The 144,179-nt window shown below is 39.7% G+C and overlaps 5 protein-coding genes and 2 long non-coding RNA genes across 8 annotated transcripts in view; 2 read left to right on the top strand and 5 right to left on the bottom strand.

Moving 5' to 3' along the window:
* The window catches only part of greb1l (GREB1 like retinoic acid receptor coactivator), an 82,840-nt gene extending 56,269 nt beyond the window's left edge, over positions 1–26,571 (bottom strand). The window contains exon 1 of the mRNA XM_012855359.3: positions 26,445–26,571. The gene's annotated coding sequence lies outside the window, so the exon portion shown is untranslated. The remainder of the gene's footprint in view (positions 1–26,444) is intronic.
* A 1,576-nt stretch (positions 26,572–28,147) lies between these two features.
* rock1 (Rho-associated, coiled-coil containing protein kinase 1) lies at positions 28,148–77,912 on the top strand. 2 transcript variants are annotated; one of them, XM_036138322.1, is made up of 33 exons: positions 28,148–29,078; positions 49,487–49,568; positions 53,483–53,583; positions 53,661–53,798; positions 53,929–54,104; positions 55,515–55,599; positions 55,709–55,853; positions 55,935–56,073; positions 56,485–56,576; positions 57,864–58,023; positions 59,656–59,728; positions 59,828–59,916; positions 60,228–60,276; positions 60,577–60,712; positions 60,973–61,064; positions 62,556–62,802; positions 63,126–63,232; positions 63,319–63,469; positions 65,363–65,523; positions 67,304–67,488; positions 67,936–68,005; positions 68,090–68,193; positions 68,296–68,461; positions 68,560–68,653; positions 69,396–69,484; positions 69,564–69,755; positions 69,834–69,999; positions 73,560–73,630; positions 73,740–73,828; positions 73,939–74,017; positions 75,076–75,337; positions 76,939–77,137; positions 77,401–77,912. In XM_036138322.1, the coding sequence occupies exons 1-33, from the start codon at positions 28,986–28,988 to the stop codon at positions 77,450–77,452; spliced, it is 4,134 nt and encodes a 1,377-aa protein (XP_035994215.1). In that variant the 5' UTR covers positions 28,148–28,985; the 3' UTR covers positions 77,453–77,912. The 2 variants fall into 2 exon arrangements, with proteins under 2 accessions (XP_035994215.1, XP_035994216.1); XM_036138323.1 differs by having other exon boundaries at positions 77,835–77,911.
* A 3,712-nt stretch (positions 77,913–81,624) lies between these two features.
* On the top strand, positions 81,625–94,133 carry usp14 (ubiquitin specific peptidase 14 (tRNA-guanine transglycosylase)). Its single transcript, XM_036138321.1, has 16 exons — positions 81,625–81,766; positions 82,667–82,812; positions 84,457–84,489; positions 86,060–86,164; positions 87,813–87,916; positions 88,054–88,112; positions 88,210–88,340; positions 88,430–88,510; positions 88,662–88,744; positions 88,885–88,999; positions 90,236–90,301; positions 90,404–90,496; positions 90,587–90,715; positions 90,809–90,869; positions 92,018–92,125; positions 93,889–94,133. Exons 1-16 carry the CDS (start codon positions 81,751–81,753, stop codon positions 94,032–94,034), a joined length of 1,476 nt encoding a protein of 491 aa, XP_035994214.1. The 5' UTR covers positions 81,625–81,750; the 3' UTR covers positions 94,035–94,133.
* LOC118563447 lies at positions 85,314–86,020 on the bottom strand. The gene is made up of 3 exons (XR_004931229.1): positions 85,800–86,020; positions 85,658–85,725; positions 85,314–85,332 (listed from the first exon to the last, which is right to left on the bottom strand). It is a non-coding gene; the product is annotated as an uncharacterized LOC118563447 (long non-coding RNA).
* Positions 94,134–94,571: 438 nt separating the features above from the next.
* thoc1 (THO complex 1) lies at positions 94,572–103,184 on the bottom strand. Its single transcript, XM_012855336.3, has 21 exons — positions 103,108–103,184; positions 102,845–102,918; positions 102,140–102,200; positions 101,978–102,047; positions 101,655–101,773; positions 101,493–101,541; positions 101,319–101,414; positions 101,067–101,149; positions 100,905–100,978; positions 100,704–100,812; positions 100,009–100,143; positions 99,786–99,886; positions 99,625–99,691; positions 98,303–98,353; positions 98,106–98,176; positions 97,894–97,989; positions 97,328–97,393; positions 96,515–96,598; positions 96,268–96,415; positions 96,084–96,168; positions 94,572–95,122 (listed from the first exon to the last, which is right to left on the bottom strand). The coding sequence occupies exons 1-21, from the start codon at positions 103,153–103,155 to the stop codon at positions 94,845–94,847; spliced, it is 1,965 nt and encodes a 654-aa protein (XP_012710790.2). The 5' UTR covers positions 103,156–103,184; the 3' UTR covers positions 94,572–94,844.
* Positions 103,185–113,797: 10,613 nt separating this feature from the next.
* Positions 113,798–120,595, bottom strand: LOC110367186. The gene is made up of 4 exons (XR_002427290.2): positions 120,416–120,595; positions 116,822–116,935; positions 114,026–114,165; positions 113,798–113,816 (listed from the first exon to the last, which is right to left on the bottom strand). It is a non-coding gene; the product is annotated as an uncharacterized LOC110367186 (long non-coding RNA).
* Positions 120,596–124,636: 4,041 nt separating this feature from the next.
* On the bottom strand, positions 124,637–126,770 carry aqp1 (aquaporin 1 (Colton blood group)). The gene is given in 4 exon segments (NM_001309974.1): positions 124,637–125,206; positions 125,457–125,537; positions 125,710–125,871; positions 126,351–126,770. Coding segments are annotated over 4 exon segments (786 nt in total). The 5' UTR covers positions 126,714–126,770; the 3' UTR covers positions 124,637–125,026.
* Positions 126,771–144,179: the final 17,409 nt, after the last annotated feature.

Genomic DNA, 144,179 nt, shown 5'->3' with positions numbered 1-144,179 from the left:
TCCCTCTTTTTAGGATTTAGAGCGAGGTTTACAGAATGAGTAGCGGAAGTACTTCATTGCACGCCCACGATTTTCTAGCTTTCCACTAGGCATTCCCAACGAATCGATTCCGGACCTTCCTATTCCTCACCTTAGTGAAGTCCAGGAAGGAAGGAAGGAAGGAAGGGCACAAAAAAGGAAAGAAAAGGGAAGGATACAAAGATCGAAGGATAATTTTTAGGCAATGGGAAAAGGAATATATTATGGTAATTTAGATATAATTCTATATTTTTATTCGCTTTTCTATATTTTTCCAAATTAGGAAAATAGTGAAATTGAATTCTATACTTTTCCAAACTTTTTTTAGTTTGGAAAGTATAGAAAGTATCAAGAGGTCCACGTAGGACCTCTGATGTACTAGATTTATTGATCACCATCAGGTTAATCAAAAAATTTTAATAGTTTTAGCTTTAAGGTTTTCCTTCCTGACACATTAGCCCACTTTTTTGTCACACAGGAGCCCGCAGCTCTCCCGGAGAGGACACAAGAAAGAGCTCTGTTGTCTTCATCAGGCAGCCGGGAGAGAGATCCACTTTTACACAATGGAGTCGCTCCTCTCTTTTCCTCCCTGGAAAAGGTCTCAGGCACCTTGAATCCATTTGAGTGACAGCGTGACAAAGAGGCTTCTTAATGTCCCGACGAAGGAGCCTCCTCCTCCTTCCCTCCAAACTTCCTTACTGGGCGATCAGCTGTATCCATCATGCCCCCTCTTCCTGACCCCCAGGCGGCACTGCTTCATCAGCAGCACCCCTTCCCCCGCTGGCTTCCCCTTCAGTCTCTCGCCACCCTCCAGATTAATAAGCACCAGGTTGCCCGCGGTGACGAAGCTTGCACTTAAATCCCATCAGCCCTCCTTACAGGAGCCACCGACATCGGCACGACTCTTTTTGTCCTAACGGGACAATGAGAGCAGAGTCACCCTTTGTTTGGGACTTGACCCCCACACACAAACCTTGCTGATGGAAAAAAAAAGGTGACAGTAAAACCTACTGAGGGCTTCATCCAGAAACCTATCCCTTCAAAAAAAAGACGGCAAATCTTGGCAGATGTGATGGCAAAGGCTGTTGAAATAACAGAACAAGCACACACAAAAAAAGAAAACTTATTTATTTATCGGACAACAGTTTAGCAGCAAGTGGATGCAAAGATTTACCAAATTTATCATTATGTTTTCAAATTGTTTTTTTTTTTACACAAAGAAAGGTTTGCCACTCATGTTGTCTGCCAGGTAGTGCAAATTAAAATCCAGAAGCACTGCACACACTGCAAAAAATGGATCTAAAAGTAAGTAAAATGTTCTTAAAGTTAGTGTATTTATCCTTGATTTGAGCCGGTAAATAAGATTATCTGCCAATGGAATGAGTATTTTGACCCCTAAAATAAGATAATTAGACATCCTGCACTTGAAATAAGATGATGGAGATGAATTGTTCCTGTTTTAAGTGCAAAAATCTTATTCCATTGGCAAATCATCTTATTTACCTGCTCAAATCAAGGACAAATACACTCAATTCAAGAACAATTTACTTACTTCTAGTTCCATTTTTGACCCCAGCGAGTAAATATTGTACTTTTTCCCACTTCAGGCGAGATGTTAAAGTTTTTTTTTTTTTTTTTTTATTCGCATCAACATAAAAAAAAGCCTTCCTAGTAGGTTCTCTTCGCCAGTTGGGGGTAAATCAGGTGCCAACATGACAAAATTCTGATGGATAAAACTTATTTTAACAATTTTAAAAAGAATGACATCCTTTCACACGCATCCCAATTATAAAGCCACCTCGAAATGGAGCAATTACTGAAAAAAACAACAGCATCAAAATTAGAGCTGCACTGATCTCTAGGAACTGCATCACATCCATGAAAACAAAGACGCGGTACAGGTTCTTTGATAGAGGCAGTAGTTTTGAGAATCCAAAGAAAATTAAGAAATTGATAAGATTTTCCCATTTATGGCTGAAAGAATATGTTCAAGTAAAATATTTAATTGCAATACTATTGCCAAAAATTGCGCTCACTATACAGATTGTGATTAACTCTAATCTTCTTGAAACCTGGATTTTTTCACTATAAGATAACATCCCCACCACTCTACATAAGCGTTAGCATCTCAGGATTGTAAACCTCTATATTTATTTATTATTTTTTATTTACTTTGTACTATTTTCCAAAAATATTTTATCCTCTTGAACATTGGTGCCTGCTTAGTCCATGCATTGTGACTTTTGTATTTGCTTCTTTTGTCCTGGTACCCAAATGCAATATGATGTCATTTACAGTGTTTCTGACTGTTGTCTTGTTTATTACGACTGGTAGGTAAAACTGAATTGCCCTATGGGGATAAATGAAGTTGTTTGAAATCGGAATTGAACCAAGGAAACACTACTGGTGTCGGAATTAAGAAATTTTAATTCATTCAACTGGCCCAATATATTACATACATGTAGAGAGGGAAAGCATCACACTTGAAATATTATCAAGTCCTTTGCTGGTCCTTTCAGACCAGATATGGCTGAAGTTTCTAATTATGATTAATTTAACAGATAGCAAACAAAAATCTCACTTTTTAGGGTTTGACCGTTTGAAGACAAATCAGAGATGATTATGGGAAAACCGGCTGACTGATTGGATCATCTCTTGCGATAATCATAACCCTATTTCTATACTTAAACAGTGTTAATGAGGTAAGAGGTGAGTCAATGAGCCGGTCCACTTGCATGATCGCTGTTTCCTAAAGTTTAGTCCGTTTTCTGCTTTCCTTTAACAAGCGACAACTTTTGCCTCGTACAAAAAAATAGTTAAACATAATTAAGGATAGGCAGCAACATATGTGCTTAGATAGTAGGGTCTAACAAATGTATGATTCGGGTCGGCTCTCATTTCATTGCCGAGAAAAGATTACGTAGAGCACAAAAAGGCACGAGAAAACTAAGCTGCTGGTTTGGGCCCACAGACCAGGAGGGGAGTGAGCTCAACTTCTGGCGCAGCGTACAAATCACCGGTTCAAATTTGCTGTCAAGTTTATGAGAACAGTGTCTACTTTTACACTCACTTCAAAGGCTTGTGAAGAGCACTTATTTTCATAGTTCAACAATGCTTTTATTGAAGTAATTTATCCCTCCTGACACATTTCTGCCGCGTGGTCTGTGCTCGGGTCACGTTTTAATGGACACTGTGACTGCAGATGAATCAGTAGGCAAGTAACAATTTTCAAGTGTGCTTGGACACACAAATCAAGCTCTAGCAAGTTGGCATTATAATGTGTAACTGCAGGAAAAAAAAACAAAACACCAGAATTAATAAGTAAGAAAATATAATCTTCTCTTGAGAACTTCTAAACAAAAAGTAAATCAATGGAAGGGGGAAAACATTCTGCGATTAAGCAGATTTGAATGTTGGTTTATGAATTTAGGGTGTGAAATTCATAAAACGCAAACAAGCAAGCTAAAATTTCAAAAAGAGGCAATACTGACGCTATTCTGTCTATCACCCCTTGAGACGGCTCGGAGAACAGACATAAAATGCTAATTTAACCGTAACACTGCTCCCTCTTTGCACTGTGGATAAATGTTGCTTCACATTTTAAGTAAGACTATTGGGCTTCACACTATCTTTCCTTTGCACAAAAAAAGACAAAAAAATTGTCTTTATTGGGCAAGAGTGATAATTATGGATTAGGTTTCACTTTTAAATGACACTTTAGTGCTGGCAAAAAAAATAACTGCATTTCACTGCATTGACTTAAAGAGTATATTCCTGAGAAAAACTTGTTAACTTTCTCACTTTTGTCAAAATTAATATTAATTATCCCCAAATAAGTAAAAACAAAAACAAACATAGGCTGTTGCTGGGGCGTCCCAATCTCTTCATATGACTGTGTTTGAGGTGATAAGTCTTTCAAACTCTGAAGTGGGGTTGAAAAGGAAGTGGGGGTCTTTTTCAACAACCGTTCCTCGATTGTTAATCCACATAAGTAGAAGCTGCTTTCCTGTTTACTTTCTGTTAGCAGCTTTTACCGATGCCCTTTTTATATTTGAACATGGAAGAGCAAACAAGGGAGGTAGAAAGCGAGAGGGAGGGCGAGTGACCTCTGCTGCCACAGAGGAACACGGAGTCCTCGCAGCGCTGGGTCTTGGTCACCGTAGCCTTGGACAAGCAGCGACAGCCTATGGAAAAGCCTCCTGCAACAGGCAGCGCTCTCCCCCGCAGCCCTGGCAGCGTCCACGCATACTGACCTTGTGCAGAATCCTGTTTGGGGTTGTGTTTAAATGTGTAAATCAGTGTGAGCGAGAGCAGGGAACTTTGGGGATTATATGTGTGTGTGTGTGTGTGTGTGTGTGTGTGTGTGTGTGTGTGTGTGTGTGTGTGTGTGTGTGTGTGTGTGTGTGTGTGTGTGTGTGCAGGAGGCAGAAATGCTGCTGCGAGGGCGATGTGGGAAATCTGGCTGAAAGCCTGAGTGTTTCCAGCTGTCGTTGGTGCAAATTCAGTCTGTTATCATTAATACTGCTTAATACATAAAAAAACAATAAAAAACGGACAGAGTCATTATATTGAAATGGCAAAAGGTTAATATGTACAAAAATGTAAACGTGTTGTTTTTAAATGGATTACTTTTAGTTATGTTTGTATCTACTTCTACCTTTCTGTTCTCTTTAGATTTCATCCATATGAAGCTAACATATTTTAATTGATGTTCAATACTTTGTGGGTTTTTTTTGTATTAGTGTAATAAAGGAGCTGTCAACATGAGACTGACATAAAGGACTGCATAATTGTAATGGGCATTAAAAATGATACCAGGTTTTAAAAACTATTTAAAAATAAAAACCTGAAAAGTGTAGCATTTGTATTGATCTGCTTAAGGGAATACTGCCTCCTGCCTGGAGAAACTAGTTGAATGCTTGACTCAGGTGTGAGTCTGCCCAAATTCCTACACACAAATAGACTGGAAATGCTAAAGGTTCGGTGGACCTCTTCAATTGATTACTAGCTTTAGTTGTTTCCACAGAGTTGTTGGGCCATTCTAGCAGCTTAATAGCCTCTCTCTGAAACCAACTGAGAGTCTCCTTGGCTGTTAGTTTGGGATAATTGTCTTAAAAAAAAAGGTTCTCCTTCGTTTCGTCCTCATCACTCCGGTAGACGGCAAAAAGATTTCTATCCAAGTACATTTGTCCGTTCATCCTTCCTTCTGTTATGCAGTCTGCTAGGGCTTTATACTGGAAAAATAAACCCATACAATGATGTTTCTACCTCCAAACTTCACTGCTTTGTGCTGTTTTCGGGATGAGGTGTGGCGCTCTTTGATCTCCAAACATGGAGTGTATTTTGGCACCCATGAAACTGAATTTTGGTATTATCTGACCAGGTTTTTTCACAGGTGTGTCTAAATGTTGTTGATAATCATTTATATTACTCTGTCTAATATCTTGCAGGGAGCACCTGGTCGTGGTAGGTTTTTGGTGTAATGATGTTGGATGGATATGGTTTGATTTTGGTATGATGGTTTCCTGCTAACGTCTGCTAAGAATTTCACATAGGTTGAATCTTTAAGCAGCACCGTGTAAGTTTTGCCCCAAGTGTTAGCTTAATTTGAGACATATTAAATGATTGTTCTGGTCAATATACAGCACTTGGTGCGTGTCGATGTGTGTGCATGCTGCCTTTCACAAAAATGAATGCGGTCTTGTCTTCACAAGTAACTCAATAACTTTTCAATCTGCTGGTCCAAAGTGTTCTGCTATCAGATTCCAAAACACAGAAGGAGACTGTTTACTTTTGGAACAGTGCAGTGTTACAAGTGGCCTTCAGGGGCGCTAAACCTGGACATTACAAGTCTAGCGCCTCTAGTGGCTAAAAGTTGCACTGTGCTGCTTTAAGAAATATATTTACTTTGAAAATTGGTGATCTGTGATATAATTTTCCTCACACTTCACAGTTATGTGCCTTTTTTGTGTTGGTGTGTCACAAAAAAATCACAACACAACACGCTGAAGTTTGTGCTTGCAATGTGATAAAAAGTAAAACAATTTAACAAAACATGATTATTTTTGCATGCCACTGTATTTTTAGTGGGATCTAGTTAACAAAGATTCTAGAAAAGAAATGAAAAAACAAGACAAAACAATGACTTTCAAATGTGCATTAATGATCCTCAAAAGAAAGAACAGCTAACCAATTAGCCTTCATATTAATACCAAAATTAAATGTATTATTTGTTATTAAGTAATCATAGCATTATATATATATATATATATATATATATATATATATATATATATATATATATATATATATATATTAAAAAGAAGATGTGCTTCAGCTTACCACAAATGTAGCATCCTGCTTAACTATAAGAAGAGTTTTAACCCAAATGTAGACCAGCGTACATCCACAATACAAGCAACTTTACAAAATTCTTAATGCTAGTAATATTTTACACTTAAGCCCAAATTTCCTGAAAATATTAATTTAAAATGCTTTTTTTTTTACCAGCAAGTTTGTTAATGAAGAGAAATGAGATGAGCAAGATGGCAGCTGTGTGCACAGCTTAACGTCTGTGAGGTCTGCTGTTAGGTTTTGTCTGCTATTATTTTATGTTTTTATTGTTTCTAATCAGCTCTCATTATTAAAAACTCTCCTGGTTTCTAATCTCCAGAATTAGAAATGACGTGGGGCTCAACAACATCGAACGACTGAGTAAGCCCTCATCCGCGGCCAAGGAGGGAGTGATCATTAACACGGCTCTTGTTAATGCTAGACCTTTAGGTAACAAGACTTTTATTCTGAATTACTTTTTTACTTCACGAAAATTGGATTTTACGTTCCTGACTGAGACGTTTCTTCGAGCGGGTTAATTTACTCCATTTCCTTAACCTTTCCTTCTGGATTGCACTTTCTTCAGCCCAGGAGACTCCTGACTCCTTCAGCCCCTTGGACTTCAGGTAAAGGTGGAGTCATCGCTGTCATCTTCAGATCCTGTTGTCCTTGGTGGCAGCTTCCAGTGGACAGCTTTTCCAGCTTTGAAGTCTAATTAATGGAAATAAAATGTGACTCTCCGTTGTTGTGTGCACTGATCGCCCTGCAGCCAAACCTAAATAAAGACTTCCTTCAGGACTTTGCTGAATATCTCTCAGTGATTGCTTTAGAGCATGATCGTACTTTATTTCTGAGGGATTTTAACATGCATATCTGCTGTGAAATCAAGCCACTAACAACACTTTTTAAACTTGATCAGCCCGTTCAACTTAACTCAGTTATTGAGTGTTTCCACATATGATGAAGGACTTACTTGGACTTGCTTTTAACTTATGGATAAGATATGGATGTCGAGGGGATATGTGACTCTGGCATCTTTTATCATGACTGATTTTATCCAAATGTAATCTTTTAACATTTATGCATGGATTTCGTTGCCTTGTCAACCCGCAGACAGCATCAGAGTTTTGAGCTGCTTTTTCAGACTCTTGAGCTTCCCTCCCTAAGAGTGTGACAGCGATTGAGATGTTGATCACCTCTTGGATTTTAACTCTGTCTGTTTGGGTAATTTGGCTGTTATTGCTCCCTTTAAGACTAAACACTGCGAAGCATCCATGGAGCTTAGACACGCCTGCGGGCAGCAAGAAAAAGTGGAAGAGGGACAGGCTTCATTGTCTTTGGAGATGCTCTTAAACTTAAATCAGGCTGATATTAGAAATGCTAAGAGTATAATTTAGTGTCTGAGAACATCAGGAAGCAAGTTGATTCTCTAAACTCCCACTTTGATCCTTATGACTCCTCTTGCCCAATTCCTGTTTTACTTTGTCAATGGTTTTTAACATTTTTAATAGATAAAGTCCATGCAGTCAGGTTTTTACCCTCACACATTTGACCCTGCTATACCACCTGTATCATCAGCTTTTTTAGATAATTTCTCTTAGATTTCAGAGAAAGTGTTAAAGCTGAGACCTTCTTGGTTTTTCAATTACCCTAACAATCATGCTTTTGGACTGCAGAAGGAAACTGGAGAGAACTCACATATGCACAGAAAAACCCTAGATCAGGATTCAAACCCAGGACCTTCTTGCTATAAGGCAACAGAGCTACCAACTGTGCCACTGTGCAGCCCATCTGTTTACCCTATTAAGCTTTTACACGTTCCCAATAAAACTCTAAGATCTGTAGACCAAAAGCTCCTAGTTGTTCCAAGGGGTTGGCTCTTGACCAAGGCTGGCAGAGCTTGTTCAGCCACAGCTCCTATGCTCTGGAGCAGTCTCCCTCTTTCTGTGAGTAATTATTTATGTTTTATTGAAAAATAAAATGTTGATATCCTTCCCAATAATCACTGAAAAAGTGTTTATTGGCATTACAGCAATCAAACCCTTCTAATAATTGCTGGCCAGCTTTTTGCGCATTTCAACTGGAATTTTGGCAATTTGTTGCTGATAGGCTCTAGGTTTTAGCGTTGGAAGGCCTCCGTGACATTTGGCTCCCTTCGCAGATTCTCTGTCAGATTTACCACTTCCAGTTATTAGAAAAATGTTGGCGAACTTAAAATATTATTATAAACCTAAACTTACCAGAGGAATGAATACATCTGGGCCTCTTTAGTATCTCACATTACGTTGCATTTTTAGCTGTGAGAGATTATAGAAATAAAATTAAACGAGAGCAATGTGAGTGTGTAAAAGAGGTGAAGAAATGTGTCCAAGCAGGTTGGAACGGGTGGAGAAAAGTGTCTGGTGTGTTGTGTGACTAAAGAGAATCTGCGATTAGGAAATTAAAAGGTGTACACGGCGGTGGTGAGACCAGGGATGCTGCACGGTTTAGAAATGGTGGTGCTGAGGAAGAGACGGGGGGCAGAGCCAGAGATAGCAGAGATGAAGATGTTGAGGTTCTCCATGGGCTTGATGAGGATGGACAGGATCGGGAATATACACATCAGTTGGACAGGTCATGTTGGATGATTTGGAGATGAAGCCAGAGAGGCCAGACTGAGATGGTTTGGAGAGGAAGAAAAGTGAGCACATCGGTAGAAGGACGTTGGGACTCGAACTGCCAGGCAGGAGGCCTGGAGACAGGAGGTTGGTGTGAGAGAAGAAGATGCAGAAGATAACGTAAAATGGAGACAGAATACTCGCTGAGGCGACACCGAAAGGGAAAAGCCAAAAGAAGAAAAAATATTGTATTACTCAATAAATACAATCTTTTTTTGATTGTATTTATTTTGAGTGTTGGCCGAGTGGTTAGAGCAGCACGCTTGCGCTCTGAGAAGGATGCAAGTACCCGGTTCAATCCCCAGTGCCTGCACTCTGGGTCCCTGAGCAAGACCCTTAACCCCTGATGGCTCCCCCGGCGCCCTACAGTGGCAGCCCACTGCTCCCCAAGGGTGATGGGTTAAAAGCAGAAAACAAATTTTGTTGTAATGTATGTTTCAATGACAATAAAGATGATATTACTATATTACTATTACTAAAATCTTACAGTTAGCATGTATAAATGCTATATAACCTATTATTTTATTTTATAATATGATTATATATTATTATTTACTGTATGCAATATGAAGCTTAAATATTTTAACATAAGTTTCAATAAGGCAAACCTACTATTATAGAATATACGTTTTTTTTTTTTTTACTTACTTTTAAGCAGTAACTCCAATTCATCAAAGAGAGCGATGAATATATATATATCTCAAGAGAGCAGAAATTTTCCACAGGTGTAGATTTGGTCAGAATACAAAATCTGTGTCATCTTGACCCACAGATATCCTTGTGGAAATGCAGAATCAGGAAGCGGGAATGCCCTCAAACTTCCCCTTTATACTTTAAACATCATCTCTGCATTTAACTGACAGAATTTTAAAAGTCAGAAATTTCAGCTGGTCATCTTTTTATTTTTTTACACTACCATTTAAGCTTGAGCACCCTGTTAATCATTACAGCGTGGTATCCAATTCAAAACAGGGACACTTCAGGCAAATGTGGAGAGGGCTCCAACCTGGACAAATCAGAAGCCCTCCAGTAAAAGACGATGATCATCACTGAGCAAGCAAAATTGCATGAAGAGAAAACGAGGACCACAACAATGAATTTTTTTTTTTACCTAAAAATAACCCCACAGACTTTCGCCTCAGACGATTGTGTTTAAATCCTCTCCATGACACGGCACACACTGTTCTCTTACCGAAGAACAAGAGCGGTGCAGGAAGAAATTTCTGGCTGCAGACTGTGTTCCCGCGGAGTTGGCACCTGCGAGCAGGGGTACACCCAGAGAGAACACGCTGTTCCATAACAGCGGCGTGCAAGAGGGGATTCTCAGACAGATGCTTTCCAGGTTTCAATGGCAAGAACGAGGCTAGGCTATTCCTAAGTGCTCTCTGTGAAGCATCGCGAACACTTTGCTCTCCGTGAGCTCATGCTGGTGTAATGGAGCCCCGCAAAAATCTTAAAAGGCGGATAAAAAAAAAAAAAAAAAAAAAGAGGAACACTGTAGATATGAGCCCATCTGGAAATCCAACGCTGTGTCGAAGGGTTCAAATCTGCAGACGATAGAGACATTGCTCCTTAACCTTGACATTTTGGGCATTTCCCTGCAAATGCACGTCTTCCTGACAAACTGTTCAGGTGTGCAGCAGCTTATTTAATTGCTGCCAAGTAGTTTGTTTACGCTTTGATCTGCACATGGAAATAAAGGGTGGAAGACAAACTCCTTTGACTAAGCTTTGCATTTAGAACCCCAAATTGAGACGACCAAGCAGAGACGGGACACTTTAAAAAAAAGAACAGAAAAAAAACTACAGGCTAGGTTTTACGCCACGGAGTAAGTCAGTGATACAGCGGTGACAGATAAGAGCTTGCACTGCATGTCAGAATCACAGATAACAGGACAGGAAGAAGAGCAAACTACTGGGGTCGTGTTCCACTCCAGCATAAAATCCACATGCATACGCAATTATTATCTCAAACTATTTTTATTTTTTTTATCCCAAGCCTCCCTAGCAACAAAGACCAGAATATTACGGCCAGTCTGTTTGGTTGTACTCCCACACTGAATGTCCTACCTTCCTGACAGTCGGCTTTTTCATCGACCACGATCGTCCATCGTGTGAGAGGGACACGGGGAGGTTTCATCCGTAAAAACCCTTAACTCCCTGGGCCTGTGGGACAGCTTGTAAAGACTCTCGACGAGTTAAACAGCCGCGACATATTCAAATGATGTCGATGTTAGCTGGATCTTGTTGTCTCCTTTGTTTCAGGTTAACTGTTTTCGCACGTATCGTTGAAACCAGCCGTTTGCACGCGCCGTGCGAAAGGACGTACATTCGTATTCAAGCGATGAAAATGCGTTCCGATGAGTGTTGTTTCTCAGATTAAAAGTGCCTTTTGAAAATAGCAACATTTAAACAGGCATTGATAGGTATGGGAACCAAAAGCCGGTATCAAAACAGCCCAGGGGGTCCGCATCGGACGATCTTTGCAGACCGATAAGCTTCAGCCTTATCCGCCCTCTTAATGTTATTATTAGGGTTGCGTTTGGTTTTTCAGGCAGATTTCGACTCTATCAACATTGTATTGCCAACCCCCTCCTCGTTAAGAGGCACGTACACCAAGGGGACTGATGGGAGGGGCTAAAGTTCTGCTCTCACGTGTTCGCCTCACTTCCTCTCACCCATCATAAGAAGAGAGACGCTCCGCTCATTGATAGAAGCAAAGGCACGATTACAGAGCGAGCAAAAAAGTCCAAAAAAAGGTAAAAAACAAAGCAACTGGACTTGTTTTCCCGTAGTTGAAGACGTTTCGCTTCCTCTCCAGGAAGCTTTCTCAATTCAAAAAAGTTTCAATTTTTCAATTGAGAAAGCTTCCTGGAGAGGAAGCGAAACGTCTTCAACTACGGAAAACAAGTCCAGTTGCTTTGTTTTTTACCTTTTTTTGGAATGACCATGACCTGGATGACTGAGAATCTTCACCAGCAAAAAGGTCCAAAGGTTGGCTTTACCTTACAAACATAGATACTGGCAACGCACGGTGCCATAAGTGCAATAAACGCTTAGCTTGTAAAAGCAGGAACACGAGTAATTTAAATAAGCATCTTGCTAAAGTGCATGATGCACAGTGTTCAACCGCCCGAGTGCAACAACAACAAGCTCTGACTCAGATACAGGTACGTATGTATGTATGCAAAGCAAACGTGTGAGACATGGGCATAAGTTTGCATTCTTTCTTACATTTAGTAACTGCATGATGTTTTAATCATGACATTTTAAAACAAACAAGAAATGTAAGTGTAGGCTATAGATCATTTGCATATTCAATATGGGGCTACTAGACGACACAAAAGGGCAACGTCATCCATTTTGGACAGGTCAGCTTCTTTAGTCTACTATTGTTCTCTGGGCTTGTTTTGCACTTTAACTTGAGAAACTTTAAACATCACTTAGGTTCTTAATTTCACTGTTTTATTGTGAAGTCAGGTTTGATTTTTTTTTCTTTTTAAATAGTTTAGATAGTTATTACCGTGCTTCAGCATTTTGTTTATGTATAAAAACTTATTCATAAAGTGTTTTTATTGCTTTATTTATATAAAAAAGATTTATGTTGTAGTTTTAATTTATTTTGTGTGCTTTTGTTCCAAACGGTAAAAAAAAAAAATACACTGGTCATTGCTCATTACTTGTTTTGGTTTTTTTTACCCTTCTATTTGATTAAAAAAGGGTATCGTTAAGGGTATCGATAAAATACTGGATCGATGAGGAGTATCGTGAAGAGTAGTAGTGTCGATAAATCTCTAACGATACCCATCCCTAGGTATTAAACACTCTTGTTATTAAGGCAAAAATTCCTGTATTAATGTTTTTTTATTGGTCTGATGTAATATTCTAATCTTAAGCGTTGTGTTTTTGTTAGCTATAAGTGGAAAATCCTCATAATTAACAGAAATAAACGGTTTGAAAACATCAGTCGGTGTGTAATTAATTTAAAGACTTTGTTTCGCTTTGTAAATGTGGGTCTATTAGGCATCTGGAAATTGTAGCCAAAGTCAAACAAGTCTTGTGGAGGTCCACAATATCTTGATCTCTCTTACCTGATTTCTTTAGATTTTTTTATGATGTTACACAGCAAAACGATGCGTTTGAAGTATTGCCTTAAATTACACCCAGAGGTGTGCCTGTATTTACCTTTGTCAGAAACTTACAATGCCATGACATCATCATTAAGGGATAGTATATTTAGGGTGACCAAACTTATGAATAAAAACAAATAAGAAAAAAAAAAAGTCTATAAAAACATCTTTGTTTGGAGGACTGAATGCAAATGTAGCCCACATTTACAGATTTTCTTTTGTATCACACAATATTCTTAGTCTGTCACATAAAATCCCAATGAAATACAAAGAATTTATTGGTTCCAACGTAACAATTTGATAAAGTGCCAGGCTCAATCATTATTTTGCAATGCCCTGTACGCAACATCAAATGCTGCCTATATGTACCGAGAATACAATATACACTACATACAAACGTCTTTACTAGCTTTACAGATTTAGAAGGAGAGGTCGACACCTAGAACAGAATTGACTATTTAGTTTTTGTTTTGGGTTTTAGAAAGTCCCATGGTTAAAAGTAAATTATTTGATAAACGTAATATAATAATCTGTGACGAGAACAAAAGGTGGCAGCTATCAAAAATATTGTGTTTGCATCTAAATAGAAGAAAATGAAGGATAGCGCAACAGAATAAAAGACTTCCTGCAGGTGAAAATAAGACATACAGTAACAGCTGACGGTGGAGGGCAGCGAAGGAGGAAGGCCCTCCCCCCACCAAAGGGATCAATGCACATAAATGGAAAAGGTCACAGACCTTTGACATCTCCTTTAACCGGGGGGAGGGACACAGGCCTTTGTCATATTGGTTTTAATGATCCAATTGTCAAGTGTGTCATACGACTTTATACGTCCCCGACCGTTTGATTCACATTTCACCCCGTGGACCCAACAAACTGCAGATCCGTTTTGTAATCCTCTCAGGCACAGTTTGAAGTTGTGATGATTAAAAACACAAAATGTTTTCTCCATATCACACGTGATTTCTCTCCAGCTGCCTTGTTAAGCTTTTCCTCACTCCCACGTGTGTTTATCCCATTTCTGCCTTCTCTTCCCCACCAAAGCCTCCCCTTAGCTGAACTGCAGGCCTTATCTGGGCTTTCACTCCCTTTGGATTTAAACACTTAGATGGGCAGGATATGCTTACATTTCGTTCATGCTTCTACTGAAATATCAACAAAAAAAGAGATCATTTGGTCCACCCGTAAACGAGTGGTTCCAGATGTGCGCTTCGGGAGACTAAACTGTTTAAACTACAGTTTCTGAATAACAGAGTGTGATTTAGAGTCACTGTTGGTCGTCTTTCATCGATTTGGACCCAGAAATCTGCGAAGAACACAATGTTCCTGGCTTATTATAAAAGGCTTAATGTTTATAAGAATGCACGTGGAACACATTTAGCTCTGTAAATCAGAGCAGAAAGGCTCATTTCTCTTAAGGTTTGGTTGAAAATCAACTTAACTACAGCAACCTTAATGAGTTCTTTTGATATCACATCCCATCTAACAATCAAATGTTTGTTTGTTTTTATTTGGGTGTCTTTTACTGCTAAATTTATGAACAACTTTCCATACATACAGCTTTATCATTACCAGTAAGCAGGCCTGGATTTTGAAAATCCCATGACAACTGATTAAAAAAAAGCTGTTTGATTACTTTTGGAGGAGATCCTTTGGATTGAAGAATTACCTCACATCTTAATTGAAAGTGTTCTAGTTGTAAGTCATAAAACCAATGGGATTTGCTATTTTTTTTAAGCAATTAATAGCTAAGTGAGTCAATTGTAATGCATTACTTTTTTATTTTATGCAATCCTGTTTCCCAACAGAGGGTGAAAAGTAGTATATTTGACCATGCCTGATGGGTAATAAAGAGCTTATACCTGCAACGTTCACCATGTTTGAAGGCGGGGTAGCCATATTGCATATTGAACTGAATGAAAGAATTAATGAATTAATATTTTATTATCCTTGTGCAAAAAATTACAATAAAAAGGTTGGCTTCTCTTAAGAAGATTTTTTTAAAGGAATTGGAGAATTTATTTAAAAAACAGCTGCCACTAAGAAGTTGTGGTAAAAAAAAAAAAAAAAAAAAAAAAAAGGAAATTTACTGTCCTACTCCCTCCTTCAGGGTGAGTGGAGTAATGGAGGCTGCAGCTTTTGGATAGAAACGGTTTCTCTGTGTGTTTGTCTTTGTTCTGATTGTCCAAAACCTTCTACCAGAAGGTCTTTGAGGAAGCTGTGGGCTTTCTTTTCAAGTTTTTTTAGTACGGGGAGAGCTCCAACCTGATAATGGGCTTTCTGTGTCAGAGTTTCAACTTCTGGAGGCTTTATTGTTGTGTTCCCAGCTTGGAACTTGGAAAATACAAATTCTCAGTACATATAAAACACAACATAAAACAGGTGTTATATCAATATTCTACAATACTCATTCTGAAAAGAAATGTGTTGGAAATGTCTCACAATAATGAAACAGACGAAATGACCAGCTTGTTTTAAATGGATATAGCTTTAAAACTTCTAAATATTTCCATCGCACTGTTCCCATAGTTTAGAGTCCTTTCATTGAGATATCAGAAAGAGTCCTAGAGCAGCGGGCGTCTCCGCTTATTAAGTTAATCATAAAGTCTCTCTGCCCCTCCCCAACTTGTTGCTCCACACTGTGTAGCTTAGCTGGCTAAAGCTAGGATTCTATATTTTTGGTTCACTACAGACAAGATTTGGCTCATTGGACTTAATTCTGAAAGCAAATAAAAATAGACCCCCATGACATGGAAAACAAAATGTTCATACATTGGAGGTTCCTCCAGCCATTTCGTTAGTATTAATTTAACTTCTTAAGACCTGAGACTTTTAGTCTTAACAAAGTCTCTTTGATGCCGAGAAATGATCAGTTTCTCTTCAAACATATATTTTTTTCTCCTGACAGATCTGTAAATGAAGTTTATAACTGATCAAACATTTTTGTGTAGAGAAACTGTTTTTTTCAGCCCGCATTCAGCAGTCTAAAAGTCAATGTTTGGACCAAAATTCTCAGGTCTTAAGAGGTCAATTATGTTTTATTGTAAACCAGCTCATTTGGTTTAAAGCTGCCCTTTTCTCTGTAATATTTGTTTTGGACGTTTGTTTGCTAATATGTGAGCAAACATTTGGTAAATAGGTTAATTATGTATGTTTAAATCTTAAAGAACTGTCTAGGGAGGGGACGTATTTTGATTCACTGGGAAGTGGAAGAATCCATCAGTCTGATGGAAGCAGGGAAACTTGGCTTTGGGAAAACCGTTAAAGGTGGAAAAATGTTATTGATTAAAACGTTTTTTGTCATATTTTTCTGTTTGAACATTGTTTGCAATTATGAGCTGATAGCTTGATCTAGTTACCTAGGTTTATTCATTAGTTCTGTAAGGGTTTACTCATTTGTGTTTTTCTGTAGGCTGGCCTCTGTGCATATTTTCCCCTATGTGTAAATTCATCCCTCTCTTCATGTGTTTTCCCCCAGGCTTTAAAAACAGTAGTTATTAAACCACTGATAAAAAAGAGCAATCTGGACAAATCATATGTGCAGAATTACAGGTTGATCTCCAACCAGCCATTTAATAGTACAATTATTGAAAAAGCTATGTTTCAATAGTTAAATAGCTTCCTAACAATGACCAACTGCTTTGATGATTTCAGTCCGGTCTCCGTACTGAGACCGCCCTCGTCAAAGTGTTCAATGACATCCACATAAATACAGACTGTGGAAGAACCGCAGTGTTAGTTCTGTTGGACCTCAGCGCAGCTTTTGACACTGTTGACAGTGATATATTATTAAACCGACTGGAGACCAGGGTCAAACTCTGGTACAGCACTCAATGGGTTCAAATCCTACCTAAAGAACAGGGACTTCTTTGTGTCCATAGGTAACTTCTCAGCGGACAAAAGTCACATGTGGGGTTCCCCAAGGTTCAATCCTGGGACCCCCTTCTGTTCAATATCTGTATGCTCCCTCTAGCTGATGTTATGACAAGAAACAAGATTAGTTACAATAACTACGTAGATGATATGCAGCTCTACATTTTGATGTCACCACGTGACTCTGAACCCATCCATGCACTGAACGGATGCTTAGAACAAATCGATGCATGGATATGCCAAAAATGTATTATCTTTGTACCTACAGAGGAACGAACTGGGGTCAGCACGCAGCTTCAGTTATTACAACTACAAACTAGTGATCAGGCCAAAAATCTGAGTGTAGTGATGGACTCAGACCTGAACCTCCGAGGACACATAAAGACAGCTACATAGTCAGCCTTCTATCAACTGAAGAACATTTCCAGGATTAAAGGACTGATGTCCAACGAGATCTAGAGAAACGTATCCATGCATTTATCTTTAGTCACATTAATTACTGCAACGGTGTCTTCACGGGTCTGCTCATAAAATCAATCAGACAGCTGCAGCTGATCCAGAACGCTGCTGCTGGTCGCATTCTCACTAAAAGCAGGAAGATAGAGCACATCACCCCAGTTCTAAATCTTACACTGGCTCCCTGTAGCTCAAAGAACAGAGTTTAAAATATGACTGTTAGTTTATAAATCACTGAACAGCTTAGCACCAAAATGCATAAAAGACCTGCTGTTGCTGTTTCAACCCTCAAATCTTCTGGTTCTGGTCTACTCTGCATACCCTGAACTAAACACGGAGAAGCTGCATTCAGCTTCTATGCTCCTCAAATCTGGAACAAACTTCCAGAAAACTGCAAATCAGCCGAAACACTAAGTTCCTTTAAATCAAGACTGAAAACCTGCCTAAAACAGACTAAAACATTACCTTAATCTATCTCTATATAGCTTCAATGGATAGAATATGGATGGATGTACGGAAGAGGATTAGGGCCACTCAAAAAAAAAAAAAAATCCTTCAATTCTGACATTTTCCTCAGAATTCTGACTTTTTTCTCAGGATTCTGAGATTAAAGTCAGACTTGCTTCTACAGTGTTGCTTTACATTGCACTCTTCTCCGTATGAAACTGCAAAATAACTTTGGTAAACTTCACAAAAAGCTCTCAGAGAATCCCCTTTCTCTGACCTCACCCAGCTAGAAACCGTTCCACAGCCATTGCAGCAGCACTTTCTTTACTTTGACGTAGTTTTGTGTATGCATCTAAATCATTTTTCATGTTATTTTATGAATGTCCTGGCTCGAAGCTGCCCATGAGGTAAGACGCTGCTGCATATGTTAATTGGCAGCCAACACGGCTCTCATTGACGAAGACTTCAGCTCTGCCTTCTTTATTTCAGAAAAGCGCATGCCGAATACGTTTTTAACTTTTCCGAATCTGACCCGGTCAAAGGCGGGTGGGGATGGGTACCTTTCACATTTGAACTGATATGTTACCAGCCTGCAAACATGAAATCCAATAAGAGAAATGGACCAGAAATAGAACACAATAAAACATCATAGACCTATCCTGTGTTGGTAAAAATTCAGAAGGGTTTCACACCATTTAAAAACGGCATATTAGATTGTTTGGATTGGCAAGCTGTTGCACTGATTTGAGCCACAATGTCTCAGTATTACTTATAGCTCCATTAAATAATTTAATTAAAAAAAATGTGAAAAATAATTGAGGTCCTGAGGCCCTCTAGTATCATGAGGCCCTGTGCAGTTGCACAGTACGCACAGCCTATGCGATGGCTCTGTCAGCAGGTGTCGTGCCAGTTCTCCTGACAGAAACCACAGCCCCCGTGCTTGGAGCTCGCATTGGGTTGGACCAGTGGATCCAGTCGGCTCCATCTCAATTCCAGCCATCTAGTTGTGCAAATAGAGACGTTGAACTTTTGCTTAAAGAAAAGCTTAAAAAGTGTTGTTACCTCATTATTCAGTTACAACAGAAAATGGCACTATGTGATTGTTTGAACACCATTTGCCTAATATGGGGATGACCACGTCTGTTTAAACTCAATTCACGTAAAAGGCACTCCGGTCCAGGTCCGTCAGCCAGCCTCGTTCATTACACGGACAGGTTTGCAACAGAGGACATGGAGAGAGCAGCAAACGCAGGGTTAGAGCCTGGTGTATCCTGTGGGGCACAGACAACAGGTGGAAGTGGGATAAATAGGCTAAAGTTAGCGGTAAAACCTGAATGCTGGCACAGAATGACCAACTTCTTGGCTCCCACATACTTGCGCTGATGTTGGCGCGGAGTCTGTGCATACTCAAAGCGGACTTTGCGTGGACTCAGCGCTGACAGGCATGCGCTGAGCTCAATTTTTACAACCGCGTACGCGGTGTCATGCTATAAACTGTTCGGCGGCAAGAAGTCTTCACATGGACCTTATAGTTGACATCGAGCATGATACACTGAGCTACTCTTAAGTAGGCGGTCTCAAGGATGCGCAGCATCAAATTCCCCCTCTCTTTGCACACAGACATGTGTGCCTGTTGGAAAATAAACAGCTCTAGGTGCTTACCTCGCTAATCAAACATTTTACCATCCCTTCCCCTGCTTCTCCACATTGGCATCCTACAAGAAATGTAGGCAATAGGGACGCTCGACTATGAAGGGTAAAAGGTCCATGGACAGTCAGCGCGGAGTCCACGGAGCTCGTAGTATGCGGACGGTTCACACGAGTATGTGGAAGCCTTAAGTTAAAGCTAATTTTTTATTCACCGTCAGGTGGGTGATCAGTCTTTTAACATTTAATATTGAGAGGTATAACTACATTTCAACATGCCATTCTAATAAAAATGTAAATAAAATAGAAACGAATCCTCCACCTCACATCCTGTTGGATGAATGACAAATTAAAAAGACATGATCATCACCATATTAGGCAAACGGTTTTCAAACATGCACGTAGGCTGCGTTTTCACGGTAGAGCAATAAAGGGTCATTCTCTGTTTTAACCTACTGACTGAACGATGAGATAACAACTCTTTTTTAAAAACGATTTTTAACACATGTTCAACATCTCTATTGAGAACTGGCACGCCACCTCTCATCATTTGCATAATGAGACAGAAAGGCATACAGAAATAGAAAAAGGACAGGCATAAATAAATAGGGTAGAAGATATAAATGGAGCAAAAAAATAGAAAGGAAGAATAAAACAGACAAAAATATTAAAACATGGACAGAAGGAATACATTTAAAAACTAAGTAATTAATAAATAAAGTTGACAATTATAATGAAAAATAAATAAATGAGGTGATTATTAAAAAGATGAATAAATAAATGAGCCTATTATAAGAGATATTTACATCTATATGTCATTGTTACATCTATATGTATATATTTTAATCTTTTGTATTTATCTCTATACTTATTTTTTTATTATGTCAGAGTCAGTACGCCATACCACAGAGGCCCTCTGTGAAAATGAAGCTGCCTCTTTTGTTAAATCATGAATTAATTTGGTTGGTTTTGTTGTTGCTTTTTCTATCTCTTTCTGCAGGTGCAGTAGCAGACTCCGAGGATGTTATCTTGCACTCTCTTTTTCCTCCGCTCAATTTTTTTGACCTTTTAACATTTTGCCTCATCTCTTTATCTTCCTTTCTTTCTCCTTCACCTTTCTGTTTCTGTGTCTATGGCATTTCAAATAATCCCACAACAGTATCCGAAAAAAACATCACAACAAGCCACAATCTAAAGAAATTCAACAACAGAATAGAAACAGGGAATTGACATCAGTCTGCAAAGGGTCACAAAGCCATGACTAAGGCTTTGAGACTCTAGTGAACTCTAGTGAGCTCCACAAATGCAGAAAAACACAGGACAGTTGTGAACCTTCCCGGGATTACCAAAGAATCTCTAAAAAGCGATGGACGCCTCATCCATGAGGTCACAAAAAAACAACAACAAACACGATCAGCATCATCAGTGTAGGGCTCACCTGCCTCAGTTAAGGTGTTCTTGACTTAACATTAAGAAAGAGACTGTGCAAAAATGGTCTCCATTGGATAGGTTCATGGCTAAAACCACTGGTAACAAAGCAGAGCATGAGGAAGAGAGCACAACCTCGATACGGCTGACCCGGGTTCGATTCCTGCCTGTGGTCCTTTACTGCATGTCTTACCCCTTCTCTTAACCTCCTTCCCTGTCAGCCTACTTAGGAAAAAAGATGAGCCACTAGTGCCACAAAAAATCCAGAAAAAGAATTAAAAATAATATGCTGGAGATAGATACCAGCACCCCTTGTGACCCCAACAAGGGAGAAGCTTGATGGAAATAAATAAATTATATATATATATATATATATATATATATATATATATATACTGTGGACTGATAAGAGAAAAATGGCTATCGTGATGACGATCCAATATGTTGTACAGTTCTAAATAACTAAAACTGAATCTAACAGAACAAAACAGAAATGTGTTTTCTGTTATGCAACATTTTAAGTTCTTGTGTTAATTTTCTTTTGGCCTATTATGCAACAACAGATCAGTAAACTGAATAGGAAGTCCATTATTGAGCACAATAATGGACTTCCATGTCCATTATTGTACTGTATGAACTAGACAGTAAGGTTTATCCTTAACCGGCCAAGAATCACCAGGTTTGATGTATTAGTATAATTAATTTTGATATTTTGCCGACTTTCTGCGGACCTTACTAATTTCTGCTGTTGTATGAAATATACCTCACCCAGCACTGCGATATTGTCAGACCACAGGTTTGTGGCAACAGCAGTGAAATAAATAAAATCCCAAAAAGGCCATCTTAACTCCAGGCTCAGTAATTTGAAAAATAACCCCTATTTTAAGGTCCACCTGCTTTCTACATTTTGTGAAAACACAAAACACAAAAAAAAAGCACTAATCTCTCTTTAGCTGGGATTTCATCCACTGTGCCATCTGCACTAACGATTAGAAAAGCCTACAATCAAAGACAGGTATCTTTAAAAAAAAAAAAAAAAAAAACATCTGTCTGTATAACCGAGCAATCCCCATGGGCCTTTTGTAACTTAAATATCACAATTGGTCTGCGTGGGTGTTTCAAAACAAAGGCTCTGCCTCATGGATCAATATGTAAAATAGATATGTTTATGGAGTTGGCTGAGAAAAAAAAACACAAACACAAACTAGTGTTTAAGACATAAATCAATATTTTTATGGCACTGAGCAACAGTGGTCTCTCACACTCTAATCTGCCTAAATGGGATTATAAAACAGAAAACGTGAGCAAGCAGCAAAAGCAGGATCCTTACATAAGGTAAAAATCTATTGGGAGAGAGTGAGAGAAAATAAATTAATCTGTTACCGTGGTGACAACTGTCTCACGCACAAATGGATCTGAATTATTTTCCATTGTTACGTTTTTTTCAGAAGACAAATTACACATTACATTTTTAGGATGCCCTTTTTTTTTTTTTTTTTACCTCACAGCACATCTTTCAAATCACAAAACAAATCAGCTAAAAACAAATTAGAAATTAAGGATGGATAACTATTGCTACAGCATGGTAAGAAAGTAGTAAGCATCCAAAACATTTCATAGCCTAACCTTTTAGGAAGGATAAGCAATTGATTTTTTTAATGGGAAAAAAAGGAAACAGTCCTGTTTTCTAATCTATATATGGAAACCAACAGCATATCAAATATAATGGGACATAATGACCAAAGTTTGAGTTACATAATACACCATTTTCCAAGCGCATGCATCATTATCGTTAGCCATTTTGAAAAAGCTCCAACACAGTAATCTAGCACCAAAGCTGATGATTTTAAGCCCCCCAACAAAGAAACACCCGGACAGAGACGTCTCCTTCAAGGCTATTTTCAGGGAGAAAACCTGTCCGGTTGTAGGAGTAGTGTCACGGGGCCTTACTTATCTCCTCCCAGATTAAGTCCCAATTGTTAGTGGGGAACAAAGGCAGTCAGTGAGGAAACCAGCCCCCCAAGGGCCAGATGGTCAGCGTTTAGAGTCCCCCCCCGCCCCCCCACCCCACCACCACCTGACCCCTCCAGCCCTTGCTCTGTGTGACAGGGTTGCACGTGCTTTCATCGACACAGGCCACCCAGCTAATTCACAATGCTCTCTAAATAACAGTAATACCTGTGTGATTTAAGGGCAGATAAAGAGGGGTTTTCTTTTTTTTCTTCTTTTTTTTCATTGCGCAATAACAAGGCTCAGAATGCTACACAAAAAGTTTGTAAAGAAGTTTATTTTGTTTGCAAATCTTCAAATTTAACTTGAGTTGTTTGTCCGTGTAAACCATTAGCTTTCGTTATTTCTAGTGTGCAGTGTCCAGTTCTTGGTTGTGTTGTGAATTGATGAATCAGCTAATTGAAAGTTATGATCTTACACAAGACTTGTGGTAGAGAAAACAGCTAAGCTCGAGCAAAGCTTTAAGGTGTACCGAGCTTTAGCTCATTTAGCGACTAAAGCTAGCATACTAGCACTAAAGTCAAGCGTAATAGCGAGGTATAAACTTCTACAATCCCTGACGCAGTCGTTAAAAGTGAAAAACATAAGGTTATCAGGGAAAGAAGGGAATCAGCCACCTTACTGATTTTTTTTAAGTGTTACTTTATTACTACTGTTTTATGTTTCCTTTTAACAAAGGAAAGGAAACGGCACAATGACAAAAGCTGCTATGGTGGATGTGAGGTATTAACTATTAAAATGATTTACATTTGAATAAAGTATATCAGTTTGAAAGAGTAGAGTTTGATAATATTTAATGATGGTGACATGGCAAAAGTTAAACCGGCTAGCAAGCTGTGCTACTTAACTCTGAGTCAGTCATTCTCAATGGACCATACCTCCATGCCCACTAGGGGAAAGGTTTCCATGCCATAGTTAAAACACATCTCAAACTTTTGTACACAGTTTTGACCAGAGTAGCCTACTGCTAAACTTGAACTTGCTAGCAAATGGAGCTCCTTAACTTTGAAACAGTAACATCTTTGCTGTGGTTATTAAAGCCAATGTTTATATGTATCTTTAAATCAATAGGGGGCACTTAACACCCCGCACCCCTCCAGCTCCAGGTCGCAGACCATTCTGCTCCACCCCGATTGGCCATTTTTGTAGTATACTAGGGGACTGTGTAATGAACAACCGAACATTTTTACTTAACCATTTGTAGCTTTTGGCATCCTTCAGCTTGAACTACAAAATCGCTTCAAGAAATAAAAATGTGAAATTGATTAGCTGGAAGTCCATGTTCTTGTTAGTCAGCTCTGCTGCAAATACTCTTTAATAATTGTTATAAAAAAAATTTAATAGTAAAAAGAGAAAACTGAGCAGCTTGAAAAATACGACCCAAAAAGACTATTAAGAAACTAGGTTAAAATTTCCTGCATTCCTAGAGACTCCATTTACACAACATGTTTGTTGTGTAAATTACATACAACATGTAATTTAAAGGCTAAACAAGTGTATCTTGCATGATGTGTTGTCTTAAATGTGTTGAACTAGAGTTGAAAATTCTACGCTCTGCAGTACAACTTTAAAAAGGAGCTCTAATACAAAACAGATAGGACACAGCCATCACATAAATCTGCTTTTTGGGAACATTAAGGTGTCTTATTCAGCTATAGTGACAATGAAGAGGGAAAGGTGAATTGAACACTCTAAAAAGAGAATGCAGTTCCATCTTAAATGAATTGCTTCAACTGGTAACAAGTAATTACATTTATAGCAGCAAACACGCAGACCGGTAATATATGGAGGGGAATCAATTGCACTAGAAGGGTTTTTCCTACAGGTGCAATTTTGTTGTATATTAAAGGAGCATAGGAAAAATTCCAGGATTTTTTGCAGATGTTGTTCCTACTGGCAGCCAGTTGGAACTACACCAGTGTTGTGCACGTTCATGGGAGAAGAGGAAAAGAATATGCTACTGCAACCGCACAGGTCTTTTGTTTAAAGGCATAATATCTTCTTAGGTATGAAAGTTATAAATATTGATGGAGACTCAGCGGTAGCCAGGTGAACGAGATCGCACAGCGCGTTACAACCACACGAACGCACAGGGGATTCTGCCCGAATAACACTGTCATAAATTGACTAATCAAGCCTATAGAGGCAAGTAAGCTAAATAGAGGATAACTCACTTTATCAATTGTAAAGGCATGTATGGGAAATAAAATAAAAAATATTTCATTTCAAAACTTGCACTATGCACCTTTAAAGAATAATTTATACTCTGCTAATACTGTATATCCAAGCAACTCCATAGTAATTTGGCACAGATCTATTTAAAAAAGACAACTATCTTTTTGCACTGTTAAAAAAGTTTTGTTTCACTCTGTTTCATTAGTCCAAATGAGCAAAACCATGTGACTTAGTTAGGATAAGTGTGCCTAGAAATGGCTGGAATTCAAGAAACTCCTTTAAGTGTCTTGTAGCTGTGACAATTCATTTCAGAATTATAATCTGCCCCGTGTGGATGTATGCAAGTTATTACACCAGTTTTATAGTGTAAACGCTAGCAGTTTGTGCATGCATGTGCAGTTACTCTTAAATTGACTTACGGAGGCACCAAGTAACTGTCTAGAAACCTGGACCAAAAATTGATCCTTGTGGAAATAAAAAAATATGCTGTTTTCATACACTCCAATTTATAATTTGAATTATATATATATATATATATATATATATATATATATATATATATATATATATATATATATATAGTTTTACTTAGAGTGAAATAAACATCTTCTGCTCACTGTCATCTGATAGGATTTTATCTCAGCCAGTTTCAACACCAAGCCTTAGGCAACTGCCGTTTTCTGCAGACAAGCACTTAAATTAGTGGTCTGGCTCCAGACCTCGTATACTTGACATGACTTCATCAGCACTGACTCAACACAGGCAGAATCAATACGCTCAAAAGATAAATACGTTTCCTCTAACACTACAATTGCCATCGCAGATGTAAAATAAAACGGGGCGCGTTAAAACGCTCACAGGCTGCCAAGAGTCGGTTACATTCACAGACGGTCGGCTATCCCTGACCTGAACTGCTGGCATTAGGCGAGGCTTCCCAAACACATGAAGAAAAACTGGTTTTTCCAAGCTAAATTCGCGCATCGAAAAGAGCAAGGGGGGAAAAAAAACTTTCCCTATATCTTTTCAACGGATTGCGTCAAACGACGTCTTGGTTAGTTTGAAAATCCTTTCGCACACTATCTTTTCTTTGTGCAATCCTTTCGCCTTTCCCAAAAAAAGATCAGCGGATGGAAGAAACTTTGACTGACAGACCGCCAGTGTTTGCGCGACCACCGTCCTGACCTGACAGCGTCGCCGGCGTCGTGCAGTCGTGACATGCCGGGGACATTTATCGTGCGTTTTAGCGCAAAACAGCCCGGTGAAAGTCTTACCTTTTAACTGGAAGCCGTCACGCGGCCATGTCCGTGGAAGGTGTGCGAGCGTGAAGTTGCGCCCCTGACTCACGACGCCACCGTGACCATCGATGCTGCTCCGGACACAGCTGATCTGCGCGCAGTCAGCTACCGACTGACGTCAGGACTGTACTGTAAACGCGCTCTGGGTCGGATCAGCGGAAATTCCGCTCAGTTTTGCGGCGAAAATCAAGAGCACAAAAAAAAACAAACAAAACAAAAACAAATGGCAGGCAAAAACACAATAAAGAATAACTCCGACTTTTATGTAATTTGTTCATTAGAATAGATGGTAAAATAAGCAGCTGCTTGGATAGATAGATAGATAGATAGATAGATAGATAGATAGATAGATAGATAGATAGATAGATAGATAGATAGATAGATAGATAGATAGATAGATAGATAGATAGATAGATAGATAGATAGATAGATAGATAGATAGATAGCTTATTCTTAAATGTGATATTTATTGAAATACTTTCTTAATTCTAGTCAAAAGAACCCGAATAGGACTATTTATATATTGTTTTTATTAAAGACTATGTTAGTAATAAAACATGTTTTGATCACACATAATTGATCAAATTGATCACTCGTTATTAATGACCAATTCCAGTTATGATTGACTTCACTTTCTTCCACAACATAAAACACTTAAAATAAGAAAATAAGTGAATGTAAGTGCGTAGGTATTAGATACCAGCAGAGAATGGAGGAATACAATGTTATCCAAACGTGTACATATATTATCAACGTGTAACCTATAGCCTATATATATATATATATATATATATATATATATATATATATATATATATATATATATATATATATATATATATATATATATATATTTCATGTGCTCAAAAAGGGCCTCACGTTTCTGTCCCGTAAAAGTTAAAATCATGAACCTTAATCGAATACAACGAGCGCGGTCCTGATATAACTTGTAAAACACTGCCCTCTACCGGTTATCATATTGTACACGTTAAAATGCCAGATGTCCGCTTTCTTTATTGATCAGGAAGGCTGGATATATTTTTTTACATTTATAAGTATCTATCTATCTATCTATCTATCTATCTATCTATCTATCTATCTATCTATCTATCTATCTATCTATCTATCTATCTATCTATCTATCTATATTTTTTTGATAATTGTTCAGCTGTTTATTTTTCTATCGCTTCTACTAAATACATTACACAGAAGTGCAGGTGTGCCATTGGATTGGTTGTGAATAGTCTTTCTATTTGTGTCCTCTATTTGAAAACATCTGTGTTATATTGGATTCTTTGCTTCATGAAAAACGTCCATTGTGGGGAAAGAATTATGGTTAATGAAATTTGTTTGCAAAATTGTAATATTGGAAAGCGTTCTTACCTGTTTATGACGGTGCTGTTTCGCCCCGAACCAGAAAACCATATATGGTTTAAATTACCGAAACAAACAGGAAATGATAGAATAGAATATCCCGACAGATGTAAGCAGGGGAAACATATTTGTTTAATTATTATTATTATTGGTATTATTACGCTAACGTTGTTTTATATAGAAACACCCTTTTTACTCAATGTGATTTAAACCCCGTAACATCGAAACATTACATATTGCAACGTGTTGCGTCTTTTGAGTTTCTTTCAGTGCGGCTAGGCGCGGCGCATGCGCCCTGCGCTTGACATTTGAAGCAGCTCCTCCGGGGTGTTTGAACAGGAAGGCGGACATGTTGGCCGAGCCGTGTGAGGAAAAAAAAAATTGTGCACAGTATGCGATTGTTTTCCGAATACTAACGCGCATCTTACGTGATTCCTATTTATGTTGAGTGCGAGTGCTCCTGCAAGTTTGGACGGTGGGGGAAGCAGTCGACATTTAACGCCGGCCGACGGGACGCAGCGGAAGGAACCGCCGTTGAGAACGTTAAAGCGTCTCCGTGTTTAAACTTCGAAATTTGGAAGAAGCAGAAGTTTTTTTTTTTTCCACCACTTCTACTTTTGGAGCTGTCAGACGGGTGGCTTTCTGCGGAGGCCTGGTACAGCTATGGGAACGCGTTTGGATTAGTATTCCCTCTGTTTATTCTTTTTTTTTTTGAACATTGCATTTACCTATAATTGCCTTTTGTTTGGAGCGTTTTTAAGCCCTTATCCTCAGCGGCATCCTACGGGAGGTTTGTCTAATCTTGTCGCCACATTTATCTTTGCCGCTGAAGTTGTTGGCCACTTGTACTGAGGAGGGAAGGGGGGTAAAAAAAGACCTTCCCCGACGTGGAAAATGTGGAGTGTTAGGTGCCGCATCGACGCTTTGGTTGTCCGCGAAAGCTCCGGGACAACGATGCATTTTCTTTGAGGCGCGGTGTAAAGTTCACACGAAGAAACGGACGCTTGGCTGGCTAGCTACAACTGGCTAACGCTAGCTAGCTAGCCAGCTTTCTCGCCTCGCCAGTGAGCTGTTTTTTTTTTGTTTGTTTTTGTTTTTTTTATTCACAATAACCCGGCCTCGGGACTGTGCTCGACAGCGAAAATGTCCGCAGGAGAAGCCATGGAGGGACGGTTTGAGAAAATCGATGCCATGTTACAGGACCCCAAGTCGGAAGTCAACACTGATTGTCTACTGGTAAGTTTGTAGCTCGTTGGCTAGCCCTGTTAGCTAGCGCCGTTCGGGGTCAGTCTACTCCTTGGAGCAGAGATCCTTGCCCACACCAACATTTGTCTCAGTTGTCACTCTGAGGAATTGCTGATTTCGACACCTTGTAGGTATATATATATATTTTTGCCCACTCTGTCGATCGATGTCAGACATCTGTTGACTGTGCGTTTAACTACAGACCCGCTGGAGTAGTTCAAGCCTGGTTTCTTAGCTAAATAAATGTTAGGTTAGGTTGGGATTTGTTAGGAAAAACAAGACAACAAAAAGTTTGCTACCCCTCCCCAAATAGATCGTGGGACGGATTCAAACTCGTGACATCAAATGAGTAAGCTAGAAAGTTGTTTTATTCCTTTTTGATTGTGTTCATTGTTGCATGGGTTTTAAATCATTCTGCGTGTTTTTGTTGGGGGGAACATGTCTGTACGGGTTTGTTGTTGGTTGTGTCGCTCTTTGTTGCTGCAGTTTACTGTTTGCTTTTTAGAGCCCGTTTCTCACAAGCGTTCAACGTTTGATATTTCTGCGCTTGTTTTGTCTGTCAGATGGTAAACTGGTGACAGGTTTCAGTAAATTGGGAAATAGTTCCTAATAGAAAGTTTCAAACCCTTTACAACTCATTTATTTACAATTTCGGAAATCATCTGCAGACCTTTTGCTATTATTGACCCTGCCCAGCCAGAGGCCCCATGCTTCTGTTGGGACAGATTTTTTTTTTACACGTGGTAGTTTTCTTATTTATTTATTTATTTATTTATTCAAACTTTATGTTTTATCCAGAGATGATTCAGTCAATTTGCCAGATGTTGGAATATGTTAAAATGATCTTGATCAGCTCGGACAAGTGATCGGCAGATACGAGTGTACTCTGATGCGTTTTTATTTATTTTTTAAAGTTGAATAGAAATCAGATCGTTCAGAGGCACATGCTTTGATGCATAGTGGGGTATATTCTTCTTGATTCCTTCATTTTGGGTTATATTTACAGCTGCTACCTTTTATCATGGAAGGTGCAGCACATAATTTTTGTCTTGTGTTCTGGTCCTTAATAGAAAAATTCAAGAAAGAGAAAACTGGAAATCAGTGTCCACCAGGGAAACCCTAATTGTTGCATCTATTTATTCATTTGTTTTTAGGAGAACGGATCAGGGGGACTCATTATTTGGGGTGGCCAAAAAAAAACTAATCAGAACAATTATTAATGCTACAACTATTGTTAAATCCCTTTGGTTTGATAGCATGGGTAAGTGTTTGTGGCAGTTTAAGTTTAAGAAAAGGGAAAACAGCGCATCTATGTTTTTATGTTAGGCGACTTAAAACGATGTGGTTTTCACGCAAAACACCTCCAAGAGAGCACTGTTGTCTTTAGGGGCCATTTGGGTCATTGTGAAGTGAACGTTTCACCTGAATCTCAGTATTTAAATGTGATGTGAAGCGGTAAACCCGCTTTACGCCTGTTATGACCTGCAGGCCTCCGGCAGCATCAGAAGCTGTACCTGACAACTCATCAGATCCCTCTTCCATCTGTGGATGGAAGGCGGCCGCTGCCACGTGCTAAACCCCTCAAGCGCTCCTTCGTTGTTGCTGTTGTTTTTTTTTTTTATTACAAGAATCTTGGGAACTCTCATTCATTGCTCATTGCGGAGTGAATCGCCAAAGGGAGTCTTGTTGTCACACGGCTGCTGATGTCAGAAATATGCCAGCTTGGATGACAGTGGTACTACGTGTTTTCACAGTGATGTAACACATGGGAGCGTTTCTGCTCGTGTGGTTGGTGTTGTCAATTCCAGGTCTCTGGTGGGTAATTAGGGAGGTGGGTGGAAGAAAAACAACAATCTGAATTTGCAGGGAAATTGTACAACTTAAGATGCCCTCCCTATTTTACAGTGGTGTCATTGTAGCAGGTTCCTGCTTTATACTTCCAAAGTTGAAAACCAATGTTTACATGAACTTTATAAAAAGACTTATAACATTTTTTTTATTATAACTCTGATTAATACCGAAGTCTTCCTCTTTTACCGCAGTTGTGATCATCAAAACCAAAGATTGGTCGGTGCTGTGTTCGGTCTACTGAGCTCTTATTTCTCTGCCAATGTATTGAGAATTTGCTTCAATATTTCCACATAATGTTCTTTCATCATGATGCCACAATATTTTATGAAGTGCACTTTGAATCGTCTTGTTACAGAAAAGTGCTATGTAAATAAACTTGCCTTGCTAGTCTATCCGGCAGCAAAACAAGCAGCCACATAAAATGACAATGCCGCTTGCAAAATTGAGATGGTGTTCTCAGGGTTGCATGCTTTTTTTTTTTTCTCTTTTTTTTTTTTTTTCCTTCAAATTGAACAAAAGTTAAAATGGATAGACGGCTAAAATATAATCTGTTTCCTTGACTGCATTTTCAAATTGTAGTCTGTATTTTTATGCTGCTTTTAGAGTACTGGCTTCTTCTTCCCTGAGTGGCCTTTCAGCCCATGTCTGTACGGGACTCGTTTCACAGTGGGTCCCAGTCTCTCTTCCCAGCTTCGACCTGCGTCGACAAAGTCTTTGGCTTTTGTTCTGGAGTTGATTTGAACTTTTTCGATTTGAAGTAATTGTCTGAACAGACGGACGAGACGCTTTCAGGCGTGTGGAAATTGTACCCCAAGAGTGAAGCAGACTTACAGAGAGCCATTATTCTTTGCTCTATTTCTTGACTGTTTACTTGTGTTTTTCTGATGATGTCACACAAAGAAGCGTCGTGTTTGAGGTGTGCCTCCATTCATCACCAAAAGGTTTTTATTAATCAGAAGCTTACAGAGCCATATCATAGTCATCTGGGCTTTCCTAAAGCGTTTAAAAGCTTAGTAATCTACATGTACGTAATCCCCCGACTTTGAGGAAAGCTTGGGGGGAAAAAAAAAATCTTTTAAAATAAAGTCGAGGATTTAGCAAAGAGAGCTTACTTAAAAACAGGAAGGGCTGATTACCATTTAACGACTTCCAATGATGGAAAGTTTTATAGTATATGTAAAAAATCTGATTTTTAACTGCATGCCCGGAGTAAATGTCGCCGTTGTTGTTATTGTTGTCGTCGTCGACAAGGATGCAGGAGTTGGCTGATGACTTGCAAAGCAAAAGAGCATCAAGGACCGTGTCAGTTTGGGAAGTGGGAGTTCACCCTACCCCCCCCCCACCCTCGTGACCAAGTCGTCGTGTTAGTGTTCTGAATGGGCCGCTGTAGAGATCGCTGTCTTTTTAAAACAAAACAAGCTGATTTTTGTCAGACCTCCCATCATGTTTGCAAAGAGGCTAATAAACTCTCCCAAACGTCCACACGCGCCGCACATTTAGGAGCACAAACCTGCGGCGACTCTTCCTACTGCGCAGCCCCACACAAGGGGGCCGTTTATCTTTTTTTTTTCTCAGCGTTCTCACCCCTGATCGATGAATGGTGGCCTTTTTTTTTTTTTCTCGTTGAGGCTCCCTCACTGCCACCCTGCAACTCCACCCACAGCTTAATAAAATTCCATACTAATCAAATAACCTCTTGTCTTTGACTGGCCTGGAGTTCCCAGTGTGTCCCAAAGCCATTCTGGAGCGAGAGAGAGAGAGCGAGTGTGTGGAGAACGAACAGGCAGGCAGCTCTGAGGTGGCAGGGTGTGGGCTCTGCTTTTCTCCCATAAACCAAAATTATGTGGACCGAAGGGTAAAGACTCGTGTTCCCGAGGGCTGTGAATTGGGCCGTTTTTTTTTTTTTTTTTTGCTCATAAAGCAGCCAGAGCGCTTGGCTGTGTGTAGCGGGTTCATCAGAATTCACAGCTCCAGCCCCGTGCTCGCCCATTTTTGTCCGCCTGCTTATGCGTTGCGCTCGACGCGTCCCACTGCTGGACCGCCGCTTCTGTTGGCGGCTCGCCGTGTGTTGTGTAAATACGTTAGGGCTGGGCGATATGGATTAAAAAAGAAATCTCCGATTTTATCATACCAAATTCGATTAATCGATTTTTTTTTTTTCCTCATTTTTGTTTCATAAAAAGAAATTATTTTAAAACCTTGCTTTTTATGTAAAGCATTTTGTCAGGGAGTTGACCTGAATTCAAAGTGCAACTAAAAACAAGCTGTGAAACATGCTTGTAAAACAAGATGGCAGCCGTGCCATTATAAACATTGAAAATATAACAAAACATTTGCTGCTAGTGGTATTACACATTGAGCTAAGAACAGGCTTCACTGCACTTGTGAACTTCAAACTAAGTTAAAAAAAAAAGTAAATCAGTAAATTAAGTACCTCGTATTATGGTAAAAAAAAGTTTCCACTTAACAATATTTTGACAATAATTTTGCCTAAACATATATTCAGCATCACATGCTGTTCTCTTCATGGAAACCCAATGAGTGTATTGGCAAAATAAAATCCAGATTTTCCAAAAATGAAGTCTTAAAGAGTTGTAAATTCGAATTAATCGATTAAATCGATTTATCGCCCAGCCCTAAAATACGCTGCGCCTCCATGTAGCGCTCAGCTTTAGGATGGGCCATTTCTTGTAGTCCCGGGCCCTCTTTCCTTTATCTTCGGCGCGTCAGAGTACCTCTTTCGGGATTCCGAGCCCTTTCGGCGTACGCGGCCCTTTTTTGAGAAGCAAAGCAGAGAGGGAGTGCTCGCCGAAGGCTGATTCATACGCCGCCATGGCATCGAAATGACGGTCTTCTCTTTTGATCATATAGTTGGTTCAATGGTTAATTGTCCCAGCCTCTGCATTGTACAGATGAGGGTGTAAAGTTTTATTTATTTTTTTCTGGCCTCCATGCGCGATCAGTATGACATTAACATTTTCTTTGCCTTAGCACATGAATTCAGACAAAATCAGTCGAACCCGCTCATCTTCCGACTGGCTTTATGCCGTTACACGTTTGAAGTCGTTGTGGTGTGACCTGCCCTCTTGTTTCAGATGTTTCTATGTGTCCGAGCACAGCCTCTGTTACTTTGGCCCCTTTTCACCGTTTTAGCTTAGGTCCGCGCTTATCCTTCCTCAATCCCTGATTTGGACGTTAAATTAGTAACTGGAATAATTACAGGGAGAACAATCAGAGTTAAAGGTAATGATCGCGTTAGCGCCGCATGGATATAATGGGTCGAGTTCTGTGGGGTTGAAAATGTAAGCGGAAGCTGAGATTGGCCAAAAATCACCCGCGTTTAAATTTGTCCAGGACGTCGCTGCTGGACACCAAGGTCCAGTTTACAGTTCATTTCTTCTGAGTTGGCTCTCTGCGGGCTCATGTTCTAAGCTGAACGCGGATCCGTCATTGCGAGGTCGTTCAGTTATGTTTCACCGTGCAAGTCTAGGTTTCAAAACAAAAACGCACTCTGTGCTAAAAGTTCTTTTCTGACACCCCCTTTTTAACGGCGCGTCTCCAGATTTTCTTCCACTGGATGACCAGCTTTGGGTGAATTCATGTCTTACTCACGCTGAATGCCTTCCCTTGTCTGTGCTACCCTGTTGCTGTTATTAGACAGCCCTAACCCTTAAGGTGGTGTCCACAACGCCTGGCTTCACCCACAGATCTGCGCGGTTTCGACAGGGACATCAGGGAGTGTTGTCGGTGCTTCTGTTTAGCTCGCAAGGCCGCGGTGGCGTCGGTCGCATGGGGAAATGGTCTCTACGTCGCATGTTGTTCCTATTAAATCTGGGGTTTCCTTGTACAGGTGCTATACAGCTAAACTTCATTCTCTTCATTCTCCAGCTATGTTTTTATTTTTTTTTCCCTCCCCAGTTGATAACATTTCTTTAGAGAGTCTTGTGCTCAGTTTACCATACAAATTGTGAACATGTTTTCATGCATACTGGTTGGTTATTGTCTGCATGATTTCTCAGTTGACTTGTTGAGCTCTGTAATTCTAATCGTTGGACATGAAACAAGGTTTCATACTCAGAAAAAAATCAAAAATCAAAAAATCAACCTGTGACTTGTTCAAACCCAGCAGCAAAATGAACTTGAGTGCTAAATTGTGCACGCTGATGAGATTTTGATAGAAACTACTCGCCAGTGCTCAGCAACATAAGCAAAAGGAAATATTTGACCAAAGGTTCTATTTCTGCACGCTGATGTCAAGGTCTGCTTGTCTTAGATCAGTGTTTTGGGATACATTGGATTTATGTAGAAACAAACATTCTGCACTTTAGCTTTTCCCTTTAAAGTTTAGCATTAAAATCTCATACGTTTTTATGATAATATAAAATGTATATATGTATATATGATAATATAAAATGTATGTATCTAATAGGATGTATCCTGTTATTTACAAAAAGAGGCATCGACATTTTGAATTGACTAATCAAAGATGCATTAATTGGTCCATCAGATGTTAGTCAAACAGTTTTCACTTTATTGTCTGATTAATAATCAGCAGAGTATATGGTCATATAACTGTTAGGGACATAAAGAAGTCAATCTTGGCTCTCTCCTTTTGTTTTTTCATTTGGTTTCAAAACAAATGTCCCTATCAAAGAACCTGCAGCTAATTTTTTTCTTTTCCCAAAGGCTCTGTCCGAATTGCTGCTGAGTGCATAGTCGTTTAACTCTTGTTTCATTCTTTATAAATTTCATAGATTTGTTTTAAATCCCTTGCTTGTTATACCTTGTTGCTGTGACACAACCATTGCAGCTTATTGCGTTAAACCTCAGCTAGTACTCATACACCAGGGTAAAAGTATTTTCAACAATCGGTTAAAATGTTCTTACTACTTCTATGGACATATTTAAGAATTTTAAAAGACCTGATGCTAAATACATGGGTTATTTATTTGGACGAGATCACAAATGCTGGAACGGACAGCAGAGTTTCTGTAGAACATTTTGAGCTTGGTGTCGTGGAAGCCCGTCTGTTGGGCCAGCGGCATCAGAGCAACTGATTTTAAAGAAGCTCAACAAGCTTCTAAAGAAGGCCGGAGATGACTTTTCAAAAAAGGATTCTTCATAAAATGAAGAACATCATGGAGGACGACCCTTAGCAATCCGCTTCACTGGACTGTTATACAACAACAGAGTGTCTTCAGTCAGAGGCTTCTCCAGACCAGCTGTAAGACGGACCGCTACAGGAGATCCTTCAGCATCCACAACAACTCGTTGAAGAATCTCCTGTGACAGGAGTTACACCAGCATTTCATTTCCCTTTGGGATCAGTACAGTATTTTTGAATTTAATTAAATTAACCTGGTTTTATTGTTTTTAATTTCATTTTCCTGGCTAATAGTATCCACAAGCTGAATTGCTCTGCTTAAAAATAGGAGAGGGGGAAAAAAAACAAACAAAAAAAAAAAGCAGAGCATTTTCATGATTACATCAAAGTATGCAGGGATCGGTTTCTGTCACAGGAAAGTTCATAGTTGTCGGCTGTAAACTGCTCTCCTCAGCCGTGCAGTTATGGGAACAACAACCGGCGGAGCTATTTGTGGCTCCGCATTCCCCAGACTGACTTATTACGTTCAGGAATGCATACTCAAATGATCTGCTCTTTCTTAAACAGTCTGTTTTTGTTGTTGTTGTTTTTTCTTAGGTCTCCTCCTTTCACATTTATCGCCTCCAGTTTTTTTTCCCAATCTCTGAGGTTCAGTTTCTGATTTTTACAGTGAGCTCTTGAACCATGTCCCGGTTGTGTTGTTCTGATGCTAAATACACAGGTTATTTATTTGGCCAGGATCACAAATGCTGGAATGGACAACAGAGTTTCTGTGGAATATTTTTGAGCTCAGTGTCGTGGAAGCGCGTCAATGTGCTCCTCTGCTGAAGTATTCACATAAAAGCATTTGTGACGGGGGGTTTCTTGCTTTCTTGGACTTTGTAGGAAAGTGGAACGCCCCGTTTTGCCCCCCCTAGGGTTCACTGTCACTGCCATTTATCCAGTGTAGTCATTAAGCAAGCCTTCTTTCTAGGTATGTGGGATTTCCTGTCGCTACGTATCAACGCTTGGCAGCAAAACTAAAGAGGCGAAGGGAAGAGGTGCAAGACTCACCGCGGGGGAGCACGTTAAAACGTTGGTTTCAGTCACACTGCTCGGGGAGTAAGCAGTAAGGAAGTGGTCTGGCGTTTTTATGCTTTGAATGGCTTCGTCGGGCTGCGTGAACACATTTGTGTTTACACGGCGCTCGGCCTACAGTGGAACTGCCTTTATTTGCATGGCCCAGCCTGAATGGCTGTCTGCACAGTCGGTCACGTGCGCAAAGCTCATTGTGTCGATGAAGTGGCAGAAAAGTCGGGCCAGTTCACATGCCTTGTGTTGGCATGTCGAAGGGGAGTGAAGTGGCTGCGTCTCACGTTGGAAACTTTAGCTCAGACCTTAATGGCTGGAAAAGGGATGTGAGGTTTTTTTTTTTTTTTTTTTCTCCCTGAAAAGGTTAGGAACAGACGAAGTAATTGCTACCATAATGTTAAGCAGTGATGTACAGTTTTTGTTTTACTCCGTCGTTGGCGCTGTTTAATACAGTGATTAATTTTTACGTTATTTAGAGGTATATCACACCTTTCGGTTATATGCCGCAGTAGCAGAAAACGGGTAATAAGAAGCCCTAAAGGTTCTTTTTTACTCTTAAGGGGCCCCATTATGCTTCTTTTAAACATTTAGGACGGGGTGTGCTAAACAACCGACTCAATGTTTGCGCTTGTACATGCACATACACGGGAAAATGATCTTTGACCCTGAGTCAGACCCAGAAGCAGAAGGAGTGTACCCAGCAAGGATCAGCCCCGTCAAAAGGAAATTATTTCACACATACCATAATATTACCGCACTGTTTCCCGTCGGTAGTGACAAACTCGGCGTGTTTATTTAAAGGCGGCCGCCACTCAGGACCTTCTCAACAGGAGCACGACCGGAGATGCCATAACGCCGTTAAACGCAACATGCTAACTTGCTCCGTCTACCCGGGTACCGTAATAATACTCTACACACAGCATTTTTTTTTTAAAATCATTCATCACACGCTAAAACTGGGGAAATGTCCAGGGACAAGAAATTTATGGATGTCCGCCAGTCACCCGAGGCTATCGGCGTTAGCTAGTGCTAAATGAAAATTGATGTTCGTGACAAACGGTGATGCAAAGCACACAAGACGAATCGTTAGGTGCGTTTCTGTCAGCTGCAGATTTCCGTCAAACCGTAGGGACAGAACCTTCCTTCAGCAGAAGTCTTTTGGTAAATCCTGCTGTGTACTGTTGGTAGTTTTCTAAACAGTCCTTGCTTGGCAATGTCAAGGGAGGTTGTCCTTGGCTGGGACGCATCTCTGTTCTCCGTGACTGGGAGAAAGTGCACGGACACGTTGTTTATTGCAGCCACCAGCAAAACGTTTGTCGTTTCCATTGTGTAGCGCGTACACCGGTAAATGTACTCCTCTTCTAAAACTGAATTGTGGAAGAAGCGCCGCTCTGTTTGCTAGGTAAGGGGTTGGGCTCGGCCTCTTACTTGGGGAAACTTATTTACGTATTGCCAGAAAACGGCTGGATTGGGATTTTTTTGTTTTTGGAGCTTAGACTGTTTCTAGAAGCGGTAGAGACCCAAATGAAAGTACAAAACATGCAAAAGGGGTATTTTTCATGATGGGTCATCTTTTTAAGAATTTTCTTTTTTTTTTACCAAAACTGAATCATAGCCTGAGTCTGTTCATGCCTAGTAGCTGTTTCTGTTGAGTTGTGTAAATATAATTAATTACAACTCGCGATGCACCCCTCAGTCAAATTAAAATCAACTGTCCATTTGGAGCTGATCTCTTACTTGTGAAAGGCAAGGTAAATTCTGGGAATAAAAATTCAGCCATTACATGTATCAAAGCTAAGAACTTGGACTGTTTTTGCTTTATGAATACATCAATCCAACACATCCTTGTACTTTTTTTGGAGCTTACTAAATACCAGAGAGAGGTTAATACATGAATTTGGTTAATCTTTTAATTTTCTTTTATTTTTAGAACGGACACTTTTATCAAAGAACCTGTAGAAAATATAATGTTCTTTTCCCCTGTGTTTATAGAGCTTAGAAAATGCGGCAACAGGTAATTGGTGTTGGTCAGGAAAAAGCTGATTAGTGCATTTTGAACTTTATCATTTCTAAAAAGCTGTTCTGCTTCTTGTCTTTTTTTTTTTAAAAGCAAACTCTACTAAAAATGCAGTTTATCCACACATGTACAAATTAGGTAATTAATGCATGAATTCTGTATGCATTTCTGACCTTCATATTTAATTTCTGACCTAGCCTTCATTTTGTGATTCATATCAGTAAATTTCTGTGCTTTCTTTGGAAATCAAGCAAAAAAAAAAAAAACAACTAAAGAAGAATCTTGGAAATGTCAAAACTGCAGTGTTGGTACATTTCATGCTGTTAATGGACTGAATGCTAGCCAGGTGTTTATAGGTGTTTTGGCGAGGGGGGACGATGTGATTCTCATTTGTGATGCCGTATGTAGATGGGGAGTGAAATCACATTATCTGAGAATGATTTTGAGCAAAAAAATGTAATAAGCATGTTTTGTATAGCCCATAGACTTATTCAAAATGTTTTAAGAGGAAGCATAATGGGTCACCTTAGAAGTTAAGAGAGGATATGAGAGCTTTGTTACAAACAGAGAGCCAGGCATCACTTCCTCTTTGCCACAGCGGAGCTTCACAGCAACACTAAACCAGTAGGTGTACACAATAGAGCTGCCAGGATGAGTTGACGTTATTGATGACGGGCAAAAAATTTATCAGCATCAATGTTTTTTTTTTTTTTTTTTCCCTCTTCTTCGGAAACTTTTTTTTAAAACCATGGTTGGTTTGTTTTCCTTCAAAAATTGGAGTTTGCGCATGTTTGTCTCTGTATGTTCAACATGCTTGGCTCTGTCTGAGCTATGATTTGGAAGCCAACACGGTGAATAAAGCATCCCTGTCAAACGTTGAAGTGGTCTGAAGTGTTGAGGCACTTCAAGTTAGGTGACGATGATCCATGATGAGCAGCTGAAGAGGCATCAGCCTAGGAGCTACTGATTAGCCAAAGTCGCTGTCACTTCATTTTTTTGTAGGCACATTCTTCGTTGCATTTTTTCCTAAACTATTAATGGAAACTAGGCCTGCAGCTAACGGTTATTTTAAAAATAGATTAATCGCTCAATGATTTTGTACGATTAATGCATGAATCGGACAAAAAAACAGTTTTATTTCCACTTTTTTTCTAAAATAGAACATTTGGACTGACGGAGCAAATAAGCTCACAAAAACAAGTTGCTACTTAGGTGTTACAATTTTATTGGGTAATAAATAATTTTGCTTCAAATAAAGATGTTTATGTTGACGAGATTTGTAAGCCATAAATAGTCATGGTTTTCTATATGAACAGCGATTTAACACAACAAAAGGGAAGCTGTAAAACCGGTGTCAAATGCAGTTTGGTTGAACCTCACCCTTGTATGCGAGTGTATCTAGGGGAAGAAATTGGGCATAACAATGCCACCAGTGCTAAAACACCACTTCTGACAATCAAATAAACCACCAGCTCACTTCATTGACTGTTTCAGCACAAGCTGCATTTTATGTAAATACTACAAGCTACATTTGTCCTTCTACATATTTTTCCTCCAAGGATGTTTATTCTATAATGTTGTTTTCTCAGTCAAAAAGGGTGTTTGATATTTAATACGTCGTATTTCTTCTGAGGGTTTTACATTTTTTTATGGTGCCCTTTAGGGGTGCTTATCTCATTTTTCTGTGTTTTTAATTAGCATCTGCCTCTTAACATTTAGAGTATGTCACCAAAATGTCAATATTGTTGCATAACAATAAAGACTTGATTCTTGAAAAGTCAGTAGAGACCTGCTCCTCTCTCCCATACAGAACCTTCACCCAGACTTTGTCAGCAAATTAAAACTTGAACCTTAATGAACAAATTATTACCAACAGAATTAAATTGTATTCTGATTGAGAGGACTGGTTTATGATCCATAATCCAATCAGCGTCCATCTAAACGCTTGTTCTCATTAATTAATGTAGTTATAGCGCCTGCATGTGGAGGGTGGGGCCACAGCGCTGTGCAGTAAAGAACATTTTGGGACGATCATAATTTCCTCCCGCTTTCTCAACAGCAACAGCAGGAGTTCTGGACCATCTCAGAACCTGGTGCCGGTCCATTCTGTGCGCTCAGGACAATCAGAACCAACACGCCTCTGCTTTTGTTGTTGTCTTTTCTGCATGAAGTACAAAATTTCTGTCAATGTTTAATGGAAATTCAACAACTCTGCTAATGTCAGTTTCTCCTTTGAATAAAGCTTGGTGCAAGTAAACACAGATAATGATCGGATTATTTGATTTTGAGCCCATATAGACGGTGCATTCGGTATACTTTCTTTCCTTTTTGAATCCAAACACGTTTTAATCCAGTCAGGCAATGTTGCATGTAAACAAGCTCCTATCATTAACCAGCTAACCAGCTAACAGCCACATTGGACGAGCCATAAGACTGACGATCAGGCGGCACCTCGAAGCACGGCTTCGGCAGCGCAGCCCGAGCCAAGCGCTGTCGGGGTTTCCTCACTTTGAAACGGAACAAACGTCAGATATTGTAATGACTTAGCCGTTGAGCTCCCATTGCCCTCATCAATGACTCCATGTTGTTTCAACTTCTGCATCACTGTGGAGCTCTCGTGCCGTGTCAAAACTCGCTCGTTTCTGATTTTATTTGGGCGTAACGTGCGCCCTATCTTTTGAGTACCTGATTCGAGCCATTTTCCCTGTGGCGTCATTTGTAGAATTAACTACAAAAAAGCAGAATTAAAAAATGACGCCTTCCCTCTGCCTCGCTGCGTTCAACTCGCTCTGCAGCCACCCAGCCAGCATTGATGACCGCCTGTAGATGAGGTAAACGGCTCGGCGACATGGCGAGTGACCCGATCGCACGGCACGACAAATCAATGACATTTGTTGCCAACAGTTTTGATTGTCGATTTTTAATCTATTCGTTGTTACTACCCTAATGGTAACGTGTAAAGGTTTACGTTTTGTGAACATGCAGGTTTTAGATAGATGGCCACATCAATTTAGTTGTGTAGATATTATTATAAGCAGTCATAACTAATTTAAATTATTGATAAATACAAGTAATTAGTTGCTTAAAAGGTTTTAGAGTTTGTATTATTCCATTTTAAGTAGAATTTATAAAAAATAACTTCACCACCCCACCTGTTTGAAGTTGCAGTCATGGCTGTCCCAAAGCCTGTTTTTGTTCACATCCAGTTCAGTCTTGTCATATGACATTGTAAATGTTTTTTTTTTTTTTTTTTAAACTGCAAACGCATCAGTAAGGGCTGCATTTTGTTTTTCATTCAAATGTGGTGCTAAACATGTTTCAGTCATTACATTTTTCAGTTTACATTTTATTTTGCATTGCAATTAATGTAAAATCGCAGTCAAAAGGAGAGAGATCATACTAGTTTCTTTCTTTTTCTTTTTTTTTTTTTTTTTTTTTTTTAGGAAACTTTAAGTCAATCAAAAAATTTGTGAATAGACTAGATTTATAGGCAAAAAAAGTCCTAGTCTATAGTATCAAGGTAACCTGAATTTTACCTACTCGTATTGTTTGCATCATGTTCTGGGCTGAAGAAAGCAAGAGGCTGCTTATAATGTGACCATTTAACTAAGTTTATCAGTGGTGTGAAAAAGTGTGTCCCCTTCCTGATTGCCTTTTTTTTTCAGCATGTTTGTCACTCTTAGGTTTCTCAGTATTTCAAACTAATTTTACCTGAAGGAAAAATATGATGGGGAAATATTTTGTCAAACTGTAATTTTCTTTAAAGCATTGGAAACAATCCCATGCTTAGCTCTAAATATGAATGAATCATTGCAGGAAAAACACATTAGTAGTTCAATAAGAAGCAGTATGCAGTGTAATTGTTGTTTTTTTTACATTGTATTTTTATGGAAAAACAGTCAATTGTTTAATTGATACAAGATAAAAAAATTTGGTTACCATAAATTAATTCCAGAGTTGGTCTTAGCTTCTAGGACTGCTAAATTCATCACCTTTTATGTTTAATGACCAAATTAATCAGGGCTACTCGATCATGGGGAAAATTATAATCATTATTGGTCAAAATTCATATTTAAAACCATTAAGTTATCAGTTTTGAAACAACAATACATCGGTTGCCCAGCGAGAACACGGAATTACCCTGAACAGGAAACGTACCCAGGGACATTCTTGAATCATCTCCTTAACTATGTGACAAAGTATATTGTCAATGATAAGATAAGAAACTCCTTTAGTGGCAAAAACACACAGTTACACACTATATGAGTAATGAAAAAAAGAGCCAATCTACAGTTCTATCTAGAGCAACAGAGAAAGTGGATGAAAAAGATATAAAGTATAGATAAACTTATTAGAAATACAACCCACTGAAGAGCTGCCAGCTGTCACCGCACTCCTAAAAAAGAAGAGGGGAAAAAAAGGCTACCACATAATAAAATCAGCAATATAAGTGTACTTACAATAGATTTAAAGTACAAAATATATTACAATATGAATTAAATAATATTGATAATCAAATATGAATAATAATTATTGCCTGCACTGATAATTGGACAGTTATTTTGACCAAGCAAATTTGCTCACATTTTAGAGCAGCTGCTGAAAGATCCTATACATTTAATTCCGATTTGGCACAAATATTTGTCAGTTCGTGGGAATGGATCACGTCGTTTTTCAGTTCCAGGTGGTTGCACAGGTGTGTTGGTTCAGCCACCAGACCGACAAATCTTGCACAAAACATCTTGTGATCCGTGTCTTGGTCCTTGTGCACACATAACCAGATCTTTATCTCCCCCTCATCGTTTCTAAAAATAATTGTTACACAAAGGTTCAAAACATTTTCAACCATACGAACCCACACAAGTACACCTTTTAAGCGTTGTTTTAATTTAAACATACCAGACGCAAAGGGGGAAGTGTGCTGCTAAGCTGAAACCTATGTCAGTCAGTCAGAATCCTTCAAAAATATTGCCGACGTTGGACCGGAGAGTTGGACCGGAAATGCTGTGTGGTGCCGAGTTGATGTCGGTTGGATGTAAATGACCGGGGATGCTTTAGGTTAGCATTGAATTTGTCCAGTTTAACGTTGATTTGACACACGTAAACAATCACATCATCAACGTAGAAATCGGCACCTCTCTGATGGCATTTACTTTTTACTCCCCAGTATGGCCAGGTCTACAAATAGTGGTCACACGTGCTGTCAGCGCCGCATTGTTTGTCGCAGACTGTGATGCCGCACCCTAAAAGTCAGATTTGTCATGTGCGCAGGATCAAACGCTGAATTTTCAGAAATCTCCACTTTGGCCGCATTATTCAGAATTACTCGTTTTTAGAGATTTAAAACCGGGTTTATGTGCGGATGAAGGTCTAGCCGCATAGAAATGTACTAATTTCCCCAGATGTCCGGCTGCGTGTTGACTGGGCCTTAGAATTCAAAGCAATCCTGCATAAATTAACCAATAATACCTGTGTTTGCTAAATGCACGGGTGCTGCTCCCTTAGCCTCTTTTCCGTGTCATACCTTTCCTGTTTTAGTTGTTTCATGCCCCGTTTTAACTTTTTAAATTTTTTTTTTCCCCTATAAATACAATGTTGGTGCAGTCTGCTGCATAATGTCTTTCACCAAGCATTCATCCATTCATGCCCACCAGGAGGACGTTGCTGCCGTTCCTCTTTTTCTTCTTTCCGCCGTCTTGTGCTAGCTTTTCAAAAGAACACGGCACAACACGTGCACACGAGTTCAGCCTTCGGACAGAGCGGTTGCACACATCAGATGCAGAACACTGTAAAATAAAAGTATATTTGCAAAGCAGAAAACACAAAAATAATGATTAAAAATGTGCACGCAAAGTCAAAATGAGATGGATTTGATTACTAGCTCAGCCCATCACCCTGTCCACCTAAACTTATGGTCAAACATGGCGGCTGTTTAGTTGCAAAATAAATGATATCCCCACCACAGGATACAGTCGTGCATGCTGAATGGCATTCTGTTTACTGAAGGTGTTTTCCATTTTGTCCCTTTTTATTGTAAGGATAGTAGTTTCCTTGTTTCAGAATCGGCCTTATTGGCCAAGATTGTGTTCACAAACAAGGAATTCACTTCGGTTTGAAGCGCTCACAGCGTACAGACGTTAAATATAAATATGTCAGAAAGGGATTTTTCACTCAGTGCGTTGGCCCCTTCCCCACTTTGGTGTTTAAGTTTAACCACCCCAGCCATCACTGCCATCCATTCTGCCCTGATTTGTTTCCCTGTGTGTGTGTGTGTGTGTGTGTGTGTGTGTGTGTGTGTGTGTTTTCCAATTGGACCAGCCAGCTTCGTGTTACGTGCCAGCCTCCCACTCCTTCCTCCTTTCCATCACAGTGCTAAACTTTAGTGATGACCGAAAATACGACTCGGTACTCGGGATGGACTTTTGCTGTCTCTTTCGTACTTTTTTTGTTGAGAACTTGTTTGGCCACATACCTAAAATAGCTCTCTGACGTGTACAGTCCTGTTGAGGAATGCTACTGTGGCTGTCCTGAGTTCTCTGTGGCAGGAAGTTATGCAAACGCGCATTGCTGCGCTCAGAGCCTTGTGATTAGGGTCCCAAAAGACTCCGCTCTTTAGTTCTTTTTTTTTTTTTTTTTCCCCTTCAGTGAAGCCTGGCTGGATTCCACTTGGACAACAGCATCCCTTATTCGCCGTTACTGGACAGTTTTGTGCAAAGACCTTCATGCTTTTCTGAGATTATATAGAGATGGCTCTGGGTTGTTGTTTTTTCTGCACCATGTTTTCAAAGACTGGCAACGAGCAAGTTGCTTTTGTTCTTCCCACCAGCCGCTCTCCACCTCCGGATCCTCCTCCTCCTCGCCCCTCCTACCTGCCCGTTCCCCTGTTTCCACCCTTCCTGCAGGGCACTATTGGTGTTATGTCTCTCAGTGAGGGGTGTGGCCATGACCTCCACTGTTGAGTAGAAGGAGCAAAGTTAGCTAAGCGGATTCCTCCGTTGGCTTGAGCTGCTGATTCACCGTGTGTCATCGTTGCTTTTGCACAGAGATGCAACGTGTTATTGACCCATTCACGGTGCTGGAATGGCAAGACTCCAGCTGTGATGGTGAGTCTGCAGACTTGTCATCAAATAGAGACTCTTAAAAATAACCTTTACCTCAGCTGTGTTTACCGCTGAGCTTTAGGACACAAGAGACACTCGGATGACCCGTGACGTCACGAAAAACACTCCTCTAGCTTCAACTTCATACCCGCTAGACGGAACAGCGCAGTACGACACGTGCCGAAGTGTTTGTGCGGCTGTTTTGTTGGAACCACTGCGGATTATGGCAGATTAGGTTAAACCTCGCCAGTGGCACTTAGTCTCCTGCTGAGCCAAGATAGCATCAACCCGCCGCTTAAAACATTTGTTTACAGCATCTTGTGCAAAAATAAAAACGGTTTCTTAGCATCATAAACCCCTTATAACCCGTTTCATTCATCAGATTTACTATATTGCCAAAAGAATTCTCTTACCCTTCCAAAAAAATGTAACTGCAAGTGTCCCAGTCTCCTTTATGTCCACAGGTTTATCAGATTAACCCTAAGCATGCAAACTTTCTCCATTCCAGCATTGGTGCCGTGGTTGGAGTCATCTACATTCCCTCCGTGTATTAAATATTCCACAGGTGACTTGGCCAGAAACTGGTGGGTCACGTAAAATCGGTAGCTGTAGACATCCAAACCTCATGTGGCTTTCATATCAGATAAAGAACATTGTTTAGAGTGGGTTCAAACAAACAATCGGCACGGCTGTGCAGCTGCAGCCAGGCGTTACATCAACAGGCGCAATGGAAGGCGTCGGATGCAGTTGTGTGAAGCACGCCGCCGCTGGACTCTAGAGCAAAGGACGCAGGTTCCTTGGAGTGACCGATGATGCCTTTCTGTCTGGCAGTCTAATCGTTTTTGGCTTGGCAGATGCAAAAAGGGACCGTCGCTTGCCTAACTGCGTTGTGCCAAGTGTACAATTTGGTACAAAGTGGATTATGGTGTGGCTGTTTTTCAGGATTTAGTTCATTCAGTCTCTTTGCCTCGGTAAAAAGAGCTAATAAAGCTTCAGCATGTAAACACATTTTGGACTATTTAATGCACTCAACTTTGTAGATGCAGTTTAAAGTTGGCCCCTCGACTGTTCTGTCGAGACCAGTGCAGAAAGCGAGGTCCATGAAGCCATTGATGAGCTAGATGGGTGTGGAAGAATTTGACTGACCTGCGCAGGGCAAACCTCCACCAGATAGAATACCTTCGGGAGGAATAAGAGAGCGTAGAGTACAAGGCTTTCTCATCCAACATTAGTGTCTGATGTCAGCAAATGCGCTTCTGGGAGAACGGACGCAAATTCCCACAAACCCACTCCTAAACTTTTGAAAAGCCTTCCCAGAGGAGCTGAACTTGTATAGCGGCAAAGGGTGGGCCCAAATCATTTTAAACTGTCGACTGATAATGAGATGTCAATCTTATGTGTGTGAAGGTAGACACGTAAAATTCATAACATACAGTGTATGCAACAATATGTCTAAATCGGATTCTCTGGGTTGGGGTGTTGAATTAAAAATAAATAAAACTGGGTGATTTTTAGAACATCAGAAAAGTAACTTAAAAAAATCCTGGTTTAAAGCAAATAAATAGTTGTTGCTGATGCTGTTTTTCTTCATTCATTGACTCCCTCTTTATGCTTCTGTACTCAGCAGGGAGGGTCACAAGTCTGGTGCTATTATTTCTTTGGCCTGAAGATAAAAAGGTTTGAAGCCACTGGTCTAAGTGACTTCATTCAGTTTTTCAGACACTTTTCCTTTGCCCTAAATTATTATTATTATTATTATTATTATTTTTTTTTTTTTTTTAAACGAGGAGGAGTGTCTTGACATGCTTGTTTGGCTTTAGTGCTTGAAAGTTTTGCTGGAGTTGATTTACGGTATAATAAAAACCATCAGTAATAAAAGTCAACAGAGCTTTTCTTCTGATTTTATATTTTAATAGCCAACTTAGATGACCCTTGCTTGAGCACATCTGGTTAAAGTTAAGAAATTATTCTGTGCTCAGTTATCTGGGAATGTTACTGACATCTTTGCATTAATTTAGCCTAAAAGCTTCTGCAAGGAAAAGCACCGTGGTGGTCGTTAGACAATAGTAGTACATTGTATTTCATCCTGGGTTCAGGCTTGGAGCGTTTATGTTTGTAAGCAGAATATTTAATTAACTGCATCATTATCAGTCTTCAGTTTCAGAAGAGGGAGTTCTGTTGTCAAAAGCATCTCCGTCTATCTACTGTGGTGTACTTTAAAACTGTAGGTGATGTGTGGCAATCTACAAGATTCTGTAAGGCACAGCTTAGAAACAACCGTGGACGTCTCCACAAGAACACAATATTTTGGTGAAGTATAGGGGTGGCAGCATCATGCTGTGGGGTTGTCGTCTGATGGAGCTGGGCTTTTGGTCAAGCTGGATGAAGTTGTGAGTGGCGTCTTGGCCCAAAGCCTTCTAGGGTCTGCTAGAAAGATGAGTGTCAAGTCGTGTCAAATTATATACCCAAGTCAACGGTAGAAGTTCAGTAGAAGAACAACGAAAGATTCAGAGTGGCCTGTAGTTAGAATCCAGAACCAAATCTGACGGAAAATCCTTTGGGACACGAGATGACGGCTGTGCCCATCTGATAGATTCGGAGAACATTAGCAGTTCCAGATGTGGGATGCTGATTGGCTTTTACCAAAATGTGCAGAAAATAATTAAATTAAGGGTTTGCACCTATGCGCATCCTTGTCTTTGTAAGTTTTTTTTATTTTATTTTTTTCCTACTAACATATTTGGGTTTTTTTTTTCAGTTGAATTGTCCGGGATACATGTCACATTTTATGAGAGGGAAAAAGGGTTGAAAAATGTTCATGGTCTGACATTTTAACAGGTCTGTGTGTAGGTGAGCACTTTTTAACGTCGTCTGTTGACATCACAATACGTTGGGTGTGGAAATGAACCACAACATTTTCATCAGTTCTTCGATGAACAGGGAATGTTGCAGCGTCAGTGCTGCAGCTTGAAAAAAAAAGAAAAAGAAAAAAATCAAAACACTAACCAATATTCTACGTGTTAAGATTTTAACATATAAGTTAAGATGTATATTTACTGCTTTGCTTGTGTTATAAAACATGCAAGACACGTTTTTGAAACTCCTTTTTGCTTCTCTTTGTTAACATGGTCCGTCCTCTGAAGAAAGTTTTGTCTGCAAAGCCTCACAGAGAACAGTCTGCTTTTCTTATTTTATCTGTGGAAGGCTGTGGGGTTTTTGTTTTTCCTCCTTCTGAACCCTGTTCCTCTTCCTTCAGGATGGCTTGGACGCTCTGGTGTACGACCTCGACTTCCCCGCCCTTAGGAAAAACAAGAGCATCGACAACTTCTTGAATAGATGTAAGTATCTCGGATCGTGGCTTTCGCTCTCACGCACACATTTTAAACTGGGTCTCCCATAGGGCTGAACAATTAATCGCATTTTCAATATAATCGCAATTTTAAAAAAACGCAATTTCCAAATCGCAGAGTCTGCAATTTTTGGCTATGTAACAATTAGGGAATTAGCCGCGTCCATTAGGTGTTGGTAAAATGTTTGATGTGGGTTTGCCTCCACATGGAAGGGAAGACAGTTGCAGCAGTGAAAAAATCTAATTTTATTACTTGTTTTAGAGTTTATATAATCATACATAGCATTAAGTTCTGGTCAATCAGTTTAATACATTGACTTGCTCGTTGGTTGGACTTTATGTTCAACAAGGATTGATGTCCAAATCAACTAAAAGCTGTTCTCTTGAATAATATTCTGATTAATAGAAACATTAAAAGTTCTTGTTTTGAATAGTCCTTGTTTACAAATGTCTTTTTTTAGAGGTCATTTTTGTTGCTTGTTGTTAACGCAGAGAAAAGTCAAAATTGTAATTTTGGTTGAAATATATTGTAGGCAGAACGCAATAATTTCTGCTCTGAGTTTAGATGCTGCGGGTCTTTTAGCAACTAATCTGCACAGCGAGGAAACAAAATGATTTGTTGTTTGTATATGTTTTAAGAGACATGATAAATTAAACTGGAAAAAAATCGCATTACATCGCAATATTAAGAAAATAAATCGCAATTAGATTATTTTCCAAAATCGTTCAGCCCAAGTCTCCCATTTGTACGTACGGGGGGTTCAAGTCTAGCGGCAGACAAGAAGGCTGTTTTTGGGTCACGGTCAGTATGTACGCTCGGACACAATAGGTGTCTGCTGCTCAGTGTCCCCAACAAAGGGCGCTTTCATGAATGTCCGGTGACCCACATGGTCCATATCAAGGTTGGCTTCTTTGTCCACACTGCCCTCAGACCATGAAACCCCCCTAAATTTAAATCTAGATGCAATGTAAATATTAGTCCAAGACCGTTTTTCTGTTTTTAAAAAAACAACAACCAAAAAAACAGAAATCTGGTGTAACTGCTTGATTCTCTGTGAGATTTCTTTCTTGGAAATGCCAACTATCGCATTACAGAGTATCCCTGAACTAGTTTTTATAAAAGCAGCTATTCTAAGGTGGGGGGCAGGGCCCTGATGTTATAACTTGGCCATGGTCGTCTTTAATTTCCTGAATAATATCCAGTTAACCTATAATTTAATGAAAACAACAAATACTCCCTCTCATCCTCCTCCTGACAAAATTCAGCATGTTGCCCCTGGTTGTGGGGAATCTGTTTTTATGATTTCAGAAAGAGAGGGGGTGAATCAGACTTTAAAAAAAAAAGGGGCCTGCCACTTCACATCTCCTCAGTCATTCCTCATCCTGTGTTTCTGTGTAAAGCATTGATGGATCTGGACTAATGGATTAGCTGCTAGGACCCTGAACCTTTAGTAGCTTGGGTTGCCTGAGGCGTTCCTTACTCCAAATTCTCTCAATGCGTCGGCCTTTACGCTAAAGTTAAATCAGGCGGTTGCTCCACTGTTTATGCGGGGAAAAGCTGGAGAAAAATCCTTAACGAAGGTTAGAAACACACAAGCAAATGAATGCACTTTAGATTGAACTGATATAAAATCCTGTTTTTTAGAGCATGGCCAATAATTGGTTTAACAGCGTATTTCTTTATTTTTGGATCATTTGAGCGTTGATGCACTCACGATTTGCGTTTCCATGCATTCCGGTGCCAATTGTGGCCCATGTGAATTGAGAGCCAGCCCCCTTAGCACAGCCTTGACCAAATTTGGCTTAACGGTTGGATCCGATCTGTCCCAAAGGAGACAGAATTATTGCATTGGTTAGAGGCCAACTCTCAATGGGCAACAAACTTTCCCTAAACACTGACAAATTTTGCTCACGTTCAAAAGGCAGACTTTCCATCACTACTGAAGAATATAACATCAAGACAAATACTTCAGAGGTTTAGGTTGATGACTAATTTTGCTGTGAAGATTTTCAACTTTTCAATCTGTGGCTTGTTGCTTTAAGTTCAGAATTAGTTTTTACTCTTTAATGCCGAGCATATGTTAGTGTAAACAATATTTCCTTTAAAAAGTCAAAATTATAACTCTAACTCTTACAATTTTTGAAGTCTTTAAATATAAAATTTTCATCCTAGGTTTTAAATTTCATCTAGTTGCATCCAAACGTGACTCATTAACAAAAAGTATTAATATTAATAACAGTTTATTGATTGACTTTATTTTTTTAACTTTTGTTTGAGAGATGAGCTTGTAGCAGTCTTGCGTTCCACATTTTGTTGTTTTGGGTGGAGTTCCTCCGATCCCGGGGTTCTGGGTTCCAGACACGGGGTTCTCAGTGTCTGCATTTAAATATCTGCTGAGACCAATTAAATATTCAGGGCTTCAAGTGCATATGATAAAAGCAAAAGCATTGTCTGCACCACCGCTGCGTTTATGCCAGTACCTTCAGTTGTATGAAGACTTACGAGATGGATCATTACATTATAAATCTTAGAAAGATCCATTTTATTATTCTGCTATAGATCTGCTAAGTCTGTATGCAGGCTGCTGAGACTAAGGAGGTGGAGACAACAGACTACAGAACCAACCAGTAATTTAAAAAAAGACTCTTGTGGTCAATTCTTTAGCTTTATTGGAGAAAATGTTGGTAAAAATTATGAAAAATGGCAGTAAAATGCATTTTGTAACAAGGTTTCTGCCGTCAACATTCACAATTTACAAAAAACTGAGAAGGCATACCAAACAGCTTTAAAAAAAAAAAGAAAGATAAGATGGTGACATTTTTAAGCAACTTATTACTTATTATTATTTCTGATTAATTCAAATGTGCAATTTATGAAGATTTAATTTTTGAAACATCAACATTTTCTTTTCTTTATTTTTTGGCAAATCCAAAAAAATCTATCAGTCCTAAAAAGGGAAATTGTTTTGGTAAAAGCTTGCAATGTTGAATATATGTTTAGGAAAATATATGGTGGAAATAAAAACCAAGTTTATTTGAAAGATTTCCTTGTTGTGTCTAGATTTTCGTGAAGAAAAAATAAAATAAAATCGTAAATCATATTTATCGTGGAAAAAAATAGAGGTTTTATTTTTGAGGCAGCGCTACTACTGCTGCAACTTCTTTCTCACTAGCACAATTAAAAACAGTAACGGGTGCCTGTAGTTTCAGTTTAAAGACTGTAACTATTCCTACATGGTATTAAACTGGCTGCTGCTTTTTCCAAATCCTTTATGCTCTGTGGGAGATGGAGTTGGAGGTTAAAGTCAAAAAAAGCAACTTCCTGTATTTGTTAGTTTTCCTGATCTCTATTGAAGGGCCCTTGTTGCTCCTCTGCAGAGGTGCAACAAGGCGATAACTCTGTTAGTACTGTAATAGTTTAAGATGGCTTTAATTTTGCACACACACAAGTATTTATCTTGTGGTTTCTGTTTTTTAACCCCTGAGTATGTCCTGCGGTGATGCTGTGGAACAATCAATCAGCAGACAATTCGCTGGGTGCAGCCTCCATCTGCTAGTTTAGACTTTACGTTACATCTAGAAATCCATCTGATATAGTTGAAACATTGTTTTATATGTAATGTGTAAAACATATGTTTTAAATGACTGCAAAACTCAAATTTTAGTGTAAAATCCTGGCAGCTCACCAGGCTTATAATACAGTGGGGGAATCCCTGACTAAGCAAGTTAGGTTTAAGGTATTCTGTATGTTTCTATGTATACTTGCTTTTCATTTTGCAGCTGTTCCTAATCCATATTGGTTTAAATTTACCTCATATGTATTTAACAGGTCTTTAAAGGTTGCATCGTACCAACTGAAACTCCTTGTTTGTTTTTGATCTATCATTGTTTTTATTCCACCAGATAAAAAAACCATTAGTAAAATTCGGGATCTACGAATGAAAGCAGATGACTATGAAGTGGTCAAAGTCATTGGCAGAGGGGCATTTGGAGAGGTTCAACTGGTAAGAGTTCACCTCTTTATCATCTTAAATAAACACTATCGTACTGGCATGAGCTCACCGTTTCCTTTCCCCCCCAGGTAAGGCACAAGTCCACATCCAAAGTATACGCCATGAAGCTGCTGAGCAAGTTTGAGATGATCAAAAGGTCCGACTCTGCTTTCTTCTGGGAAGAGAGGGACATAATGGCGTTTGCCAACAGTCCGTGGGTGGTGCAGGTAGGATCCAATTTCAGTGTTTACCTGTAGTCTAAATGTTTTTAAATGCAAAATACTGATTAACTGATCACATCTCCTTTATGTTTAGTTTGTTAAAAACTTTGACCTTTCTTTTTTGTTTTTTTTGCAGCTCTTTTTTGCATTCCAAGATGACCGCTACCTGTACATGGTGATGGAGTACATGCCGGGTGGAGACCTGGTTAACTTGATGAGCAACTATGACGTGCCAGAGAAGTGGGCCCGCTTTTACACGGCGGAGGTGGTGCTGGCTCTGGATGGAATCCACTCCATGGGCTTCATTCACAGGTGACGGGCACCATATGCCTTTTTTGTTTACTTTTTATTTTGCTCAGTGCCTTAAAAGACATTAAATGAACAGTTAAATAACTGTGAACCAAATCAATACTAAAATAAATTCAGAAAACACACTAAGTCAATTGTAATCAACTTGTATAATAATATGTGAATAATGGTCTACAAAAACCTTTGTTTTTGTATATATATGACTTTACTTAAACTATCAGACACCAACTTAAAAACTCATTGCACAAAAAAATCCAAACATAATACTTTTGCAAGGCACTGGATCCTTGTTCTCATTGAGTGTGTAAATGGACAACATTTATTTAATTTAAAGAACAGTTGTATTGTTTACTTTCAAAAATATATATTTTTTCCATTTCTCTAAATGTCAATAAAAAATATAACATCTTACAAAAATCTAATCCAAGCAGTCAATTGGGGGCTTTGTTTTTATTATTGCTGTGACTATGTTAAAACAATTTATTGTGTTGGATGAGTTCCTTGTATGCAAACACTTAAGAGGGATACTGCTACTATGTGTCACATAGATAGCCATTACCTCGTTATTTGAATAAAAATGGTAAAAAAAAAAGCTGCAAAACACATTAAATGGGACAAAACAAAATTATTAAACATTAAAGAAAGTTTAGTGGTGTTTTATAAAATCAAAGTGTAACGTACAAATATGAAATGAGACTTATTTATCAAAAGAGAGGTATACATAATTATCTCAAGGTTATTTCATTGATACATCATAAATCGCTCTTTTCTCTAGTCCCTATCGATCCTAGTCAGTGGGCGGGGTTAGCAAAGCTCTGGTTAAGATAATGGCTCTGAGATGGACTAACTTTGCAGGTTAACCAATCACAGGTTAGTCTGTTTAAAAAGCCACTGTGGTGCATTAAATAATTACTTTTGCACTGTGGCCCAGGAACCTTAAAATAAAAGTTTTGAATAATATATATGTATACATATGAAAAGATTATAAATTCCTGATTTATGAAATGATTTAAAACGATGGCCTTTGTATAAATGATTAAGTAGTGATTAAACATATGAAATGTGACTTCATCACTGCCGAGTTTAGCTGTTTAGAAGAATCCCACAAGCGACTGTTTCTAGTTAGAAATGCCAGATATGACGGAAAAATGCAGGAGGATAAGTTATTCACGTTGGTGCAGATTGATCTCTTATACTCAGCAGCAATGTGGCTCTTTGACTATAGACAAGAAACCAAACCTTTTACATGAATTGATGTATTGGATTCTGGCACTTTTGGCCTTCCAATGCGCTGTTTTGAGTCTTGTTGGTTTATATCTTTGCAGCTTACGTATGTTTGACCCGAATGTGCTGCAGCTTTGCTGTTTTTTTTTTTTTTTTTTGCTGACCGCTCGAATGTTTTTCTTTCAACAGAGACGTAAAGCCTGATAACATGTTGCTCGACAAAGCAGGCCACTTAAAGCTTGCAGACTTTGGAACGTGTATGAAGATGAACGAGGTATCGTTTTCCTTCTTAAGAAAACAGAAAACTGGCCAATTTTTAAATATTTCTGAGATATTCTTGCATTTTGAATGCAATAATTCGGACGTTTTATTTACCCTGTCAGGACGGGATGGTACAGTGTGACACAGCGGTCGGAACGCCAGACTACATTTCCCCCGAGGTACTGAAATCCCAAGGAGGAAACGGCAACTACGGCAGAGAGTGTGACTGGTGGTCAGTAGGAGTGTTTCTCTATGAGATGCTTGTCGGTGAGTTGTTTAAGAAGAAAGCCTTTATTCACCCCAGGATAGGTCAGTTTCGTATATAACCCGTGTTTGTCTTGTGCACAGGCGACACTCCTTTCTACGCAGACTCATTGGTGGGGACTTACAGCAAAATCATGAACCACAAGAACGCCCTGACCTTCCCGGACGACAGCGACATTTGCAACGACGCCAAGAATCTCATCTGTGCTTTCCTGACTGACAGGTTAGATGGCAACAGACCTCTTCCTTGTGTAGAAACCCAATACGTTGACCCTACACTGCAAAAATAGAACTAAAAATAAGAAAAATCTTCTTGAAATGAGAGTATTTTTTCTTGATTTGAGCATGTAAATAAGGTTATTTACCAATGAAATAAGATTTTTGCACTTAAAATAGGGACAATTCATTTCCATCATCTTATTTCAAGTGGTGTATATCTAATTATCTTATTTTAAGGGTAAAAATACATTCTATTGGCAGATAATCTTATTTACCTGCTCAAATCAAGGGCAAATACATTCATTTCAAGAAAATTCTACTTATTTTTAGTTCTCTTTTTGCAGTGTATGAAGAAAGTATCTAGAGTCGTTATTCAGTTGCTCACATGTTAAACCCCCTCCCCCTCCATCCTTAGGGAAGTTCGTCTTGGCCGTAACGGAGTAGACGAGATCAAGAGGCATCCTTTCTTCAAAAACGACCAGTGGACATGGGAGAACATCCGAGAGAGTGAGGATTTTTTTCATCATTTTCTTTTCTCCTCGTTTTACAAATCCCGTTTCATTCGGTGGTCGCAGAGCTGTTATTCCAATCATGAGGCCGGTGATCATGTTTTCCATTTGACCTACTGCAGACAGTCGGAGGAAATTCTTGCAGACAAGCCATTCATTCAGTATCCTTTCCAAGACTAAACGTGATTCCTGCTCGGAGTAATAATTGGCAGCACAGGCCGCTCTGAGGCCCAGGAATGGGGAAGCGGTTGGACGCTGATGTTGGTGCGCTGGGAGTGACGCTTTGCAGCGCGGAGCGATCAGAAACATGAGGCTAAATCCAGTAGCTGCATCCAGTTCTTTAGTGGCTTTATGTTTGATGCGTTACAGGGCTGTAGTCAGCACTTTGGCGTTCGCTGCCCATGTTGATACGACGGTAAACAAGCTCTGCCAGGCACCTGCTTTCCCTGGTTTTAAAGGGGGCTTTCAGATATGTTATATTAAAACGTTTGTGCAATGGACACTCCTGATTATTAGATACAGTTACGTAGAATGATTAAAAATCACAGCTTGAGTTTGATTTTACAGAAATGCGCAATAAAAAATTTACCTTATTTTTTGGACCCTAAGCTGCACCGGATTATAAGGCGCACTAAATATTCTTCCCAAGTGTGTAATATCACTCCGCCTCGTCATGTACACAGCTCTCTATCCGTCACTGTTGGTAGGACAGAGTAGCCAAAAATAAACTTTTATGTTGAATTAACTTACTAGGTCTATTGTTGCTTGTGCGTACTCTGGGCGTGGGCTGCCTTACATGAATGCACTTCTAGTTTAGACATTACAGTCAGGCAGTGTTGTAGACAGCTCAGGGGTCCGATCAGTACACGGTGTACCGTAATGCTCCGAATATCCCGTTGAGTGGAGCGGCTTAGTTGCTAACCAAAGTCGTACTTACACAATTTAACAGATTTTTGAGCACATTGTACCATGTAAAATCAGTCAGTAAGCACAACTTTGATCATATATAAAACGCAACAGATTATAAGGCTCCGCATCAATTTTTGAGAAAATTTAAGGATTTCTTGTTTTTAAATGCGCCTTTACAGTCTGAAAAATACGGTAATGATAATCGGTAAAGGGGGACTTTTGTTTAGAATATCATCAGCAGGAGTTCAGAGATTACAATCTTTGGGTTTTGATTTAATAGTCATGTTTGAGTTTGGAATTACTACACAGAAAAGTCTTGCACCTTTATTTTTTTCTTTTAGTGTAAAACTTTTTTTGTTCGATCTGTGATCTGTAGCTGCTGCCCCCGTGGTGCCTGAGCTCAGCAGTGACGTCGACACCAGTAACTTTGATGAGATCGAGGAGGACCGGGGAGAGGAGGAGACCTTTCCAATACCCAAGGCCTTCGTGGGCAATCAGCTCCCTTTTGTCGGCTTCACATATTACAGCAGTCAACAGTAAGTCTGTCACACATTGCTTAAAGCCATAATTTAGACCAGTGCTCAAGCTGTTAGAGTACTTCACTGATATCCAGGGAGGGTTTCTCACCTCTGTGCTTTGTAAAGCTTTGACTTAGGGCTGGCCAATATGGTTTAAGAATAAAATCTCAGATTTTATTGTACCATATCTGATTATTCGATTTTTTTTTTCTCTCCCTCCATTTCATTTCACAAAAAGAAATTTAATTTAAAAGAAATGCTTAAAATCTTTTAATTTTAAGCATTTCACCTCAATTCAAAGTGCAGCTAAATACAAGCTGTGGAAAAAAGATGCCGGCCCTGCCGATGTAAGGAATGAAAATATACCGCAAATGTTTGGAAGTAGTATTACAAAATGAGTTAAGAACAGGCTTCACTTGTGTAACTTTAAATTTACTTACGTCTTATAGTAAAAAAAAGTTGCCTCTTTACATTATAATATATTTTCCTAAACGTATATTCAGTATTGGACTCTTTGGGCTTCCATGGAGAGAATAGCATACATTTGCAAAATAACATCCAGATTTTCCAAAAATTAAATCTTAGTAAATTGGAATTAATCGATTAAATCGATTTATTGCCCAGCCCGTCTTTGACCTGCCGCTGAGAAGATTATTTAAAATATTTGATTGTCCACTATTAGTCCTAGTGCTGACAGCGCAAAAGGGGATGTCACATTGTGTTTGTGAAGGATAAAATACAGGTTATAATAGGGTTTTGTCAATTTAAAACAGACAAAATATTTACATTGTTGATATGTTAACCCATCTTTAAAAAAAAAACTACAAGAGCTGAAAAGTCCAAATGTTTACTTTGCTCTTGATCGAGCTAGAGTCTCAGTGGATCTGGCAGATTCATACAGGAGGCAGGCTGACCTGGGGTACCTTCACATGGACCTGGTTGGTCTGGACAGAACAGCAGCACATGTAACAATGATCTGCTGTGAGATTGAAGCCCGGTAATATCCGCTAACATTCAATTACATCTTAGAGTTAGGAGCATTTTTAGTTTCAGGTTGTTTTAAACGGCTGATGACGGCTCAATCTCGTCAGTGTACACCAGACTGACTTGTTTGACTTCCACAACTCCGAGGATTTACTTCCAATAAACATCTTTTCTGTTAAAGGTAATCAAACGTAATAACTTCACAGAAACCCGCTTCAAAACATTTGAAATAACCATTTAAGTCTGAGATTTTCCAAAAGGCTTCCAATATTTCCAAACCCAGCAGGTTCCACGGCAGACAGGTTGAAAGCTAAGAACCATAAAACAGCAGCTGCACTCAGTTCAGCCTTCCTGTTATCTGCTAAAAGTCTTACGCTTTCTTTAAGGCTGAATAAACCAGGAGGATGTGGTAGAAAACACAGTTGGGCTTTAGGTATCTCTTAAGCATGGTGCATTAACCAATCAAAAGAAGGACCCAAAGCCAATTCCTTAACAAAAATGTATAGAATTTTAAATTGATAGGAAGCATTTTTCTATTGGTTATCTCAGTGTATATGATTATAGTGAAAAGTCTATCACCTTGGCACTTTTGTTCAGAAGCCTTTTCAATTTATGTATTTTCTAAACTAAATTGAGGAGAGATTCAAAGGGAGCCTTTTCTTTCAGTCCTCTACGTGGTTCCTCCGCCTCAAAGACCAGTGACAAACGGAGCAGTGCAACGAAAGAGGACAAGAGTCACGTGAGTACAGAATCGCACATAAACCCAAAGTGTAGGAAATGTAAAATGTTTGCCATCCTTTAAACCTGGATTTTTTATTTTAATTTTTTTCTTTTTTAGCTGGAGAACTTGCAAAAACAGATCTACGTATTAGAGGAGCAACTCCACAGTGAAATGCAACAAAAGGATGAGCTGGAACAGAAATGCAGGTACTCTTGCGCAATATGCCTTTGCCGACTCGGTTTAAGTAAAAACACATGAAATGTTGTGACTTCATCCCTTGCTAAGCTTAGTTGTTTAAAAGAATCCCACAAGCGACTGTTTCTAGTTAAAATTGCCAGATTTGTAGGAAAAATGCAGGAGGATAAGTTATTCACTTTGGTGCAGATTGATCCCTTGCTCTCTGGAGGAATGCGGCTCTTTGATTATACAACAGAATCCAAACCTTTACATTTCACCGGTGACTGTGTGCGGGGTTTGATAATGTCTTTATATAACCTAACGTTTCTGTTCTCCCTAGGGCGTCAAACAACAAGATTGAGAAGATTATGAAGGAATTGGATGAGGAGGTTAATGCTCTTTTTTTTTTTTTTTTTTTTTTTAATATATATATATATATATATATATATATATATATATATATATATATATATAGTTTAAATATTAACTAATTCCACTGCTGTATCCATTGAAAGATCCACGGCGCTTCTTCAGCTTTTCAGTCTTGCCAAAACGCCGTTACTAGTGGGAAGCAAAGTTGAACAAATGCCTGTTTATCATCTTAGGCTTTGGTTAAGGATTTGTTTTCTCCTGCATCACAGCTGCTTTCTGTGTTTTTTCTTTTTCTTTTTTTTTTGCCCTCGCCACAGGCGAACCTGAGGAAGAGTTTAGAAGCCAACGTGTCTCTGCTGGAGAAAGACAAGATTATGCAGCAGCACAGATCTACAGAGTACCTGAGAAAAGCTGACCAGGAGGGTGAAAAGAGGCGCAATTTAGAGAATGAAGGTAAAGAGAATTAAGGGCTGCAGACTTTATAAGTGGGAGGCTTTTAAATTCAAGTCTGGAAAATCCTCTGGGATATTGGGATTGGTGAACTCTTGGTCCATTTTCATGTCCTTTTTAAGTTTTTCTAATGATTTACAGCAAAGGGATTCATAAAACATATTTTCCTGAATAAAACTAGCTTCTAAAGAGATTTTTAAAGAAATTTGTGTGGAGTTAAAAAGCAAATGAGGCACTATCTCATTATTTTCTTTTCCCTTTAGTGTCGACTCTGAAGGAGCAGCTTGAAGATATGAAGAAGATCAGTCAGAACTCACAGGCCTCTAATGAAAAGATTGCCCAATTGCAGAAGCAGGTATATACACACACACACACACACACACACACGTCTGGTTGAGAACAATGGCATCCATCAATTTTGTTTATCCAGTTTTAGCACTTCCATTCAGTCACAGAGGCCAATAACCACCTACAGTGCATTGCACAAGTTTTAAACTTTTTTTGCATGAAAACCCCAAACTTTAACATATTTCATGTGGCAGACCAATAGAAAGTAGTTCATTTTTGTGGAGGGGAAGAAAACGGAGACATGCGTCATCGCAATAAAATAAATAAGTTTAAAAAGTCTGGCTCGCATGTGAATTAAATTCCCTGTATTTCAATAACTCTAACAGTAAGCAGGTGATGAGAACAATTATTAGCTGTTCCCTCCAGAAAGCTTTCCTGTTAGGAATGAAAGCCAAAGGAAGGTTAAACTTGAAGTTTTCCATAAACCATGTAGGGGAAGCAGCAAACATTTGGAAGATTTGTTTTTTTTTCCTCCGTTCAAATGAGATGTTTTTTTGATAAAAAAGAAAAAAAAAGAAAAGTTGATTAATTTTCAACACTAAGAAAATAACATCAAGTTACAGAGCTCAAATCAATGCCTAGAGATTACAAAATGAATTCACATAAACACTAGTAGAGGCATACCCCCCCAAAAAAGGCCGCAGCTGTAATTTCAGCAAATTGCAGCTCTACAAAGCATCGACACAGGTAGCTGAACACAAATGCTCACATTTTGAGATTGGTTTTGTAAAACACTCAGTACATTGTATAATTTTCCTTCCACTTAACAATTATACACTACAGTAAAATCAACGTTCCCCACTATTGCACAGCATTTACCTCCACCTCCATCAGCATGAAGATGCTGATGGAGGTGGAGGAGAACGGCTGAAGCTGCTGGGGGATTTTTGCCGAGGGATTTTTGTTCTCGTCAAACTTTCCTCACTTTCACCTGCAGAGGTTTTCACTAAAAAGCTGTTTAATTTAAATCGGTTCCGTCTCTCCTTTCAGAGTTTCTCCGAAACGAGCTGGAGAATTGTCGTTAGCTAGCGCCACTCCACTCTCAGTTTTAACTTTTTCTGGCGCTTTTTTTTTTTGAATAAAGTCTGAACGTTTATCCCACGTTCACAAAATCTCCTTCCATAAAACCTCCATGCACCGCTCTGTCTGTAGACCTTTTGTTGCAGCTCTAACCGTGGCGGTCCATGCGCCCACTAGTGGTGGTTCGTCTGAAGCTGGCTCATAAGCTGAGTTTTAGCTCTCAAAGTTAAAGCAAAAAAATAAATACGGCGGCTTACATCTCCAAAAATTTGTTTGTTTTCCTCGTAAAAATACCTACAAAATATATTAAAGGTAGTTAATGAGTTTTGAAGCAGCAGCTAACTTAGTTTTTCGACTGTGACAGAGCTTCCATAGAAAGCAGCAATGGCAATATGATGAGCACGCTGCTGCTGCTGCTGCTGCAGGAGCACGATTTCTAAACGTTTATTGTCTCATTCCCATCATTGTCGCCGGAAAGCTGGAGGAGGCGAACGACTTGCTGCGCGCCGAGTCGGACACGGCGGCGAGGCTGAGGAAGAGCCACACGGAAATGGCCAAGTCGATGAGCCAGCTGGAGACTTTGAACCGCGAGCTGCAGGAGAGGAGCCGGGCAGCGGACGGAGAGAAGGCCCAGCTGGAGAAGGAGCTCCTGCTCCTTCAGAGCGCGCTGGAGTCGGAGCGCCGCAACTACAGCCAGGGATCAGAGGAGATGAGGGAACTGCAAGGTGACCTAGTGAAACTCAAGTCTAAATGCTAAATTTGATTCTTTCAGTTTGTGGAATTTAGTTTTCTTTTATCTCGATTTGGCATTCAGCTAATTATGTTTAGGTATGGAGCAATACAAATCTGAATGTTTTCTCTTGCTCCCTCCGGCTCATACACACCCTTTGAACTCTCCCTTTAACTTTCAAAAGTCGTATGTCAGTGAGACGATTAGCCGGGCTGGAGGGGAACTCAAGATCTTAAAGAGGGGCGAACAAATCAGTCGAGCTGCAAATAAAAGCCATTTCATAATAAAAAATGGTTCCCCGCTTTGTTTTCTATTCAGCGAGATTGGCCGGACTGCAGGAGGACAACAAGAACCTGAAGATCAGTCTGTCTAAAGTGGAGGGAGACCGGAAGCAAGCCCAAGAAAGGAGCAACTACCTGGAGAAGGTATTTTACAAACGGCACTTAATAGCACGTACGTCTGATCCATAGGGGTTTTGTGCATGTCGTCATAATCTTTGTTCTTGCCACAGGAAATGAACAGTTTGGAGATCGACCTGAACTACAAGCTGAAGACCCTGAAGCAGCGTCTGGAGCAGGAGCAGACGGAGCACAAAGTGACGCGGGCGCAGCTCACAGACAAATACGAATCCATCGAAGAAGCCAAATCAGCCGCTATGATTGGTATGCCAGCCCCCGTGTCCCAGCATGCCCTGCCACCTTCTTCAAGTCTGTCTGTCTTTTCTTTTTCTAGGGGATATATTTCTTATTTTTTACTCTTTTATTTTTTTTTACCTTTTTAGGGGATCACTTTTTTTAAGCCTCGCCTTTCTGATATGTGATCCAGAGTTAGCTTGAGGTGCTGTTTGGGTTAGAGGAATTCATCAGATAGTGGAAGCCACGGAGCGTGTCAGGACATTGACTCATTGCATTTGAAACTAAATCATTTATTCAGGTTATTATTTGCTTTCGTGACCTGGGATATTACCCACTATATACTGTAACAGTATACTTTATAGACATAAAAAAGATTATTCACATTTTTTACTGCTTGACATTTAAAAATGGTGCATTTAAATGAATATGACTCTTTTATGTGCAATTTAACAAATCACATTATAGTACAAGACTTTGTTAAATTGCGGGGTAAGATCAATGATCCAGGCATATTGATGAGTAAATCACTTTTATTAAGTGTTCTTACAATTTACAAGCAAAATAAATCAGTTTATCCTTAAAAGTTTTAGTTTGTGACCCTAAACTGTTGCGCACTCTTATTTTATAGAGAACTTTAACTTGATTCACTCAATTACTCATCGTGTCTCAACAAATAAATTGCCGTTCTTGACACGGAAGAATAAAGAATGTAAATAAAGAGAAGTAAAACATCCTTTTAGAAAAGACTGACTCATGGACATGCTGCTAAACGGCCCTGAGTAACCGCCTGTCTGCAGAGAATCATGAATCGTACTGTCACCGTGTGTCACCACAGCCAGATGTGTTTGGGACAGACACCGGCTCAGGATGCACACAGATTACACACAGACACAACAACACATATTTCCACACAGTTTTTTTTTTTTTTTTAGAAATGAAATCAGCTGATTGCGCTGACCAACACGCTTCCTGAGCAGCTTAAAGTATTCAAATAGTCTTCAGGGTCTGATAGGACTCGTATCCAAGTCCAAAAAGTCCGACAGCAGTTCCTTATGCAAACGATTCAAATTACTGTGTCGTTGCATGAATTAATCACTCAGCGCCGTAAATACTGTGCAATAGATTTAAGCCTTCGTTTACGGTACTCTGCAGTCTGCATGGACGGATGTCCAGCCAGACATTCCCTGAGAAATTAGTGTGCAAAAAGGCATTACCGGTAGTCTTTGTAACATGTAACTAGGGTTGTCAAAATAATTGTTTGTAAAAAGTTTAATTAGTCAGATACTGATTTGCGTCAAAATCGACAACGGCGCAGCAACAACAGAGGCTCCTTGCAGCCACTCATCTCAACAACGCTCTGCTGCTGGAAGATTTAAACTGAAGTACAGCCAGAAAAACACGAGACCCTCTTTAGCGACTAGACAACACAAGAGTGTTTATTTGGAGCTTTCCTTAAAAGGGGCAGGCGGTCATGAACAGACATGCTAAACAGTGCTACGTGCTAAGCTAACAGTATGAATTGGATCTTTGAGAGCAGCCTGAAAAGGTCAGTAAGCTCCTGTGTCTGACACTGAATAAATTTCCCTAACAACAATCTAACCCTAGCTGAACTTAAAGCACTTTGCTTTGAATGTTCCAAATATGAATTGCTGGTGTTCTGGTTTGGTGTCTTTCCCTGGAGCTTTTAGACAGGGAAGACCAGAAACTCATAAAACGAAGGCTCATTTTAGGAGGATTTTGGCTGAAAGCGTGCGCTCTTCTTGCCGCGTCTGACCTGCGGATCTCCCGCATCATTTCTATGAGAGTATTAGAACTGAGAAAGCTGGTGCCTCTCAACATTTTCAATTAAGATCTCCAGTTTACGTGACTAGTTCTGCTGGCTGTAGAAATAATTCTGTGTGTGTCCCCGTTTGGCTGCAGCTGTTCAGCACAAGATGGCCGAGGAGACTGGAGCCCGGATGAGAGCAGAAGGCCGGGTGGTGGAGGTGGAGAAGCAGTGCTCGATGTTAGAATTTGACCTGAAGCAGTCGGTGCAGAAAATGGAGCAGCTGATGAAGCAAAAGGAAAGGCTGGAGGATGAGGTTAGTAGATGATTGGGGGGGGGGGGGGGGGGGACGTGAGAGTTTAAATGTCATACAGGGTTCACACGCAGTTGGGGATTTGCTTTTGTTTCCAGGTCTTGGTAAGTTAAGGAAAAAAAAAATAATACTGAGCATGGAAAAAATTTTGTTTTTCTTCTGCACTTCCTAATGCTGAGGAACTGGAGTCCTTTACATTGATTTACATTCAAATCAAATGATGCTTAATGTTGAAATAGAATGTTGTTTTTACAGCTTTTTTCAGGGATCCTTTTTCTTCCTTTGTTCCTTGCTTTGTTTGTTTCTTATGTTCTTCCCTTTTTGTTTCTCTTTTGTATCCTCATTTCTTCTGTTTCCTTAATTTCCTCCTTCCTGTCATTCCTTGCATCCTACCTGTTTTTTTCTTCTGTATCTCTATCCCTTCTTCCTTGTGCTCTTCCTTCTGCCCTCTGTCTCTCCTTCTTGTTTTACCTCTCTTCTTTGTGTAATTCCTTCCTTCCTAGTGTCCTTCTTTCCTTGTGTACTTCCTTCCTTGCCAAGGGTATTAAAATTAAGTCAATTTCAGTATGATGACATTTCAGGATGTTTAGAAACTATTTTTGATGAGACACAATTACTATTTAAGCATTCAAAGATAATCTTTTAAATCAAATGCCCCAACTTTTTTAACCCTTTAAGCCCAGAGGGTTTTAGGAGCGATTTCCGCTTGAAATTACATATCTGATATAAATTAAGTACAGCTCCAAATTTATAAATTTAGTTTTTGTGTGACACTAAGGCATTACAGAATATTTTTTCAAGTCGAACCGCTATTGCATATATCGCTTTCTGATTTATAGGTGATTAAACCAAGGGAAAATATCACATTTTCTTAGCCTCGCCGAAATATTTTTCAAAATAAAGACAGCAAAACTACATGAAACTCCTTATGAAAATATAGGAGAAGCCTCAGACTTTGTATATCCACATCTTGACATTAGCTGCAGCAAATCTGGACTGAATGAGCTGAAGCATATTTGTTTCACAAAGGTTTTAGTAAGCGGACCTCTGATTTAGGTACAGTTTATCCAAATGTGCCAAAACTGTTCAAAATGTGTTTTTCACCTTGATAGAAATGAAGCGGGTCAAATAAAAGTGCTGATTTCCATTTTAGGACTCCTTCTGCACATAAAAAAAAAACCTTTGGTATTAATACTTACCCTGTGTTTCACCAACATGTATTATTGTGCAGAGAAATGCCATAAATCATGATTCATGTCTGTGTAAGAAACTTCTAGAATGATCTGTTCACTCCTCTGTTTTACTGTGGTGATAGACATTAAGAGAGTTACATTGTTAATTGGTCACACCTGCAGCTCATTACAACACTAGCACAGCTGGGAGAGATATGTGCTGTATCTATCCTGTTTAAAAGGAAGGACTCTAGTTTTGAACTCTACCGACCTTTGGGAGGTGGAGTTAAGCATGTCAGCCTAGAGGAGCATTTTTCTGAGAGTCAGCAATGTTTGATAGACAATTATATGGCATTTTGTGTGTTTTAAAATGCTGTGAAACTGACAAGAAATTTGGGGCTTGTTTTATAAACATTAAAGCCTCCTCCTTGTAGGTATTTAGGAAAGACAAAAAGGTGACCGTTTCTGACCTGCTTTTAAAGCCTGATAAAAGAGGCATGGCTCTGCTAGTACCGAGACCGGGCCAGACGGGTTGAAGAAGTTAAAAAGCTTGATTAACATTTCATTTTTCTTTTTTTTTTTTCTCCCTTCTTCCAATCTTTGCGCGTCAGCTGAAAAGTCTGCACATACATCTGGAACAGGAGTCAAGTAAGCGAGTGGTGGCCCAGAACGACCTGAAGAGCCGCATGCAGGACGTCGACCGCCTGAGGTGTTCGGAGAAGCAGCTCAAGCAGGAGATCAACACGGCGCTGGAGAATAAACGCTCACTGGAGTTCCAGCTGGCACAGCTCACAAAGTACGTTTTTAGAAATGTTTTTTTTTATTTTTATAATGGTGCCTTTTATAAAAGGTAGATTGAGTAGAATAATGGGAAAATGGGTTACTTAACTACTCTGGCACTTTATTTTACTGTGAAACATGCTGGCAGCAGCTCCCGACAGGAGTTCTTATTTTCTTATGCGGGAGCATTGAGGAAGTAATTCTCTTAGGAAGTTAAGGTGTAAATTGCCCTCCAATTGCCTGTTATTTTCAAATAAGTGCTATTATTCCAGCTTAGGACCCGAGCGGGCCAAAGCTGATCCGAGACAATGTTTACCCAACAGGATTAGGCTTTACTGCAAGTCCAGCTCCGTCCACTCACTTACTAATCCTCTTGTTCTACTAAATAAAGATTTTAGAATCTTGTTATTTTTGTGTGGTTTTTAACTTAAACATGTAACTTATTGGGCTGTTGTTTTAACAGACAGTACAGAGGCAACGAGGGACAGATGAGGGAACTTCAGGACCAGCTTGAAGCCGAACAGTATTTTTCTGTAAGTATAAATCGCATCAGAATCCAGATGTCTCTTCTGCTCTCCTAACAGATTAAAATAATCATCGGTCTTCTCCTCCCTCAGACACTTTACAAAACTCAGGTTAAGGAACTGAAAGATGAGATGGAAGAACGGAACCGGCAGGTACAAGAAGCTCAGAAGAAGCTGCAGGATGCGATAGCTGAAAGGTACGGCATGAGCTTCTGTTAATGTTTGGTTGGATAATCTGTGTCTGGGTTCTTTTTTAATAAGTTTTTTTATATATTATATTTGTCACCAACTGTGCACAGGGACTCGTTGTCTGCTCAGCTGGACCTGACTGTAACCAAGGCCGAGTCTGAGCAGCTCGCTCGGGCTCTTCAGGAAGAGCAGTACTTTGAGCTCAACCAGGAGAACAAGAAAGCAACGGCTCGGCACAAGCAGGAGATCAGCGAAAGAGAGGCCATCATTGCACGGGTGAGCTCAACCTCCAAGACCTCCTTTTTCTTTAAAGTTGGCTTTAACTTCAGAAAGTTGACGTGAGGGAAAATTATTGTTTCCAAAAATGTATGCAGCTGGAGGAATCCAACAAAACTTTAACCAAAGACGTGGAGAAGCTCAGCAAAGACAATGCGGAGTTGAGTGAAAAGCTTCATGTTCAGGAGGAAGGTACTGTCATCTGCTGAGCCGCATCCTTGTTATATGCTATCAATGTAATCATGCTTGGGTTTCTTACGAAGTCTGGGCACTGCAGAAACAGACTAAACTAAACCAGAAATAGGTAAAATTCTCTTGAAATTAGTGTATTTGTCCTTGATTTGAGCAGGTAAATAAGATTATCTGCCAATGGAAATAGTAATTTTACCCCTAAAATAAGATGATTAGATATAATGCACTTGAAATAAGTTGATGGAGATGAGTTCTTCCAATCATAAGTGCCAAAATCTTATTCCATTGACAGATTATCTTATTTACCCACTCAAATAAAGTACAAATACACTCATTTTAAGAAAATTGTAACTTATTTTTAGTTTAGTCTGTTTTTGCAGTGGGAAAGGATAGAATTTCATTACAGTAGTTTTTAGCTGTTTATGGGTGAAAAAAAAAATCTTTTTGTCTAAAAAGATTATGTCCAACCCTTTGTCTTTCCCTCTATCTGTGTTTTCATCCAGCAATATTTTTTTTATTTTTTTCTGTCCGTCTGTCTAACACCATCTTCTTGCATTCCACGTTAAAAGAATGAACACTGTAGAACTATCTGCCATAAATCGATGTTAATTTCTTCTTGTCATACTTTAAATTCGAGCTAAGTAATGCTGAGGTCAGCACATTTTAGTTTCTACAAGTTGAGTGTTTCTATAAAGTTGTGTAGGAAGCTTTTGTGCCAACTGTGTCCCATTTTCCCTTGCAGAATATGTCTCGCAGAAGGAAGAGATCATAGCGTCAGTCAAAGCCAACTATGAAAAGGTGCTCCAAACGGAGCGCACCTTGAAGACTCAGGTACGGCTCAGACTCGTCTCTGAGGTCCGCAGACACAAAGCTCTGAGTAACGACTGATGGTTGCCATCTTCCTCATCAGGCTGTGAACAAGCTGGCAGAGATCATGAATCGCAAAGATATGAAGCTCGACCAGAAGAAGAAAGGCAGCACTGCAGAGCTGCGCAAGAAGGAGAAGGAGAACCGCAAGCTTCAGCAGGAGCTCAATCAGGAGAAGGAGAAGTTTAACCAAATGTCCATCAAGTGCCAGAAGGAGCTGAACGAGATGCAGGCGGTGGGTTAAAGTCTCCAAATAACTGAAACTTGGATAAAATGTTGCGTTATTTGATTATCTTGACCTTGCCGTCCACAGCAACTCGCAGAAGAATCCTCAAATCGCAACGATCTGCAGATGCAGCTGGCGAGCAAGGAGAGCGACATCGAGCAGCTCCTGGAGAAGCTGAGCGATTTGCAGCAGCGCATGGAAAATTCAAGCGTCACCAGCTTGCAGGCGGACGAAACGGACCTAAATACTGCAGGTATGAGTTCATCTTTGGGGAGTCGGACACTCTGGCTGGGAATTATACGACTCATTAAAACAAAAACACTTTGTTTGAATGATCTTCCTACCTTTTTGCTGTCTTAATGTAGAAGTTTATAAATTAAAACCTTCTCCACATCTGTCCTGTAAGGTTAGGCATCACCTTGACATGCGTCCAACATTGTTTTTAAACTTATAGTGCAGTAAACTATGATCACTCATTTGTCCTTTTGCCTTTTTTCATTACTTTTTTGTTTGGAACAGGCACTTAAGTTGGAGATGTGTATTTTGTGGCCAATTCCTAATCTTCAGATTTCCTAAAGTTTTGATCCGACTATTGATTTTAGCTGATTCAGGTTTTTTGCTGAAAGTTATAATATAGGGAGATATATAGGAACAGAATTGAAAAAAATACTGCTTATGGCTTTCCGCCATAAGCAGCCATAACTTTTTGTAACAGGAGCAAAGGTAAAGTTACAGCTTGACTCCTCATATTAATGTTGCCTAGTTTTATTTTATTTGATATAAGAATATATTTTTCCCCCATATTCATGTTTGTATCGTTTTTTCTTCACTTGTATAATCTAATAATTTCTTTAACCTACTTTATTAACATACCAGGTACAAACATTCATGGAAACCATTATTACTATCAAAATTCAAACTTTCTCAAAGAACTGCTTTGGAACTTGGGGAAAAAAAACAGACTATAAATTTGAACCTAACGGCAGCATTTGAGCAATAAAACTATATATTTCCCTTAGAAAGCTGTGTACTAGGGTTTTTCTTCTTTTTTACTTAAGACAAACATTGATAAATGTCATTGTGTCCATCTTTTTGAAATCAAGATTAGTTTACTCATTTATAGGTTTTTTTTAGTTTAAGGGTAAATATTGATCCATTCATTTCTTTTGGCTGTACTTAAAGTTGGTGATTTCTGGCGCCCCCACCTGGTCCATGGCGGAACTCTAGCACATTCACAAAAAGCAGCATCAGCTGATTGGATTGTTGGATGCAGTAGCTCCCCAAACTTTCATCATGGATGCATATGTTTTACTTCTCATACTCACATGATCATATCTCACTCTCCAGGTTACACGGAGATGTGAAAGTTCAAAAGAACAAAACAGAGCAGCTTTGCTCTTCTCCATTCAGCCTTCCCGTTTCCAGATGAAAGTCTTGCGCGCTCTCACAGCTTGATCAGTGGAAAGCATTTTAATTAGCTTCTTGCATCTTTTTGCTTCTTCTGATCTGATTCAACGCCCGACTTATCTTGAAAATAGCTCAATTTGAGTCCTCCCTGCTTGGTAACAGCTTTTATGCCCAAGATTGTTGTTAACTCAGCCTGGTTCCTTTTAGAAGAGATGAGTTTACTGATTAGGAAAAAAGTTTGTTTTTATGGCACACTAAGTCTGGACAAGCCCAAAGTTGTCTGATTCTTGTCACCAGCCAAGTTTTCTGGCATCTCTAACTTAATTTTTAACACATTGCATTACAGGAAGCTAATCCAGCCACTGATTTGGTAAAGTAAGCCGCAGTGGTTTATGGTTACGTCTCAAATCTTTTTTTTTTTTTTAAATCCTTTTAAAGAACATTACATCCCTTTGTTCAGATTTTGAAATGTATGTGCTTGTCTCTGGTTTCAACCACTGTCTCTTATTTCCCTCTTGTCCAGTTGGTTCTCCTTGCTCTTATCTCTGTAACTCCTATTCCTTTTCCTCTGTGAGTAACTCGGTGGATGAAAACCCTTCTTGCTCGTCCTGTGCTGCAGCTGTTGTGTGTTTTTTGTTTTCTGATTATTTATTTATTTTTTTCCTCCAAATTTTCTTCTGACTGAGCTGCTGTATCTGTTGGAAGAAATCCACCTCTTTCTCAAATCTTTAGAAATGATTGCTAGTAAACAGTGATACTGGCAGAGACTTTAGATAAAATCGCCACACTGCTTTTTTTAGTGGTAACGCACCAAAATCATCTCGTCACACTTGGAACTGTTTTTGTGACATTAAAAACCAGCTTTTAGTTAAAAGCAGTTAAACTCCTAACACTTTAGTTTTGTCTTTGTCAGCATGTTCACCTGGAGTGATGCTCGCTTTGACACTAAGATTTCCCTCACTCTGCTGCAAAACCCCTTTGAGTTTACCGACCCCCCCAGATGGCTGTGGTTTCTGTTTTTCAGCTGCATACGCCAACCTCCTTTTGTAGTTTTAACATGAGAAAATGTAGAAGCGTAACCTGTGATGCTCCCGTTTGTTTGTGATTGACTGAAATGCTGAGTTCTGCCTGCAGTGATGATGTTACATATTCTGAACAGGGTTCCTAAGCGGGCCGGAAAGTCTGGGATTTGTTTTGTTTTCCAGGTCTGGATACGCTTTAAAAAGGGAAACTAAGTGTAGATTTTATTCCCTATCCCATTGTCTACATATTTCTTTTTGTTCTTTGCGTCTTTCCTTCGTCGTACACTCTGTTTTGTCCTTTCTCTCTTTCTTATGTCCTTCCCTATTTACTACTTTGTTGTCCCTCTTGTTCTATTTTTTTTTTCTTTCTTGTCCTTCTTTGTTTTTGTTCCTTCCTTTTCATTTCCTTTCCTTCCTTACTATATTGCTTCTTTGCATCTTCCCTTCTGTCCTTTAAACTTCCTCCGGCCATCCTGTCCTGCTTTTCTTGTTTCTATCTCCATTCCTTCCTTGTATTCTTCTGCTTTTTCCTCCTTAGGTCCTTCACTCTTGGCTTTTTGTGTCCTTTCTTCCTTCCTTGTGCCTAGTGTCCCACCTCCAGCCATCCTTCCCCCTTTATTCTTCCTTTTTTAATTCCTTCCTGTTTTTGTCCCACATCCCCTTCCTTCTCGTCCGTTTGTCCTTCCTTACCATGTGTCCTTCATTATTTCCACCTTATTCCCTCTTTAACTTTTTGTGCCCTACCTCCCTTCCTTCTTGCCTTAATTTAGCCTTTTCTTTTGTCCTTCCTTCCTTGTGTCCTACCACCCTGTCCACCTTTGCTTGTTTTCCTTGTGCCTTTTCTATCTTGTCTGCTACCTTCTTTTGTGTGTTCTACCTTTCTTCCCTCCCTCCTTCCCTGTAATATCAATCCTTCCCCTGTTCCTTACTTCCTGTTTCTGTTTTTTTTTTTTTTTTTTTTTTTTTTTTTTTTTTTTTTTTTTTTTTTTTTTTTTCCAGGTTCAATCTTTAAAGCTGTCTCACTGCAGAAATATCTGCCATAAATTCAGGCTTTTTTTTTTTTGTATTTAGTTTAGAAAAACTAATGTAAAGAAGTGAGAACTGTACATTTTGCAGGAACCCTGTCTGAATCAAACCTTTAATGAACACGTTTATTATTCCCTTTCTGCATGAGATGTACATCCCTGTCTCCGGCTGCAGTGTGGTCTCCTTAAACATTTTGACATTTATTTTTTTACAGCAGCTTTGTAGTATTTACCCCCCCCCCCCCCCACACACACACACACACACACACACACACACTCCCCAGTACATTGCTGCATGGCTTCTCCATGACTGCTTCATCATCTGCACAGATGCTGAATGTTTGTGTGTTTCTTCCTAGAACCCAGACTGGAGGGTTGGTTGTCCGTTCCTAATCGTGGTAATATCAAGCGATATGGGTGGAAGAAGCAGGTACTAAGTTTTATTGCTTCTTTCTTTCTCTTTTTAAAATCTGACTTTTCTGACAACTTCTCGACCACTAAAAGAGACCCCCACTCATTTGTGTTTTGAATATTTGCAGTATGTGGTGGTGAGCAGTAAGAAGATTCTGTTCTACAATGATGAGCAGGATAAAGAGCAGTCTAACCCCTCCATGGTACTCGATATTGAGTAAGTATTCCTTTCATTACTGTTATTTCTTTCTATTTTCACAAAAATTAAACTGAAATTGGATGTTTATGGTATTGTTTTCAGTTCTAATTTCTGTAATATGTTTACAGCAAACTGTTTCACGTGAGACCAGTCACTCAAGGAGATGTGTACCGAGCTGAAACGGAGGAGATCCCTAGGATATTCCAGGTTGGAGGCCGACGGCCACGATGGTGGTCTTCGCGTTTTGTTTTGCCCCATTCAATTAAATTTTATTTATATAGCGCCAAATCATGAAACATGTCATCTCAAGGCACTTTACAAAGTCAAGTTCAATCATATTATACAGATTGGTCAAAAATTTCCTATATAAGGAAACCAGTTGATTGCCGACAATCAACCAGACAATCAGCATTCACTCCTGGGGAACCGTAGAGCCACAGGGAGAGTCGTCTGCATTGTCCATGGCTTTGCAGCAATCCCTCATACTGAGCAAGCATGAAGCGACAGTGAAAAGAAAAAACACCCATTAACGGGAAGGAAAAACCTCCAGCAGAAGCGGGCTCAGTGTGAACGGTCATCTGCCTCGACCGACTGGGGGTTACAGAAGACAGAACAGAGACACAACAAGAGAGACAAAAAAGCACAGCAGCACACATTGATCTAGTAATCTGTTCTACATTAGATGGTAGTAGCGGGTGAGCCGTCTTCTCTGGATGATGTCACAGTTAACAGAACGCCAGACCAGGTGTACCTACTATGAAGAAAAAAAAGAGAGAACAGAAAGTTAAAGCAGAAATGACGACACGCAATGCCTAATTGAAGAACAGTAGAACTCTATAGAGTGAGAAAATTAGATCCTGATGTCCTCCAATAGCCTAAGCCTATAGCAGCATAACTAACTATAGAGGTAGCTCAGAGTAACATGAGCCACTCTAGTTATAAGCTTTGTCAAAAAGGAAAGTTTTAGGTCTAGTCTTAAAAGTAGACAGGGTGTCTGCCTCACGGACCAAAACTGGGAGTTGGTTCCACAGGAGAGGAGCCTGATAGCTAAAGGATCTGCCTCCCATTCTACTTTTAGAGACTCTAGGAACCACCAGCAGACCTGCAGTCTGAGAGCAAATTGCTCTGTTAGGAACATACGGGGTAATCAGAGCTCTGATATATGATGGAGCTTGATTATTAAGGGCTTTATACGTTAGAAGAAGGATTTAAAATTCTATTCTTGACCATTGGACTCAGATTTCCATCCGTTTGTCTTTTTTCAGATTCTGTACGCCAACGAGGCAGAGTGCAGAAAAGAGGCGGACATGGAGGCGGTCCCTCAGGGCGACAGGACCAACTGTCACTTACACAAAGGACACGAGTTCATCCCCACACTATATCACTTCCCCACCAACTGCGAGGCCTGCTCCAAGCCTTTATGGAATATGTTTAAGCCGCCTGCGGCACTAGAGTGCCGCCGCTGCCATGTGAAGTGCCACAAGGACCACATGGAAAAGAAGGAGGACGTTATTGTTCCTTGCAAAGGTAGAGTCACACGTTATTACTGAAACTGAGCCCAAAATATAGAATTTGCCCAACGTAACCCGACTTCATAAAGGACTGGTATGAGATTATGGTATGATGACCCTGAGTAAAAAGTTATACTTTATTAGGATATTTTCATGGTACCTGTGGCTGCTGATACAATGGGAAATATTGGATATTTTTATAACATTTATTTGGATACTTCATACAGAAACAAGATGAGATAAGATAGTCTTTATTGATCTCACAATGGAGAAATTCACTCGTCACATCGGCTCATACAAGAAGGTGCAGAGTAGGGAAGGTGCATTCAGTTATATACAGTGAATCTTCATATATACAATGGATCAAAAGAATACCAAAAAATACAAAAAAAGGAATTGGCATATGATGATATATATATATATATATATATATATATATATATATATATATAGATATATATATATATATATATATATATATATATATATATATATATATATATATATATATATATATATATATATATATATATATATATATAATTTGTACATACATACATGTGTACTGACTTATGTTCAGGTGTTGATAGCAGCAGCAAAAACTGTGAAAACAAAACAAAAAAAGCAAAACTGCAGAATAAACGCCTGCTGTAATTAATAGCATAGGTTTCTTACAGTCTAGAGAAGTCTGGAATTGGATTTCAGTTTTTCCCGATCTGGATTTATCTGACTCTCGCCAGATGGAGTTTGGTTCTGCAGAGCTCCACACATCCATCTGGGATCTCTCCACTGGGGATCTATTTCACAAGGAGGGGCCTTATGAAGGATCCTTGCATATGATTGGATAAACCACTTGTCCGCCATCTTTGCTGACGTGCTACTTCAACCACTCGCATCAAAGCAAACATCGAGACCATCGTTAACGTTAACAAAAGTCTTCAGAGCCGTTCTCTGGTGTTCTTTCATATAATATTTGGTAGATTGGACGATAGCAGCATCAATGTTACTGGGTGACCAGATTTCTTGAATGAAAACCGAGGACGTCTCTGATTTTAGCTAAACGGGTGCAGAGTCTCCAAGCTCCGCCCCCTTGAAAGATTTCAGAAAACATGCAGTCTTTTTTTTTTTTTTTTTTTTTTTTAAACTTGCCGTTTTGGTCAAACGTTGGTTGAATAAAGGGTTGAGTTTGAATTCAGTGTTTGTGGGTTGTGTATCTTAAAATGGGTTGCTAAGCAACAGCATAAAATAGCCAGGGCTGCACTTAAAATACATGTTTTTGAATTTAATTATCGATATCGATCAAGTTGGAATCACGAAGTTCAAAAAGCACTAAAGCCAAAATGTTGAGTAGTGTTTCCAAAAGGAGATTAAAGTGGAACCATTAAACCAAATGCTGCAGAGAACAGTGGCAGCCAGGCCTCGTCTGCGCTGCAACACCACGAATTCATGCGGTGTCTTGGTTTAACTTTTAGAAAGAATGGGTGAAAACAACTTGTAGTTCTTCTTTCTCTTCAGGGTTTCATCTTTCACATTTGTGGCTGAGAGATGGAGGGTGTGTTTGTCTGATTCTAGTGTTAATCTGCAGTCCTTTCTGTTTATTTTTTTATTTTATTGCAGTAAACTACGACGCCCGGCACATGCTCCTACTGGCCATGACCCAAGACGAGCAAAAGAAATGGATTGGCCACCTTGGAAAGAAGATACCCAAGACCCCACCATCAACATTTTCTAGAGTCTCACCTCGTAGCATGTCCACTCGCTCTGGACCCAACCAGTCCTTCCGCAAGAACCCTAAAAGCAATACAGCCAAACTGAGGTAAGTTGAATCTTCTTTACTGTTTCCATTTGTAGGTGATCTTGTTCGCTTACACATCATGCACATCATTTCACAGATTCAGTGTTTAAATAACTATATATCACAGCATAGCAGAATTTTGGGGCAACAAGTGGGGATTTGTTGTAGTCAGATTTTTTGTTTTATTATTTTATTTATTTATTTTTTATTCCCCAATCCCAGCTTGAAGGCTGAGATGTGGTAAAGTCAGTCACATGACCTGCTGTTTGTTTCCTGTGTTGTAGCAGAGCGCAGTCCAGCCTCCAGGCAGCAAACACAACATCAAGCACTTGTTGACAGGAACTTCTTCAGAAAGTGTTGATGTTGTATTTTAGATTTCTTTTTTTTTTTCTCCACCTGACCTTCAAACCTTTTTTGTATTTATTGTTTGCATTACTTGGTCCTCTTTTTTTAACACAAGACACTTCCTGGTTGGTTGTTTTCCTTCCTCCTGGGATCTATGCAGGTGACACTTGGGGTGTTTTTTGGGTTAATAAACTAACATTATAGACTTTGCAACTCTCATTTGAATTGTCCGTATTTTATATTTTTATTCTTTATCTGTCAAACATGATTCAAATTTAAGCTGGTAATACAGTTACATTACCTGTTAGACTGAATACTAACAAATGTAAAGATAAATAGTTTTTTTTTTACTGGTGTTTGTTCTGTCTTTCAGCTAACCATCTCAACAGTTGGGACTTTTTCTGGACTTTAAAACTTTCCCTCTTTTTATTCTTCAACAAAAAAAACAAAAAACAAAAAAACAAATGGAAAAAGCCTGTATTGTATTAAAATGTATTAAACACATAAAGTTGCTAAACAAAAGCCGTTGGGAAAACTGGGGTTCACGTCACTGCGGACTTTAAAAGGCCGAATCTGCTTCATCCGCCTTTTTTCCCCCCCTCCTATCTCAAAAAGAAGCCTCGTCAAGCTCTACAAACTCGCCGTTCTACATTGCAACCAGAGGATGGCGCTCTTGTCTCGAGTTAAAGATGGACAACAGAGACAGAGGGACTCATGTCATGTTGGCATTCTCTGCTTTGTGTTTTTGTGATGCATGTCAATGGAAACCAGAGGAGGGGGGGGGGGGGGGGTTTTCATTGTAAGGTACTGTTATACAGGGATTATAGACCTGCAGTAAGAAGTTGGATCTCAGGGGTGGAAAGTAGAAATATCTGTGCAGTAGTTTCTTTCCCCCTCTTGACGGATATTACAGCTAACAGTTGTTAACAACTATAAAATCGACATGATGCCTTCATCTAGCTATTGTTGCTGGCCTTTTTTTTTGCCTTTTGATTTCCCTCTTATCACTCTGCAACTCAGTTATCAGGTTTGGGACCGCATTTTTTTTTTTTCTCTTGGGAAATAAGTATTAGCTGTTGTATGGAGAGAGGAGCATGCAAGATCATCATTTTAAATCTATGCATATTTTTATTCTAATTATTTTTATTGCTCCAGGCCATGAGGAGAACTCGACAGTAATGGCATATAGGAGTCACAAAAAACGGATTTTGTTTTCTGTTTATTTGGTACATTGTCTATGTAATGCTTTTTTTTGTTTTTATTGGTAATGTATTGCCTTATACTGGTTGATGGAGAAATGGCTCAAAAGGAAAACATTAAGTTAACAAATGTAAAACTGCACTGTTTGACTTGAGTGTAAATTATTTGTAGAAGACTAAACAGGTGTAGCATTGGGCCCACCTTGTGCCTTAACGTTTGGGTATTGATTTTACTGCCATATCGGGTTTTTTTTGTTTTTTTTTTTTTCATTTTTGTTCCAATTAAAGACCAATCTGAACTCTTCCATTGTTATTTTTTTTTTAAGAAATTGCTACCTGTTTGGTTTTTATTAGAACATTGTTTCTCTGGTTATATTAAATATATAAATATATTAAAATACCTCTATGGACACAAAGCTCCCAAACTTGGTTGATATCATAGAAGTTTCATAAAGGGTTTACGCAAACTACTCTGTGAATGATTGATGTATTAACAAATACAAGTTGTTCCACCTATCTGGTTAAGTGTAGTTATTGCAACCCCCCCCCCCCCCACCCCCTTTCAAAGTGTACATAAAGACAAAAGGATTATTGATAGAATACCTCCACAGTCTTTGTAAAATTTTTCTTTTCAGTAAAAAAAAAAAGCACTGGAAGTATCTCTTGTCTTGGTTAATTTGCATTGGACCCCGCACTGATGGATGTGTCAATAAACATATCTTTATCATGTTTTGTTTACTTCATCCATTTAAAGCTGGACATTTCTGGGGACGTGTCAAACAGTCGCAACACTCAACTCTTTGAACCAGTAGATTTTCTCTGCCAAAGTTGTCACAGTTTATTCTTTATTTTAAAATGATCTGTTTCTAATAACTAAATCTAAAAAAAAAAAAAAGGGTGCGGCTAAAGACTAAAGCCATATCTATTTTAAGCTGGGGAAGAATATACAAGTGCAAATGTTCAATATTGTCACTCATTTTCAAAAGGGAAACTCTTATTTAATAGATCAATTATGCATGGAGTGAAACATTTTGAGCCCGTTTTTTGTCATTTTTATGAATTTGGATCAAACCCTAAATTCATTGTCTTTGAAAATTAGAATATTACACAAGATCAATAAAATGGACATTTTTAACGTATGTCAGGCTTCTGAAAAGTGTTTTATTTCGCTGCACTACTTGGTTGGCCCTCCTCTTGTACGAATTTCTGCATCAATGCGCCGTGGCATAGAGGCAATCAGCCTGTGGTTCTGTGTAGAATAAAGAGAGCCCAGATTGGTTTGATAGCTGCCTCCAGGTCAACTGCCTGGTTGGTTCAGGTGTCTCTAATGTTCCTCTTGACAACAAGCCCATATACTCTCTATGGGGTTCAGGTCAGGGGAGTTTGCTGGCCAATCAAGAGCAGGAACACCATGGCCATTAAACCAGCATTTGGTACCCTTGGGAGGTGGGCAGGTGTTAAGTCCTGTTGGAACATGAAATGAGCGTCTCCATCAAGCTTGACGGCAAAAAGGAAGCAAGAAGGGCTCTAAAGTTTCTGGTAGATTCCTGGTCTTCAGAAAACAGTGGACCAACAACACCATATATGTCTCTCCACACTCTGGGACCTTGATTTATAAATGAAATCCAAACTTTTACGTGAAAAGAGGACTTTGGACCACCGGACGCTGACCTTCAGTGCACTCCTTGCGAAGCTTCCCAAATTTCTGAATGGATTGCTTGACTAACCAAAGCTTGTTAAATCCACAATTATGTCAGGGGCGAGATTGTTGTCTTGACAGCAGATTCTTTAATACGCTTCTCATGGAGAGTAATTGGTTTTCGATTCTGTTTATTTATATGAGGAAAAAAGCTGCTTGTTCAGACAGTTCAATCAAAACATTAACAGGAAGTTGTGTGGAGGAAAAAGGTGTACATGAAAAACTTCTCAGCGGAGGGAAGCTCTTCTATAATCTGGTGCAGCGCATCAAATGGTGACATTTAGGCTTGAGCTGTACATTGTCCTTTTTAAAACAAAGTTATACATTTTCTGGTTGCTAGCCAGATACTTTGGACTTGATAAAACACATTGGGCAGAGGACAAGGCTCCTCAGATCACCACTGACTTTGGAAACTTGACACTGGATCTCAAGGATTATGTGCCTCTTTACTCGTAATGTCTCTCAAACCTCGGTTTCCAAATTAAATGCTAAATTCACGGTAATCTGCAAAGAGAACTGAGCAACGACCCAGTCCCTTTTCTCCTTCGCTCTTTTAAGAATCTTCTGATATTTTTCTCAGGTTCAGGAGTGGCTTAACATTAAGAATGCTACAACTGCTTCACATGTTCTGGGTGGGCCTGTGTGACTCGGCTTTTGAAGCACCATCTCCAGCCGATATACAAACTCTTTAAAATCCTTCAAGGACTTCGCTTCACAATCCTATCAAGAGCGTGGTGACACATGTAGCTTGTGCACCTTTTTTTTCTTCCTTCCACTCAACTTTCCATTGGAATGCTTGACAACACTGAAAAGCCAGCTTCATTAGCAAAAAGCTGTGGCTTACCTTTTGACACTGTCTACTAGACATAGAATAAATTGATTTGGCCATAACAGTTCTGCATTAGAACTGGTTATGTATTTAATCCTATGCAATTATGATGAAATAAAAATTGTGTTTTCATCAGCTAAAAGAAGCGTGATCAAAATACAGTTGCAAATGCATCTATTTGTAATGAATGCGTAAGTTTACTTCTTTTTTTCTTTACTTGGTTTGTTTGGTATTATCTGCTCCTCAGTCATGTCCTCCACAAACGTGGGCCGAACCACAGTGTGGTTGAAATAAGTTTACTTTTCAAAGATATTGCTTTTTGTTTTTTCATTATTTATTTATAATGTATTTTTTTTCTTGATACATATAAATATGTTCAGACAAGTGTCCAAGCAGGATGACTAGCATGTTGCCGAGCGCATCGATAAGTTCCCAGCGTGTTGTTGCAGCGTCATCCTGTTTGAATGAAGTTCAGGCTGGCCAACTCTTCGTTCGCGCCCCAGTAGACTGACACGGGAAAACAATATCAAGACCCCCCCAAGGAAAAGAAAGACCGCCAAACATGCCGGTGTTTACAGGTATGGCGTAAATCCGTCCCGGCGCATTTGTTACGATTGTTATTAGAGGCATAACGAAAGGGCGAAACCTTACACGTGTGTTCGCGAGACAGCGTAAAGGGGTTAGCTTAGCCGTGTAGCACGTTATGCTGTTAGCAAGCTAACAGTCACGGGATGACCGTCTAAATGTCTAGAAAACAGCTAAAGCAATTCCAAGAAACGTCGTAGCGAAAGAAACTCGCATACAAAACGTGTTGGCTGTATTGTATTTTGAGTGCTGGCACGTTTAACTTTAGAATGTGTTTTGCGAAGCCGGCTATGCTAACTAGCATCTCGGAAACAGAACCAGAGAGCAGCCATAGCCGCTGTCAAGCTAGCCCAGAGAGGCGACATTAAAGTTTATGTGCTTACCGGGTGCTCTACGACCACTACGTCAGAAGTAAACACTTTAAACGCGTTGTCTTGGCAAGCTGATTTTGCAGTTGTTTTACTTTGTGATTGTCTCCTACACATTTCGGACGAATCGCTTTAAAAAAACCACCAACTGCTTTAGCATTGTTAGTAAAGTTAGCCCATTTCCCTGTAGTCATGGGGCGGTTCTTTACAGCAGCTTGTTTACCACTGGACGAGGCTTTAAAGTTCTTAACCCGTAACATTACAAGAATCTGTAAACTATAGTTTTGTTTTTTTCTTTTTTTGTAATGTTAAACGGACTGGTATGGTGGTTAGCTTCCTGTATGTGGTCGAAACCAACAGACAGCGGGTCTGTCCGGCTAGCTGCCTGATTTCTTGAGCCACAAGATGCTGTGTCATACACACTACCCAGTCTGATCAAGTGAACTTGTTTCCTATGCGAAAAAGTAACACGTACTCATGATGTATTTTATTTTAATTTTATTTTTTTACCCCCTCCACCTTTAGTCAATGTGAAATGGGGCAAAGAGAAGTTTGATGCAGTAGAGCTGAACACCGAGGAGCCACCCATGGTGTTCAAGGCTCAGCTCTTCGCCCTGACAGGAGTTCAGCCTGACAGACAGAAGGTCATGGTGAAGGGAGGCACTCTGAAGGTACGACGAGTAAACATGGCGCTGCAGGTTGTCTGAGCTTTAAGGAGGTTTCCCGCTTGTGTATTACTTTCATCAGGTTTATTTTTAAACCACAGCCCCCGATTAAAATTGACTGACTTCTCTGAACAGCTTTGTTTGTGTTACGTGATTGATCTTATAACTGTTTTATATTATTATTATTGTTGACATCAGGTCCCCGTTTTAGAAAGAATGGCCGATCTACTCTTGAGTAGTTCTACCTCACTCCCATTGTCAGCATTATCCGTTTTAAGAACGGTTATATCAATCAGGTAACTAAACTCGCCGTCCAATCAACCCTGAGTTGAGCATGAAAGAAGCCCTCATCAATGGAACGCCGATAACCGTACTCATCATGCCAACGGCAGGAAATAAGACGCCTGGAAGTGCGCGTTTCCCGCGAGTGGAATTACAAATCTTCAATGAAGGCATATGGAGAACATTAAAGCATAAGAAACAAGGGTGTTGCTGCAGAAAATTGCTGAAAAAAGTCAACGGCCGAGTAATATTAGTTATTTGACGGGAGAATTAAAGCACTGATTACGTTTCTAGATGCAACCTGACGAGCATTGAAAGGACGTGTCAGTAAATCATGAAATATGAAAATACAGTTTAATCAGGTATTAATCTGCATTAATTGGCTGTAATCAACATTTGCAGTTAATGATGGGTTGGTGTCATTGAAATAATTGATCTGTTCATCTTTTTGCCAGAATTTGGCATCAACCATCCTTCTAAAAAGGATTTGACACAGATTTTGTTAGAGGTGTATAATTTGTGCCAACCTCACGTTATATTAATCATGTCGGCTATATTTATATTTTAAGCTGAAGTAGAGATGCCGTTATTTAAGCAAAGAAAAATATATGGAGGGAAAATTAGAGCTGGAAGTCTCAAAATGTGATACAGAATGAATTAATGCTTTGATTCATTGGATTGTCAGCCTCTTCCGACAGATTTCTGTGGAGTATTTGCGCTCCAGAAAAGGACACGCCTTTCCCGACACTTCCTTCTGGAGAGCTCAGCTAAAAAGAAGGAAAACCCCAGTTTAGCCAAACAGCTCTGTGTCGTAGCAGTGTGGTTTCATGTTGTAATTTGTTGTCATAATTTGACTCAGGCTCCAGGCTTCAGAGCTTTCTGAAACTGAAAAATTAGAGTATGCAGGATTTTGCTCAGAATATGCACTAACCCAGCTTTCTGAAACGGGGCCCAGATGTTGGTACAGAAAGTTAACAGTGACAGTTTATTCCTCATGGCTGTGGTGTAAATGTTTTCTTTAATTCTGTTTTGAAATTACTTCGATTTCTGCGTAAAAAAAAAAAAAAGTATACTGCGTCAGGATGGCATCGCTTGTCCTTAAGATTATCCGATGCCACAGTCTTAATGATCACAATGACAGACCCCTGTATACTACACAATTCTGTGTTTTTTGTCATCTAGTAAAATGCTGCAGTTTTGAAGCAACAGAACATTAAAAAACGGCAGTGTTTTTTATTTTGAATGTTTGTTTAAAACAAAGATGTATCAGTGTATATAAGTGAACCCATATTAATAGTTGGAGCTTGCTAAAGCTTGGCCCAGATGTGTCCTGTATTCCAGCTGATGAATGTTTTCTCACCGTTCTAGGATGATGAGTGGGGAAACATCAAACTGAAAAATGTGAGTATTTATCTTTTTACCTGGTGGGTTATTTATTTTTTTACTCCTCAGAACTCTTTTTGTGTAACAAATTACTTTTGTTACACGCTCATATATATATATATATATATATATATATATATATATATATATATATATATATATATATATATATATATATATATATATATATATATATAGAAAAACTAATTGTTACATAGCCCAGAATTGCTGACCTCTGCAATTTGGAAATTGCGTTTTTTTTAAATTGCCATTATATTACAAATGCCATTACTTGTGCAGCCCTAATGCACACATTTGGTTTTCATGACGTCGTCTGTGAGTTTTTACTTTGCTCTCCAGGTCTAACAACTGCTCTGTTTAAATAACAATAGAAATGTATCTCAGGATTCTCCTTAGTTGTTCTGGGGCATAAATGTTCAGACTTGCTGATGTAGCATTTATGATACTGAATTTATGTTAGAATAAGGAAATAATTATTTACAGTAAGGCTAATTACCAGAAGACCTAAAGATTTGACTCAGAGAGGATCAGGGTTGTATTTAACACACTGGAGACAGTAAGTTTGTGCAGAAAGTGATTTATACTACGAAGACTATTTACAATATATACAGACAAACTTTGTCAAAACCAAAATCCTGCACACGCCGTAACATTCCAAGTTGTAACATTCCAAAAGTCCAAAGTACTAGTCTTAGTCGATTTAAACGTTGACTTGAATCCTTTGGATGGGGTGGGGCAGGCAACAATGTCTCCTATCACACAGATAGAGATTTAGCAGTCTATCCAGGTTCCTTGGCCTAAAGGCCTAGTGGGTAGCTCACCATCAAATGAGGACCTGGCCTGTATAGAAAGGTCCAACAATAAGTTCATTTCCTCTTAATAGTAAATATTAAGTCATTAATATTCCAAACATTTCTTTTTTAAAGTAATTGGAATCAATAGGAAAAAATCTACATGTACATGATTCAAATAGAGTACTCTTCGGCATAAATATCTGATTCTAAAACATTAAATAGTGCACCATCAGACAATATACAAACATCTTTCAAATACTGAACAATATCACCTCAATGGTACCAGGTCAATAACAAAAGATAGGATTAGCTTTAGTTCAGCATGCTAATGTTTGCATTAGCATGCTCCAAACAATAAGACAAACACTCACCAGTTCATTGCTTCCCATTTCTAAGCCATAAGAATACCCATTCAGTGTAGAGTACAGGCATCTAGAAACTGCAAGGCATATCAGTGAGCATAGTATAATCAAAAGATGACAAATAACTGATTTAAACAGATTTAAAGCCCACCTGCAACAGCCAGCCCTGAACTTCCTTGTTCATGAGACCAAACAATTTCCTTGTTCATGACCAAACAATGGGCACCGCCCCACTTTTTAAAACTAAAATCCCACAAAATCTCACGGGATTTCACACTTAGTACAAAATTGGTGAACAGGATGAAAAATTGAAAGGGAGACATAACCTTAACTATTAGAGATAACTGGATTACCCCAAAAACCTGGGTTACACTGAGCTGTCGTGCAAATGTGATTTTTGTTTTCCATTAGGGAATGACTCTGCTGATGATGGGCTCCGCTGAAGCTCTGCCTGAGGAGCCTGTGGTTCGGCCCATGTTCGTGGAGGACATGACTGAGGAGCAGCTGGCTTCAGCGGTCAGTACCTGACAAAAGTCTGCTTTCCCTCATTTCCTTACGCCATTACTGAATTTAGAAAGAAATGAAAAGGTGAAGCCAGCGAAGCATTTTGTTGTCGTAAATGTATGGCAGTATGTTAACAAAATTATTTATGAGAGCATGACCAGCAGAGAAAGACAGAAGGACTTTGCCTCGTTTAGACTTGACTTTTCTGGGATTAGAGATTTTATATTTTTAGGCTCTTCTATGTAAAACTTAAAAATAGAACGAGAATATGTTCATCTAATGTGGCCGTTCTCCTATCGCCGATTTTCGTTTTTAGTAAAACCTTTACCTGCTGATTGGCTTATCACCTTTACGATCTTTAAATGACAAACATATTCTTTTTACTTTGTCTCATAGACCCCTTGCAACCACGTGACTCCGTTACCCAGAACCCCTTGCGTGGCGGCCATATTGGTTGGCACGCCATTTGACAAAATGACGAGTTCTCCACGTATTTTTCTTCTTTAGATAACGTATCACAAGATCGTTTTAAGAGTAAGTTGATGGTTGATGGTATCAGATTGCCAGATCCACACAGCAAAAGCCTGAAGGGACGGAGCGAGTCTGTGAAATGCTGACAAGGGTTTCGTACCGCGACATACAGCTGCCTTATAAACACGGCAGGCCAGTACGGACAAGAGAGCACGAAAGCCCCTGAAATCACTGGACGGCTGCAATTATTTTATATCAGGAAAAAGGCTCCAGCAAACGCTCGCTACACGGGCCGGAGAAGCGGCCCGTGTAGCGCCGCTGCCTGGAGCAGGCTTCTGCTCCAGACAGCGGCGGCGGCTACAGCAGCAACAGCGGCTTCTCTGGGCCGTGTAGCGATCGCTACCTCCCCTCCGCCGCTATTTAAGTAGAACAATGACTAGAGCAGAATTAAGTTGTAATTTACCGGAGATGAAGTGTAGACTGCAAATTCTCTTGTAGTATGTTGTCTCCCCCAGTCCATTGGGAGTGTCTGCCTGCGCTCTTTTCATTGAAAATATCCATTTCTTTCTTCGTCCTTTCTCCTTCGGTAAACGACAGAAACGTACATCCGACGATTTGGAATGCCTCTCTGTGCAACCGGGAGCACAACAAGTCGTAGGCATTGCTTAGATTCCAAAAATAAACTAACTAAAAGTACGCTCTAAATCACCCGTTTTGTCATGTAGTAGACGGGCTGTCAGGCTAGCCTGCCCACCAAGATGGAGGCGCGCACCCCCGATCACGTGACTGTGACGTCAGATGCAAGGGGTCTATTGACATTGATTTAGTGAGAAAACAAACATCGTTTAGAGAGTAGCAAATGTTCTCAGTAACAGCCCAGATTTACACAGCCGCCTCTCTGGGAGAGAATGAAAAATGAATAATAAAACATCTAATTTACTCCTTTTTACAAGACGGATTCAAGCTCACTAACCTGTTTCTTTTTGGCTGCATATGTCAAAACGCAGATTTGCACCGTATCACAACATATTTAATGAATAGTTACTAACCGCGGTCCCGGATCAGCGATCGCAGCTTAAATTTAAGATTGGTCTGTTCGGATCATCTAATATTTTTCTTTTATTCTTTTCCCGGTTTCCTCAACATCACCTTAATACCCTTGTGGCGTTCTCGGCGTTGTTCTGTTCAGATGGAGCTTCCTTGTGGGCTGACTAACCTGGGTAACACGTGCTACATGAACGCCACAGTGCAGTGTCTACGCTCGGTGCCGGAGCTTAAAACGGCTCTCAGGAGGTACGTCGTTCTAGTCCAACACACAGCTAATTAGTCTTTCCAAACATTTCATAATGTTGACTAATTTAGGCTAAAGCTAAACATTTGTCTTTTTCCCTCTGGTTCCCGTTGGACCTTTTTTTTTCTTCTCCTTGCAGGTATTCAGGTGCTCTGCGATCTTCAGGAGCAAATGCACCAGCACAATACATCACAGCAGGTTTGTAGTGATTTTTATGCGCTAAACGCTGCGTTTCATTCTGTCTTGTTGATGTTTGTAAGATTCATTTAGTTTTCCATCTTTTTTCGACCTTCAGCCCTGCGCGATTTATACGAGACTATGGACAAAACCTCGTCCAGCCTTCCTCCCATAATCCTGCTGCAGTTCCTCCACATGGCCTTTCCACAGTTTGCTGAGAAGGGAGACCAGGGACAGTACCTTCAGCAGGTCCGACACTCCTCAATTCATCTGTGTTGCTCACCGTTGCGCAAAAGCTCAACGTTTTATGTTTTTATTTTTTCCCTCTTGTTTTCCAGGATGCCAATGAGTGCTGGCTGCAGATGATGAGGGTACTTCAGCAGAAGCTGGAACCACTTGAGCCAGAGACCGCCATGGAGGTAAATGTGTTTTTGATTAAATGGAGGCAGAGCAATGGATAATAATGATAATTAGGTTCAGATATCTTTGTTAGGTTTCTCTTGATATGCTTTGGTGTTTTATGGACTGTTATTCACATTAAAAGTTTCTGTTTTGTTTTTTTATGTTTAGACTGAGTCTGCAGGTGGAGCTGCCTCCGCGTCTTCAAAGAAGAACTTTATTGACCAGTATTTCGGTGTAGAATTTGAAACTTCGTATCCTTTTCAGCGTCTCTGTGTGAAAATGGCATATTTCTTTCTCAGTTGGGAAGACTTTGACCTGATAAATTGTGATTTTTAGTTTGTCGATTTTAAATGAGGACTCCACCAGGGTTGGACTTAACTCTTTAGTTCAGCATGAAATGCACAGAGTCTGAGGAAGAAGAGCCAATCAAGGGCAAAGAGAGCCAGCTCCAGCTCAGCTGCTTCATTAACCAAGAAGTTAAATACCTCGCAACGGGACTACGACTGGTAAGAACCGTCCAGCGCCGCCAGATACAGGAGAGATCAGCTGTGACCAGAACGAGGACACGCAGGGGTTGGATGTACAAATGCATCTGGGTGCATAAGGATATCATTTTAGTTATTAAATAAAAAAAAAAAAGAAGAAACTTGCATTATTACCGTATTTTTCGGACTATAAGTCACACTTTTTTTTCCATAGTTTGGCCCACCCAGATATATATATATATATATATATATATATATATATATATATATATATATATATATATATATATATATATATATATATATATATATATATATATATATATATCTATATATATATATATATATATATATATATATAAATAAATAAATACATTCTAAATGGGAATTCATGTTGACCTCCATGAATCAAGGAGTAAACGTTACCGCCTATAGCCACAAGAGGGCGCTCTAGGCTTGTGAAAACTATCCTGCTCCTGTACCACTTAAAATGAATTGAAACAATAACTTGTAGACAACAAAGACTGAACACATGTTTATATGTTGTTTTACTGTTTCAGTCTTCATTCACGTAGCAGAGCGTTGAGTGGTGCAGCTCGAAGGTCCCAGACTGAGACAGAACCGTGTTACTGGGCTGTCAGTGAAGCTAACAACAGCTAGCGCTAGCTTACAGCTCTGTTCTCTGGCCAGGTTACAACTTCACTGATGAATCTGAGCTTTTTGTGGCTCTGAGACATCCGTGTCATACTGTTAGCTTAGCGCGTAGCACTGTTACGATCACGGTCTAAATTCAGTGTAAGTTTGAACTTTTAGCGTAACAGGCCGCTGAATAAAACCTTGTTGGTTAGAGATGCTAATTTATCTCATTCATCCTCCCAGGTCTGTTCCAAGTTATCCAGCCGTTTGTGGATGCAGCTGTTTAATTTAATAAGTCGGTTATCAGATAAAATGTCAGTTTTTAGTCTTGGATTGTGTGAAATAAATGTCTGAATAAATGCGTATAGTCCGGTGTGACATAATTGTTTTTCTTCTTAATGATGCGTTTTTTGATTGATGCGATTTATATTCTGGAGCGATTTATAGTCCAAAAAATACGGTAAATTGCACACAGTGTATGCAGGCAACCCTTGGTTGGGACTTGTGCGTTAATTACTGCGTCAGTGAGACGTGTAGTGGAGGTAATGAGGCTGTGGACCCGCTGAGGTCGTGGTTGGTCCTCCAGGTGATGTAGATCTAATCCTGTTGCTGTTCCCTCAGAGGCTGCAGGAAGAAATCACAAAAATGTCTCCAACCTTGGACAGAAACGCTTTGTATATCAAATCTGTAAGTAATAATCTCCCTCTGCCCACTTACAAAGGTGGTAGTTTTTTTCTTTTTAAAGTTATTGAACTGAAATGTGACATTTGCTTTTATTTCATCCCCTAGTCCAAACTTGGCCGTCTCCCCGCCTACTTAACCGTCCAAATGGTCAGATTTTTCTACAAGGAGAAGGAGTCTGTCAACGCTAAAGTCCTAAAGGTTTGTCCTTCCTCATCGTCACGTGCAAACGGTGTTGCTATAACTGCTTAGTCGACGCTAAATATCTCTAACTATCGTGTGATTGTGCAGGATGTCAAGTTCCCGCTCATGTTGGACGTATACGAGCTGTGCACCCCGGAGCTCCAGGAGAAAATGTTGCCAATTAGGTCAAAGTTTAAAGAGATGGAGGACAAGAAGCTGGAGAAACAGCAGCAAAAAGTGACAGAAAATTTTTTAAGTTCGTTGACTTAAAAAAAATGAACTTTTCTTCAGGAAAAACACTTATTTGTGTATTTTATTGTTTTCCACTAGTCGTTGAAGAAGCCAGATGCATCAAAGGAAGTAAAACACGAGCCTTTCTCTTTCCCCGACGGTATGTGAAAAACTTTTAAAACACTCTGTAGAGCACACGTGTCAAACTCAAGAGCCAAAAAAGACATATTGTGTCATAAAGTAGAGGCATATATCCTTTTAAATTGTATAAAGTGGCTGAAACGTTGCCTCCTTTTGTGAATGTTGATTTATTTAACTGTGTAGTAACAGCATCCTGCCACTAGATGTCAGTTTTCCCACAACACATTAAAATAACCCAGGAATGTCCAAAAAGAGAGAAAGTGATGCAGAATGATCGTTTTGACCTTCAGGAGTCTCGGTCAGTGTCGCGTTGTCTCTCCAGCAGTCCGTTGCTCCAGCGACTGGATCCCGCTGTCTTTGTCTCAATGTTGAAGTTTTCTTCATGTCTCTAATTTCCTTGTTATTGAACTCTGAACTCTCCCCCGTTATTCGTGTAGACCCATTCAGGAGCACCATGGACACTTTATGTGTCCACCGTCGTCTTTGTTCAGATCATCCGCGGTTATTTCCAAAGCGGTCTCTCCGTCTCTCCCTTCCCAGCACCTCCCCGTTTTTTTCTTTTTTTTTTTTTTTCTTGTCCAAGTCCGTAACAAGCCTCCACACACCATGTTTTTCCAGCACTTGTAAGGCTTGTCTCCATCCATTTTCGGCGGTACTCTTTTTATTGGGAACCATCCTCTGCTGCCACTGAAACTTGTAAAACACTTTGTTGATAGATCGAGCTGCTGTTTATTAAACCGCCATGTTTTTATCAAACTCTCCCGCTCGCACAACCGGTCCCTCCCAGAGGAGGTTAACAGTATGGTGAGACGTTCTCTTATCTATCCGTATTTAATCCTCCCTCCATGTGGAAACATCGCATACGTTAAATTTTAAAATGAAGGTAAAGGACGGAAAAGTCTGGAACGCTGAGTCTGGAGTTGCTACAAAAAAAAGCCTAAACTAATCGATTTATTAAAGCGTTCTGCATAATTAAACAAGTAAAACGCCTCACTTCCTTATCAAGTAATAAATTGTCAGCTTCTTCATGACAATAAAGATGATATTACTATAATCACAGGTTTAACTTTTTAATCCATTTTTGCACAGAGCTCAGTATCTAGATAAAACGTATAAACACCGTGTGAGTTAAACAAATTGGACTTATTTCTTTTTTCTTTCCTTCAGACGTTGGTTCCAACAACAGCGGCTACTACGACCTGCAGGCTGTACTCACTCACCAAGGTCGCTCCAGCTCATCGGGCCATTATGTCGGCTGGGTCAAGAGGAAAGAAGGTAACCACGTCTGTTAGCGATAATCGCTGCCTGTACTCGTATCTCCTTTATTCTCAGCGCTCGCGTGATTCGGCTGTAATTAGGGACGGACCAAGACTCGGACAATTTCTCACCCTGACCGGCCCTGATTGGCCAATCAGCCCACATTTAGCTTTTAATCGCGCTAAACGTCAGATCTATGATCTGTGCCGGATGCTACCAGGTCGTACTAACAATATCTGCATCGTTGCAGACGTTTTTACTGAGTAAAGAAGCCATTTTCTGCATGAGTGAAAGCAGAAAGGTGAGTCTTCAGTAAATGAGTTTTCCAAAAAAAGGGTAAAAAACAAAGCAACTGTAAATGAGGGAAAGCTGGAAATATTTTAGCAAAGTTGCTGCGTTTCATTCTTTTAGAAAAGTTTTTTTTTTTTTTTTTTTTTTTTTTAGCAGTTCAACATGCAGCGTTAGAAAATGCTGGCAGCCTTATTCAAATCTCATTATTGACCTTAGAGTCTATTAGCTACCTGGCGGACGCTCAGAGACCGATATTTACCGCTAACCACCGACAGCGGCTATTCCACGTCGTTAATCATCATGAAAACCAAACGATGGGGACAGAAATCTGTCGTCTTGTCATAAAGGTTTAACTCTAACCCTTTAAATTGTTTGCTTAAAAGGACAATATATAAATACCTCTTATCTTCACTAAGTCACATAATATCAGGAGAAAAATGTAAGTACAGGCCACTCATTCTCATAAATTACACTAATCGCTAATATAAGGTATAAAATGAAAGCTCAGTAATGACTTTTTTAAGTAATAAAATGTTGTGTAAGCGCTAAGCATAGATGGGTTTGTCAAGCATGTTGCATTGTGTTCAAGACTTGAAGGCTGTGAATATGACGCCTGTGGTGTCGTAGTTCATATGTTACGTATATGTGTGGTTAAAGATGTCTGCAGAGTGTTGAGACTGAGAAAATAACAGAATTACTGCAGGAGAAAGGGTGTGAATATTAAACATTAATCCAGAATTTCTTGGCCAGTCAGTGATTTCACTCACCTTGACGTATTTTTTTTCTTTTTCACCTTGACGTTGTTTAAAGTAGGTCCTAACTGCAGTTTTGTCTGAAGTGTTAACTTATTTAAAACATTTATTTTTTTTTTCATTCAGTGGTGGGGAAAACTGAATCTGGCTACTTATTTACAAATGTTCTGAATAACATGGATAAACCCTCACCGTCGTTAATCTATTAAACAAGCGACAGCATGGAGGTTAAGGCACCTTTTTGGAGGCCGTTTCTGCGTTTTGACGCGTTAGTTCAGGATAATTATGATCCCTTCCTGCTATCCAGCTTGAAAGCTTCTACCTCTAAGAACCTGCACACTGCAAAAAGGGAACTACAAGTAAGTAAAATGTTCTTGAAATGAGTGCTTTTGTCCTTGATTTGAGCAGGTAAATAAGATGATCTGCCAATGGAATGAGTATTTTTATCCCTAAAATAAGAAAATTAGATATACTTCACTTGAAATAAGATGAGTTGTTCCTATTTTAAGTTCAAAAATCTTATTCTATTGGCAAATCATCTTATTTACCTGCTCAAATCAAGAGCAAATACAGCATTTAAGAAATTTTTACTTACTTTTTATTCTCTTTTTGCAGTGCAGCACGTTTTTCTCCCTTATGCAGCGTCTTCACCCTGAGAGCAACGTATCAGTCAGAGTAGGACAAGAAAAGCCCGTCTTAGAATCTGTATCTTATTTATTTTTTTTTGTGCTTTGACAGACGAGTGGATCAAGTTTGACGACGACAAGGTAAGCGTGGTCTCGCCGGAGGACATCCTGCGGCTGTCGGGGGGAGGAGACTGGCACATAGCCTACGTTCTGCTGTACGGCCCGCGGCGGCTGGAAGTCCTGGAGGAGGAGCAGTAGCCGCTGGGAGACGTCCGCCTCAGCACCCGCATACACAGATTGCCATTTCCAAGCACTGTCTGCATAGATGTGCAATAAAACTGGTGTCTTTAAAGATTTGATTTTTTTTTTTTTTTTTTGTAACCTACACTTATGCTTGTAAAACAAATTGTGTTTTTAAATATTCAACCATAGTGTGCTTTGAATATGGTGATCTGATGATAGGCAATCTCTCTGGACTGGATCCTTTAAAGTCTACAGCTTCATTAAATGTTTTATACACATTGTATATTTTTTAAAAGCCTATCAAAAGGTGGTCATAAGAGCAAAAATGTGTCTCTTCAGTCATTTAATCGTTTTTCTTCTGTCAAACCAAACACCGCCCAGCAGTCAGACGCGTAACACTCTGTTCACCTCTTGGGCCTTTGGGTTCAGTCTCAGGTCACAAGTGCTTGGCTCGCTTCACCTCCTGCGATTGTTCTCGAAATGTATCGACAGATGAGGCCGTGTCTGCCAAATATCCATCAATGCTGTTTTTTTTTTTTCTTCAGGGAAGTGGTTTGGGAACAGGTTGGCCTCGTGGTGAACCGTGGCTTTATCCACGCCGCCGATTTCAGACTGTATGTGAAAAATCCAAGACATCCACCCTCTGTAATAAGTTATTGATCGCTGGTGAAAATAAACAGTTGAACCAAAACGTGACATTGTTTTGTGACCATGAGAAGTAAACGTCTTGGAAAAAGAGAGTTTTATTGGATTTCTACAGTGGAAAAAGTTTCAGCCCTATGCTAAGATACAAAAAAATGCTCTGATGTAATGCAGGCGGGGACGTTAAGCCTCACTGAGGCAGTCAGCGATCTGGGAGAACCCCGCGGCGTTAAGGGCCGTCACCAGGTTCTCCACTGTGGCCTGGGGTCCCTCTCTGTCCTGCCAGGCCACCAGCAGCAGCTTGGCCTGCATCTCCACGTCTTCGCTGTCCGTCTCGATCTCCCGCATCTCCGCCGCCTTCATCTCCAAATGAGAAGCCAGCATCTTCCACTGGGCGCCCAGTTTGGCTGCGATGTCGTCCATCTGCTGGTTCGTCACGCTTTTACTCTGGATGCTCGGACCTTCAGGGGAAAAAAAAAAAAAACAGAGCAGGACCTATGAACTACTGGTGCATTCATAAAAATCACTTGCTGACTTGTAATAGGGAAATCATTAAATCATTCAAATGAAAAGCTTCTCAAAATTTGGATTTCCTTGCAGAAAAATATCCCAAATTAAGCTGTAACCAAGCTTTTTGATGGAAAAAGGTCTAAAAGTTCAGGCGCCACCACACCAGAAATCACTTCTCTGCCGTACCTGAGCTGCTGCTCAGTGGGCCAGTTTCTCTTTTCAAAGGTTTCATTTGTAAATCTAGATCCTAGAGCGGTGGTTCCTAAACTATTCTTGGTGGACCTCCCCTGTGATTCAAAAGAAAGTTTTCACACCTCCAACCAGTCTGACAGCTGAACAAACAAAAGCCCACTGCAGTAAAATAATAAAATAAACTGCAACCTTCTTTAAAAAAACATCACAAAACTACCACTTTTAAAGAGTAATTGCTTTAAGTTTAACTCTATTTTACTGCGTAACTGAATCCAACACTGCCATCAATATACATAAAAAAAAAAAAAATAAAAAATCTAAATTGGTTATTATCCTTGAGTGCATAAACTACACCATAGACGTCATTTTCAATAGGACATAATTTCTGTTTGAAATCCTATTTAAATACGTCTTCTGCTATATTCTCATTTTCTGGACAGCAGAATTAGTGGTTTTCCTGCTAAGCTGTAAGCCATGATATTTATCATTAAAGACATACAAATAAAAGCTTCTATATATCACAATTTAAAGCTCACTTTAATTCTGATTTAAAAGTCCCCGTTAGAAACACTAACACCTGAAACTTTAATTATAGTTAATGATTATAACCGTTTATTCTGATGTGTTAAAAATATGAAAGAAGAAAATCAGCTGCTCACTTCTTATTGAAAACGTTGTTTGGTTAAAAAAAAAATAAAAATAAACGTTGGACCAACTTACTATCATTGCTTTCTTTAAGAAGATTGTCTCCATTATCGTCGTCATCCTCTTCTCCTGTCTTGATTTCTTCAGATGGGATATCCTTCTGCATTTTATTCAAAAAGGAAAAACAGACAGCGGCATTAAACGCTTGTCTCCCTTTTAAACTTGTAACCTGAGCTTTTGAACGTGTTAAATCGCTCACCGGCAGCTCTTTGGCCAGCTTGCTGACCATGCTGTCTAGGTAGTCTGCCAGGCTTTTGAACTTCTGGTTCGTGGGCTGGAAGAAGTGCGGACTCCTCCTGGAGAGCAGCCTCAGAGCCCGCCAGCCGTAGTTTGGGTTACGCACAACCCTGGAAGAATTGGCAGGGCGGGAAAAGAAAGTAAAGACCGAGGAACCGAGCAGAAATGTCACGAGTCCCGGTACAGCAAAGTAACCTGGTGCCACTCACTTATACTCCTCCTCTATCATGTTGGCCGGGTCGGCCTGTTCAATGGCTTCTGCAAAGAACTCGTCCAGCGACGGCATAAACTCTCTGAAAAGCAAATGTTAGAAATACTCATCCCCACGTTTGAAGCTTCTGTGCAAAAGTAATCATATAGTCAGAACTCTTTCATGTCACAAACCACAAAGTTTGTAGCGTTTAGTTAAAAAAAAAGAAAAGTTTAGTAGCCTTCTTCTCGCCACTTTCACGTAAAAAACCCCCCAAAAAAACGGAGCGCATCAGTAATAGTTGTCGAGCAGTGCATCTCTGCAGCTCCTCCAGAGTTACCATGCTCTGATTAATGTTCTCCTGAGGGATGTAACAATCCATCGATCCACGTCGATATATTGATTAAATGATTAGCGATCCAATTACATCGATGCAAAATGGATATAATTGGATTGGAACGTCCCTTTTAAGATACGCCTTTATTTTGAAATCCACAAAGCATGAGACTAAAGTGAACAGATGATCTATTATTATTTTAAAATAGTTAATAATGTAAATCTAAAGCCAATTACTTGGACTAGATTTTATTTAGGGGTATCAAAGTAATGGCGGCTCGATACAAATGCAACATCTTAATTATTATTTAGGTTTAATTTGACAGCCATGGGTCTTTTCCTTCCACTTCACTTACAAAGCACTACTTTGTTTGATCTTTCACCATAAAATACACTGAAGCTGTGGTAGTGGGTTCAGGGCTATGCAGACTTTTGTAAGGATCTGTAGACAAATCAGATGAACGCGTAAAAGTAAAAGGTTCTCTGAGCCTCTCACCTGCTGTCCGACTTGCAGGCCTCCATGTTGTCGTGGTTCAGGTTCCACAGTCGAGTCAACTCGTCGCTAACAAACCAAAGCGAACAGAAGGGATTCAAATTAGAAAACAACCGGCCATCACAAAATAATCTCCTTTATTGCTCTGGAAACGGACATTAACAGCACCGAGCCTCAAGCTCTCAGATGGTTTAGTGACGATTCTGTCAGGAGATGTTTGACATTTAATTGGGCTGGGACTTTAATTTCAATTAATTACAGAAAAGGTGACAGATATAATTGCACTGTGCAAATGTAGAGGGATATGTCGTCTCAATTAGTCAATACTCAATTGAGTTGGAAAATACTTTATTAATACCCGAGGGAAATTGAAATACCGGGAGTCTGATAGCAAGTGAATGCAGCACCGGGTTCTAATCAGCTGCTCTCAGAAAGATGAACTAACAATTATAAAGAAGTGACTAAAATCCTTCCAAACCCTCGTGGTTCATCAAACCTAAGGCTGTGTGTTGTCGATTAAATAAGACGTTTAAGTGACATCTACGCTACGTACAGCAGAGGTGACCTACTTTCCCATGAAAATCTTGCGGTCTGGCCCTTTTCCAAGGAAGTCCTCTGGAGCTTGTCTCTTCCTGGAGAGCCTTTTGGGTTTGTCATCAACCGCTCTGTTCAAGAAGAAAACCCCATCAGGGCACATTTGTTTTTTTCAGCAAAAGTTCACACACCTCGCCCCGTTTCACCCGTCGCTGAAATGGGAGCCTGGCCACGCGTCTCTCTGTACCTTTCTTTCACAAAGCTCGGACATCCCTCGTTCTTCCAGGCGTTCCAGTTCTCCTCCGTGTTGAGGATGTGCTGCCGAAGATGACATTTCAGACATTTTAGACGGACGGCAAAGCGCGCAAAAAAATATAAGAACGTGCCAAAATGACTTTCGAGGGGGTTGTTTAAATATCTCTTTCTCCCTAAAGCGTCTCTCACCTCCACCATGGTGGCGAACCGGTCTCCGTCAGGAGGCGTTTCCTTCAGCAGCTAAAAGAGCAGAAAAAAAAACAAAAACAAAAACACGTTAATCCGTCTCTTCTCGCCACGACTACAGCCAAAGAAAAACAGTCTTCGGTTTAAAAGCAAGTTTCTTTTTCAGTTTGTATTACTCGGACTCCTTTTAAAGGTTTACAAGGATCCTAATCAAATCCGACAGAGATGCTGATTAGATTTAATGTACCGTTGGATAAAACTTGGCCAACTCCTGTATTTTTCCAGACTACCCAACACCTTCTTCAGGGTTCCCACACCTTGGTGAACATCAAATTCAAGGACCTTTCAAGGACTTTCCAGGACCAATTTCCTCAAATTCAAGGACCACACGTGGCGACATTTACCCACTGTGACCGCTGAATAGGTTATCATATTTTAATACAATGCAAATTCATTAAAAGACTAAACGGCGTAGAAGTTGTTGGGTCAGAAGCAATGCAAGAAAGTGGACTTAATTTATAGCCTACATTGATATTGATCATATTCATAGCCTACATTTATATCCACAGTACATGGCTATGCCATACTACATTACATATAAGATGTACATTAGCCTACCGTTTCATGGAATTTTATGGAAAACTGCAGCATTGAGATGTTCAGAATTATATCAATTTGTTTCACTTACTTTCATCTTTGATTAAGCTAGTTTTGGACTTTGACTCTGAAAAGTCGCTAAATATAGCGACAAAGTCGCTGAGTTGGCAACACTGCGTGAATGTAACCTATTGGACGCACGTAGGCCTAAACCGTAGCCTACCAACTAACGAAGAAGAGCGAACGTACTTTTGCAAATTAAAAGTCTGCGGAATCAACTTAATTTTAAAAGATCGTGTGGTAGTAAAATAATGACACATGAGTCGTCATCCGTGTGAACTTTCAACCCCACAAAAAAATTCAAGGACTTTCAAGGACAAGGTGTTTTTTTTGGCTGTTTTCAATAACTTTCAAGGGCCTTGAATTTATTTTTTCAGATTCACAAACTTTCAAGGATTTCAAGGACCCGTGGGAACCCGTGGGAACACTTACGACGGCTTTTAGCCAACTGTTAGAATCGTCTTTTTTTATGCCAGACCTCAGTAAATAGATACGCATCATCTGCATGCATTAAATACCTTTTACAGCCAAAAATGGAGACAAACAAACAAACACGGGACCGAGTCTGAATCCGAATGTGGGTGAGACGTGTCAGATGAGTCGGAGACATACCGGGAAAAAGCTACGAGTGAACGTGCAGCTGAAAAACAACGTGAGGCAGAGCCGACCTGATAAACTAGCTTGGTTGTCTCCTCTATCCACGCGCTCTGGTCATCGTTCAGCACACAGCTGGAGCTGCATCAGGACAGACGGAGAAAGAAGCAGGAGTGTTCAAACGCCCAGATCCTCTGTGTTCAGAGTTTAAAGCGCGCGCAGAGGCGAGCGTCACCTTTTGAATTTAACCTGACCCTTCAGGTACTGGAAGAGGATCAGGTACTGCAGGAGTATGTGCCGTCTAAAGTTGCTGTCGCTGAGCTGCAAGTCCATCAGCTGCAAATTAAGAAGGGGGAAAAAGTCAAAGATAAACCTTTTAGCAGAGCAGCGTGAGTCGTAGACAAACATGTCAAAGAGTGCAACCTTTTTACTGACCACATGAAAGCTTAGTTTCTAACCTTTTCACTCGTGAGGAACTTGGCGAAATAAACCTGTTCCCCGTCCGATGCTCTGAGGTCCTCCATCTTCCTCTTAGAGGCCTGCATGTCATCCAGCTTGAAGCTCTTGAAAACCGCTAGGGTCTCATCTGAATACTGAGCAGAAGCAAAAGCAGCACAGCCAGGCAGCAGGTTGGTCACTCCTCAGTCACATCTTATTTACGGAGCACTCAAATGTAACACAACGGCACAAAGAAGCCAACCAACGTGACACTAAATCAATGAAATGTTAGACAACTAGATTAGAAATAAAATGCAGAACGGAGGAACGCAAGTAAGAGAACTCCAGATATGAACAATGTAAAAACATTAAAATTCTGGTTTTCTAAACACAGAAACAAAATATCACCAAACAAGAAAAATACACTGAAACTATACAGAAAATTACATTTTGTTCGTTATAACATCTAGAATAAGCATAAAAAAATAATAATAAAAAATATACAGCAAAGCTTAACAAAAATACACTAAGACGTTGGAACAGAAAACATAAAATGAATGAAAGGAGGACTGAAATTCATAGTTTCATATTAAAACTCATACTAAAAACATGCATTTTAATTAGCTTTTACATATTTTTTTAAACTTTTACTTGCATATCTGTTATGATCTAATAGTTGGAAAGTATTTTGTTTCTGTATGGAAGCTGAAGTCACCTTAAGGAATGTCATCCATGAGAATTTCTCATAGCACTGCAGCGGATTCCTAAAGTAGTCCTGCAACGTCCAGAACTTTCTGTACAGGTTGTAATCAATCGGGATAGAACTGAAAAACAACAGCAAATAAGATTTAATACACCTGAGCAGAAAAAAACTTGTTTAAATTGTAAGAATATAAGCAATCTTCCCAGAGCTCACCAGGGCGCCGGAGCATCATCCTCCCCCATTTCCCCCTCCTCCACCTCCATGCTGTCCTCCTTTTCATCGGTTTGCTGTGAACATGGAGGTATGAAAATAAAAGTTGTAAAAAAAAGTTTTGGGGAAACGAGTTTTGGATTAACATCAAGTGTTAAAATTCACCTTTTGGCCAAGAGTGCTCTCCTGCTCATTTTTGTTGAACACGGTTATGTTGTCCAGATTAAACTGGCTCTGTAGATTCAGACCTGGGTAAAAACATGGACAAGGTTGCCAGATATATATATATATATATATATATATATATATATATATATATATATATATATATATATATATATATATATTTGTAATTTGTAATCATAATACTGCATATATTCTAAAAAGCGCTAACTACAGAATGTGTGTTTTTTTTACCCGACTTCTCAGACAGAGGGAAAAGTCGTGCCAGAAAAAGCTGGATTCGTCCACAGAAGACTGTGTTCTGGGATTTAGACAGCCTCCTTAGAAGATCTACAGACAGAAAAAACCAACAACGTTGATACCTTGGTGCTTTCAGGGTATAAAAACTCACATGGATGAGCTCTTTACCGTTACACATTCTTAACAGGTAGTTCTTCCCTGCAGTGTAAAAGGAGCTCTAAAAGAACAGGACGAAAACAAAAAAACGGTCAACAACTCTTCAAGATTATCACCCATAAATATTTCCATTGCTTTTAATAATATATTTATATAGTTTTTTTTATCCTATACCGATTTCCAGGTGGAGACATTTTCCTCAACAAAAGAGAATATTTTGTCACATAGATCAAGAGGTAGGCAGTCCAGTACATCTCCCAGCAGCACGAAAGGGGTCGTGGCAGAGCAGATTCCTGCAAACACGCAGAGGAACAACACAAGACGAAAATTTTTTTTTTTAGGAAACTGACCTGAGATTTTCTAAAGAATTTTAGTACAAGTACATTTTTTTCACGACCATTTCATCCTGATATATGAAATGCTTTACAGCATTTCCTGTCGTATCCTTTCCAAACACAGAGCAAAGCAACATTAAGGAAAACTAACTTAAACCCTACCCTCAGTAACAGCATCGATGCTCAGGTAAATGAGAGACAGATAGTCGTCACAGCTCATCTTCCGCTCCACCTACAGTACAGGAAGAAAATTATCATTAAAAAGGCTTTAGTGAGCTTGATAATTCAGTTATTCATTAAAAACGACAAAACCAAGCGCCTTACAATCTGATCGCCGAGAACACCCCGGAGGGCCTGGTCAAGTGTGGTCTTCTTTTCTGTCTCACTGGAATAACAAATGCAAGTTTTACTTCATTTTATTTGCTCCTTATTGAACAAACTTTGCCAAGAAACAACAAAATACTAAACGTCAATATGAGGCTATCAACTTTAAAAGCTTTAAAGGCTCTTTCGCTTTCCGGTGTCTTTTCCAAATAAAACAACGTTTAAATTTTTCTTCAATTCTACAAACAATTAAAATAACACTTGTACATGCAGCACTTTGCAATAACCAGTGCATTATTATAACAGCACGTATTTTGGTTTTGGAATAAGAGTCCTTTTTACTCCAAAGGAGCCAATGTTTGTTTTGATTGGAATTGTTTATGAACTGTATTTTACCAGGATTTAATAATATGGAATAAGTGGAGAAGATGTCCTTGATCTTCAATTAATTGTTGACAAAATGCATAAATCAAAATCTTAGTTTCCCAAATGCAGCATGTGGATAAATGTCAATCATCTCTTTAGCAGTTTTATTAAACTTCCTATAACAAAGTAATACAATTCACTTCACATTTCAAAGGGTAAAATTATGTTTATATGCCTTTTAAAACAGAAAAGGCCACTTTAAATGGTATAAAATGTTACATTAACCTCTTTAAGCAGATATAATGGGACACTAAGCCAGATTGTATAACACAAACTTACTTCCCGGAGATCTGGTTAAACACAGCGATTAAATGTTTGCATGTCTTTCCCGAGAGTGCCTGTTTGGCAGCAACCTGCAGATACATGACAGAAAGAAGGAGAAACGATGCTAACTTAGCTTAGCTTTAAATGCTAACTGCTATCGTAAAATAACACAAACCAACAGTAACTCTGAAAAGGTAACCTTTTCAGATAGATTATCAAAAACACTTCCAGAACATTATCCCCGTTCGGACAAATATAAATATTTAGCCGTGTCTTACCATAAATTTCTCCTTAACATCGGTAAAATTGAATAAGGGAGGCGACATCTTTATGCCTGGGCCACCGGAAGTGCCTGAAGATTAGTTCCGGGTTATTCATTTTTTTATTTCAATATATATTTAATATTTTATGTATCACTTAAAAAATATTAAAATACAACTACGTTTCGCTAACCATTGTTGTCCACAATTATTGACTCATTCAAAACCGAAGAAAATTATTTTAGGATAATAGATTCTAATTTGTAATCCCTACAGTAGGTGAAAAACCAACCATGTTTTCAAAACCTCTTCCACTTATAATGGGACATATGTTATATGTCCCATTATAAGAGGAATAAATAAATGTAAAATGAATAAATATCCTAAACAACTTACATTTTCAGTTCAATTAGAACAATATTAACTAATCTAGAGTATCTACAGTAAAAATATTGACTGTGGACTGTGGACCACAACCAGTAATGTTCGGGGCTAATGGAGTTCCTTTGTGACCAATTGTGTTTTTATTTTTTGTCATTTATGGATGCATTTCTGTGCTGTAACAGTATGAATATTCTTAAGAGAATTTCTTTTTTTACTCTTTTGCTGATTGTTACCTTTTAAATTTGATCCCTGGCAACCTCTCTTAAAACTATGGCTTTAGAGGATACAGCTGAGAAAATGTTAAACAATCAAAACAACACCCTAGACAGCATTTTTTTTTTTGTAGTTTATCATATTCTCCATAGTTGATGGCAGGTGACGCAAGGCCTCAGTCAATCGTTCCCCCGATGGACGGTTGTACTGAAACTGAATTTTCGATTGTAATGCAAATTGCAGCTGACTAATAAAATTGATTGATTGATTGATTGATTGATTGAGGTGTTACTATCAGTAAAAAAAAAAATGACATTACATCAAAAAGTGTTTTATGAAAGTATTTGTTTAAAGGTGCATCTACTTCAACACAACTAGTTTGCTACTGCTTTTTAAATTATTGTGATGCAGAGCATGTTTCTCCCTAAAATTACAAGTAATTACCTTTTTCACTTTGCTGGTGATGCACACACCATTACTCAAAACGTTTTAAGTGAGTAGACATAAAAATCTATTGAAGACATTTGTAATCACAACCTAAAAAATATAATTGTTTTGCATTTATGAATGTTGCATCAGACATTTACATTCAATAGAGGAATTCCTTCTTTTTAATTAGCTAAAATAATCTATTGTTAATTTGTTATTATTTGTTCAATGATGGCATTATTCACTTGGTTCTGGCCTGCCGGGAGAGACTAAGGTGAGCAGGACTAATGCTAACATTGACCACATGGTGGCAGTGTTGCACACAGTTGCTTCTGCCACAGGCAGTTTGAGCTTGCAAATACTTCTAAGTTATGATTGATCACTTATTCTGACTCCACTTTTCCTGACATGAATCCCTGTGTTTAATTAATTAATGTATTTATTTATTTATTTATTCATTGTCCCTTCTGACATTACACACACACCTTCTAGACTGTTTTACTCACCCTACTCAGTTGCACGTTTCTTTATGCCATCTTTAATAGCTGTACAGTATTTTTCCTTGTGCTGTAAATTTAGCCTCACTTTACAGTCTCTTGTTCTTCTTTTTCCTTTTCATACTTTTCCCTTTGTGTGTATCTGCGTGCTTCCATTTGCCTTTCCCTTTGCTGCTGGCACACCTGAATTTCCCCTGCTGCGGGACAATAAAGGTTATTTCCGTTCAATTTTTGTTATTTCTCCGTTGCACTCTATAATAATCCAGTTCTATGACTTCCTTAACTGTTAGAAACATGAACGGGGACATAGGTAAGGTCATTTTTGTCATTAATGTTAATAAATAATAGGCTATCCACTGTATCACACGGCCCATATTAGGGTGTTTCATAGGTATTTGTCCTCATGAGCATTTCCTCATGTTCTGGTCATACAGTCCTGTGCTGCAGTGCTTGAGTTTTATGATGCAACGTACTGTTTAACAATGTCACAGTACATATTAGAATCTCTGAACAGCTGTGACGGCAATTATTAAACTGAAGTTTCACAACAGCTGAGGGAACACCAAGAGCTGCCCTGAAAAGTGTTTGTAGCTGACGGATGATTCGCTTTCTGCTCCTTTTCGACAAGTGTTCCTATCCCTGCTGGGAAGATGTGAGGTGACTCCTTGGAGAAGAATTGCTGCAATTGTGAAATGAGTAGTGTCACACAGAGGGAGTAAGGCTTTGTTTTCAGCATCTCCATGTAGACTGTGGCAGTGATAATAATGAGAAGTGAAGAGTGCTTTTACTGGCACCTTGTTTCTTTGACATAGTTTATCCCCCCATCCCCCATTTTGACGCAGCTCTTATCGGACAGTTGCCAAACCTGATGAAACGCAGAAAGGGAGTGAGAATGTGTTGCAGATAAACTCCCCACATCAGTCAGTAAGTGGAGGCAGGGTGAAAAATGACTCCTGGGGTGGGATGGGGGTTGTTAAGGTTAAGGAAAGACTGAATCATCTCCTGCTTCATAGGGAATTAAACTATTGTCTATCCCAACCAGTTAACCTCCAACTACCATTGTTCACTAATAATGACACTCTGTGAATTAATTTGACCACAGGCCACACATGAATCTGAGAAACCTCCATAAAAAAAATTGCTCACGTTTCCTTGCATCAATATTACAATTATTGTTCTCAGCATTCTATACTCAAACCTAGAAAAAAAGTAATACTGACCTCAATAGAGCCAAATTTGGAACATTTGTTAAGAAATGCACAGTGCTTTCTTGCAGTGTAAAAAACAAACAAACTCCCTTAGTGAGAGAAATGTAATTGTGCTCCAAAGGATCATACTTAAACTGTCTTTGATTACAGCCTCTGATGCACCCCATTCATCCCGAATCCTGCACATTACAAGCTTTGTCAGAATACATTTTGTCAAATCCAAGTAAATACACAAAGCAGCTTTGCTGAGAGAGAGCTGCTAATGAACCCCTTGGTGTTGTGACAAAAAAGTATTTTCTTGCAATATCCAATCTTCTGTTTCGGTCCATTTAGTTTACTATGCAATTTTCTGCACTTTTAAATATATTCATCTACACGTTGATGTAACTGAAATATACTGACCCTGTTATCAGCCCCAATCGTGGTGTAATCCGCAATGAAAATCTCTCTTTTTATTTATTTTTTTCTTGTCTGAAAGAGGACAAAGTCAGTGAGAGCCTTTACTCAGAAATGGTGACACCTTGGAACAGTGATGAAGCATCCTAAAAAAAACTGACCCACCAAAATGACTTCAATAGTTCACAAACGACTCATCCAGGAGGTCACAAGAGATCCCAGAATAACACCTCAGCACTTAAGGCCTCTCCTTCCTCAGTTAAGGTCAATATTCAAGATTCACCGATGAGACAGAAGCTGTATTTCCATCCAATTCTCATTGAAATTTTGAGCAAAATTTTTAAATGTCTCAAAAAACAAAAACGCGAATCAGAAGTGTTTCCATCTAATGGTTAGTTGCGGATTAACCAAAGCGTAATATCGTCCTACTTTTACATTACGCATGACTGTAATAAACAGGAAGTAGAGGTTGGTAACTAGAACAGACCACAGATCAGTAAAGGAGTTAGGTTTAATGAATGTGTTGCTGATTTTTTCGCGCTAAGCACATTTATTGTTTCCATCTCCTTTATAGGGCATTTTCTCTTCAATCAAAAACCACATGAAGCAAGCGTAAAATATTTTTGCGAAATTTAGTAATTAAAATTTAGCCATTTCCGTCACCCTTTTCTAATCCAATACATCAAAATGCACATAAATAAAATAAAAAAAAACATTGATGGAAACACAACTAGAGACTGGGCAAAAATGGCATCTAGGGAAGGGTTACGTCTCCTGTTATGTACATCTGGCATAAGAATAACAGCTTTTCTGGAAAAAGAACCCCATACTAAGAGTGCCAGATGATTATGGCACTGTAATGGTCTGAGGCTGTTTTGCTGCTTCAGGCTTAGAAAACCTCTTTTAAGTGAAATAGAGCAGGATTCATTGTCCTAACACAAATTCTTAAAGGACAGACTTTACAGGAGGACTATGACCCAAAACCCACACCATCGAGTCCACCTCTGAATGACTCAAAGTGATCAACAAAATGAAGATTTTGGAGTGGCTTAGTCAAAGTCTGGACTCTAAATTGAAACGGAAACACTGCAGCATGACCCTAAATTGGCTTTTCATGCAAAAGAAAGAAAGTGGGATAAAAATCCCTCCACAGTGACGTAAAAGACTGCTTATAATTTATCACTGTTGGACAAACAGTTATCAGGTTTAGATTAGAGATGTATCGATCCGATACCCGTATCGGATACCGGCTCCGAAATTGATTAATTAGCTAGATTGTTTACCGGACAACCCAGTCACTTCTTTTTTATTCATTTATGATACAAAACAATACAGTTACAGAGATCTAGTCACTTCAGTTCTATGCTTGCATCACTGGTTATGCCGTCACACAGAGCACGCACAACAGCTATAGTGACGAGCAAACACAGAGCAACGCGGAGCAAGCGCCGAGCCAGGTCTGCTATTTGGAAGCTTTTCAAACTTGATACGCCAACAAGTCTGACTGCAACTTGCAATACATGCAACGCGAAAGTTGCGAGGGGTGGTGATCAAGTTGGTAAATTGAAACATGGCAAGTTTCATCTGTAGTATCGGATATCAGCTCAGTATTAGCTCAGTATCGGGTATCGGCCGATACACTCAGCCCAAGTATCAGTATCAGATTGGATCGGAAAAAAACTGGATCAGTGTCTCTTTAGTTTAGAGGGATATTATGTTCTCACATGGCATATTTTTGTATTCATTGATGCTATCTTTGCCTGATATTTAAATCTGTTTCACGATCTCAAACATCTAAGCGAGATAGAAAGCAAAACACCTGTACGGAGGGGGAAAATTAATGAGAAGAAAATGAAGTCTTCCTGATTCTTTCTGCATGTTGCATCGGATTTTCCGACACACAGTAAAACAAACGGTTTGACATCCTTTTCCGTAAATGATCCGTTTTCCAGTGTTTCCGAAAACTCAGTCTAAACCAGGTCAGTTCCAGACTCCCAACTGTTTGTTTTGGCGAGATAAAAATAATGAGAAGAAAGCCGAACTCTGTCCGGTGCCAAGTTGCGGACCAATCAAGTTCAACTGCGCGAGCCAAATAATTTGATGAGCAGTCTCGGAGAAAATGACTGTGGGGCAACAAAAAGAGCATTGTCCGTGTTGTTGGAGAAAAAACTTCAAAACAAGGGGCGAAACACAATGCTCTGACCCCTGAGGTCAAACACACAAAGGAAGGAGGCTTTAAAACTGGTCCTGTTTGTCACATGGCTGAAATTCCACCATAAAAAGATATGAAGAAGAGTTGCTGTCATCTAAAGAAGATGAACCCATTTATAAATTTAAAGCCACGCTGCAGCTCAGCTGTGAACACACACTATGCCAGATGAAGGTCCAGATGAAGGTCCACATACAGAGCGAGGATCCATATTTCTAATTAGATTGAGCCAGCTGCTGCGTTTGAATCTAATGATAGATGCTAATTTCTGCAGCCTCTAAAGCCTCTTTATCTGCAAACTCTCTGTGATTTTTTTCTTTTTTTTTTGGGGATGGGGGGGTAGTAAAAGATGCATTATTGTTTGCTCAATTAAAAAGGTTAAAAGGATTTTTCCTATTGCACAACAGGTGACACGATGCAATACTTTGCTGCCTCGTAAAAATGATCTTGGACATTTTGTCAATGATCCTCACACACGCAGGAGAACGTCACTGGGATGTGCAGCCAACCACACCAGCTATTGTGATTGGTGCCTGAGCTAACAGCAACTTATGTGCATTTAAATGACCTTGGTCGGATTGCCCCTCGCAGCATTTCTCTGTTGATGAATGTCCGGTTATGGAGCTGCTCAGAGTCATTGGATGTTTATTCAATGATTAGCTAGGGGTGTGGAGACCATCAAATATCCACAAGCCATAAAACGGGATGTGAGAGGGGCCACGTGCGTGGATAGGGAGAGACAGCATTCTTGTGACGGAGCCAAGCGGGAAATCTCCACGATGGCCCCGTGTTGTATAACGGAGCTTTTCAGTTATACAAGATGAGAGGATTTAAAGTGTTTGTCTATCTAATGACCTGGTCCAGTAAGTGAGTTGGCAAAGTTATTTAAATCACACCCTTCAAGGCATAAAACAGCGCAGGATGAAGAAATGTTCCAACTCTATATTCAAATATGTTTTTTTTTTTTAAATATAAAAGTAGCGTTAATTAAATATAGGTGATTTAAAAAGGAGGTAAGTTTTTAGAACACAGTTCACAATTTTCAAGGTCCTTTAAGGGTCCTGGGGCTACACCTGAAAATCCTCCATCACTCTGAGTGTTGAGCCTTGTCCAGTGCTTTTCCAGGATCTAAAACATGAAAAGCAATACAAAAATAAATAAAAATACATTTCATGCACTTTTGCCCCTAATTCAGTCCCAGTTTGCTGTGAAATTCTCCTGTAATTTAATGGGCCTTCCTTTTCATCTTGCGGTAAGAAGTTTCTGAAACTGTGGTAGGAATATAATTGCTTGTACTTGAGTTGTAATCAGTGTATGCAGAAGAAATTTGGGTTATGTATTATTTGCAAAGCAAATCTGAACAAATTAACTGCAATAATGAGATAACAACCATCGACAGCTGCAAAGATTAGTTGATAAACCAAATCTAGCTTGGCTTCATCAGAAACGTCTCACATCTGAGGTTTTAATCAAGAATCTTTTATTGTCACCATATTTTACCACGGTGAAATTACCTCTGAGGCAGATACACATATAACATGACACACGTACACATCAGTCTTAGTATTTACAGTCCCCCCCCCCCCCACACACACACATACATACATTAGAGCATGCAAGTTCATGTCAGAGTCCGAGGGCTTTGCGAATGATGTGAACCATGTTACATGGAACAGTCCGTCCTTCATGAACCTCAAGTAATGAGTTTTGTGCAGTGATCTTAAAGCTTCATTTACAGAAATGTGCAATTTGATATTCCTGAGAATAAGAGTGTGCAAACAGGCAATAACAGTGGTGTGATTGTAACATGGTGGACCACAAACCTCCCATCAGGGGGCGATAGCCCTCACAGCTCTTGGATAGAAGCTGTTTCTGATTTCATTACTTCTGGATTTGATGCTTCTGAAGCGTTTACCTGATGGGAGAGGGGCACACAGCGCATTGCCTGGGTGGGTGGGATCTGTTGAGATGCGTCTGGCCCTTCTCTGGACTCCTGCTGCATAAACTGAGTCCAAATCCTGTAGACGGCATCCCACAATCCCCTGCGCTGTTCTCACCACCTGTGCTAGGTCCTTCCTCTCCTGCACTGTGCAGCTCCCATACGATGCTGTGATGCTGAAAGTTAGGAGGTATGCCAAGGTTAGGAGATGGGAATGGCATCTGCAACTTTTGTCCTGGTTTTGCTTCTTGATATGCTCAGTGAAAAAGTTATCACCCATTCAACAAGCTGCTGGCAGCACCAGCTAGCAGTGACGTATTTTTGTCATGGGATCTTTGCTGGAGGATTATCTTAAGTGAGAAATAATTACTCTAACTGCATAAGTTATTTATTCATTAAGCAATCGCTTTCTGCTTTTTTAGGTTATTGATGGTGAGAAACGACCCACTTTCCCATCATAGTTCCACTTTCCACAGATGTCTCCGTTATTTTTCCAACTTTAAAATTCTGAGAAACAAAAACATGAAAAGAAAACCTTCCATCAATCAAGCAGAGTCAATAAAAAAAACAACAACAGAAAAACCGAGAAAATCTTAAGCCCATTGAACTACTGTTGTACAATGTGTGTCTGTGCTACAAGTACATAGTATGGAGAACTTTGTTTTAAAAAAAAAGCACTCAAGTAATTTCATAAAATTAGTGTTTCTCAAACTTAAATTTGGAAACTATTTTATTGAGCCACTGGAGGTAAGATAAAAAAAAAGAAATTGTTCAACATTCAGAGGCAAATTAAAGATGACATGTTGCAAAACTGCCGACAACCGATTCACATGCAAGTAAAAGTAGCTATTGGACAAAATACTTTCAACAACTTTCTTGGGAAAGATAAAAATAGGCAACAATACAGCAACAAGAGATGCTTGTCTAAAAATGGCATTTCATAAGGCAGATCTGTAAAAAGAAGAATTTACATTCATGGACCTGAATAATTCATGGCATCAGTTTGGGAATATGTAGCCAGCTCACACGTACAGACTGTGAGGGAAAATCTTGCACCATCATTTTTAAATGGCAGCACCTAAAAAAACATTAGAACATGTGAGAATTTCAGATGCACTGACTGACCCAAATACACAATCGTTTAATTTCATTCTTGTCTTACGTCACTGAGACATTAATTTCATTAAACTGGTTTTCTTGCTCTGATAATTAACTGAAACTTGCAAACAACAGCAGAGCTGGGGAGAAAGCATCAGGGTGAACAATGGAAGAATCCAACCATGGAGAAACATAAACCAGGAACTTAAATGCACTGGGAAATCATCAACAAGTAGAAAATCAGGTGAGTGACCATCAACCAGCCGGCTGGGGGGGAAAGAATAAGGCTGGGAACTGAGGAAGGCTCGAAACAGAAATAAACTAGACACGAAAGAGAAACAGAGAATTGGGACATCTTGTCCAACATTAATTCTGGGGCCTTTAATAAAAGTGCAACATGTTACTTTTTATTATGGATTTACTAGCAGCATTTGTGACTGATGGCTGAACTGCTTGCACAACATTGAAACGCGTGCACACAGAGGCACACATGCTGAATAATTATGTAATGCTGCAGGGAGGGACAGCGTTTAATCCTGACCACCGCATTCACACGGACACAGGGCTGCCTGAACGAACCTAGCAGACCCTCGTTAACAAGGACTGAGACGGGAATAACAATAGTGATAGTTTAAATAAAAATCCAGATGCATAAACAAAGTGAAAAGTTCCTTGAAGGTGGACCAAGCTGTCAGTTTTGGTCATATTACTTGATAAACCCTCTGAGTTTTAACTAAAGAAACATAGAAGTTCACCTGAAATGAAGTTTTGCAAAAACTTCAGAATTTTGAAACTTTTTTTTTTTTTTTTTTTATCAAACTGCAGTAATATTTCCACAAGGCTACAAATGTTCTGATTTCTCTCACAGCCTGTTAGCCGTGGTGGAGCCGAGCCTGACATCCCTAAATTAGGTCAGTCACAGCTTCTGAAATGCTCACTATCAGCTGAAATGAAGTGGCAAACTCATCGTTCAGTCACCGCAAACGGCACAAATCAACAATGTAAAATAAACACCTGCTTTACATTTTAGTTTTTTTTTCAAGATTATGCAAGATTTGAGAAAATGACAAAGTGTGATTTTCCTTTAAATTTAGGTTTAACTGTCAAAACAAACTTGTACAAGTTAAATTAAAGTAAAACAATATGTAGACATTTCAGGCCCGAAGCAAGTAGCTTCAAAGCTAATATTTAAATTCAATGCTTGACCAAATATCTTGATGTGTTACAACTTCTTAATTAAACAGGTGAGAGTAGTTTTAAACCACAGATTGCTCATTAGGACCCAACCTGTTTGCTAACTAAACACTTAGCAGTGTATATTGTGGGTGTTGAGCAGAAATACTAATTATCAGCTAAAGACTGCTCTTGCTTGTGTACAGTAGATTCTCTGCAGCTGCCCCAAGCCAATGTACAAGTATGCAGCATGTACATTACATTAAGAACAGAAAGTTCAATCTATTTTATTGGGATTATGTTGAGGACAAACACAGTGAAGTAGCACTAAGTTGCCTAATGAGCACTGGAATGTGTTGCTGTCGTGGGCTGCGGATGGATATGATATTACCGTTCTTCATGCGGGATGAAGAATGACTCCAGGCATTTTTTACTGAAGACAGTCAGCACACTACAGTCGACTGGACACTTAAAGTCTTTTGTATGCTCCTGCACTGGTAGCAGAGCAGCTTCTCTCAACTTTTACAGTTTTCTGGACGTTTGTTCCAGATAAGTGGAGCATAGGCACTAAATGCTGCTTCTCCATGTTTTGGTTCTGGTTCTGGGTATGCGGAGTAGGCTGGGTACTACTTTGTGTTGATCTATCACATGAAATCTCAGTATTCTCCAATAAGCTTTGTGGTTGTACCATGACAAAATGAGAAACAAATTCAAGTGGTGTTATTATCAGTTCTGCAAGGCTGTGACATTTGCACACTATTTGTGCATCAAACAGACAAAACACTATCTAGAGGGAAACAAATTTATTGCTACAAAGTTGTCCATATTTCTCAGACCAGCTCCTTTGACCGCGCTACATCCAAAACATTTCCTAGAAGTGGTTCAGTTTGTTTTCCCTGGATTGCACTGCAGCAGAGCAGAGCTGGGCTTTTGTTATTTTTCACAGAAGAGCTCATCTTCACCGGCCAGCAGGTAATTACACAGACGTCCTGCTAACGCGCCGCGGCTCATTCCTGTACACCAGAAAAACCAAACAAGAGGACAGGCACCACCACTATGTTCAACACAAATAACCCACACGCTCTCATTTTCAGCACCACAACACAAACCAACAAAAGGCTCCTCGGCACTCACTGGGCCGGAGGATCGAGATGGGTTGACGCCACATCCTGTTGGTCGATCTGTAAACATATCAGAGGAAAACATTACCGGCTCTTTCTGCCTGTGCATCAGTCAGATCATACCAAGCCAATCTATTGTTGGAGGCGTCCGTGAAATGGAGGAACCATCTGCTAAATTAATGACAGGGGAAATGAAGGAATGTTTTGATTGACTCGCCCCAGCGAGGCGTCACACCCCTGCAAAGGGCCCAGTGGTTATAGGCACGTACCTGCCAACATATCGCCCTTTTATCGGCGACAGTCGACACACAAACATCGATAAATGCTGCGGCTGAGGCAGGGCTCCATGTCAGAATCTTCACATGGGCTCAATTTAGCTGCAACAAGCAAGAAAAACTTGTCAGCTGGTCTTTTTTAAAAATGAAGTCAGCCATGATTTGGATGTTTTCCTGCATTTTTACAAAATAACAGACAGATTAAACAGCAGTTTCGTAAAAAGCCTGCAGTGATCACTGCTTTACTCATCATTTCCTCGGAACCAGAGATGCTGCACAAATCCCCCGAACAGACTTTTTGTCCGCCTGATTCACCATGTAGGTTACTGCCGAGGTCAGCACATGCTTTCTCCCCAAGAAGTCTTTGATAAAATAAATCTTTCCCCTGCTGCACACAACCTACAGACCTCAATAATTCACATTTAGCAGTTAATCACCAGCCGTCACGTCAGCAAGTAAGGCAGTCTTAAAGGCTGGAGCCCCGCCGCCCCGCATAACCAGATTAGACTGACGGCCTTTTCTCCAAATTCCACCGAGTGCTAGAGCTAAATGTAATTTATCCAAAGACGCATGAGTCAGAAAAATTGGATTCACTCGTAGCTCGTTAACACCAAGCAAATGTGTTGTTTCTGGCCTGAGACTATGCACAAAGACCCTGCCAGCGACTGCATCCACCGTCTGAGCTATCCACGGCGCTGAAAGCTCCGAGGACGCTGGCCCTGCCAGTCGTCAGCAGGTTCAAGTCTACGCCTGGATTCAAGAGAGCCTCACTAGCATGAGCTGCACTGAGCCTGGGTGGTAAAGACAGAACCAAAGGCCAACAACATTTTTTTTTTTTTTTTAAATCCCTTACAGTCCTGCTGCGAAATATTAATACCCATTAAACCTCCCACATTTTTGCCAAGTTACAGCCACAGACTAGAACGTATTTCACTGAGATTGTATGTGATGGGCCAGCATGAAGTCGCAAATGCTTTGAAGTGAAAGGAAAGGATACATGTTTGGATTAAGATCTTTAAAATTAACTATCTGTCTGGTATTTTACGCATCTGTATTAACAGCCCCCTGTCGTTTCGGTGTATGTCTCCACCAGCTTTATTCATCTACAGACTGCAATCTTTATAGGGAATCCATGCTCTGTCAGACTGCATGGACAACATGGTTGGCCATAAAGGCGAAGGCCCAGCCTAGCCTCTTGTCCAAACAGTTATTCTCCAAGTATTTGCCGTTTTTAGCTCCATCCGTCTGGCCAACACCTCTGACCAGAGCACCTTCTTCCACGTGGTTTCTGTGACCCCCTGAGGCAGCAAACTGAAAACAAGACTTAAAAAAAAAAAAAGACTTTCATCATGAGTTTTCTTTTTATCTCTCTACGGTGATGGCCATATTTGTCAAGTACAGACGATTGGACAGATGTTTCCCGTCTGGGCTATATATTGTGGTTGGGCCATGTGGACTTAACGTTTTATCAGGACAATTTCTGGCACTCATTGTAATAATAATAAAAGTGCAAACAATCAAGGTCCAGCAAACACAAATACGGCCCTAAAGGTAAAACTCACATGTCATCAAAATGACACAATGAGCACATTAAATCACATTTTCAAATACATTGATCTAAATGACGATCTTATGAAATCAAAATTTAAAAAGAATGAATTAAAAAACACAATTGAGACTGACAAAGTAACAATATCGATCCTATTCTCGAGGGTTTGCAGACGTCATCAGTTAGCATTTAAAGTTGTCACAATGACTTTTTCCCACTGTAATTGCAATGCCGCTTTGTTAAATTTAGGATTAATGCTCTCCTTTGCTTGCCTGTCAGACTAGGTAGATGGCCATGTCTTTACAGGTTTGCAGTTGGGCCATTTCTAGATAATGGACAGAGCAGTGCTCTGGGAGAGGTCCTGATCTTGAGATATTTTTTGTCATAGACTGACCCTGCTTTGAGCTTCCATTTAGCCATCTCCCTGACTTTCTATGATGCGTTTCTCGGTCTGGATTATATTTCTTCACTAACACGAACCCGGTAGGCCAGCGGTCTCCAACTCCATCCTCGAGGCCCGGTGTCCTACAGCTATCAGATGCGTGTCTCCTTCAACCCGCCTGGATCAAACATTAGCTGATTAGCGGAGCGCTGCAGAGCTTGACTGCACGCCAGGCAAGTAGTTTGGCCGTTTTATTCAGGCGTGTAGGACAAGAGACACATCTAAACGCTGGATTTGACCATGAGATCACTTAGGCCTTCAAAGAAGCTGCATTTACACTTAAATGGCTATACTCTAATTAGATAGAAAATCTACTTCTGAAGATGATGGATTTTATTAAGATATAGCAGAGTTAATAGAACAGAAACAATGCATTCTGTAAAAAAAAAATGAAAAATATTTAATTTCATTATCTCTCCTCCTCTCAGGTTTTTCTATCACACAATGCGTTGGTCTAACACAGGCTGGTCATACAGTCTCTCAGTGTGGAAAACGTTTAAGAATTATGGGTACTGGTCGAGGCGCTGTGGCTGAAGCTGAAACTATGTCTTTCCCATGTTGCCGATAAGCCATTAAATATCTTATTAAAGCAGTGAGCCAGAAAATTTACGTCCCCAAATCTTCGCATCTTGATTTTGCACGAAGTCGCTCGGACAATGTCAGACCAGCAGACCTCATGTGGCATTTGCGTGATATCGAAGTACGCCGAGGCAAAGGATTTGGGAGCCCCTGCAACTCGATGGGGGGCGCTGCATGTAACACTGACCTGCCCTCATCATCCCAATTAGAAAAACCTTACCTGATCAGGAGGAGCTGAGAAATCTGCATTTCAGAACCTTCAAATGACCTTTACGGCTCCTCTATTCGGTACTTTTCCATTTTAGCTTGAGGCAGAGATGCTTTTTATTCACAGCTTGTGTAAAAGCAAACTAAACATTTCTTGTTAACCTTAAGAAAACGAAAAAAAAGAATTTCATATACAATTTATATTATATTGATGTTCTTTGGAGACAATAGTAAAAAAAAAAATCTATGCATAAAAAAGCTAAAACCTTGACTCCACTAATCAGTAAGAGACTGTAGTACAACTGTGAATCAGTTGGCAACAAGTTTAAATAAGTCTAACTGAGGCAGTGAGCAGCTTCGCCTTCCTTAAACAAGCATCTCACTTCAGGAGACAAAGCCAGGATTCAGTGGGCTTGAATTGTGAAAGAGGTGTTCAGAGACCACGAGACGCTGCTTTCACACATCGATTGTCCACAATAGTCCAGAGCTTAATCTGACTGAGAATGTGTAGGATGCGTTGAAGAACATCTCATAGTCTGATTCTCCTTTTGTCAGAACAGTATGCCCCTCTGTGTGCAACACGCGGGACTTTTCAGAGAAGCCAGCAGAAGTTTAATCACTTTTGCAAGACAGAAAAACTTGCAATCATAATTTGTTTCTTTCACTAATGGTAACTTTATATTTTTTTCTGTCACAGGACCAGCGAATTCTAAATAAGATTAAGCATTTTTAATAATCCTTGAATGCAAATGTGCATCTTTACCATCCTGCGTCACGCTTCAGGTCATGTTGAATGTTTTTTCCTGTCCTTACAGCTCACTTATTCTATTTTTAAGCATGTGTCACGCTGAGCTGGCTGCATTGAAGTTAACATCAGTCATGCTAACTTCAATGCTGTGAAGGAAATTTGACCTTTTGGAATGCCCGCCAAGGAAGCCAGACTCTTGTCCTGCTTCTCTGTGCAAAAGAACCGGCGGGTTAAAGGGTCACGTGGTTCTTTCTGCAGAAAGAAGGAGAAACCTTTCAAAGCATCACCTTTGCCTCCGCTGACGCTGCTTCATACCCCGCTTCGTGTTCCTGTGAAATGTTCCGTTTCACAGGAACATTTTGCTCTGAATCCCCGCTGCCTTTTTTTGTTTTTATTTTCAGACAAACTCACCAGCATTTTTTAAATGTGCCTAAAAAGAATTTTGATTAGCATCAAATTTAGTGGGTTTAGATTAGCTTGGATTATTGACTGACTCCCCACTCTGGATGTCACAGCTTATGGGGTGCCACAAAATGGAAAATAGGGTCCCCTCTGTTATGCAGTCTCCCCTAATTCCTGCTGAAAATAATTTGGTTACCATGTTCCCTGTGAATCGTACACAGCTAGCTTGACTTTTACCTTCCAATAAAAAGACCCTGTCTTTTCCCCAGGCTATGAAACTTGTCAAAGCAAGCTTCTCTTCCACAAAGATGGCCTTATGAGGAGTATTTTGGACTAAGGGTGTTTTTTTTTTTTTTTTTTTTTTTTTCTGGTACATTGTTGCAGTTGTGGTGCTAAAATGGGGGTGGGGGCGGGCATGCAGAAGGTCAGAGATTACAACAAAAAATAACATCTAAGCATGGATCTGTCCTTGGTCACTTGCATGCTGCTGGATTTCTATCCCTGGTCAATTTGGTCCAGGTTCCTTTATCCACTTTTTTTTTCCTCCAGTGAAGGCCTCGTGAAATTATTACTATTTTTATTTCAAATAAATGGAATAACTGTCTTTTACTGTGCCATTCTCTATTGTTTTTTGTTGTTGTTGTTGTTGTAATCTTACTCTCCATTTGCATCATGTCAATGACTTTCGGCTGTGCATTTTAGCTGCCAGGGGTGTAACTTCGATTGACAGGCATGAGGAATTAATCTGATTGGATGAGGATTGACAGAGAAAGCACTGATTAGCCGTGGCCACAGAGAGCTGCGACCTCTTAGGAGAATATTTAAGCAACCAATTAGAGACCAGCATGATGTCACATGGAAGCCAAAAGGTTAGACACTGGGACTCCATCCGAATACGTCTTTGGCGTAAGGACTCTTCAGCCAAAGCGGAAGTGCTTCAGCGGTGGCCATGATAAGAGCTGTCTGAATAGTGCAGTCAGTAAGGAGGGAGGTAGGAAAAGGAGCCTGTATGCTTCCTCTCGCAGCTACTTTAGCATAGGAACCTTGCAATGTTAGTTACTGGCACTAAGCAGCTATAAGGAATCCCACAATTCTTTGTGTGACATGACGTATCAGCACAGCCCGCCTCATGGAATTTAACTAAAAAGTCCAGAGAGCAGAGAGCGGGCACTGTGTGGTTCAATTTCAGAAGTCCGAAGCTCCTTTCTTACCCACGATAGAGTTCTTACTGTTGACCCCAGGAAAGGTCAAGGAACAGCAGGTAGGAGCTATTATTAGATGTATCAGATGGAGCCATGCACACTTATTTGTGTGCTGCTCCTGGGCATCCCAAAAATACCCATAATGCAACAGCAATGCTGAAAAATCAAAGTCAGGCACATTTTATGAGAGAACATATGTAATGACACTTTTTTTTATTTTGCAATATAGGTCTAATGTGTCAACAGTATTTTCCTGGTATTCTGATGGGTGTGGCTCCTGAGCAGAAGCAGCCACTGCAATTGTAATTGTTTATATCAGTGTTTTAAATCAAACCTGTCTTTAAATGAATGGAAATGCAGCAGATTCAATATGGGAGTGAGGCTGAGTTTGGGGCCATGTGATAGTAAAGGGCAGCAGGGGCAGCAGAGACATGAATAAAATCTGGGGCTGATTGTTTTATTGGCACTCTGGGCCGCCAGCAAGGACACCGCCAGTATCCTATTTGCAATCAGTTGTTTTCTGGCAAGGAAAGCATAAAAAGAGCCATTTTGTCGGTCGCCACTTTGAAACAACAATGGATCTGGTCTTTGCTGACACATTTATGGCAGGTTAATAGGAATGTGACTGTTAAAGGAGAAACTTGTACTCCAGTTTAACAGAGTTGAAATTCGATACGGTTCAGTCCATGGTGTAAAAAAAGCTCATTTATTTCTGCCTCGCTTGAGAAAAAACTTTACATCATTTTTGGTGACATTAGAGCACCATTTTTTTATTTGTTTTAACTAAAGTTTTAAAAGACATGAGGCAGTTTGAAAATATTTCATACTCATCCATACAGTGAACAATGACAAAACTTTTTTCTAGCGTATTGCTGCATGAACCTTTCCCAGCTAATTGATTGGTCAGAAGGGTGGCTTTCATCTGACTCGGCGAGAACCGCTCTCCGGTTAAGGGAAGAATTTCAGAGCTTATTAAAACCGACTTTGATCTTTTGCCAGTAGGAGCATCACCATAGCCTCACCCTGCACTCATCCATAATGTTCATTCCATGCCAATTTCACATGATAAAAATACGACTTGCCTCTAAATCCAGTCTTGGCAACACTCAAATATATAAACGTGGGGGTGTTGTGATAGTTACAAATAGATTTTGTAACTAATGGAACATTTTAAGCAATTAAACAATGGAGACAAATGCCAACTGAATAATCAAAGTGACCGCTTATCTGTTGATTCATTTGAAATGGTACTTACAGCTTTAAGTGATCGGATGAAACAGATGAAAACATGTTTGAATGTTATGATGAATCACCTGGCTGTGACACCGTATGCTGGTGTTCATTATATCCATTTGCAGCTGGTAATCCAGAGTCCAGGGCAGGAATCTGTGCAATACGAGGCCAGAGATCTCAACGTTGCTTTCGGCTGTTCTGTTCAGAATGAGCCAAGCTACTGACCGTGTGGTGTGTGTGTGGTTTTCCTTAAATAAGGCTCCTGATCACATATTATCTAGCTATCACTTATTTCCCATCACATTTTTCGCAGAACTGTTCATGGTCTGCTGCCACCCAGGATGACATCAGCCACTCTTGTGGGAGACAGCGCCTGCAACACAGTCAGAGATTATTCAACAAATAACTGCTGAAGATGTTTGTTTTTACCACAAAGGTGGATGTGATTCATAGTGGTCATTAAATCTCAAACAAAAACGTTAGAAAATGTAGTTTCCCCCCCATAACGAACAGTAAAAAGGAGAGAGGAGGAGCTGAAGGGATCCCGGCTCTTTGAAAAGGGCGCTTGAAATTCTCAGAAACCTGCCATTTCCTTGAACACAGTCAAAAGCTTGAAGGCCCTGTTGCATTATTACTGTGAATTCCTAGAAAGCTGGCTCCTGGAACGTGTACTGCAGGAAGTGACGTCGTTGGGAATTGCACGGCATGCCTGCAATAAAAAAAAAAAAAAACCTTGGAGCTTTCTTCCCACCTTTCCCTTTTATTTGTTTATGTGTTGATTTATGCCTTTATTGTGGATCAATTAGTTTTGGCTTCATGTTTCGACACGGGGGAACTCTGAGAAAGGTAGAGATGCAAAAGGAGAAAAAGCAGAACATTGAAGTTAGGCCAATCTGTTGACACACAGCAAACAGCAGCCCCAAACAATGGAAGGAAGGTCACTCACACCTCACACGTGTGGAAGGACGCACTAATCAAATATTATATAGTATGAGGAAGGCGTCTCAAAACTGCTGCAGATCCTGATGTATGTCTCGACCAGCTTTGCAATCAAGGACTGAAATGTACCATTCGATTGTACCTCTGTCTGAACGTTAAGGGGTCGTTTTTCTGCTGGAAGGGGGGACCTGTGTGCCAAACCCATCCATCTCCCTGTCAACTTTCACCAGCCTCCCAGTCCCTCCTGAAGAAAAGCAGTAGCCAGAAAGATCAGCTTTGATCTTATCTGACCACATATTTTCTCTGTCCCAATCTACGGCAGGTAGAAAACTCTAAAAGGGTCCTCTAATGCCCTCTTTCATAAACACCAACTCTGTGGTGGACGTGATGAAAAGTTATCCCATCAAGACGTTCTCTCTCTCTCTCTTTTTTTGTGAGATGAAGAAGGCTAAACAAGGCCAGTAAGAATAGGTGACCAGGACAAAAAGACAAACACGATGTGTACAAACATTGTTGGGGTCCGGTGTAATGCATTAACTACGCACATTGCAGTTTCGGTGTTGATTGACATGTCAAGACACGGTCATTGAGAGAACAAGCCTCTTTTTCAGGCTTGTCATTGATCCCAGTAAAACAAATGAAAGTTTGTGGTGATGACGTGACGAAACCTGATTATGCTCGAAGGGTATCTGTACTTTTGTAATACGCTACACTCTATAGCTTTAGATCACAGGATACACAGGGAGGTAGATGGAGACAGATGACAGTGGGAGAGAAATCCTTGATCAAGACAAGGTTGCCACGGCCAAGTTATGACGAGCTAACACAGGAAACAACAAAAATCAGGCGAGACTGACAGAAGGTGGGTAGAGCAGCATCCCGTCAGCCATTTTGCAAACAAGTAAATAAGCTTATTTCTTTAGTTTTCTTATTTTTCAGAAGAACATGAATAATAGAGTAGTCCACAGACTAAGCATTTCATCGCTTTCCTGCAGGGTGTCTAAGACACTGACAGGCCCTCATAGATGAGACAGTAGTGGAATGAGCAGACCTATCCAAGCATGGTGGTGTTTTGCATCTGAAAGGAAAGGGAACATTTCCCAGCCAAACATGTTCCATTCTCCCTTAATGTCAAAACAATGAACATCACTATTAATTTTATGGAATAGCAGAAATGTTGCCTGTCGAAAAAACATTTGGCTGTGTTTAAACTTAAAAACCGTGGAATATTACCATTGGTTGGCTGTGCATGATTTTTTTCCCCCTATATCTTGGCATTTTTTTAGGGGAAGAGGCGGTTCAACTTTTGGAAAGACAGCAGAAGTTGCACTAAAGTGGTTTGTATTGGTAGCTTTAATCATTAGTTAAGAGCATTTTTTTTTAAATAATGGGTTTTGCAGTGTAGTGAAATTTCCTCTTCTTCCTGTTCTGTCCTACAGAGATGTCCCATGACAGGACCAAGCTTAACTTGTAGCTTCAACAAATGAGCGTGGGACACACCCAAAGGCAAAACAGGATTACTCCTGCGGCCGTGGTTCAGTGTCAATCAGTTCCAATCAGATCAGGAATCGAGGCAAAATGGCACAAGAAGCTAAATTTAATGTAAGCATTAAAAATTATCATATTCACCTCGTCAACAAAAAGTGCACGGAGGAAAATCCTGACCTCACATTTTATGGATTTGCCAGGACCTATCGCCAGAGAAGAAACACTGGCTTCTGAAAAGGATCAACATTATCGCTGAAAGCAGATGAGTAATGGTTTCAGTTTTAAGAAAAAAAAAAAGTAATACGGTCACATAGTTTTCTGAATGTTTACATTTCAGAATTTTTACTACATAAGTTGCTTAGTAACATTAAACATCAAGCACCATATAACTGATTCATGTTACCTTCATAATGGAGTGGCCGATGGATTAATCATGAGATTTCTTTACAGGTGCATGAAACAATGCTGAATTTAATCATTTTTGTTCATGTAAAACCGCAGTGCTTCTGTTTTACCAAATATTGTCACTCAACCATAACGTCTTCTGGTATCTCCAACAATATAACCTTCACCTCAGCCTTATCTCAGGCTTTCATGACGTGGAAGTGTTGCTTCTTTATCTGCATTCCTTTAGGTTCACACTCTTTGAGCTCCTCGGTTCTCCTTGTTAATACAGCCGTCCACCTTGTTTGAATTTTCCAACAAAGAAATCTTAAAAGGATCCATCATACATGTTCATTTTCAATTTGGTAGACACAAACCACTTCCCTGGTGCAGGATAGTGCCCTGCCTCCCGTCGCAAGTGTTGTGCAGGCAATTCCTGGAGGATGAAGGAACTGATAACGCTGACCAGCCTCCACGCTCTCCTATTACATATTTGGGACATCATGTTTTATTGGATGCCCCGGTTATTTCATGTTTAGGTCCATCCAATGCCACCAGGTTGCACCTCAGACAGCTCAGAGACACCCTGGTCTGGATCTGGGAGGAGCAGGACGCCATCCACCTTCCCATGAGGAGCATGCCCCAACATTGCCAGACATGCATACAAACACACGGGGGTCATACAAACTAGAGAGAACCAGTTTTTCAGTTTCACTCTCTCGGTGTCCAGATTAAGAAACCATTGTATATCCTGCACGTGCTGCTATTGCACTTCTGGTTAGACCTAAACTGCATTTCTTGCCTTGTACCTGTACCTGTGTAATGACAATAAAGTTGAATTTAATCTAATCTAATCTAATCTAATCTAATCTAATCTAATCTAATCTAATCTAATCTAATCTAATTAAGGCCTCTGCTATTTTTTTTAATACATTTTCATGGTTTTTAAAGATTGTGGCATCTTTTTTCCTAACACATTACCCATTCTATATCACCCCAATTGATATCTGATGTTTTTTTCAAAAGGTTCCTTTAATTTTTTAGAGCAGTATATATATGTATGTACAATTTTAAGTTTGTATTGACGACCATTAATTTGGTGAGTTGTGTCACCATTAGGCTTCTGTGGCCATGTAATCTAGAACCTATTGTAAGGGGGGGGGGGGGGGGGGATTAAAAAATTTGGAGCAAATAGGAGAAGATGGAAGAAGGAGTTGGAGGGTAATATATAAATCATTTCTTGAAATAGTAAATATTAGTTAATTCACTACTAGTTACAGAATCTTATCCTGGGCCCAGGCAAAGCTGTCACCTGGTTTGTTTCTAAGTATTGATGGGTGAGAGGTTTGTAGGGACAGCATGTAAAAGGAAATACCTTCTTTATATTCATTCAAACCATTCCGACCAAAAACATGCAAAGAGTTTTTTTTTTAATTTTATTTAAAAAAACGAAAGACATTTGAGTGCATACGTAATATCTTATCTGTCAGCAATAAGAAGTGATACAGAAGGTATACAGAAATGTACAAAAATGGCTCAACATACAATACTGATACGGAAACAAAGAGATTTTCCACGCTGCTTTGTTAAGATTTCAGTCCCAAAACGCGAACACTCGAGCAGCAGTTTGGATGAAAAGTTTTTACTGGGTCAACAAAAGAATTGACTAGAAAGTGACACTAAATGACCCGTAGAAAAGAATCCTCGTTGGTAAGTACAAAAAAAAATAAATGTTAATATACACTAAATTCAAGAGCTTTTCTCTGCTTTATACCTTTTTACAAGAGCATAGACATATACACGGGGGTTAGGCGCTCTGCAGCTATTTTGACGTCATCTCCACGGTGGTTGCGTCGTTGCCTCCGTTGACGTCGTAGTCCCCCACGGGCCCACTCACCAGCACCTTCATCCGCTCGGGGAAGTCGTCGAATTTGGGCGACAGCAGGAAATCGTAAATGAAAGCCGCGGCCACGCCGCCGCACATCGGACCCACCCAGTACACCTGGAAGAGACAGCTCTGATTGGTCAGACCGCCAATAGCACACATTCCTGGCAAGCTCAGCTTTCCTGTTGCCAATATCTCACACTGAAATACTGGTGAAAGTATTGTCTGTAACTAACTAACTTGTGCAGGTGTGGTTTAGTGTGTGCTGGGTTTTAATCATTTAAATCATTCACGGCTCTCGTATAACGTGCATGCGGAGTCGTGAAGCATGCATGCAGTGCTTGTGGGTTTTTGCCTTCTTGCTTACCCAGTGATCTGTGAAATCATTCAGGATCAAAGCTGGGCCGAAGGACCGGGCCGGATTGATGCCGCAGCCCGTGTAGCTGATCTGCAAAATCACAAAGAAATATATTAATTGGGGGTAAAGAATGTTGACTAAAGCAATGCATTAAATTAATGTTTTCCGAGAGCTTTCTCGTGTTTACTACTGGCTCGCTGCACTGGAACGTGGTGCACCGTTACAGGATAAATACTGCAGCGTTTTTTAAGGGTGAACTCACAGCTGCCAAGTGTCCCAGGCAGACCGAGAGGCCAATGGCCAGGGGTGCCGAGCCGGTGACGTCACGCCGCCTTTTATCAGTCACTGCAATGACACACAGCACGAGCTGGAAGGTTGCCAGGAGCTCTATGCCCACGCCTTGGCTGGGGGAGACACCGTTAAGCTGTGAGGATAAAAAAAAACAAAAACAACAACAGCACTCTGTTAGCTGGTTTTATTGAGATGAATAGTTTCCCATCACCCCTCCCGGTTTCTCATTTAGCGGCTTGGTGGTATTGTCCTGGAACTTTGACAGCAGTTTGGCAGAGAGGCCACGTTCAGTTCAGTTAAAAGTTATCAACCCTGCCAGCGCTGCTCCGAAACAAGATAGCCCTTTACTTCTTACTGATAAGTCTTCCTGTAGAAAACTCAAACTTACAAAAGCACTTAACCTAAGGTGTTAATTGTGCAGACGTTCACTTAAAATTTCTTGCAGCTGTTCACGTTTTGATATCATGTCATAACTTCTTTGAAATAAGCAAAGGACACGCTAAACAGTTTTATTTCAGCCCCTGCATCCTCACAAAAGCTACACCTTGCTTTAGATACATGCTGATGCGTCATTTTTTGTTGGAGAACCGCACCATCCCAATGAATACTCACAGAGTTGAGCCCCAGTGCAGTGTTGTTGATGGGACGTGTCCCGTACACAATGCCGCTGGCCAAGGCTGAGCCAAGCATTTGTGCCACAATGTACATCACCGCCTTCAAAAGACTGATCTGGCAGCTGGCGAGCATCCCGAGGGTCACCGCAGGGTTCAGGTGGGCTCCGCTGATGTGGCCTAAACTCTGGGCCAGCGTTGCAATTGCAAGTCCAAAGGCCAGCGACACCTTCACCTCCTGGTCCGGGTTGTCGTTGTTCTTGTTCCCGATCGCTGTGGAGATGCTGAGAAAAATGAAGAGGGTCATGCCAACCAGTTCGGCCAAGACGGCCCTCCAGAAATCCTTGCTCTTGAACTCTCGCATGGTGGCTGAATTGGGGGGCTGCCTGTCTGGGTTTTCACGTTGGAGCTGGTCTTCTGCGAGGTCTGAGTTAAACTCCCAAAACAACTGCAAACTGGGTGCATATATAAGGCCCTGTGTGCTGATAATGGTCGGTGGGCGGGCTTTAAAAAAAAAAAAAAAAAAACTGAAAGAGAGGGCCACGCTGAATTAATGAGAAATCCAAAAGACTGGTCTCCCACATCCCTCCCTCTGCTTCCTCATACACCCTCCTCCCCTCTCCCAATAGCCTCCCTTTGGAACCATTTCTGGTCTTTGGACCTTTGTGAGTAATGGAGCTGTGTCTTTAAATAGCTGTATCCAAAGGTAAAATTCTCACTGATACATGCACGTCAAGTTTTACAGCAGGACTTCTCAGTGAGAGCCCTGAGGAAAAAAAAAAAAAGTTGTCTCTTATTCAGACATATCTTTAGTATATCAGGTCTAGTTTTACCTCTTCATGTTTGTGCTTCATCGGTAAAATGAATTCAGTAGATATTGTCTTCATTTGCACAGTAAGAGCCACTGACAGCACATGTGCAGGAGTCAGATAAAAGACAGATAAAAGACAGACAATGTAGGTCTCACCCTTCCTCCCCAGTGCTGAGACTTTTACAAGAGAACCCAAACTATACATTGGTTGCCCTGTTTGGGGAGCACATTCTGACACAAAGAGAGGGAAATAATGCCCTTATATTAACTGCACTTAAAAAAAATCTAATAATCAAATAATTTTTTGAATGTTTAACAGAACTTTTCAGACAAGTAACAATTTGAAGGAATAGCAGTGCCTTGCAAGGGTATTTGTGCACCTTATACAGTTTAATGTTTTGATGTGTTAAAACCATAAACTTGAGATCTATTGGGATTTCGTCCTAAAGAAAAACACATGGTAGGGCGGAATTGTGAAGTGGACAGAAAATAATGCATAGTTTTCAACATTTTTCTACAACAACCAGGGATGGTTTTCCTGGGGTGTTTTCTGCCACAATCTTTTGCATGTTGGCCAAATCATCTTCTCCTGCATGTTTGTTGTGTCTGCTACAAACTTTAAACAGTCTTTTTTTTAACGGATTTCCTTTCACTATAAAACAATCGTGTCACTCTTCCAGATTTATGGAGCTGACGACTGATAGTTGTGCTGTTGACAAATTCTCCCAGCTGAGCGGCGAATCTCTGCAGCTCCCCCATAATTCCCGTGGGCCTCTCGGTTGCTTATGTGATTAATGCTCTTGTTGTCCACCCTGCCGGTCTCGACGGACAGCCATGTCTTGGTAGATCTGCAGCTGTACCGTAATCTTTCCATTTTTCAGATGATGGATTCTCAATGAGAAAGCTAAAGCTTGGGTCACTGTTTTATAACCTAACTCTGCTTTTAAACCTCTCCACAAGCTTCTTCCTTACCTGCACGGTTTGTTTCTTGGACTTATATATTTTATTTGTTCCCTAATATTTTATAATAGACCTCAGATTTCTTCACAGAGCAGCAATATTTCCACTGAGATTAAATTACACACAGGTCAACTTTGTGACTGATTGAGTGAAGGCGGTTGGTTGCATTGGATTTTATTTAAAATCAGAGGAATCAGAATAAAGGGAGCTGAGTACAGAAGCACATCATCCATTTGAGATCTTTGTTTGCGATAAAGATTGCATATTATATGTTATTTTCCTGTGATAGACCACTGGTGTTGCTCTATCACACACAATGCCACTAGAATTCATCATCTATTTACAATGTGTTGAACATTATGTTGAAAAGTTCAAGAGTTCTGAATACATTCACAGGGCAGACACATATTTAAGACAGTTAAATACGTGTTGCATGTTCTGTCCTTTATCTTGGATGAATGAAGCCACAGTAATTCATTAACTGAAAGGATGTTCTCTACATAATTATTAGTTGCAGTGTTGAGCAAGCGGTGAAACATCAACTCTGTGAACAGAGCTGCCCGTTGCAGCTGACCCCCTCAGCTCGTGGATCCGTTCCAGCAAACAGAAACCTGGAGCATATAGCTTCTCAGCTGACCACCAAATATTCTGAAACAAATACTCACAAGGTCATCCATATAGAAACTAATTGACTTATCAAAGCAGCAATTTTTTATGCATGCCATTCCTTAAACTTTTCCATACTTCTCTATTCATAGTTGGATATTTTTACCCTCTCGGTTAAACAGTTTTTCTCATTAATTGGTTAGCTGTCTTTGCTTTCCGTTTTCATAATGAGCTACAGTAAGTTATATCAAGATTTGACACAACATAATTTAACGCAACATCAAAGGGAGATGAGAGAAAGTGGCCCATCCTTAAAAGAATTGACAACCTTTTAATTATTAACTGATCTAACTGGTCCTCTGACAAAATTGGTTCAATCTTAAGAACATGTAGAATGTCACATTTAACAGTGCCAAAGATGAGTGAAAAGCTTGCTTAGAGACTTCCTGAAAATAAGTGAATCACGCTCTGACACAGGAACAGTTGTGTCATAATTGTGTGGAATTACGTGCGTTTCTGCATTAGGTATTACTTCATCAGCAGAATTTCTATGGAAATGGTGGTCTGTGCCTGGCTCCAGGAAGATGTCTCAGTCTCCATAACCGAAGTTACATTCAGAATCTGTTCACCTGAGACCAGTTTGCTAAGGAAGATCCTACCAGAGGCCAAGGTCCTGGACAACCTAGCCCCAGGATCGTAGGGGTACTCCATCACCCGGCACCATCTCAAAGGAAGAATTCAGATATTTTGAAGTCAGGTGAAGTTATTATCTGTAAAACTTCCCTTACTTGTTTTAAAATGATGCCATTTTAATGGCCATTTGTAGAAAAGTGAATAAATCCGCAGAGCGGTGGAAGGCTGATAGCAAGTCTGATAGATCCCTCATTCTATTTGACTTTTGCAGTTTAAAAGGATCTCAAACTGAAATTCTTCAGATCTGTGGGATACAACCTTGGTCACACAAGTCCATAAACCCCAATTAAAATTTCAGTTTATTGAGACCTAAAAAACTGAGATGAAAAGAGATGTTCCATAAACCGTTTCCACCTTAAATACGATATACAGGTATAAAATTAGAAATTGTTTACCTGTGACAGTGACAGAAAAGTTTGATATTTTCTGTCACTGAAATTCCAATATTAGACTAATTTTACGTAGTTAAATATTTCAAGCCATTATCTCTTGTAATTCTGATGATTACGGCTTACATAAAATGTAAACCACAAATGTAATGTTTCAGAACTTAAAGGCATACTATGCAACATTTTTCAGTTAATTAATGCGTTCCATACCGTTTTAGAGGAAATAAATGAGTCATTTCAGGTCGAACAAAGGTTTTCTTGGCCGCCCTGGGGGTCTGTGAGGGAAATACCGCACTTGCAATTGCAAGAGCCCTCGGCCCGCACACACAGGCTCAGAAGTCTGGTGCAAGACCGCAAGAGTCGGTCTTGCTTTACGGCGAGAACTCCATGTGTTTTTGCCCTGCCATTCACTATATGCACGCGCGAAAGCAACAAAGAACCACGTGTTAACCTCAAATAAACATGCAAGCATATCGAGTTTTATTATTATTATTATTATTATTATTATTATTATATATTTTTTTTTTTTGAATGTTGGCGAGACGCTACCGCAGCGACCGCGGCATGGCGGCCACGGTGGCCGCCTCGCCAAGATAGCTCTGATCCTGATGTTCATACTTTCACTGTGTTAGTCATTGTTTGTACTGCCGTTTTTTTTTTACTTTTCGTTGCGTTCGCCTGTCTGCTAAGCTCAAAACAACCACACCTGGCTTGATGGAGAAACCAGAACAGCTGAGCATCTTTATGACAGTGCACTTTTACTTTCGCCCTCTGGGGGGAGCCTCGCTGGAAAATCAACCCCAGTTGCATAGTATACCTTTAATTTTATTTATATAGTGGCAATTCATGAAACATGTCTTCTCAAGGCACTTTCTAAAGTCAAATTTGATCAGATTATACAGACTGAATCAGATTATACAGAAATAATTTAGTCAAAAAAATTACTATCTAAGGGAACCCAATTGATTGCATCAAGTCTTGAAAAGCAGCATTCACTCCTCCTGAAGAAGCGTAGAGCCACAGGTACAGTCGTCTGCATTTTCCATGGCTTTGCAGCAATCGGTCATACTGAGCAAGCATGAAGCGACAGTGGAAAGAAAAACTCCCCTTTAATAGGAAAGAAAAACCTCCAGCAGAACCAGACTCAGTGTTAACGGCCATCTGCCTCGACTGACTGGGGGTTAGAGAAGACAGAGCAGAGACACAATAAGAGAAACAAAAAAAGCACAGAAGCACACATTGATCTAGGAATCCTTTCTACGTTATATGGTAGTAGCGGGTGATGACAGAGAACAAAAAGTTAAAAGCTGGAATGACAACAAATAATACAAAATTGGGGAACAGTAGGATAACTCAGAGTGAGAGAAATAAACCCATATGTCCAGTAGCAGCCTAAGCCTATAGCAGCATGACTACAGATATAAGCGCACACACACACACACACACACACACACACACACACACACACACACACACACACACACACACACACACACATATATATATATATATATATATATATATATATATATATATATATATATATATATATATATTTATTTATATATATTTATATAGTAAACAAATGACCACTGAACAACTGGACTGTTGGTCAATGGTCTAAAATCCTGTTTTCAGATCAAAGTTTTTCATTTGGAAATCAAGGTTCCAGAGTCTGGAGGAAGAGAGGAAAGGTACAGAATCCAAGTGGCTTGAGGTCCAGTGGGGCGTTTCCACAGTCAGTGATGGTTTGGGGTGTCATGTCATCTGCTGGTGTTGGTCCACGCTTCCATCTGCTGACAAGCTGCATGCAGATACTGACTTTATTTTCCGGCAGGACCTTGCACCTTCCCACACTGCCAAAGGTACCAGAAGCTGGTTCAGTGACCATAGTGTTCCTGGTCTTGATTGGCCTGCAAAACTTCCCTGTCCTGAACCCCACAGAGAATTTGTGAAATATTAACAGGAGGACAATGACAGACCACAGAGCCAACAAAGGATGTGGCCAGAAGGCTGCTATCAAAGCAAACTGGGTTTCGATTAGATCTGACCCGATTGCCTCCATGCCACATCAAATTGATGCAGTAATCGTGCAAAAGGAGACCCAACCAAGTATTGAGTGCATAGAGATAAAGATACTTTGTGGTGTGGCATTTCTGTTTAAAAAATATATAATCACATTCAATAAATTTTAATATTATTGAAAGGTTAATTTATTTCAGTAAGCCGATTCACAAAGGGAAACACATTATGTAGATTAAAACGTTTTAAAGCCGTTATTTCTGTTAATTATGATTGATCTAATAAAAACAAAGCTTTTAAGATTAGAACCACCAGACCAAAAAAAGCAACATTTTCATGCAGAAATGGAGACTTAATGAAAAGTATTTTCATTAAATCCCTATTAACCCCCATGGGTTTTGAAAAAGGTACTTTTACTGTTTACTGTTTGTGTTTTTTGAGGCTGATGGACTTTTCTTCCCCATTTCATGCTCCATGAGCCTCTCAGCTGCCTCCAATTCACTACCCACTCACCATAATATCACAGTCAGTCAGCACCAGAGCGTCCCATCTCGCTGTATGTTTGCGCCCCAGTATTTGTGTGCTCAGCGTGCAATCCTTTGTGTTCCTGTGCTCGCTCTGCCATCTCCAAGGATGACACTGACTGTCCAGGATATACAGAAAACACACAAATATTTTAGGAAAAATTAGGCAATAACCTGGTTTTATGAATGTGCACACACGTAAACTAAAACTTTGCTAAAACATCTGGTCTTTTAGTTTCAGCAATCAGACTTCAAACTACATCTTTCAAATCTGATGTTCTGGTTTCCAGAAAGGTGGACTGCTCTCTGTGAGGCGGTGGTGAGTCTTTGCCCCACACAGAGTTCAATTAGCTTAAAAGGCCTTCACTGTAGAGAATAAACTGTGAACACAGCAGTCAAGCTACCTGAGAATGGACTACCTTGGAATGATAAACTGTATTTCCTCCAGTATGACACATACGATTCAGAGGAGAGAAATCTGAAAAATGTGGCACTCAAACAAAGCTAGTTTCCCTTCATATCTTGGTTTGTTTAGAGGTTTAGATTGGAGAACACAAAGATGTTTAAATTCCAAGAAGTTTTGAAAAATTGCCATGAACCTCTGATTTTTTTAGGTATGGCAACCACATCAGTCAATATAGTAAATATCTCGATTGATGTGTAAGCATGCAACATTTAGTACTATTTAATCTATTAACTTGAATGCAGTTTAAGATATACAGCTGACACATCCCACTCTCTTTTTCGTGGGGGAGCTAAAGAAGACATGTATGTTCAAAATCAGAACTATGTATATAGCAATTAGTTTCCCAGTTCCTCTGCTAGATACTTTCTAGAGCTCAGACATGGTTGTGAGGCAGATACTTTGTCGACTAGGCTTAAAACTTTCCTTTTTTGGCAAAGCTTATAGTTAGAGTGGCTTAGGTTACCCTGACCTATCTCTGTAGTTATGCTGCTATAGGCTTAGGCTGCTGGAGAACATCAGGATCTATTTTTCTCACTCTGCTGAGTTATCTTACTGCTCCCCAATTTGCATTGTTTGCTGTTATTTCAACTTAACTATATGATCTCTCAGTCTTTTTCTGTTCATAGTAGGTACACCTGGTCTGGCGTTCTGTTAGGGAGGGCGGTAGACAATCTGCCATCACAATATAACATATAAAGGATTCCTGGATCAATGTGTGCTTCTGTGCTTTTTGTCTTCTCTAACCCCCAGTCGGTCGAGGCAGATGTCCGTTCACACGGAGCCTGGTTCTGCTGGAGGTTTTCCTCCCGGTTAAAGGGGAGTTTTCCTCTCCACTGTTGCCTCATGCTTAGTATGAGGGATTGCTGCAAAGCCATTGATAATACAGACGACTGTCCACTGTGTCTCTACGCTCTTTCATGAGGAGTGAATGCCGTTTGTCAAGACTTGATGCAATCTGCTGGGTTTCCTTAGATAGGAAACCTTTTGACCAATCGGTCTGTATGATTTGATTGAATTTGACTTTTTAAAGTGCCTTGAGATGACATGTTGTGTTGTGAATTGGTGCTAAATAAATACAATTGAATTGAATTAAGGTGTTGCATGCGTCTTGTCCTCAGCGCCAGACCAGAACTAAAACAGTAAGTTCCAGGGCATGGATGGCCGGCAGACCCTGAGAAATAGGTATTATCATTGAATCCTTAAACAACATTTGTGCACGCAGGAGTGGTGAACGTTTGACAAACTAGCCAGAGGAGTTTAGGGCACCAGCAGGAAAGTCAAATGGGATTTGGATCTGCACTGCACTCTGTCAAACCTGACTTTAAATGAGCTGCTCTCAGGGGACAGACAGCTGAAGCATTACAGAGAGATGAGTTTCGGTAACATTAGCAACAGCCTGATGGCTGGTGAGAGAATTTATATTTCATAAAACATTATAAATAAATATTCCTTCATATTGGATGTACTTCTTAAAATGTAAAATATTGTTCTCGCTTTTGTAACTAGAGTTTAACAAATTGTTGATTATAAAACGAAACTCTTATCTGAAGGACCTGGTGTCACATTTCTGATGGATTTTGATTTGTATACTGCAGTGCAACCTACAGTGTATGTGTATGTGTGTGTGTGTGTGTGTGTGTGTGTGTGTGTGTGTGTGTGTGTGTGTGTGTGCGGGCGTGCAAAGTATCCTGGTGGATTCAGACAAGGATTCACAAAAAATGTTGGAGAACTATCTAAGTGTCAGGATTCACAAGTTTTATCCCAAATGTGTTCAGGATTACTTGGGCCAGGAATTTACTCTTTCATCACTTTCATGCTTACATAGTTAACCAGCTCCACTGAATCCAGAACGTAAGGAATTTTGAGGTTTTACTAGGAACAAATATAACCGGAGGGAAAAAAAGAGGTTGTTAATGTATCACTGCTGAAAAATGAAACGGTGAAGGAATGTCTTCCTCATTTCGTATCAGAAATAATGTTCTTGGTTGAATGAAAAACTATTTTCAGTTTATTTCTGCCTGAGGGATGAGTCATTTTGAGCTTAACTATATGTAAGCCGGTAAGATGATGCCTAAAAATAAATCAGAGGTACCACATAAGTTGCATTTGAAAGCTGTTTTTATGCAGTGCAGTCCAGTTCTAACTGTAGCACCTGCTTTTAAACTTTCATTTTAACCTGATTTAAACTATTACCGTATATGAGGACTTAAAATACAAAAACAAAACAAAATAAACAACACATAAAAACAGTTTAAAGAACAAATGTCAAGCTTGCACCTTCATATTCATAAAAACTCAAATGAGCATAAAAAATGTAAAAAAAATTGGCAAAATTTGCCATTTGTATTTCTGTATTGTTTCACACTGCCTAGATTACATTTATCTAGCAACCCTTTATCTCACCACTAGAACACCTGTTTTATTTCTGTTTGCAACATCAATCAGGCTCACAGAACTGTGAAAGGATGTTAACTCAGACTAAACTGTGAGATGCTCAGAAAACTATCAAAAGAATGTGAAAAAGGTTTAAAAAAAAGGCCGAATGTAAACAGTGGGGAACTCAGAGGGTGTTATTTATGTAGGAACCACGTGGGAGTGCATGACCTGAAACACTTTAGATTTCACCCCATGGAACCAAAGGTGCACACAAACTTTTAAAGGTATGTGAGTTTTATAGTTGCTTTGGTCATGATACCAACATTTCTTTGCCCTGAAAGGTGATACCTAACAGAAGACCTAAGAATTATATCTCAGCCAAGAAACAAGTTTGAGGTATATAAATTCTCTGTACTGTACCATGGCCTATTTAAAACGGCCATTTAAAAATGGGCATAATCACAGTAGAATTACTGTAACGTTTATTAATAGATATGCATTCGTTGACAATTACATTCCCCCCATTTCCACAATGATGGCATAAGTTGAACCAGGCAATTACTGTAGAATAGCTGAGTCAATAAAATAATACGTTTCAAAAAGTTGCTGAATACCTCATTAAATCCCTAGAACTGTGACCTAGAGTGCAAAGTACATTACCTGTTTATTTTGCAACATGGTGAAAACAAAAAAAAAAAACATCAGTTTATACTCTGATGAAAATATAGAGTATAAACCTTTTAACTGCATATGTCAGATGTTCTATATCTTCTTATAAAATAAAATAGAATACAATAAACAATAAAAATGTAGATTTCTGCCACAGAGCAGGGGGATTGCCACAATAATCTCTTGATCAGGAATTTCTATCCACTAGCTGTGTCTCCTTGGTAACTGTTGTACTAGCCAATGAGTGGTGTCTCTACTTCATTTAAAGCTATGAGTTTTAACTCAGACATGCGACAGAGCCTCAGGATATAGATTTTCCTGGTCGCTGCAAGGACTTTCAGTTGGATTGCTCTGCAGGAGGTCAAAAACCAAAAACATAATTGTGTGATATATGCTGTGTGAGTAGGGGCAGATGCATGTTCTTCATCCTGTCATCCAACACGAGCTTCTGCAGCCCTGTTGTTGAACCGTTTTGGCCATTTGTGTGTTAGTTTAAAATGCATAATCTGGGTGGGTTATACATTTTGACTTTAGAGCACTTTGTCTGTGTAGGATGTTGAGAAACATTAATTCCACATATGCTTTATCTGAAGGCATAAATAGACCTGATGAATTAGAGAAAAACGACTGACTGGAAGAATTTTGTGATTTGCTTTTCTTTGTCCCGTAGATTTCAGTCAGTTGTTGTTTTATGACCATATTAGTTTATTTCCGCTGGGACAGCTTGGACTCAAACACGCTGTGAGCATTTGATGGGAATACTGCATGCTGAGCAAAAAGAAATGAAGAATTTAAGACCGAGGAGTGGCGACAACACAGAAATCTACTGACCCGTGAAACAGCTTGCGACAGTTCTGGACTCTTTTACTAATTGCTCCAAGTTTTCTAATTATGCTCTAGCCACAAAATATTTAGCCATCAAAGGAAGCTTTCCTTTTGATAATAAAGACACTTTCAGTTCTCATTGTATCAAGAAAACATTTAAAACAAATTTCTGAACTGTTTCGATGTCCAAGTCAGAGTCCATGACTTTACACATGTAAGACCTAAAAATCTAAGAACAATAATATTTAGTGAATATCCCAGGTTTTAGATTATGTAGCATGAGTGTTACGGGTAACAGTTTCCTCCTAAACAACTGGCTTTTCACAAAATGAAAAGTGAATCAGTGGTTAAAACGTTTTATCTAAATTGCTGCATGTCCCAACCTGTCAGATAATGTAGTTGGTATCTGTAAAAAATGAAATGTCTTGGTCATTTTATCACAGAAGACCTCACAGATGATGATGATCTGCTGCATACTTGTAGTCAGAGTATAAAAAGGCAAGTCAGAAAATAATTCGTCCATTCATCTAGGTATTGTCTTCCACTTATCCAAGATGATGTTGCTGGGGCAAGACGTCCAGGACAGAAGCCCAGTAACATCCTACAGCTCATTCTGGAGGATCCCAAGGCGTTCCCAGGCATATTTAGTCCCTCCAGCAAATTCTGGGTCTTTCCAGGGGTCTCCTTCCAGTGGAATGCACCTGGAACCCCCCCCAAAGGGAGGCACCCAGGGCTCATCCTGATCAGATGCCCAAACAATCTCAACTGGCTCCTTTCGAAGTGGAGAAGCAGCAGCTCTTCTTGAGCTCCCCCCAGGATCACAGAGCTCCTCACCCTATCTCCAAGCCTGAGTCCGGCCCCCCTCCGGAGGAAGCTAATTTCAGCTGCTTGTATTTGTATCTTTCGTGACCATAAGTGAGGGTCGGAACGTGGATGGACCGGCTCAGCTCTTTCTTTACTACAACCGACCAGAACATTATTACCGCAGATGCAGCCACAGTCCATCTATTCAACTCTCGCTCCGTCCTACCATCTTTCATGAATAAGGCACCGAGATGCATAAACTCCTAAGCTTGAGGCAGAGACTGACCCACTAACCAGAGAACTGAACATTTTTAGAAAAAGACTTCAGGTCAACGATACATTGAGAGTATCTCTGAAAAGACCAAGATGGGCAAGGCACATTTGTGACTACAGGAGTTAGCATTTTGAAGGCTAGGCTTAGAAAGTTTATATACCATTTAAATGAATCTGAGAACAAAATTAGCATGGCCTTAGGAATCCCATGGTTGATACCCATTCTCAGCCGAGGAGACACTAGTACAGTCGTCTTATAATGAATTCGATGTAGTTGCTTTTGATGATTGCAGATATGTATTTGTGTCGTTTAGCTGTTTGTTATCCTGTGTGTGTGTGCCAGTTTTGATGGACCTAGAGTCTGAAATAAAGTTTCTGTCTATCCATTTCCTTCCGCAATTGCCATCATTATAACGACACAGCTGTATCCAGAGCTTTTCATTTTCAAAGCAGCATTTAACCAGAATAAGAGGTTTTCAAAAAGGACTCAAAATAAAACAAATACTGCTTCATCATGGTGAACATCTGGGTAACTGATGTGAAACTGACTGTAGTCAGAGAGAAATATTATAATCAATGAGGGATCACACAAATAAGCACTATGAGGGAGCACTATGCTGATGAGTGAGGTAGCTTTAATGTTTGTTCATTCATCACCACGCACCGTACTCTTTATACTGTAATCAATAACACACTATGGATCGTGTTTGGCAAGGGCTCTCTTTGGAGCAAGTAGGTTTCGGTTGAGCCACTGCCAATTTGTCTGCTTGTCGATAATTCTTGGCAGGTGATGTAGTTGTTTTGCAGGTTGCACTGTATATATATATAATTGGTTCCTGAAAATGTAATTAGTCCACACCAGTGGACTATAACACACGTCTAGGTATTTTTTTCTTTGTTGCCAAATTATCAGAAAACCTAACAATTACATTGTTACAGTCTTCTCAACACGTGGTCCAGGGGTCCTCCTGCTATAATGAATACAATTAAACACCATGAAGAAAAAATGTGTTTCAAAAACACAAATCTAAACACCTATAGCCATATATTGACCACATTAGCTATTCTAAGCTATACTCCGTTCTGTTAACAAGCGCCATCAGGGACGTCTTTGAGTCACGTTTGGTGTGTGGAAGTTAATTTATTGTAAGCCCTATCTATCCAGTTCTATCCAGAAAAATAATATTTTACAATGAAATATTAAAACCAATTAAAAAAGTGACTGTAGCATGGTGGAGGTTCACCTTCCTGCTGGTCAATGAGCCGGGTCAACAATGTAGGGCTTTAGATTGACGCATAGTTAAGCCTTTTAATGACATAGTCAAAGTCCAGCACCTTATCCGTTTGAGAATCTGTGGCAAGACGTGAAAATTAAAGTTCATATTTGTCCATCCAGGCTGACTGAGTTATTTTACAAAGAAGAATTGGCAAAAATATTCAGAAACATGTTTTTACAAAGTAATAATTCAGGGGATTGAAATACATTTGCAACCAAAACTTTTCAGATTTTTAATTTGTAAATATATTGAAAGCCTTGTATCATGTTCCTGCTTTCTGCCGGTCTATTACAAAAAGCCCCAATTAAACACAATAAAGTATACGACTTTAACGTGACAAAATGGGAAAACATTTAAGGGTGCACGAGGCACTGTATGTAATGCAAACCTTCACATTAAAAAAATGCCTGAACATAATTAACCTGGTAGGAAGCAGAAAAAAAACAAAGCAAATAAATAAACATGAACTCTTTGATTTTAAAATAGTTTTTCATTATTATTAATATTGCTGTATCTCCTAGGACATTCTGTTCAGCTTTTTTTCTGAAATAGATATATGAAGCGAGCCAATGCCAGGTAAATGGTTTTGGTTTATTCACAGCAGAATTGTGACAAACCACCACTGAGGTGAAATAGTTTATTTTTGACTCAGGAAATGCCTTAATCCTAAAACATGTTTTTGGCCAGGGACCACAGGACATCAATGGTACCTTTAAAGCTGCAGCAACCTGCTGCCAAAACAGATTTCTTTTTAAAACTTGACTCGTTATGAATCACATAAAAATCCCGTTCTGGCTCTTGCACCATTTACTTGCACACTGAGGATGCTTTACAGCAGTTGTAACAACATCAACGTATCTTATCTTATCATCTGAGGTTCATCTCAGTTTAAATGTTAACAAACTGTCTGCAGAGTTATCAGTATTACTAAATAAAATCAAAGCCCTGCTCTTCACATATGCAAACTGATGTGCACTATCAGAAAAAAGGATACTTTTCCTCCTTATTTTTGTAAGTGAACTGTTTGCATTGAACCGTCTTCAGCATACCGCTTTAGAAGTCTTTGGTTAAAGTCAGGCAGCAGACTCACAAACACGAGCAGGAGGGCTTTTATCAGCGTGAGATCTTCTTGGGTTTGCAAGGATCCTGGTTTGTTGCATGTTTATTACTTGTGTAAAACCTTTTTTCCGATGCTGCCCTACCTCTACAAAATCCACAGAAAAACGTTTTTCAAAGGCTCAGCCAGGGGTTTGTGATGCCATGACAGCAGCTCCAGCATTTAAGACATTTTTCTGTTCAATAAAACAAATCCTGCTTAGCAGTCTATGATGTTGTGGACAAACACCATTCGGGTGTTTACTCAAAAAAGCTCAAATTTGTTTATTTTATAGGTAAAAACAGCAAAGTAAACCATGGGATTTTTCAGATTGTGAAGGTTGAGCTCTAAAACACTGATTTAACTGGGGCAAATGGTGATCTTTGTTTCTTTTAGAATATTTTTTTTTACAGACTATAAAAGAGCTTTGTTTGCTGACTTCACACATGGTAAAAAAAAACAATATCCTGGATGATTAGTCGGTCTTTTCTGTCTACGTTTTTTCCTCAGGCAGCAGCGGGGTTTATATGGTCTTTATGGTGATGTGCTATTTCGGTTTGGAAACAAGTTTGTAAAATAATAAAATGTAGAGTAGAAACTGATAACGGAGGACTTTGTACGTGTAACAAGCTCATCCCTGGCTCTCATCCAATATGTTAATGGATACATTATTTGCTCTGTACTGCTTCTTGAGCGTGTTGGAAATAGACTATTTAATTACATTCTTGCCAAGTAAATAACATAGTTCTCATTGGATTTTTGCACCAGATGGAGACCTTGTCACAATATGTTTTGTTTACTGCCCTCCCCTTTCCTTTCCTTGACTCCCTTTTCTTTTTTCCTACACTTCCAATCAAGATTGTGCAATCTAATCTGCGCGAACCCACTAAACACAGATCACCAATCTCTCATGTGTTTTAATGAACGGGCAGGATTTCTACAGATGTTACCTATTTTTCTAAAAGAAAGACAGAACCAGGAGGTTGCTTACTTCCAAGTAAAAACTCAATGCTTAGAGGCAGCTCATTCCAGACACAGCTACATCTACACTCACCTGTTTGATTTACTTCCCCAGGCAGGAAGCACGGGTTCTCCTGTTTGTCAGCTCCTAATCCTCTGGGACATGTTTTACTGTCTACCATGTTGACAACTAAAGTCCATACACTGCTGGTTAGTTTTTTTTTTTTTGACACTGCTATCTTGCTGTCAGCTCTTCTCCGTAGGGCTGACTGAGAGTTTGTTTATCAGAGTGCTTTTACATAGAAACATCAGGTTTTTGTATATGTTATGACAAGAAAGCAAACCTTAAACCTGATCCTTAGGAACTCTTAGAAACCCAAAATTTATTTGATCAAGCAAGTACCTATTGGAAATTAAATGATCACATAATATTTGCGTGATTAACAAGTTTATAATGCAACAAGGGGAAAATTACATATTTAAATGTGCTTTTTTTCCATTCCCCTATAAAAAATGTAAACACGTGACATGCTCTTGCATTCAACCCTCCTGAGTTAACACTTTGTAGAACCAGCTTTTGCTAAAATTATTGCTGGAAAGTAGTGCGTTTTTACAAGCTTTACACATCTAGAGACTGAATTTTCAAATCCTTCTTCTTGGCAAAATAGCTCAGACTGGAAAGTATCTGTAAACATCAATTCCCAAGTCTTGCTGCAGATTCTTAATCGGGTTTACGTCAGACTTTGAGAAGCTCGTTTAATTTCCCGAAAAATTGCCAAATGTGGGGCAATAAAGGTATTTCTGTTCTAACACAAGGATATGCTTTGAACTAAACCATTCCATTGCAGATCTGGCTGTAGGCATAGGTTTGTTGTCCTGCTTGAAGGTGAAACTCCAACCCACTGCCGTCTTCTGCCATGTTTTGAAAGCACTTTATTCAGCTCCACTCAATCTTCTCACTAGCACTCACCAAACAAGATGACGCTGGCATCACCATGTTTCACCATGGGGATGATGGTTTGAAGCGTTATAGTTTTTGTCCACACATAGCATTTTACATGTAGGCCTGAAGGTTTAATTCTGGTCTCGTTCCATCAAAGAACCTTTCAGATGTTTCCTGTATCCTTTGCATGGCTTATGCCAAAACTCTAAACAGACATTTATGGACTTATTCTCAGCAACAGCATTCTTCTTATCTGTTATCATGCTTGTTCCATTCACATATTCTCCCACCTGAGCTGTGGACGTCTAAAGCTCCTCCAGGGTTATCGTGGCAGGGCAGGTCAGGGCAGGTCAGGGCAAGTTTATTTATAAAGCACTTTTCAGTAACAAGACAATTCAAAGTGCTGTACATGAACAACAAAGAAAAAAAAAAAAAACAGAGGGGAAGAAAAGCATTACAGAGGCAAGTACACTGCATTGTAATAGCAGCAGCAGGCCAGATACAGTATTCCCTGTTTATCTTATTAGTTCCTTGTTGGACTGGCCTGTTTGTTTAGCTGCACGGCCATGTCTTGTCAGTCTTGCAGGGGTACCGTACTCTTTCTATTCTAGATTATGGTGTGAACAGTGAGAACTGTCCAAAGTTTGGGATATTTATCTACAACATGATACTGCGTTAAACAACTCCACAACCTTATATCTGAACTGTTATCAGTTTATTGGTCTAAAGCTGTTTGTTCACAAATGTAATCTAGTAATTATCTGAGGCCTTCGCAGGTTTGTAGTGAGACTAAATTACACACGGTTGGACCGTACATATTTAGCAACCATTCTTTGCTAAATATGTAACCTAAAAATGTAATAATTGGTTGCTGTAGAATTTATTTAAGCACATCAGAGCAAAGAGGGTGAAAAATACATGCTAGACTTTTCAAAGTTTTTACCGGTTATAGGAAGGTACAGGTGATTACATAAATGGTTTGGTCATCTAAAAAAAAACAAAAAACTTTATATAGATTAAATGCTGACACAACCAACATGCATAGGATTTTTATATGTGGAAACCATAGATTATATAAATGTAAAAGTGTATACACCTTTTAAAATATGAAGTTAAAGGTTTTGCATGAGTATAATATATCTTTTTTTTAATGTTTTTACAGCACTAGTGGCTAGGGTGACCAAACGTCCGTATTTCCCGGGACATGTCCGTATTTCACGTCCTGTCCCGGGCGTCCCGGGTTTTTTTTTTAGAAAGTGAGGAAATGTCCTGTTTTTTTAAATTACCTTCATTGGACCATTAAATTGACAGGCACTAGGGCACTGCGCACGGCGCTGCGTGTGACGTAATCCCTGAGCCGAGTCAGTGCGGGCAGCCCTGTTCTTAATTAGAAGAACGATAGCGTGGCTGTCAGTACGCCAACAACATACCAAAGCTCAAATGTATGTTTACCGACGATTTACAAAAGAGTTTCCCCGCTTTCAGACCGGGTCGAGACAAATGGGAGGCCTTTATTGTGCGATGTTTTTACAGCACTAGTGGCTCACTTTTTGTGCAGTGGGCTGATAGGAAACGGGGAGAGACGTGCAGTAAAGGACCATAGGTCAGAGTCGAACTGGGGTCGGCCACGTCAAGGACTAAGACCTCTATGCATAGGTCATGCACACTAACCACTGCACCAACAAAGCACATCCAAGTATAATATACTTATCTTTATTTAAATGTGTAAGTTTATGATGTTTCTGTAACCAAATGACATTGGCCTAACCCCCTGTTTCAGATAAAAGAGCTCTTGCAGTTATTTATGAGGATCTGACAAAATCCTTAAACATAGTGCTAGTTGTGTGGGTGTGAAGGTATGCGCTGATTTGTATCACTAAAAATATTGGGTTGTAAATCGTAGTGAGGCCTTTTCCAACCAAAGTGTTTTTTTTAATAAACTTTGTTATTTGCTGTAAATCGCATGTGTGACATTATATTATTACAACCCTTTAAACCAAGGGCATCTAGGTAACTTTTTATTCCTTAAGACAAGTCAAAAGCAGTTTGCACCTCTGTTATGACCCATTCAGTACTAAAGATAAACGTAGGCATTTTATTTTTCCACTCATACAAATATAAAGAGTATTGCTGTTT

Source organism: Fundulus heteroclitus, chromosome 6 (genome assembly GCF_011125445.2).
Source record: "Fundulus heteroclitus isolate FHET01 chromosome 6, MU-UCD_Fhet_4.1, whole genome shotgun sequence".
Lineage (NCBI taxonomy): Eukaryota > Metazoa > Chordata > Actinopteri > Cyprinodontiformes > Fundulidae > Fundulus > Fundulus heteroclitus.
This window is presented reverse-complemented; position numbering and strand designations above follow the sequence as displayed.

Excerpts from the sequence above, each read along its gene's own strand:
- rock1 (XM_036138322.1), top strand. The coding sequence starts at position 28,986 with ATGTCCGCAGGAGAAGCCATGGAGGGACGGTTTGAGAAAATCGATGCC. Across the intron at positions 62,803-63,125 it reads GGAGATGAGGGAACTGCAAG|CGAGATTGGCCGGACTGCAG; the intron begins GTGACCTAGTGA and ends TTTTCTATTCAG. Across the intron at positions 65,524-67,303 it reads AGGAAAGGCTGGAGGATGAG|CTGAAAAGTCTGCACATACA; the intron begins GTTAGTAGATGA and ends TTTGCGCGTCAG.
- usp14 (XM_036138321.1), top strand. Across the intron at positions 86,165-87,812 it reads AGGAGCAGCTGGCTTCAGCG|ATGGAGCTTCCTTGTGGGCT; the intron begins GTCAGTACCTGA and ends TGTTCTGTTCAG. Across the intron at positions 90,302-90,403 it reads ACGCTTTGTATATCAAATCT|TCCAAACTTGGCCGTCTCCC; the intron begins GTAAGTAATAAT and ends TTCATCCCCTAG.
- thoc1 (XM_012855336.3), bottom strand. The coding sequence starts at position 103,155 with ATGTCGCCTCCCTTATTCAATTTTACCGATGTTAAGGAGAAATTTATG. Across the intron at positions 101,542-101,654 it reads ATGTCTCCACCTGGAAATCG|AGCTCCTTTTACACTGCAGG; the intron begins GTATAGGATAAA and ends CTGTTCTTTTAG. Across the intron at positions 96,599-97,327 it reads GCCTGCAAGTCGGACAGCAG|AGAGTTTATGCCGTCGCTGG; the intron begins GTGAGAGGCTCA and ends TTTGCTTTTCAG.